Source organism: Phoenix dactylifera, chromosome 1 (assembly GCF_009389715.1).
Source record: "Phoenix dactylifera cultivar Barhee BC4 chromosome 1, palm_55x_up_171113_PBpolish2nd_filt_p, whole genome shotgun sequence".
NCBI lineage: Eukaryota > Viridiplantae > Streptophyta > Magnoliopsida > Arecales > Arecaceae > Phoenix > Phoenix dactylifera.
In genome coordinates this window covers 5,704,073-5,848,251 of record NC_052392.1, presented here as the reverse complement: position 1 = coordinate 5,848,251, position 144,179 = coordinate 5,704,073, and the positions used below count along the sequence as shown (strand labels likewise).

The following is a 144,179-nucleotide window of genomic DNA, read 5'->3' as shown; positions in this document are numbered from 1 at the left end:
TCCTCCATCACCTACTCTCTTTCCCTCTATCTCTCTCTAAAATGCCGATCTCCAGTGGTGGACCGCATCATCGCGGTCCACCTCTCAGTATGGTCGGCATTAAAGAGGTAGAGAGGGTAATAGAGGGACCGCGACATCATGGTCTGCCTCTCAGCGTGGACCGCGACATCACGGTCCTCCTTTTAGCATGGACCTCAGCATTGCGGTCAACGCATCAGAAGGATAGAGAGGGTGATAGAGGACGGCGAATCGCTGTCCACCTCTCAGCGTGGACCGCGACATCGGGTCCACCCACTCTCTCTTCTAGTTGATCTCGCGATCCATATTACACCACGAGATCAATCCTATTACAGAGAGAGGATCTCTCTCTGTAACAGCGTGGTCATTATGGAATATTAATTTGACATCTTAGTAAAGTTGGTGGTTCATGTATATAATATTAATTTACTTGACATATTTAGAATTATGTAGTAAATTGTTACTTTTAGTGGTCCGTATGGAATCTATGCAATAAATTTACCCATTAATTATATTTTGAATGCATAAGTAATTTATTTATGTACAAGAAATAGATATCTAAGTAAAGTTATATATGTGTGTAATCTATATAAATGTAAATTGTACAAATTTAGATATGCCTTACAAGGTACTTTATGATTATGGATGAAATCATGACTTCTGATTGACAAAATGTTTCATGTCTTTGTTGTTGCATTGTAAGAAGAACAAATGTCTAAGAAGAGCCAATATACCCTTGCTAGTCCATCAACCCAAGCTGAGAAGAAGAAAGCCATTTGGAATGACAAATTGATGGAGGAGTTTATCGATATATGTATTTACTGAAGTTGAAGCTGGTAATCGCCTAGGAACACATTAATTGTATTAGTGAAGTTTATCAATATATGTTTACCTTGGACTTCAGCTTTTAGAGATGGCTGGCAAAGTTTTTGGTGGGATATTAACTGTGTGCAAGCCTTGATTAATTATGTTCCAAGATATATTAAGTGTGTACCAAGCTAAATTAACTGTGTTCAAACCGTATATAATTGTATACTAAATTTACTCAACTATGTACTAGAAAGACTTAACTATATGCCGGGCTATATTAATGATGTCTCAAGAAAACTTAACTGTATGCCAGGCTATATAAGTGTGTTCCAAACCTTATTTAACTGTGTACACAGTACATGCTAAACAGATTTTGGACCGAAAATTACAATTAGCAGAATTTTTGGACCGAAAATGGTAAGTTCTGGTCAATAAGGACTTTTGTTATACCACAGTCATTGGAAGGATGAGAAATTGATTTACGTTAATAATTATAATATTTATACCTTTATTATTATATTATACTATAAATATTATATTATAGTACATTATATCATAATACATTGATATGTTATGTTAATAATTTAATATTATGTTATGTAATTATACTATAGTATACAATATGATATTACTATATTATAATAATGTTATATTATATTATAGTAATACTATACTATATCATATATTTATGTATTAATACATATTATATTTATTATGCTCTGTTGGATAATACTATGCAATATCCTTTTCGATCATTTTGTCATATAAAAAGTAGTTTCTCAGTTTGTTTACTAAACACATATTAAAGTTCCACAACACTTTAGAAATATAGTTACAAAACAACAAATAGCTTTTTATAAAAGTTCTACTTCAAAAAGCTCTACTTTCGAAAACTCTACTGCCAACAGCTCTGTCAAATAGAAACTTAGTAGTAGTCTGTCAGTTTCATGTCTCCTCTTTAAACTATACACTTCCGTCCAACTACTCCGAATGCCAAGTGTAAACCCCTCGTAAATTTCCACCACCCTCTCCTCTGCTTTTCTTTCACCTGGCTTTAGATATTGTGTACATGTCTATTTACATATTCGAGTTGGGTTGGGTTGGATCGGATCGGTTCGTAGGATTGAAAATCGAAAATTATCAAAATTTTAAATGGGGTCGGATCGGATCTGAATTCAATAAACCTAGACCTGACTCGAAAAATAAAAATGGGTCCAAGTTTGGAACCTGACTCAGCCTCACGGATCCTCCAAAATGGGTCGAGTCACAAGTCAATCCGACCTATTTATAGCCTTATCAGACGATACACACCGTCGATTTCCAAATATATACTGCAAAATTCTTTAATACACACTCAGCAGTGATCCAGTACATAATTCCAAGTAAATTGATGTACAATTTTGAAAACATAATTTTTACCAGTCCATGCTACATGGCCAGGTAATACATACCAAGTAAATTAATTATTTAAAAAATTAATGCATACCTCTACGTAAATTGATACACGGTGTTCAGAGTATGGGTTCATCAGTGCCAACACATAGTTCATAATTTTCTAGCTTTGTCTAACATAAGAATTGTATCTTATATTCTATGAACTCTTGAGTGCAAAGATCGTAAAAAATAGAGAGAGATTTGGAGAAGCAGAAACAAACTCGAAAAAGAGAAGAAAGATCTCATAGATAGAAGAGACGCTTTAATGAGGAAGAGGACGGATAGAAAGATTTAATGAAAAAAAAAAAAAAGAATGTTGTGCGCACAATTTTTTTTTCAGAAGGAGTTTTTAATTTTTAAATTCCTTTCTTAAGATGTATACTAAAAAAAATATATGGTAAATACAAAACTCGTTCCATATTTTCTTCTTCCGTTTCCGGCCCTGTATGATTTTTGTTTCTTTGTGGCGAGCCTACACAAAATTTTATGTGCATCCCCCCTCACCCCAACCTACTTAAAAAAAAAAAAGAAATAATATTTATTGTATATATATTCCTACGTTGCTATCTGTGCTACTAAGTACCCGCTAAACTAGCTGTTCATACGGTCAAAATTCAAAAAGGCTCAAGATGAAAGGTCAAACTTGCATACCAGTTACTCCCAACTTTCCGAATCCCTACAAACCTGGTTGATAAAAGCCAAGCTGGTTCTCAAAATTAAATTGTTGAACTTAGGTATAATCACTGCCATATTGGCGTGTGGCAATGGTAGTGGATATCCGGACGGCATTAAGACGACGGCGGAAATGATGGAGATAGATAACGGCAATAATAATGACGGTAGAAAAAATAATAGTGATAGTGATTGCGATAGCAGTAGCGTTGGAAAAAATCGTGAACATAATTTTTTTTTAATTTTTATAAATAATAAAATAATTTGTAATATAGAAATAAAATTAGTAGTTCAATGTAGCCGCAAAAGTCCATTTTAGAACAACTTAGTGCTAGATGGGAGCATAAATCCTAACTTAATGCTTTGCCTTTTGAGGAATGATACAGTGATAAATAATTTCATAAAACATGATGCCATCAGAAAATTAGCCTAAAAGCTTGAATGATGCATGTTTGATAAGAAATGTGACATGTCCAGCCTGGACGCCGCACTACGAGTTTTTTTTCCTTCTTTTGAGGCAGCATGGTGGAAGGTTACTCTTGGGGGAAAAATGAATTGCTCAAAACACGTGGATATATCGTCGGCACTTGATGGCGAGCGCGCCGGTGACAACTCTCAAGGCGCCCGACCTCAGCGCGCCTAGCCTCAGAGCTTGCAGCCTTAGTTCCGGTTAAGTTGAGCCTGATCGACCTCAAGCCTAAAAAAGACCCAGTTAAAGGACGAAGCAGACTCCTCCACTCCACCGAAAATCAAATCCATCTCAAGGCAACTATGGGTTCTACATGTGGACGGCGAAGGAGCTCAAGGTCGAGAGCCTGAAGGTCTTCAATGACTTCCAACTGGTCGTGAGCGAGATCTTACGAGATTTCGAAGCGAGGGAGCCGTCGATGCAAAAGTACCTCCAAAAGGTGCGGGATATTACTTCCACACTGAGCTCCTTCGATATCCAGCACATTCCTAGAGCGGAGAACGCGAGGGCGGACCAGCTATCAAAACTGGCAACATTCCGCATGAGCAAGCTTCTAAAGACCACAGCGCTCGAGTATCTCCTAGCACCCAGCACCGAAGAGCCTGAACTAGTTCTCTACGTCGAAACCGAACCAAGCTGGATAGACGCGTTTGTCAACTATCTGCAGAGCGAAATCCTTCCCGACGACGAGCTCGAAGCCCGCCGGATCAAACGTCAGGCTTTCCGATACCTCTTATATGAAGGCAAACTCTACCGTAGGTCCTTCACCTCTCCCCTCCTCAGATGCCTCCGTCCCTCAGAGGCGGATTATGCCATGCGAGAAGTCCATGAAGGAATTTGTGGGAACCACCTAGGAGGCCGGGCCCTGGCCCATAAGATTTTACGCCAAGGATATTATTGGCCCACACTTCAAAAAGACGCCATGGACTTCGTCCAAAGGCGCGATTGATGTCAGCGAAATGCCAATATCAACGTCGACCTTCAGTTCCACTGACCTCGATCAGCACCCCCTGGCCGTTTGCCCAATGGGGGATTGACATCTTGGGTCAATTTTTCTAGGCCACGGAACAGAAAAAGTTCCTCATTGTCTCCATCGACTACTTCACCAAGTGGGTTGAAGCCAAACTGGTAGTCCAAATCTCCGAGCCAAAAATGCGAGATTTTGTCTGAAAAATCAATAATCTGTAGGTTTGGGCTCCTCCATGTCCTCATATCCGACAACGGCCGCCAGTTCGGCAACGTCCGCTTCAGGGAGCTCTGCTCCAAGCTCGGCATCAACCATCGTTTCACCTCAGTCGCTCATGCCGCAGACGAACGGAGAAATCGAGGTGACAAATCGCACCATCCTTCAGGGACTCAAAGCTGGACTCGACCAATCCAAAGGGCAATGGGTTGAAGATCTGTAGAATGTCCTCTGTGCCTACAGAACTACATTCCGAGTCCCCATCGGTGAAACCCCCTTCAACTTGGCTTACGGAATAGAGGCGGTCATCCCTTTAGAAATCGGGCTCCCGTCATTAAGGGTGGAGAACTACGATGCAGCCTCCAAACTCGTCCCAGCTCAAGAGTAACTTGGATCTCCTCGAAGAAATAAGGGAGGCCGCCTCGAATCCACATGGCAAGATATCAACAGAAAGCGGCGCAATACTGCAATTTCAGGGTAAAGGTCAAGCTCTTCAAAGTAGGAGATCTCGAACTGAGGAAAGCAGAAGCTTCTCAACCTACCGAGCAACGGAAGCTCGCTCCGAATTGGGAAGGGCCATATCAAATTGCTCGAGTCCAGCAGCCCGGAGCGTACAAATTGGAGTCCCTTGAAGGAACTCCCATTCTCCGAAGCTGGCACTCTGTGAACCTTCGAATGTATTATCAGTAAAACCCCCCAGGGGTCTCCAGTGTTTAAGGACGCAACCAATAAAGCATTTATCAAGGTTTTTTCTTGATTATTCAGCGCTTCTTCTAATGATCTACTTATGAACTACAGGATGCCCCGACCAAGTTCGGGATGCCCCGACCAAGCTCGGGACGCTCCGCAGCGCCAACCTCGAGCTCAGTCTCCCACAACCTCAAGTCTTGCCAAACAGATGTCTGACCAAGTTCGGATGCCCGACCAAGTTCGGACGCCCCGACCTAGTTCGAGATGGCCTGCTGCGACAACCCCAAGCTCTGCCTAACGATGTCCCGACCAAGCTCAGGGGGCCCCAGCTGCATCAGCTGCGAACGTAGTGTCCCTCGACCTCGGGTCCCGCCTAACAGCGCCTCGACCAAGTTCGAGGTCAAGAGACATGCAAGCTCCGATGGTCGAATGGCAGCTCAACCTCGGTCTACACTGCCATTAAGTCCGAGCCCAAAGACTTAGCAGAATTTTTCCGGAGGCCGAGCTCAAAGACTTAGCGGGATTTTTTCGGAGTCCGAGCCCAAAAACTTAACAGGATTTTTCTGGAAGCTGAGCCCAGAGACTTAGTGAAATTCGCCAAAAAATACCGGAGTCACCTGTGAAAGCGAATGATCCGCAGAGTTCAATTCAAGCGGTCCAAGATAAAAGTTCGTCAATTGCGCAAGCAAAAGCGAACTCGAAGGATATGAAACTTAAAGCAAGAAGATAACTTACTCGGATGGTGGAATAGTAGGCCAGATTGACAAAGCTGCCGATATCGACGACTTCGAGCTCAGTTCGGTGGTTGGGAGCAGCGCACAACGAACTACCTCGCGTGCGACGTTGCTGTCGTGGTGGGCCGAGTCGTCCTCGCAGACCGACCATGCCGGGCAGAAGGGCCTCCTCTCAGAGCGGCCCCCGGCTCTTGACGAGCTCGGGATGTCGGCCCTTGAAGAGCTCGAGAGGCTAGGCCTGGCCGAGCTCAAAAGAGAATGGTGAGAAGAGCTCGGGATCCCAAGACCGCTGCCCGGCTCGGGACCCGAGCACCGCAAGTGAATGACCTGGCAGGGTCGCTGGAAAATGGGGGTCGGGCAAGCTGGAGCCGCAGGATCCCTCGCGGCCCAGGAAGAGGTCGCGCGCTCGACGAAGGTAGCTTCCTTCCGGATGAACTCGGAAGTCCCAGACTCAAGGTCCCCCACCTCGGTAGGAGCAGAAGTCGAGGCCGGCCTAGCCTTCTTCTTGTACCTGGCGAGAAGGGCCGCATTGCTGGTCACCATCTCTGCAATGTCTGAAGAGGAGAAAGAGCTCAAATGTTAGATCGGCACCAAAAAATGATAATAAAAAAAGAAAACGAGTAAGACAAAAGACGACAAAACAGGGGAGGAGCAGTGCAACCGCCCTTACCCTCGGGACGCGTCGAGCTTAGGCCAACGTTCACCCGAGCCTCCTCGCTCAGGAGATCGTTCAGAAAAATGTCCCCCTCAAGGCTGTGAAGAGCATCGAGAATCTTCTGCTTGCTCACCAAAAGCTTGGGGGGCGTGTTGATGGCCTTGAGCCGGGGTTGCCCCCACGACGGGTCGAACTCCCACATGCGCTTGGAGGAGAGGAAGAAAAATTTCTCCTTCCACCCACGAATGGAGGAAGGAGCACCTCGGAAGAACGGTCTACCGCCCCGAAGGGCAAGGTAAAGTCATTCTCCGTCCGCGGGATTGGATTTCAACATGAAACACCAAAGGAAGACATTTAACGAGGCCGGTATCCCGTGCGCAAGGCAAAGAGATAAAAAACCGATGATGGTCCTCCATGAGTCCGGAGCGAGCTGTGCTGCGATGAGCTGATATGCCGCCAGGAGCTTGTTCACAAACCCATGCAGAGAGAATCGCAGATCGACCCAGAGTGTCTCTACGTACACCCCGATCCGACCCGGAGGAGGTCTTGTCACCCGGTGTTCCGGCCTCGCAAGCTCAAGGCGGAACCCGCACTGGGGGAAAAATCGAGCTCGAATCAAATCCAACTCCTCCTCGGCCAAGTTCGACCCGACTCCATCTGGGCCATGGCCCATCTCCGATGCAACCTCCCTCCTACGAGAAAGGTCCCTACCGGAAGATGAAGCACCACCTGACATTGACGTGCTCACCAAATAGAAGAAAATAAGGAAAAAGGAAGGGGAAGAAGGAAAAGAAAAACAACAGTCCTCCAAGCAAACGTGGGTAAGAGACCTACTGTGGGTTTCACCGAAAAAGCGTCGGAGCGCCGCCGGAGGAAACTAAGCAACAATTGGAAAAAAAAAAAAGCAAGAAGAAGGTGGAAGAAGAAGAAGACAAGAGCTGCGGCGGCCAAATGAGAGCTTTTAGGGCCGGGCCAGAGTTTATATAGACCCCCCCCCCCCCCCCGACGGCTCAAATCGACAGAGCCAAACTACGCTTCCCGTCTAGATCGCGCCACGTGTCGGCCTCGAAAACCGAAGCAACGTATCAACTTAGATCGACGCTTTAAAAGCAGAATTGAAGCAGCGTCTCGTCGGATATTGGAGCCTCATCATGAACCTGTGGCCCGAAACTGCCTCGGAAAGCGAAAGGCCGCCGCTTCGTGTTCTCATTAAAGACGCCCCTGAAATGCGCGAAATGGCGGGGCGATTTAAAGCCATCTGATTCTACCAGCGTGATGAAAATAACTACTTCTTTCGCTCGAGCTCGCAAACAGCTTGAACTCGGAAGTCGGGGGTAGTGTTGGGAAAAAAATGGATTGATCAAAACACGTGGATATATCGCCGGCACTTGATAGCGAGCGTGACGGCGACAACCCTCAAGGCGCCCGACCTCAAGGCGCTTGACCTCAGCGCGCCTGGCCTCAGAGCTTGCAGCCTTGGTCTCAGTTAAGTTGAGCTCGATCGACCTCAAGCCTAAAGAAGACCCAATCAAAGGAAGAAGCAGACCCCTCCAATCCACCGAAAATCAAATCCCCCTCCTCCTCATCCGGAGTCCAATCCCGCGATCTCCGCCTCAACGAATGCCAACGATTAAATGCGCACGATCTCAACGGACCGCCAGCCAGTCCAAAATCTCGGGCCGTCTATGGTAACTCATTAATTCACACGATCACGTTCAATCACTACGGTAACTCATTAATTCGTACAGTTACGTCACAGGTAACCCATACACCCCTCTTATAAAAAGAAGGACTTCTTCCTTCTGAAGGGAGATCTTTCTTTTACGTAACCTCTCTGTTTGCTCCACCAAAAACCCCTTTAACTTAAGCATCGGAGGGCCGGTGCCGGAACACCCAGCCACCGGCTTCTTGCAGGTCCCCCGGAGGAAGCTGTCCACCGAAGCTCAATTGACTGACGAAGCCACTTTTCTTTTCCTCTGTAATCTTTGTACCCGAAAGGTTGTTTTGCTTTGGCTTTATGAGAGCCAAGTGCAGATTCAATTCCTGGGGCAACCGGGAAGCTGATTGGGAGAGGCCGTAAAGCTGGCCGCCTGTTCCACTTGGAGTTTTGTCATCATCCACCTACTACTTCTCTCGCAGCTGCAGATATAGGGCCACCACTCATTTAAGAAATTGGAAGCAGGAATGAAGAAGGGGGCACAGTCAGACGGCTGCTTCTCTTCTTGCTTCGCCAGTATTGATAGCTTATTCCAACTGCCGAAGCTCCTTCTCCTCGGTCCGCGGTCACCCCCGGGTCTAGTTTTCCACAACAGGTACCCTGCCCCCAACTTTTTTAAATTAAAAAGAAAATATTATAGAATAGAGGGAAGAGAAAACAACCAAGAGAGATTTTACTAAAACACTGGTTGAAGATTTGAAATAGGCAGCAAAAGGTTAAGAGAGTTCCAACGCTTAATGACCTTTTTCTCTTTCCAGTTAATAAGCTTTCCAACCGCTGGAAAATTTGAAGAACTTCAAACAATACGGAAGTGATGGATGGCTTCCATGAAGAAAGACTCTAAGGATACGTTTCGTTCTTAACAGAAATCAGAATTGAAACCAGAATTGGAATTAATTGGAATAGAAATCGGAACGGCTATATTATCTTATGTATTTGGTTCTTAATTGAAATTGAAATTAAAAAAAGAATGGAATTTGAATTCTAGAAAAAAATCAAGATTGAGTTTTGGAGAATTGAGGCATTTCCATTCTCCTCTAAAATCGAAATCGAAATAAAGTTTGGTTGGAATGGAAGTCGCTTATTTTAATTTCCATCACATAGCTCAAGTTTCTCCAACCAAGCGTGCTCTAAACGTTTTTTTTTTTTTTTCGTTCTAGATATGTCGACAATTAGCACTAGCCGTTCGCAGGCCTTTCTAATCTGCGAGCTGATTATTTTTGCTGAATCTTAAGCAGTTCTTACAAAACCAAATTCTTTTGTGAAAGAGCAGTAGATGGAAGAATGAGATGTTGTTTCTTGGTCCTTATCACGCAGCCGACAACCTAAACTCACCAGAGACCCTTAATTTGAGAGAACCATGGTTGTATGCATCACTGCTTTGGAGGGAACCCAAGGGGAAAGAAGACCATCGTTATAGATGGATTGACAGCAGGAGCCTGCTGAGAATCTATCTGAGTAACCTTCCAGATTGAAACATCCACAATTCTTAAAGGTCTTATGTTGGATAAAAATTCTGTTATTTGCTCAAAATCTATAAATTTCCCAGATGAGATAGGATTCGCAAGTTTAACAAGTCGTTCTGAGGATTGGTGAATAATGAAAAGAGAGAGAGAGAGAAAGAGACTATGAGGACTCGTGCAAGCATGTCTTTAGTCCTACATCGGTTATTCGGTGGATTTAATTTGGATACTTTTACATGATCAAAAAACACAAATAATATCTTACGACTAGTCATTTTGGATGAGATCCTATATTGTGAGTAAACGAAGTATAATTAAAAAGCATCAAGCTTCTTAAAGTAAAAAAGCAGCATTAACCAACTTCTTCCCCATTCTTGCATACATTAGACTATTTCACCAAGACAATGAAGCCACCTACTTTCTCTTTACCTTTCTAGAAAAAGGACCTTTTAGTTGATCGCTTTTTTTTTTTTAATTTATTTCACAATCTATCTTAGAAGTCTAAGAACGGACAAAGTTAAAGTGCAAGATAGTTAAGACTGAAGAACAACATACCATTCAAAGTAGATCGATTGTGCCAATATAAACAAAAAATATATATATTTGCAAAGAATTGGGATAAGAAAATAATAGTGCAAAAAAAAGAGAGAAAAATAAATTTATTCAAATGAGAAAAAAAATTGAAACAAATAGTTTCACTCCTCTAACAAAGATGCCTCACTGAAAAAGCTCCACATGTAAAAAAAATTTCTCCTAGTTTCTTCACATGCCTCTCTCCCTCATGTTTATAAAACCACTCTCTCTATCCCACTACAAGATAAAAATGCCAGTATCTCCTACTAAAAGTCCGAATCATCAATATCTCAAGCTAAGTAAAAACCAAGCTCAAATAAACTAAGCTTAAGATTCAATTTAAGTAAAATATGACCTGTATCATAAAGTTACTAAAACTAGCAACTTACTAAATATAAATCATAATAGGATTAGGACTTGGCAATGAATCTCCACAAAAGACCGTATTAAAGAAGGGTAGTTCTTTCTCCTATCAATGGTGATCTCCCATCCACCTTTTCTTTAAAGCATCCTATTTTTAGATTTGGTAATGTCAATTAACTTTAGCTAGTACTTAACAAATCACCATCACAACAAGTGTTATTGTTGGAGAACAAACTTCATTGCCTGAACTACAACATGTCATCTCAAACTATAACTTTGATACATTATCCAAAACTGCACTTAGCTATATTATCTCTAGTTTTCTAAAAGCTTCTCAGCATTACAATGTCTTTTTTTCAATTGATTAAAAATGCTCAAGCATATAAGTAAGAATGTCAATGAACTGCACCAACCCAAAGATCCAACCTGAAAAGGCCCAGGCTAAAATTTAGACTCAAGCTTGTGTTGGATCAAGATCTAATAAGCTGGACGTCCGAAATCGGTGACAACTTGGACCTAATTCAGCCCATCCCAACGGATAGAAATTCCTTGATTCAGGCTCTGCCATTCTTGGCATCCTCAAGCCAATCTGGGGTCAGGACGAACTTAGAATAAGGTTGTAACCTCAAGCACTGTTTCATCCTTTGCCTTGAGATCATAATAATAGTGGCTGTCCCTTCTGAGCCCATTAGAAATCAAAGGAGCTGTCCGAGATCTCATTCCATAATAGTCTTCTGCCCTGCTTCAGAAATAACCTCTCTCCCTCTCTCATCATCACTCAGAAACTCCTGTCTTCATGGAAATTTTTATGAACTGTTTCTGTTCTAAGTTCCAACAATGTTTTAATAACTTTCATCAAGGAAAAAATAAAAGTAAAAAAGATGTTTCAATAACATTTTGTCCCATTGTGAAGGCCCCTCAAGGTTAGCTGAAAGAACAACCTCGATTTTCCCATTCGATCTTGGGGACTACTACTTTAGAACAAGTTAAGAGAAACCCATATATAATAATAACAAATAACAATATTATTTGCTTGAATCATTATTCGTAAAATATAATTATGTGTATATTAACCTTTTTTCATAAATCATCAAAATAGACTTTGAATTACAAATACTGTTTTATTCTGTAAGCAATGGAAGATATCATACAATGATTGTTATGTCCATTGCTTGCATGAGGTTGTTATGATGCGGTAAACAACAGAATTATTATATTATTCCTTTTTGACCGACGGGACTGGTGAAATATTCCTTATCTGCACCTCTAGCACTAGGGAACAAACCAACTTATAACGGCAGAAAAATTATTACGGCATTGGTAGGGTGCATGGACAAATTGTCATAACAAGTAAAATTGAAGAAGTAACGACTTATTCTTAATTCAGGAGACTCTTCATAATATTAATTTGAACTACTTTAGCTATTACGAGCAGTACAGAATTCAGAAGCAAGATCCGCTGTATCAGAAAGCCGAGTAACAGGCCAAACTTCTAAAGATCATAACTTGGTCATACGATGTCCGATTGAGATGATTTTTTTTTAAATCAAATAATATTTTAAGATCTACGACGTGACGCCTCACACTTTGAGGGGGGCACTTGTAGCAATAGAGCCCAAATTCTATTATTTGGAATCCGAAATGAGTCGATCAAATTGAAAGTTTTCTTTTCAGAAATTTTTTTGATCGGGCATAACTCTCTATCTGAAAAAAATCAAACGAAGCGATAGAAGGCAAAGTTGATATAAAAGTCGAGATCTACTTCCTCAAGAATTTTAACTTTTTATTTTTACTAATAATGTCTATTTTAGAAAAAAGAATCCTACTAAAACTAGGAAGAGGAACCGATCGAAATTGTGTAAGGACGGACCTTACCATTATAAATAGACTATGTATCTCAATTTTTTTTAATCATCAATGAAAAAAAAAGCGACTTAAGCTCTACTTTCGAAATTCTTCTATCTTCTTCTAGTTATTTTTTGAGAGATTCTAGTTGAGCGGATTGAAAAAAAATTTCTTTCTTTCCTATCGGATCAATTCTCTGCCTTGATAGGTTAGTCTATGATTGGTGGAAGTTATTGCTTTTGAAATGGAGCAGAAGGTTCCGGAGTATGCAAAGGTACATAGCGCCATGGAGATCCTATGCTAAGAAAAGGCAGTGGCTGCGTTTTTTGATCCTATCAAATGCTCCCAACGTACTCAGTTCATACCTAATCTTCGAGGGACCGGGTTGTATCTTAAGAATGGTTGATTTTCTTTCACGATATTAACCGTTGGAATGCATCTTGTACAACTCTCAAAGCATTCTGAACTTTTTTTGTCATCCATATGTACGGATCTTGAAGCAGCCATTGCACTATCCAACAACTGACATCCCTAAGAAGACGAATCAATCTTTCACACAAAAGATACAACCTGAACTCAATCTTCATTAGTTGATCCTCATGAAAAGAGGCCCACTAGTTCATGTTCACTTGTATCCAATCGGGTTTTGATGCTTTTTTACTCTTTTTTTTTAATGATTTGATGCTTCTTTTCATTAGTTGGCACAACAAGGGCGGTAACTCTTATGGATGTTTATTGCCATCATAAAAAATTGCATAAGAGATGTCTGTCTCTTATGTATGCTTCTTTACATAATTGCATGAGGTTGTTGATGCTTCTTTTCTTGTTTTCCTTTTAGCACATTGACCCAAATTAAAATTTGGAATTTCCATATTCATAAGCTTGTTCTTCATCGTGGCGCACAAGCATATTACTGCATCCACGCCAATGAACCCTTCAAGTACTCTTTGCTTCCTTTCCAATTTTGATAAGAACGAGCGCTCCGAGTATGTCGATGCATGCATTGAGCTTCCGACCGGCCACTTTCCTATTGGTGCCTTGGGTAAGGGGGCATTGTTGGATCCCGTTTAATTAAACCCTGATCCCGTTTAATTAGAACCCACATCTTGACAAGTGTCCCTTGAATTTCGTAAATCTTGATAATCACAAGGGCATTACGGTATTTTCACAGCAGTGAAGAGTTACCTTGATGGGGGGTGACTCTTCACGGGTGTAACCACCTACAGCGTTTGGTCCCTGGAGAGGGCTATAAATAGCCTGTTAGACCCCTTCTCAAAACACGCATTAAGTGCTCTCTCTCCAGAAGATTACTCGCTAACCTTTGTTCAAATCACCGGTGATCGAGACTGCGCACGCATTTCAAAGCCCAAAGCGCAATTAAAGATGGATTTAGCGAATCAAGGTATGATTTATAATTCATTAAGTTAATCAATTCCATCAATGGTATCAGAGCGGGTGGATTGGATTCCAAAATAAATCATGCCCATTTGGTTCGCTGGACGGTGGTGCTTTGGACATTGATGTTATTTACCCATATGAAAGAATTTTTTCTGACCGATGTGGGACTAAATACTTCATCTCCTATTCCCCTCCTTTCACCTCGAATAAAGAAAAATGAGGAAGGGAGACAGTGGCCAACAGGGCCACCATCCCCGTCCTAACCGGTGGCCAACAGGGCCACCGTCCAGCCACCGCGTCCCCGGCCGCCGCTACGGCCCGCCCCTCGGCGAGCCGGCATCGGCTGCAACCTGCCGTGGCCGCCATGGCCACCGCGGGCAAAGAAGAAAAAAAAAAAAAAATCGGCCGCCATGGCCTGCGGCCCGCAGCCACCGCGTCCCCGGCCGCTGCCAGCGGCGCCAGCCGCGCCACCCACGGCGCCCGCAGCACGGCCTCCGGCCGACGCCCCTGCGGCCCGCGACCGCGGGCTGTGGCCGCACCCTGCGGCCGAACCCCGCGGCCGACCCCGGCCTCCGGCCCCGCCTTGTGGCCGCCCCGCGGCCTGCTGCCATGCCTACGGCCGGCGGTGAAGGTTGCGCCGCCGTCGTTTAGGAGAGTCTTCTCCTCTTTTCGTTTGGGGAAGATGAACAGTGAAGGGATTAACGGGTTTCGGGTTTTCTAAACCCGCAACCCGAATCCGGTTAATTTAAAAAAAAAAAAAAAGGTGAAGGGATTAACAGGTTTCGGGTTATTGGGCTTCGCCCCGCAACCCGAAACCCGAATCCTTTTGACTAAATTGTGAGTTTTGCACAGAAACCCCTGACAATATGTTATTCTGGGATTCCGAAATTCATCTATGGTCCCCAGACGAAAGATAAATTACAGAAAGGTCCTAAAATATATTTATTTGATCCCTGTACTTAGGATTTATTACAGAACAGTACACCGATTATTACATATTGGTCCTTGTAATGAATTTATTACATAAATGATCAATTTAAATGCTTTCTTATGATGATACATGATTGTTTAAATTATTCATATTTTTCATGATAAAAGGATGATATATGCATGAGACGAGCCAAAGCATCTTATATAAATGATTAAATTTTTGCATATTTGTGGTGACGAGCCAAAGCATCCCATAAATTTTAGAATGCTTTAGTTTAATCAATAAAGAGTCTTTTTATCATCATCTCATGAAATTGAATAGTTGCATCATATATAATGAACCGGCCCCAAAGGGAAATCATTATACAAAGTTAATGATGGGATGAAATAATGTTATTAGTATGATATTTATGATGAAATCTTGTTGCCCAAAGGCCTTGAATTCCTCATTAACATTGAACAATATCTAGTAAAATTTTATCCATTGAATAACGGTGTCTAAGAAAAGCTTGTCAAAAAGGCATACGTGCCTAAGAAAGGCTGGTACTTAAGTGAGCCTAGTGCTCCACCACCGATCTGGAGCTGATCTGGCTGTTATTCTTTGGATTTTTCAACTAGATATATAAAGTTCATTAAATATCATACTTAATACATTAGTTTTATCGTAAAGGGGTAAATCATGTAAAGTTAATTTTGATTTACTCACTAAATTGCTAATATGGGTTAGTGATTTAGATAAGGTTTTAGCGTAATTATAGCATGCATATTGATAGTAAGCGTATGTTTTGCAGCTTTGTTTCCGACAGTTTTTTCACAATCTACATCATGCATCCCAATACTTAATGGTTCAAATTTCTCGGAATGGAAAGAAAGGCTGACATTTACTTTAGGGTGCATGGATATTGATCTGGCACTTCGTGAGGACATGCCACCTGTCCCCACGGAGGAAACTACGCCAGAGGAGAAAAAGTTGTATGAGAGGTGGGAGCGGTCAAACCGCTTAAGTCTTTTACTCATACAAAATCATATCTCCAGAAAGATAAGGGGCTCAATTCCAGATTGCAAAACTGCAAGAGAATTCTTAACAGCAGTAGAAGAGCAATTTGTGAGTTCAAAGAAAGCCCTAGCCAGCACCTTAATATCAAGGTTTGCTTCCTTAAAGTATAATGATAATGGTGGCATACGCGAGCACATTATGGAATTACGTGACATCGCTGCCCAATTAAAATCATTGGAAGTAGACATGTCAGAAACTTTTCTTGTACACTTTGTCCTTAATTCTCTGCCTATGGAGTATGCACCATTTAAGATCTCATACAACACACATACAGAAAAATGGACTATGAATCAACTTCTAGCCATGTGTGTTGATGAGGAGCAGAGAATAAAACAAGAGAGGCAAGAGAGTGTTTATCTCACCTCTCATAAGGGAAAAGGACATAAAGAGGTCGGCAGTACCAGTCATCATATTCCTGTTAAGAAGAAGAAAATGAAAGTGTCAGCCAAAGTGACTGACAAAAGGCAAATAAAGTGCTTCTTCTGTAAGAAACAAGGACATTTGAAAAAGGACTGCATCAAGTACAAGAAATGGCTCGAAAAGAAAGGTACTTTTCTTTCCTTAGTGTGTTATGAATCAAATTTTATTGATGTACCTCATAACACATGGTGGATTGACTCTGGTGCTACTATCCATATATGTAAAACTTTGCAGGGATTGTTGAACAAAAGAATTCCAACGGAAAGTGAGCGAAGCATCATAATGGGAAATAAGATGCGTTCACATGTGGAAGCTGTTGGAACGTTCAAATTGACCTTAAAGACTGGCCATATTTTGTATCTAGAAAATACCTTCTATGTACCTGGATTTTCAAGAAACTTGATATCTGTTTCTAAACTTACTTCCTTTGGATATACCGTTTCATTTGGACGGTCTTTTGTAAACCTTTCTTTGAATAATATTGTTGTTGGTAATTGCTTGTTAGAGGATGGTTTATTCAAATTAGACCTTGATACATCCTTTGAGCTATCCCTTTTATCCCTGCAAAATAAAGATCATTATGGATTAAAACGTAGCCTAATAAATGAAAATTCCTCTATGTTATGGCACCGAAGATTAGGCCATATCTCCATAAAAGGAATCAAGAGATTAGTAAATGATGGAATTTTACCAACTCTTGACTATGGTGATTTTGAAACTTGTTTAGACTGCATCAAGGAAAAGCAGACTAACAAGTTTAAGAAAGGTGCCATTAGAAGTACAAATTTATTGGATCTCATACATACAGATATATGTGGGCCCTTTTCGACCCCATGTTTTACTGGTCATAAGTATTTTATCACCTTTATTGATGATTACTCACGCTATGGGTATCTCTACTTGTTGTATGACAAGGCTGAGGCATTAAATGCCTTTAAGCTTTTCAAAACAGAGGTAGAGTTACAACTTGATAAAAAGATTAAAGTTGTGAGATCAGATAGAGGTGGTGAATACTACGGTAGGTATACTGAAACTGGGCAACATTTAGGTCCATTTGCTCGATTTCTTCAAGAGCAAGGTATAGTTGCACAATATACTATGCCTGGTACTCCTGATCAAAATGGAGTTGCGGAAAGAAGAAACCGAACATTAATGGAGATGGTAAGAAGTATGATTAGTCACTCAACTCTCCCAATTTCTCTGTGGGGTGATGCCTTAAAAATCGCTGCGTATATTCTAAACAGGGTTCCTACTAAAGCTGTCTCAAAAACACCCTATGAAGTTTGGACAGGTAGGAAACCTAGTTTAAGACATCTACACATTTGGGGGTGTCAAGCTGAGGCAAGGGTGTACAACCCACAAGAGAAAAAGTTGGACTTTAGAACCATTAGTTGTTATTTTATTGGTTATCCAGAAAAGTCCAAGGGATACAGATTTTATTGTCCTAATCATACTTTGAGAATTGTGGAGACAAAAAATGCTAGATTCCTTGAAAATGACCAAATCAGTGGGAGTATAACACCTCAAGAAATTAATTTTGAGGAAAAGCAAACTCCGTATGGTGTGCAAGATTCAAATAAGCAGCCAATGATTCCTCTACCTATCATTGATAATGATTTGGAGGAGGATGAGTCTACTATTAATGTTCCACTTGAATCTGTGCCAGTTATCACTGAGAATGTTGCTCCTCCACCTATAGAACCAGTGGATCAAGAAGCAACTTTAAGAAGGTCATCAAGGGTAAGGAGATCTCCAATTCCACCAGATTATATAGTATACCTTCAAGAAAATGATTATGACATTGGCAATATAGATGATCCAATAAATTTCTCACAAGCCATAAATTCAGTAAATTCCTCCAAATGGCTAGATGCTATGAAAGATGAGATAGATTCTATGGCTAAAAACAATGTTTGGAATCTTGTTGAACTACCTCCTGGAGCTACTGCAGTACGCTGCAAATGGGTTTTTAAAACCAAAAGAGACTCCAAGGGTAAGGTAGAGCGACATAAGGCCAGACTTGTTGCCAAAGGATTTACTCAAAAGGAGGGTATTGATTATCATGAAACCTTCTCTCCAGTTTCAAAGAAGGATTCTTTAAGGATAATTATGGCTTTGGTGGCTCATTTTGACTTAGAGCTGCACCAAATGGATGTGAGAACTGCATTTCTTAATGGAGATTTAGAGGAAGAAGTTTACATGAAACAACCTGAAGGTTTTGTTTCAGAAGGTCAGAGTCAAAAAGTTTGCAAGCTAAATAAATCTATATATGGACTCAAGCAATCATCCCGACAGTGGTATCTTAAGTTCAATAACGTCATTTCTACATTTGGCTTTGTAGAAAATGTTGTTGATAGATGTATTTATCTTAAGATCAGTGGGAGTCGATTTATTTTTCTAGTCCTATATGTAGATGACATTTTGCTTGCTAGCAGTGATTTGGCATTGCTTAGAGAGACTAAGCAATTTCTCTCCAGCAATTTTGATATGAAGGATATGGGTGAAGCCTCATATGTCATCGGCATTGAGGTTCATAGAGATAGATCTAAGGAAAAAGTTTGTCTATCTCAAAAAGCCTACATTAAGAAAATGTTGGAGAGATTTGGTATGGAAAATTCCAAACCAAGCCCAGTGCCTATTACTAAAGGTGAAAAGTTGAGCCAATCACAATCTCCGAGGAATGAAATTGAAAGGGAGCATATGAAAGCTTTTCCATATGCTTCACTAATTGGGACTTTAATGTATGCTCAAGTCTGTACCAGACCTGATATAGCATATGTTGTGGGATTACTGGGGAGATTTCAAGCTAATCCAGGAATGGAACATTGGAGAGCTGCAAAGAAAGTATTGAGATATCTTCAAGGAACTCAAGATCATATGCTCACATACAACAAATCCGATCTTTTGGAGATAGTTGGATACTCAGACTCAGACTTTGCGGGATGTCCAGATAGTAGAAAATCAACATCAGGTTATATCTTTCTACTAGCTGGTGGTGCAGTCTCGTGGAAGAGTTCGAAGCAAAAGATGACAGCTGCTTCAACAATAGAGGCTGAGTTATTAGCATGCTATGATGCAGTTACACAGGCTATTTGGTTGAGGAACTTTATCGCAGGCCTACAGATCGTGGACACTATTTCACGGCCCATAAAGTTATATTGTGATAATTTAGCAGCAGTTTCCTCAATAAAGAATAACAAGATATCTAATGGAAATAAGCACATGGAGGTGAAATATCTTGTTATAAAGGAAAAATGTGAAGACCATAAAGTTTCAGTTCAATACATCAATACTGTGCTTATGTTAGCAGATCCTTTGACCAAAGCAATAGCTCCGGGATTGCACAAGGAGCATGTTGGTCAAATGGGCCTTTTCTGTATAAATTAATTGATGTATTATTGTGCACATTTTAGATGGTTGTAAATCACATATATTATATTTTCTGCTTTAATGAATTCATATGGTTTATGCATACTATGGTAGCAGAAATTGTGACCAAAGAATGAATTTTATGAGAAGTTCATTCATAAGGGTTTGGTTATGATGGTTTAGTAATATAGTGATCATGGAAGGTTATACGCCGATCAAATAGGTGTTATTTCCGCCATGGTTCGTATTATTATTCTCAAAGTAATCAAACATAAAGCTTGCCCAAATTGATATCAGGATAGAAAGAACACGCGTATACAGATTATAAAATTCAAGTGCTAAGGATATTTCACTTGTCAATATGGTCCGAATGGGAGAATGTTGGGACCCGTCAAGTTGTGGCCCACATTGACAAATGGCGTCAATATGGTCCAAGTAGGAGAATGTTGGATCCCGTTTAATTAAACCCTGATCCCGTTTAATTAGAACCCACATCTTGACAAGTGTCCCTTGAATTTCGTAAATCTTGATAATCACAAGGGCATTACGGTATTTTCACAGCAGTGAAGAGTTACCTTGATGGGGGGTGACTCTTCACGGGTGTAACCACCTGCAGCGTTTGGTCCCTGGAGAGGGCTATAAATAGCCTGTTAGACCCCTTCTCAAAACACGCATTAAGTGCTCTCTCTCCAGAAGATTACTCGCTAACCTTTGTTCAAATCACCGGTGATCGAGACTGCGCACGCATTTCAAAGCCCAGAGCGCAATTAAAGATGGATTTAGCGAATCAAGGTATGATTTATAATTCATTAAGTTAATCAATTCCATCAGGCATGGCTTTAGCTGTCGGTTGTGGCGTTGCCGAGAGTGAATTGGCATTTGGTGGTGGTGGTGGTGATGGTTTATTTCTTAAGAAGGAAGAGCGAGGTATCAGCAATACCGATTGCCTTAAAGAGGAGGGAGCGGTGTTAGGTTAATTAGGAGAAAGAAGAGAGATACCGCGAAAGTTGAAAGACATAGAGGAGAGGGGTGGATTGGTCGAGAGTGATTAAGGCAGCAAGTTTTAATTGAGATGTTATTGGAAGAGTTAGGGTTCAGCTTGGTGGTGGGCCGGTGGCTCATTCATAATTTAATCACCTAGAAGACGGGCCAAACTTAATATTTTTAATCATCAACCCGTCAAGCCTAATATCCTAAAGTGAAGGAAGTGAGAAACTTCCCCCAATTCATTATAGAAGTATTAAAAAGTTACAGTGATGTCTTACAAGAGAATATTGGAAAAAGAAACATAAACTGAGTAACTAGAGGAAGACAATCGGTTAGAAAGGTTCTTGTGACTTTAAGATAATTTTGCGAGCATAAGTTATGCCATATTGGGATTGAGTGAAGAGTTTTATAAAAAACAGGAGTTGAAGATTGCCAATTCAAGCTCATTTAAAATGATACATGAATGGAACTTGAACATACTTGGCCCAGCCCGGCTAGAATATGGTTAACCCCTTGGGCTTGAGCAGATTGCTATCCAAACTCTTTGTCGTTTGGGTGACCTTTTCCTCTTTTTTGTTCTTAGAAAGAGAAAGGAAGCCCTGGCTCAACAATGCAAGTAAAATAGTACAAATCGGTTACCTAGAAAGTGAAAGAAAGATACAGAGGGAATCTTGTTTGGGTGACTTGACCAGACGCTAATAAAGTCTTTGGGTCTTGTCTTAGCTGCTTTCCACTCAATCACTAAGATATTTCTTAAACCACGTCAAACTAGGCGTCGTATCGTACTTGTAGCTTGTTTTCCTTTCTTTTTGGTCGAAAGATTCCGTGAAAACGTAAAGTTGGAAACAAACCCCACGTACCTTGCGACGTCTTTGTTGCATTAATTAATATGGTCTGGTTTCAGCTTGTATATTTCAATATCAATAAGCCCTCGTTTTTATAATTAATTTGGTCTTTTGCTCTCGGCACCTCATATTTTTATGAGATTTTTTGAGATATTTAATCCTGGGATCAAAGAAAAGAAGGGCAAATTTTGTAACCAGGCCAGGCTATATACCGTTGCTCCCAGTTAAGCAATGCATAGACTTTAGTATTCTAACTACATGAGATTCCAGGTTGAGTGTTAATTCATATAATTTTTTATCTAAAAATTCAATTAATAGCCAATGAATAATGAATAATTGAAACCTATCGTCGAACGGTCAAAGATTTGTCGAAACAAGCGCAAGAGAGAAGCTTCTTTCTTTGAATGATGAATGGGGAACGGAAGAATGTAATCAACACAACTTATTAGTTTTTAAATTATTTATGAGTAATTTTATCGAGTAAACTTAAGCTTATCCTAATAATTTAGCAACTAAAAATTTTAGATCTGATTTTTTAATAGCACATCTGAAAATTATGGTCCTACATAATTATCTTAATAATTCATTCTTAAAAATAAATAGAAGCAGGCTTGGAGGACTTTTATTTAAAACTTTTAAATAAACGGACAGAGAGGCATTTAAACCTCTCATGATGCCGAGCTTCAGACCTGTAAGGATGCAAGCAAACACAAATCAAAGCATATCACAAATAATAATAATAATAATAATAATTCATTCTTAAAAATAAATAGAAGCAGGCATGGAGGACTTTTATTTAAAACTTTCAAATAAACGGACAGAGAGGCATTTAAACCTCTCACGATGACGAGCTTCAGAAGGTAAGGATGCAAGCAAACACAAATGAAAGCATATCACAAGACATGATACAAGCTTATATAACCTAAGAAGGACACTGATAGTCAGATGGTAAGTGCTTGCCGCAGTCCACCAGCACCTCAAGAGCAACGGGCAGAAGGATGTTTATGCCCAAGAGCTTGGCCTTTATGGTGGTGCACAAGCACAGAGCTGCGTCCAAGTCGGCGAGCCCTTCGAGGACCGGGCAGCACTTCTCTTTCGCATCCTCGCCGATTCCAATGTGCACAAGCCCTCCAAGGAGGTCGACGCATGCGTCGAGCTTTAGCGTGTCGATCGGGCAATTGGATGATGGCGCCTTGGGTGGTGGCGGGCATGGCTTTGGCTTTGGTGGTGGTGATGGTGGTGGCGGGCATGGCTTTGGCTTTGGTGGTGATGGTGGTGGTGGGGATGGTGGGGGTGGAGATGGTGGTGGCGGAGGAGGGGAACGATGGACCTTTGGTGGTGATGGTGGTCTTGGGGGTTTCTTCTTAGGGGGAGGAGGGGTTGGATAAGGGCAGTAGGGACAAGCAAGAGAAGGAAGGAGTGATGTGAGGTTAATTAGGAGTATGAGGCTAGCCACAACATACTTCCCCATGCTTCAAGAGAACTGAGAGCCTATGTGTTTGGGCTACTGAATATAGAGAGGGTAGGGCTGGATTTATAGACACTGCAGGGGACACTGCTTGTGGTTATCCTTTAGTTAGGTGGCTTCGCAATGCCTTTCTAATGCCGTCGTATCTTCTCCTTGCTTATCTGTACTTGATGATTTTAGGTGTGATTTATCCTTTTAGCTTTTCTTCTTTTTTTTTGTGAATAACCCCTTGTGAGAATTTGATCTTAGAAATAAACACCTCAAGCTTAGAATCTGAAGTCAGAAACAAATCAAACAAATCACTCAATTTTATTTCTTTGGGCAAACTTCTAGCATTCTAACAGTTCATATTAAAACCATCATTATGATATATCATAATCGCTAGCTTTGAAACAAGAAAACTCAATTCAATTTTATGTGTTGGACAAAATTCTAGTGCTTCAAGATTTCATATCAAAGCCATCATTAATTATGACATGTCACAGTTACTGATGGCTGTCAAATTTCTGTTTAACTTTTAGCTTTTAGCAATTTATATGGAAAGATAGACCTGACTAACATGTTTGAAAAATACTAGACAAAGAATCAAAGGGTTGTTTATAGAGACCCATGAACATTTTCTAATACGATTCTAGCTAGACAGTATCATTGCGAAAAACTACAAGTTAAAAAAGAATCGAATGGTTGTTGCATCAATTTCACTTTCGAATCGAGAGGTTGTTGCATTCAATTTGAATTGCATACGATTATGTAAAACTACAAGTTAATAAAAAATGGAGTTTTGTTGAGAAAAAGGAAAAAAGAAAAGAAAAAAAGAAGAATGGAGCTTTGTATGAATTTAAAGTCTTCTAGGGTTCATGCAGAAAATCCATTAATTCCTTTCTAGGGGCAGGAGAACATGGAGGGTGCGGTTTGTTGCTTGGATCGTAGTGACGGTGAGGCACTTGGAAGGTAACTCATCTCTTTCACAGAATTGGACAATGAAAAGAATGCATCATACCATTACTCTCCAACTTGAGCTATGTCCTTGGCTTCATTTGGGCATTCTTGGTTACCATAAAACCAAAACAATATCCATGGTGGAAACAAGCTAGAGAGTAAAAACAAAAGACTTAATTTAGGCCATAGCCAGTTGTCATTGGTGATTGCAATTGGAGCAAGTGACATCCGATGGCCTCCATGAATTGATCCTAATCGTCGCACAAGGGACAAAATTCTCACTTATGCAACACTATGGTTGTCGGCCATGCATCACAACTGGCTGTGCCACTTGAAGCTAGAGAACAATTTGATCCCGGGCACCACGGTTACATTAAGTATTATTTCTAACAACATGTTTTTAGTAGAAAAAGAAAGATGCATCTGAAAATTATGCTAAAAAGCAAGGGGAGCATGTGAGTTAGCTCGATCCAAGTTAGCTTTGGGCCGATGAATTTGACCAAAATTCTAACCAAATTAGGGTTTTTTTTTAGGATGAGATTTCGATCACATGTTAGCTTTGGGTCTAGTTTTTTCTCTTCTTCTTAACTTGCGCCTTCTAATTAGGCAGTGTAACTGGTGAAGCATCTTGGGGACACAAATTTCAATCAAACCAGCTACATGATACACTTCAAACAAATATTTTTTAACAGCAATCACATGGTGTTTGTTCTAATTAGTTTCCTTCACTATGTCTTTTTGCTAGTAGTCCAAAAATCCGGCTGCTATGCTATAAAATTCGGAGAGTAGTTGAGAAAATTGGTTTCATTGGGAGTTTCCAGCTCACTTATCAACATTCTTCAACTCACCTTCGTGAGTAGTCACCATACCTAAGGGAGATATCCAACAAATGTCAAATCTAAGAGAAATTCTTTTGTAATCTATCTTTATTTCCCCAACAAGATTACCTTCTTGTTTGTATGAGAGTGTGACTTGTTCTTGAAGCTTTTCCGATGAAAGAACAGGAAATTTTGGATGTTTCATAATGTAGATCATGCATGCATCCACTCTAATTGCAGAGGGATTGTCACATTTATATGTTGATGTAGATGTATTGGATCTATAGGAGCCATGATGTAGAACGGCTACGGGAAAGGAGAGAAGAGAAAGAAGGGGAAGAATAGAGAAAGGAGGAGGAAGAAAATAGAGGGACGCAATTTAATCATTCATCATCATTAACCCTAATCAAGTGCATGAACCCATATATAGGGTTACAAAATAACAAAAGATCCCTACAAATAAAATAATCTTATAAAAGCCCTAAAATAATAATATGCAAATAAATCCAATCAACATAAAATAAAATAACATAAAATCAAATTAATCCAACCATAACGAATCAAATCAATCCAGCCATAAAGAAAATGGCTGGACCCTCCTTCTGCGACGACCGTGGCCCTACGTGACAGGCGGTTCCGTACTGGTGTCCGCACCAACTCCCTCCGGGTTGGAAGAAGTCGACCTCGACGAACACGGCTCAGTGCAGCTCTGCTAATACTCCAAAAGGTCTGGATCAATACGCTGAAGCTCCTCCCGTGTAATCCAAATTGAATCGGACTCTAGGCATCCACACCAACGAACTAAGAAACGTTGAATGCTCCCAGCACTGGATAAAATAGTTTGCTCATCTAAAATGACATCAATAAGTTCTTTCTGTGCTGGTGGGAGAGGCAAAGGAAGTGTAGATGGTAGGAAATCAGGGATAAGGGAAGTAGCGGGCTCAAGAGAAGCCTCAACGAAAGGGTCATCAGGGATGGATGGTGGACCCTTGTAAGCAACCAGATCTTTAATATTAAAAGTAGAGCTGATACCAAAATCAGAGGGAATGTCAATAATATAGGCGTTCGTGTCCACCCGGTGCAATACCCGAAATGGCCCAGCACTACGAGCCTGCAGTTTCTTAACGGTCCCATGCGGGAACCGCTCCGGCTGAATACGTATCATAACATAGTCTTCAGGTTAGAAATAGTTTTTCCATCTATGAGAATCAGCTTGTAGTTTATATTGAGCATTACTGGTATGGATGCGCTTTTAAATATCCTGATGTAACTCATGAATATGTTGTGCAAATGTGCGTGCAGACTCAGAAATCCTAACATATGGTGACATGGATAAAAGATTTAAAAGTTTTCGAGCTTTGTAACCATGCACGACCTCAAATAGACTCATGCCTATGGACCTATTGACCGAATTGTGTATGCAAACTGTGCGACAGGAAGAACTAAATCCCAGTTACGATTATGCTCGCCCACAAGGCACCGTAAAAAATTACCCAGACTTCGGTTTACCACTTCTGTTTGGCCGTCAGTTTGTGGATAATAGGCAATAGAAAATTTAAGTTTCATACCAACCGAGGGCCACAAAGTTTTCCAAAAGTAACTCATGAAACGTACATCTCGGTCAGACACGATGGTGTGTGGAAGGCCATAGAGTTTAACTATCTCATCAAAGAAGAGTTTGGCCACTTTGGAAACATCCGAGGTTTTGGAACACGGAGAAGTAGGCCATTTTGGAGAAACGGTCCACGACGACATGAATGAAATCGTGTTTTCGGACGGTATGGGGAAGTCCAAGCACAAAGTCCAAACTAATGTCATGCCAAGGACGATCAGATACCGGTAAAGAGCTATAGAAACTAGTGTTCTGTTTTCGGTGTTTGGCTAATTGGCATGTGTAACATTGGATAGTAATTTTAGCAACATCCCGTTTTAGGCTAGGCTAGAAAAATTGACGTTCCACCTCTTCGATGGTCTTATCACGTCCGAAGTGCCCGGAAAGGCCACCAGTATGTACTTCCCCTACCAAAAAATATCGTACCGACGTCCGTGGGATACAGAGCTTCACTGCCTTAAACAAATAACCATCTTGAAGATAAAATCCATCGATTGAGGGTACTTGTCCATCACCGAGGGTTTTGTAGAGTTCTTCAAAATCAGGGCAAGATAAGTAGTCATTTCTGAGTCTGTCGAAACCCGTAACATGTACATACATGGTCGAGAGTAGGGTCACGCGACAGCTCAGTGCATCAGCAGCAGTATTGGAGGCACCCGATTTGTGTTTAAGAACAAAAGTGTAGTCTTGAAGGAACTCAACCCATTTGGCATATCTAGAATTCAATTTTTTTTGGGAGTTAAGGTAGTGAAGAGCTTCATGATCTGAGTAAAAAATGAATTCATTGGGTAGGAGATAATGGCGCCAATACCGGAGAGCCTAGACTACGGCGTAAAATTCCTTAACATAGGTAGAGTATTTTTGCTTAGCGTCGTTTAACTTCTCACTAAAGTATGCAATGGGATGATGTTCTTGACTAAGCACCCCACCGATACCAAGGCTAGATGCATCACACTCTACTTCAAACGCCTTACTGAAGTCGGACAAGCGCATAACCGGCGCCTCCATCATCATTTTCTTGATATCATGGAACGCGTTAGCAGCAGCGCTAGTCCAATGAAGGTCGTCCCTTTTTAGACAATCAATGATTGGGGACATAATTGTGCTAAACTCCTTAATGAAACGACGGTGAAAAGTAGCCAACCCATGAAAATTATGAACCTCAGTGAGGGTTTTAGGTTCGGGCCACTCGACTATCGCAGTGACCTTATCAGGGTCGGCAGACAAACCCTCTGAGGAGACAATGTAACCTAAAAAGTTGATATGAGAAGTGAAGAACGAACACTTCTTAAGGTTAGCATACAGTTTCGCATCCCACAGGGTTGTGCATTACTGGTCGTAAATGATCGAAGTGTTGCTCCGTTGATTAGCTGTAGATGAGGATGTCACCAAAGTACACGATTAAAAATTTGCCCATGAAAGGTCGTAGTACTTGTGTCATCATCCGCATAAAAGTACTAGGAGCATTCGAGAGGCCAAAAGGCATGACCAACCACTCATACATGCTATCTTTTATTTTAAAAGCTGTTTTCCATTCATCACCTGAACGGATCCGGATTTGATGATATCCACTTTTTAAATCAATTTTGGAGAAGATCGTGGTGCCAGCCATCATATCCAACATATCATCGAGCCGAGGGATGGGAAAACGGTACTTGACCGTGATTCAGTTGATGGCCCGACTGTCGACATGCATTCTCCACGTGCCATCTTTCTTTGGAGTTAGAAATGCAGGTACAGCACACGGACTCAAACTTTCACGAATGAACCCCTTTCGGATAAGCTCATTAATTTGCCGTTGCAGCTCAGCATGCTTAGAAGGATTCATTTGATAGTGGGGTAGGTTAGGCAAGGTAGCTCCCGGAACCAGATCAATGGCGTGCTGTATGTCACACAAGGGCGGTAGGTGATTCGGGAGGTCCTCACGGAAAATTTTGAAAAACTCCTTAAGAATAAGCTGACCCTCCGATGGTAGCTCACTTTGCGGAAGCAGTTGGTTTTCGAGGATAAGTAAAGCGTACATTATAGAATCACTAGAGACTTCCGGTTCAAATACGAAAGGGCTCAGGATATGGAGTTCCTTGCTCTTTGGCGCACTTGTCTTCTTACCCTCGTCAAGTGTCTTGGGCCGTAGGGGATTTAGTTTAATCCTCTTGCCCTCGAAAAGGAAGGAACAAGAATTAGATCAACCAAAGATGGTGACATCAAGATCAAACAGCCAAGGTCTTCCTAATATTAGGTGACCCACATCCATCGAAATTACATCACACCAAATGGTGTTGTTATACGAAAGAATTTGAATTAGGATGAGACACCATTCTTTGATTTGGATAGAAGACGTATCAATCTAGGAGACCTTGTAAGGTCGGGTCTGAGGGACTGGAGTCAAACCCAAACAAGAGACAATGTTTGAAGATATTGCATTAATACAACTCCCGCTATCAATGATAACCTTACAATCCTTGTCTCCGCACTTAAGAAAAGTGTGGAAGATCGAAGTATGTCTCCAGTCAACCTGTTTCATGGGTTGGGCGAGGGCACACCGTACTACATTCATAGCGGACTGAGTTGAAGCAGTCACAACCGATGGAGTTGTGGTTCGGATACATCCTAAATTATCGGTACGTTCTTCCTAATCATCATCGACGTCGTAGATGTCGTCTAAATTTGGTTCATAGATTTGTTCTTCCAATTCGCCGGTATTATCCTCTTGTTCTTGCACCTCAATGACAAGAGATGTATTCGCACATTGTGAAGCAACCTGTCCAAAACCCTGGCACTTAAAGCATTGGACTCAAGAACTTGCCTTTGGGGCTTCGCCAAGAATGCCCTTGCCCTTAGTGTCCCGGTTAGGGGTAGGGTTGGAGGAAATAGGTCTAGAAGACGTGGGCCCAAGTGAAGGTCGGAATCCTGAAAGGGCAGCACTGGTGGGTGGCCCTCGAAGGTCAGAACGTCGAGCAAATGTAGACCTAGTTACCTGCTCATAATTTTGGACGAATGTGTAGGCCTGGTCGAGGGTGGATATTTCTCGAAGGACGAGTTCCTTTCTGAGCTCATCATTAAGACCATGTCGAAATCGGCTCAGGACCATACGTTCACTTTCTGCCACATTACATCGCATCATAAATTTGTCAAACTGGATGATGTAATCACTAGCAGACTGATTACCTTGTCGCAAAGTATTCCATCGGTCGAGAAGTAGCTTGGTAGCTTAAGGGTAAATATTTCTCCTTCGGTTTCTCTTTCATCTCTACCCAATCAGTTATAGCAGGCTGATGTGTTCTAGCTAGCGATTGTTCGATGCTTTGCCAAAAAATGTTTTGCTCGACCAATGAACTTCATCCTGGCAAATCGGACCTTCTTGTCTTCAGATAAATTATACCACTCAAAAAAGTAGTCCATTTCGTGCAACCAATCTGAAAAGACCTTTGGGTCTAGGTGACCATCAAAGGTGGGGGCCTCAACCCGAATGCCTTTCACACATCGTCATCATGGTCGAGGGTGTCTAGGATCCACGATATAGCATTGACCTCGGTCAGCACTAGGGAAAGTGTCTGATCCTCTAGGGCAAGGGTAGGCATGGTGACGGCCGAATAAAGGTATATTGTCAAATTTGACCTGCCGAACAGAGTCGTGGGGTTCTAGGGTTTCATCAAAGTCAAGACCTGGGAAGTGGGTTTCGCTATCATCTTTGGCTTCAATGAGTCGCTGTAGGGAGGACTCAACCGTCTCGAGGCGGGCATCGGCTTGGGTAGAATTAGTGGTTAAGTCTTCGACTACCTTCAATAGGGCTTCGATGCGAGCATCCATGGTAGACTGGGTATCGAAATGTGAGAGGACACGACCACTACGAAGGTGCATATGATGATTGAACTCAATTATATGCTATCCTATCAAAGGAGGGCAATAATGATGTGAAGTAGACCAAATGCATGCAAAGACGATGAAAATGCTAAGTGTATGTTCAATATAACACAAGACGATGCTCAAGCTGAGAGATACTCCAAACTAAAAACTAGAAAGAGACGCTAGCCAACAAGTAGCTACAACCAAGTAGTGTAGGTGTCCAGTAGACTTTCGGGCAACGCGGAGCCTTGTAGGTCTCCCAGCAAAGGTTTAGCTCTACAATTAATAATAAGAGAGCTACAAAGAGGGTTCCGGTGTGTATTGTGTGGTGGGTGAAAACGTGTGTTTCAGATGTTCAGGGTATAGCACCAAGCACAAAACAACTAGTAGATGCCAAATTAAAGTAAGCAAACTAAATTTTCAGGAGAGAAGGCGAAGACCCAAGTGCAGCAAAGCGGCTCCTTACTTGGCGCAAATTTGGTTGGACCGCAAGAGAGAGGAGGAGGAAGGGGCTGCGTAGGCTGAAGTGGGCTATGCAGGAGATTTGTAGGCCAGCAAGCTTGGGCCCGTGAGGAGGAAATCGGGATGGGCCCAGTGCTTAGGGTCTAAAGGCGGGCGGGTAGGATGCGGGCTCGGCCTGGTGGGTGAGCGGCCCATGATAGAGAAGGAAAGGGATGGTGGTGTGAAGGGAATGGGATTTTGTGAGAGGAGACCGGGGTGTGAGAGGTGGTGGGTGCCGACGGTGGGCGACGGTGGGGAGGCAACGGTGGGGAAAAGAGGGGGGGGGGGGGGGGAAGGCGACAGTGAGGAGGGCGAAGGTGGGGAAGGATGTGGGGTGGGGAAGCGGCCTGTGAGAGAGAGTGAATGGGGTGGGTGGATGGAAGGGAAAGCAGTGGTGGTGGTAGGGAGATGTAGCAGAGGCGACAGAATAGGGTGGGGGACGGTGGTGGCGACGGCGGAGACGGAGGCGGCGACTGCTCGAGCAACGGAGCTCGGAGGGAAGGCAGAACGGAGGCGGCGCAACACGGACGGACGCGAAGGATATCAGGGAGTGGCGAGCAGCCGGGCGGCGCGGCGGTGGTGCGGCGGAAAATAGAGGAAGCGGTGCTGCAGAGGCATCGAAACGGCGGCGCGTCAGAAGCGGCGGATCGGCGGAACCCTAGCTCTAGGGTTTCTTCTTCGTCGAGAATAGAGGTAAGTTTTTTTTGGGGGGGGAGCACGTGCAGGTCACGTGCTTCCTCCTGTGATTGTCACATGCAGCTCAACACGTGCGGGAGTCACGTGCAAGTCACGTGACCCTGCGGATGTTTTTTTTTCTGTTCTTTGTGTGGGAACTGAGAGAAAGGAAGAGAACAGAGGGATCAGACTTTGGCAATAGGGGCAAAGCCTGCTAAAGCTCTAATACCAATGCTGATGTAGAACGGCTACGGGAAAGGAGAGGAGAGAAAGAAGGGGAAGAATAGAGAAGGAAGGAGGAGGAAGAAAATAGAGGGAGGCAATTTAATCATTTATCATCATTAACTCTAATCAAGTGCATGAACACATATATAGGGTTACAAAATAACAAAAGGTCCCTACAAATAAAATAATTTCATAAAAGTCCTAAAATAACAATATGCAAATAAACCCAATTAATATAAAATAAAATAACGTAAAATCAAATAAATCCAGTCATAACGAATTAAATCAATCCAGCCATAAGAAAAGTAGCTGGACCCTTCCCCTGCGACGACCGTGGCCCCGCGTGACAGGCAGTTTGGTACTGGTGTCCGCACCAAGCCAGCTCGGCTATTGCCGTATAGTTAGGGTATCGATATATAATATCTCCATGTTGTGGTCAGGTAAGCTCACATGGATGGATCATCAAGTTAAAAATGCTGGATTGGCTAAAACTATGATAGACGAAATTATATGGCTGTGGATCCAACAAAGCTCACCAAAGGAGGTCAATCTTGCACTTCAACTCATAAAGTTGGATCTCAGATGAATTTGGTTGAGCTACTTAAGCATCTACATGTCACGCAAACAAAAATATTTTCCATTTTCTTAGAATGTTAATGAGGTCTATGCGTAAATAACTAATCAGTATGATTACAGTTGGTTTAATTGGATAAATTACTACAAGTTAGTGCTAGTGATCTGGATTGAGTCCCATTTTCTCGAAAGCATATCCCATAAAAATATAATAAAAATGTGTGAGATCTACATGGTGCATGTGTGATGATGAAGACGTACGAGCAACGAAGCTTCTACGGATTTCGCAATCCTCCTTCCATGGTTTAGATTTTGTGCCGACATCGCGAGTGGGACCACGTAAAACTATTCCCAGACTTTGAGGCAAGTCTATGTGGGCTCATTCATGATAAAAATGTGTGAACTAAGTTTGGCCTTTGCTCCTTTCGTCAAAGAAAGGATGGCGTTAGATATAGACAGCAGCAACATGAGATTTGACTAAGAGAAATTGACATCTTAATTTGGTGGGCTAATATCGCCGTCAGGAAAGGTTCAGACAGTAATTTGAGATTACATTATTTTTTGGCCTACATCATAGCTATCAAAAGATTGAAAATGAACGTTCGGAATTGAAACTAAAATAAATTAGGATGGAGATTAGAATTACTATATTTTTTTGATGCATTTAGTTTGTGACTGAAAATGAAATCGAAATAGAATTTGAATGCTAACAGAGAATTCAGATTAGATTTTGGAGGATTGGAATTAGAATAGAACTCCTTCTAATTAAATAACTGGAATGCGAGTCACTCATTTTTATTTTTGTTCTAGAACCTAACTCTCTTCTATCAAATATGTTCTAAATAGGCAGAAAAATGTCCAAAGCTAAAAAAAATTAGAAGGGATGTTCCAAACTCATGCATCAAGGCTGCTCAAGTGGTCTTTTCCTGTCTAGAAAAGAAAGCATGACGAAACTGAAGGGCATTCAGAGCAGTCAAAAGTTATAAACTTAATTCTTGAATGTAATGATGGTCATCTCTTTATTTTGACTCTTTTGGACGCTCCTCGTTGGCCAGAATCTTCTGGTGATCTAGTTGTAAAGGCATACCATCTAGGTGGTCATCTAGTTCCAATATTCTATGAGTTTGAGTAGAAGAATGTGCCCTTTGAGACTTGTAATTCGTCCTCTAGGAATACCGACATGATCATGCAGCACAAAGTACAGTTCTTTGTGAAAAGAACATGCACGTAATATAAATATTGAACAAAGGATTTCCATCCTACCTGTTGAAAAAATACAATAAAAAATAATAATGCCGTAATTTTTTTCTCTTTGTATAATTAAATAAGATATCACTCACCAAGTAAAATAATCTCTACAATCTACTCAAGCAATTAACAAGCAAAATAATTAAGCAATTCACACACAAGAGGCAAAACAATTTTTTAACGTGAAAAACCCTTCTATGTGAAGGAAAAAAAACTACGAAACTTAGTCCAGCCAAAAGCTTCCACTATTTAGAATAATAGGATTATAATAGATACTCTCTAGATCAACTAGAAGTTGCACAAACATCAATAAGATTTAATCTTTGCTTCCACAACAAAAATATTCATCACCAACTAAGCGGATTTCAACAATAAACAGCAAAATAGAGGATAGATCTCGTCAAGTGTTGATGCTTAAAATAATCAATAGAGAAGGATTTTCAAAGATCCAAACCGTTCAATCTATAGCTCTCAATGCCAAAAACAACATACCGAAATTTTAGCCAAATCTGAATAAAATCAACCATCCGATCGTTCGACAATGTAGCACTTTTTCTTTCTCTTTTTATTCTCTACTTTCTTTTTTTTCCTTCTATATTCCATAGAGGCCCAAGGCTTTCGGTTTCTTTTTCGATAAACTCACCCAAGCCGTTGGTTCCTTCTTATCCTATTTCTTATTTTTAATTCAAATGAGGCGGGTCCCACATAAAAGGAGGGACCACAATAACAAAGCCTCTTTCGACTCATGTGGGTGGTTCCACCAAGACCACTTTCTCTCCATAAGCAATAATTTTTTCATGAGAAAGATTTTAGTCATCATATTTATCCTATTATCATCAATATGGATTTTTTCGAGACATAGTAACTTCATCTCAAAAGCACGCTAAACCTAATGATATCTCACATCAATGTGATTGGATGTCGAATGAAATGTTGGATTTTTTGAAAGATGGATGACACTTTGACCGTCACAATAAAGCTTTTCAAGACATAGTAACTTCATCTCAAAAGCACGCCAAACCCAATGATATCTCACATCAATATAATTGGATGTCGAATGAAATGTTGGAATTTTTAAGAGATGGATGACACTTTGACAGTCACAATAAAGCATATATTTCTCTTGTTCTAGGCCCAACTCTTATAGAAAATTTTTTATCCATAAAAATTTTTTACAAGTTTCTGTAACTGCAATATACTTGGCCTCCATAATGGACAAAGCAACAAATTTTTATAAATTAAATTGCCATGACACTGCTCTCCCTGAAAAAGTCATCAAGTACCCTGATGTAAACATTCTAGAATCTATATCACCAGCTATGTCTGCATCTGTGTACCCATCCAACATAGGTTTACCATTACTAAAACATAAACAAACTCTAAAAGTACCTCTAAGATACCTGAAAATCCATTTGAGAGCTACCCAATGTTTCTTACTAGGATTAGAAAGAAACTGACTTACAACACCAACTGCATGAGCAATATTCAGCCTGATGCAAACCATGGCATACATCAAACTGCCAACTGCGGATGTATAAAGAATTTTCTTCATTTTTTCTTTATCTTTCTGACTTATAGGACATTACTTGGAACTTAACTTAAAACTGCTTGGAACTTAACTTGAAGTGACCTACAAGTGGAGAGCAAACTAACTTGGACTTGCTCATGATGAACCTTTCTAACACTTCTTTGATATATCTCTCTTAAGATAACCAAAGCTTTCCATTCTTCTTGTCACGAGTAATTTTAATGGTAAGGATTTGTTTAGCCAGCCCCAAGTCCTTCATGGCAGAGAACTTGCTTAACTCTCTTTTCAAAGCTTTCAATCTTCTTAGCATCATGGCCAACAATTAACATATCATCCATATAAAGTAAGAGAATAATAAAATCTTCATCATAGGATCTCTTCATAAATATACAATGATCAGAAGTAGTTTTACTATACCCATGGCTCATCATAAATAAATCAAAATTTTTATACCACTGTCGAGGTGCCTGCTTTAGCCCATATAAGCTCTTCTTTAATCTGCATGCAAGATGTTCTTTGCCTTTAACTATGAATCCTTCTAGTTGATGCATGTAAATTTTCTTCTCTAAGTCACCACAAAGAAAGATAGTTTTTACATCAAGTTGTTCAATCTCCAAATTCATTCTTGCAGATAAACCAAGAATAACTCAGATTGAAGACATGTTGACCACATATGAGAAAATTTCTTCAAAGTTAATACCTTTTTCTGACCAAATTCTTTCACAACCAACCGTGCCTTGTACCTTGGCTATGAGCTTTTCTCTTTAGTCTTCAACTCGAACACCTACTTATTCTTGAGTGCTCTCTTATCCTTGGGTAATTCCATCAACTCAAATATACAATTCTCATGCAAACATTTTATCTCCTCTTATATAGCTTTTAACAACTTTCTCCTTTATTCATGATTTATAGCCTCTTGGTAGCATTCTGTTTCTCCCACATCAATGATCACCACTACTTATGAGGAGAATATCTCTAAGAAGGTCGGAGCTCTCTTGTAGATCTTCTCAACTAAGGCTCAACCGGTGGTTCTAGAGAGGTTTTCTCAACATTCTCATCCGGCACATCATTGTCAAGTATGGGCTCATCAACTGTGTTATCATAATCTTGCTATAAATCTTTCCTATTGTCATCATTCATCATGATTGGAGGTACTGGACCCAGATTAACATAATTTCTAGTGATAGATTTCGGCTTCTCAACCTATCCAAAATCTTCAACAATCTGGTCTTCTCGAAACAAAACATCTCTGCTTCTGATGACTTGCTTATCAAATGGATCTCAAAATCTGCAACCAAACTCTTCATGTGCATAACCCAGAAAGATATACTGCTTAGACTTGTCATCAAGTTTGAATCTCTAATCTTTAGGAATGTGAATAAATGCCCCACAACCAAACACTTTCAAGTGATTATATGACACATCTTTCCCAATCTACACTCTTTCTGGTACATCACCTTTAAAAAAAACTGAAGGAAAAAGGTTGATCAAATTTACTGTAGTTCTCATTGCTTCACCAAAAGGGTTTAGGTAATTTAGCATGAGAGAACATACTTTGAATTTTTTCATAAATAGTACAGTTCATTCTCTCAGCAACTTTATTATGTTGAAGTGTTTTAGGAACGGTTTTCTTAAGTCTGATACCATGATCTCAATAATATTTCTCAAATGGACCTCTATATTCACCACCATTATTTGCTCAAATACACTTTATTTATTTTTCCATTTCTCTTTCAACACTAGCATGAAAATACTTGAATACATCGAGCACTTGGTCTTTAAATTTTAAAGCAAAGGCCCATACTTTTCTACATTGATCATCAATAAAAGTAACAAAAATAAAGCACCACCAAGAGTTTTAGCATCCATAGTGCAAACATTAGTGTTAATTAAATCCAAAACATGTGATCTTCTATATGGAGGGGATTTATGAAATGCAACTATATGTTGTTTACCAGTAAACAATGACTATAAGTCTTTAGGGCGTATCTTTTATAGAAATGAGTTTCTTTTTAGCCAAAATATTAAGTTTTTTCTCACTCATGTGTCCAAGCCACTTATGTCATAATTCAATGGAGGAGTCTTCAACTGCATTCACCTCCCCCTTGCATAATTTTGCTTTCATCATATGAAGTGTGCTCGATTTGTTTCCTCTTGCTACCACTAGAGAACCTTTAGTAAGCTTTCATTTTTCTTCACCGAAGTGGTTGTCGTAACTTTCATCATTAAGTATGCCAGTAGAGATCAAGTAGAGACTGATATCTCAAACATGTCTTACATTTTTTAGCAATAGTTGATACCCAATGTCGGTTTCTAAGCAAATGTCTCGCAAGCCCACAATCTTAGTTTTTCCATCATTTCTCATTCTGACACTGCCAAATTCACCACTAATGTAGAATGTAAAGAAGTCCCATCGAGAAGTAATATGCAAAGAGGCACATGAGTCAACAACTCAAGCACAATCCTAGCATATAAAGTTTACACAAGCATCATTACAAATAATACCGATATCACCATCAGATGCAACTCCTGTTGTATCGTTTCATTCCTTCTTTTGTTCACCTCTTCCTCTCTCTTTTAAATTTTCTACACTCTCTAGCTTGCCACAATAAAAACATTTGATCTCTTTTTTGAATTTGAACATTCTTCCTGACTTATCATGCTTGTTAGAATTTTGCAAGATTTTAGTTTTACTCTTCTCCCACCTTTCGGTAATCAATGCCTCTTATTGTGTAGTTACACCATGTTGTCTTCTTCTGGTCTCCTCATTAAGCATACTATCTTTTACCATTCCCAATGTTACCACACCATTAAGAGCTGAATTACTAAGTGATGCAATCAGAATTTTTCAACTGTGAGGCAAGGAGCCAAGCAACAACAATGCTTGCAACTCATCATCTAGCATCATTTTTATGGTAGTTAGTTAATTTTCCATATCCTTAAATCTACTCAAATGCTCGGCCACTAAAGTTTCCTCCTTATACTTCATGTTCACAAGCATTCTGAACATTAATGCCTTGTTATGTGCAATCTTCCGCTCATAGAAACTCGCTAATTTCTTCCATGAACTATAGACATTAGTCTCCATAGCAACATAATGAAAAATACTATCATCTATCCACTGGCTGATTAATCCAACCGTCTTCCTATTCATTTTCTCCTACTTTTGTCGAGTTTTGTCACTTGATTTGACACTATCTCCTTCAATAAGATCATATAAATCTTTGCAAAATAGTAAATCTTCCATTTGGGGCTTCCAAATTAAATAATTGGAAAATGTGAGTTTGACCATACTACCATCTGAATGCTCTTCCATTTAATCAATATAAAAAAAATTCAACCACTAGCAACTTGGCTCTGATACCACTATATTGAAAAATGCAATCAAGAAATAATGATGCCGTAAACTTTTTTTTTCTCTTTGTGTAATTAAATAGGATATTACTCACCAAGCAACAATAATTTCTACAATCTACTCAAGCAATTAACAAGCAAAATAATTAAGCAATCCATACACAAGAGGCAACACAATTTTTTAACGTGAAAAACCCTTGTATGTGAAGAAAAAAAAAAACTATGGGACCTAGTCCACCCAAAAACTTTTACTATTTAGAATAGTGGGATTACAATAGATCCTCTCTAGATCAACTAGAGGTTGTACAAACATCCACAAGACTTAATTTTGGATTCTACAACAAGAACATTCATTGACAATAAAGTGGATTTCAACAATAAACAACAAAATAGAGAATAGATCTTACTAAGTGTTGATGTTTGAAATGACCAATAGAGAAAACTTTTTAAAGATCCAAATCGTTCAATCTGTGGTCCTTAATACCGAAAACAACATACTAAAATTTTAGCTAAATTTAAATACGATTAACTATCCGATCATCCAATAAAGTAGTATTTTTTTTCTTCTCTATTTTCTTTCTTTCCATGTTCCACAGGGCCCAAGACTCCCGATTCCTTTTTAGATAAACTCGCCCAAGCCGGCCGCTCTTTTTTTTTATTATTATTACCAAATGAGGTGGGTCCCATATGAGGAGGGACCACACCAACACTACCAGAATAAGAAAATGTACATGATTAATTTATGTTCTTTCCCCCATATTTTATCAAAAATAAGATTAATTTAAATTCTTTGATCCAAAGATGACATGAAAGATGCGATTTAAAGCCTTAGTGACTTGATTATATGGCCTAGCTGTGTAATTAATATAGTCCAACCGTCTCTTAACAGATGGACTACTCCTCTCTTGATAGTAGGGGTTTCCATGCTTCTAGGGTTGAAAATTGATAATCAAATAACCAAATTAACGGTCCACACTATTAACCATAATCTATACTATTAAATATTTCTAAATATAAAAAATATATGTATTTATAGTTTTTAACTTATGCATCAAGCGGATGCAAAAAATATGATTAAAATGATATGAAATTATATTTTATTATGATCTAATCATTAAAATCTACTGATTTTCAATCTTTATATGTCGTAGCATATGACATCGTAATCTAAGAGATGAATATTTAAATTAAATATTTTATCATATATTGTAGCATACGAGTATAATAGAAATCATTTATTTTTTGTCTATAGAAATTACCAAAATATATAATTTTTTATTTTTGTATATTTTTAGTAATGCAGATCATAATCGACTATGTAGATCTTAGATTGAGGTGCCCGGTTTTTAACTTTCAACCAAGAAGAGTAAATACACACTCTAAGGAGCATAATATATCTGTTAAGAGAAAAGATGGACTACTCTCCTGAAGCTTACGGGTGCATATGATGCTTGGGAGTTGGGAGTGAACTAAAAACTTCATATAATTAGAAGACCAGATAAGTTATATTAATTGACACGAAGGCTAGGTATTTATTAATTGTCTTAACAAAGGACTAGACTACTAAATTAGAGAGATAGATAGATAGAGAGGCTTCTGGAGTGGGACACAAGCAACACAAAGGGCGAGGCCGTTCTTTTATTTTCCCCTGCACCACGCAAGAACATATTCCAACACTCCACGGTGGCAAAAAAGAAAAGAAAAAAAAACAAGGAATCAAATCTAATGAACACTACCATCAAAGACCATCCATTTCCATGTCCATTAATTATTTCTTACAAACGAAGCAAGAAAGGATGACCAGCACTAGAAGTCTGACTGAAGTGCTTTCCTCCCACTTTACTTGTAGCCTCCCGGCTAACACAAAGCTCCTCACTCCAAGAGAAGCTCTTTGGCATCAACTACCAAGAGAAGGGACCTCAAGCACGCAGGAGAAGTCGTCTTCAAAGAACCAATACTCCAAGGGGAGCTCGCCCATCTCATGCATGGAGCTAACAAAGAGCAACATGGGACTACTCCTATTCTATATCTCCATTTTTACCACCTTCTTAACTCAATGTGGTGAGTTCTCTAAACAGACTAATCCTTCCAACGCTTAGATCGATGGAGACCAACTCTTTAAACTTTGTTTTTCTTTCATTGGAGTAGGAGCAAGAGGCTTGAGGCACTTCGAGTTGTACACATCTTCAGATCCCTACTCCTCCTCCCATACGATCCATCTTCCTTACTGCGTCAGCCCTCCTCTTGCTCCTCTGCCACCTTCGGCTGCTGTACCAACTCCAACAATCTCCATCCAATCTTCACCACCACCTCCCATATCCTACTCCCCACCAAGTCTCACTCCAAATCCACCAGAAACGGTGCCCGGCCCACCAACTTGCATACCAGGCCCACCTGAGTACGAGCTCGGGCCACCCAGTTACGTCCCAAGCCCACCACAATTCATCCCCGGCCCGCCGCTATTCGAACCACCGGTGGTGTACCCGCCTCCATTGGCGCCGCCGCAGCCCGGGGCTGCCCTACGCAGCCTCTGGTGCGTTGCGAAGCCCACGGTGCCGGACCCGATCATCCGAGAGGCTATGAACTATGCTTGCGGCTCGGGCACCAACTGCGACCCGATCCAGCCCAATGGTGCCTGCTACCAGCCCGATACAATATTAGCCCATGCTTCGTTTGCATTCAACAGCTACTGGCAGCAGACGAAGGCGGCCGGAGGGACGTGTGATTTTGGCGGCACAGCAATACTGATCACCACCGATCCAAGTGAGCACACGGTCATGGTTCTTTTCAGCCTACTATTTTGCTTGTCTTTGGGACAAATTAGTTTATTTTTCTTTGGATTAACGCATCTTAATCGAAGATATATATCTTCTGGTCTAATTGAAATATTCTTTCTTTCTTCTTCTTTTTTTTCCTCCGTTTTGCAGGCTATGAGTCGTGTCATTTCAACCTTTTGTGAACTTATACCCAAATATTGCACAGCAATCCAATGGTCATTTCGAGACCAAAATAAGTGTAGCACACAAACACAGTTTTTTCCGAAGTTTTGGGTAGGACTTTAAAGCTGTTGTCAACCTTACACTTGGTTCGTATTGTGTACCATGTTTTGGTTCTTACATCTTTGGTGGTGGGAGGCCATGAAGTCATTGGTTTCATCTTCTATATATCCTCAAGACTTGTAAGAATGTTGTAGCATTACGTTTCTTTTCTTTTGAATAGAACTGCTGAAATTTATTACGCTTTGTATTGCAACGATTTACATGAAAAAATTGAAGGATAAGTAAATTCCTAAATTGGATTGGCAAGTCAAGGAGGGAACGAGCAACAACCAGCAAAGGAATGACAATTTTTTGAAGGATTCGGGAGCTCGCAGGGTTGTTACATTGATTAGCATGGAAAATGAGAGGTAAAATAAATTAAAATATCAGGTGGTACACATGGTTTCAAGAATTAAGACTGATAGATGATTGTGATCATAACGATAAGATTATTTGATACATGGATCTAATAGTATTAGGGATGTGGAGATCAGAGACGACAAATCGGTCGAGGGTTTGGAGCAGGTGGATGATCTAGAAAGCATCCTTCTTCAGCCTCTCTTCACCCAATTTCGCCGCCGCCGCTGCCGCCGCCATCATGTGCTCGTTCATTTGTTTTGACAATGGGAGACATGTAGATGAGGTTTAGGCCCAGACTTTGAAAATCGTGCTGGAGGAATGCTTGTATGGTGTCACACGTACTATTCCATATGGTCTCAAAGGAGGCCCGGCCCGGTGGGCATCCCGGCCCATTAGCAGCCCTAGGCTCAGCTGATTTCCAGGTGTTTAGATTCTTTTCTTTGGTTATTGACAAAATGAAAAGAAAAATAAAATTTAACAAAGAATGAAAAATCGAGAATTTTCATTACATAATTGAAGAAAAGTTATGAAAAGAATTTCTGTAACTTGGTTGCATATGTTCTGCTGCATTGCATTTATTTTGGTCCCCAAACACTGTTGGCTGAAGCAAGATAACATAACAACAAAAGCAAATCAATACGAGCCACTTCTAGATAGGGGGGCTATCTTGCAGAGTATCAATCTTTTGAAACCCTAGTTGTGAAAATTTCTATAATTTAGCATATGTAAACTTTTGCTAGCACTTTAACTTTGGCCCGCATTTAGCCTGCTGAAAAGTTTAGCTTATCAAAATTTATCTTGTAAAACTATAGGAATTTTCGATAGCTTGGATGCAGATAATCAGTTACACTTATTCTTCCTCCACGAACACAATCTATTAGTTGCAATAATAACATAACAACAAAGCTACTTTTAGATAGAATCGCAGAGTGCCAATTCTCCTTTCTAGAATTGAGTATAAAGTGAATTTTTGTTGGCGATCCAACTTTGGCTTGCATTTAGCTCATCACCAAAGAGGTTGACCTAATAGAAGTTGTCACTTGAAGTTATAAAAGATCTCCTACAATTTTGGTGTCAGCATGGAATTTATTTTTGAATCAGACACAATCTATTGACTAAAACAAGTCGAGAATTGCTACTTTTAGATAAGCTCGAGAATTGCTACTTTTAGATAAGCTTGCACCAATCATCCGTAACCCTAGTTACATGAAATTCCTATAATCGAATCCTAGATGAGTTTTTATCGGTGATGCAACTTTGACCTATGCCTAGTTCATCAAAATGGTTGGTATATAAAAAATTCATCATGTGAAGATACAAAATTCATTGCATCGCATTTATTCTCCTCCTACTTACGTATCATCTCCCATAGTTTGTCTATTTGACTTCATTAATTATTTGTGGTTTTACTGTTGTATCAATAATATTTTAAACATAGTTTAGTTCCACTATACTCCAATACTATTTAAACACATTCTGAAATTTTGTGCCACACCTATGTGTTAGTACATGAACCCTAAGGTATGCTATAAACAACATCAAAATGAGCAAATCTATATCATACTTCTTTAGAATTTGACTCCTTTTCTTGTATATAAAAACTAAAATACTGGAATAGGGTTGATCACTAGGGGCGTGTGTTCACGGGCCTGGTTTCGAGCCCAAATAAACAGTGAGGCCTGGGCCTGGTCAGGGCCAAGCCTATCCCAACACCTCCTAGATCTCCATGAATCCAAGCTTTCACCTCCTAGATTAATAAAATCTTGGCTCAAAGCCTCAAACCCACCCCTAGGTAGAAGATTAAGATTAAATAAATCTTTCTTTCATCCAAACAGAGTTGGGCAGGGGGGGCCACCAGCTCGGTTCCCCGAACCGGTCTGGAACCGAGAAAGGCAAAGAGTCCAAAACCACGGACTGCTTCCGCCGGTATTCTCTCTCTCTCTCGCACCTCCAAAACCATCCACCGGAACCACATGAAGCGGGGAAACGACGGCACCAAAACCTTGAGCGCAGAGATCCAGACCCCCCGGACACCGGTACGTGTTGCCAGTTTCAAACAATTTCCACTTTTTCAATTTTTCTACCTCAGAATTTCGGCCGCAGAGAAGTGTTGGATTCGGTGGATTTCGCTTTCCTGGTATTTCTTGATTGTCGTTATATGCATTTTTGACTAATTACAGGCGGAAAATGGGAAAAGGAGGGATTTTCGTTGTCATTCATGTCTTTCTAGAAGTAATGGAGTGAGAAAGATCGCATCGTTTTGGTTTATTCTAAGAATTGTTTGGGGTTTCTTTATGCTGGTTTTAAGGTTTTAGGCCTCTTTTTCTTGTTTATTCTTCTGTTTTAGGGGTCGTGGAGAGTTAAAGATGGGATTTTGGATGTGATTTTTTCTGTTTCTCACAAAGATCTAACTGTGTTTGATTGCAGTGGCTGTCCGGTTTCATGGAGTGGTAGAGTTGGTATTAGGACGCGATATGAAAGTCTTTTTTGGATCTGATTCCCCTGGCTCTGAGGTACTGTGCTCCATGTGATGCTTTATTTTTCTGTTTTAGTATCGGTGGGATTATTTTTTTGGGGAAAAAAAAAGATATTTGCATGTCATATCTTCTGTTTTGGTTCAAAGTCTATTTGGGTTTGGTTGCACTAATTGAGAAGCATCAAGTTAAGTCTCTGATTTATAGTTTACTGGCTTAAAAGTTTTGGAGTTTTAGAAATGCCACTTAAATGTGATTCCCTTTGTTTATTCTGGAAATCGATGCTTTTCTTGGGTGTTATACTTCTGAGTTAGTAGTAGTTGATAATTGAAGACAGGTTTTTGGTTGTGATGTTTGCTATATCGACAAATTCTGGTGCCGATTTTACTGGCCTTGATGCATCAAAGAAGGCTTAGACGTTTATCCTGTTGACATGACTCCAAGAAGGGCTAAAAGAAGTTCGGAAAAGAGAGAAAAAAACCGCGGGAGTGTCATTTCATCGAACAATTGGTGGCCTCTTGGTCATGCTTTCGATCTCTTGAGCCGCTTCATGCTGCCCAGCACAAAGGGGTATAACTCCTTGACGTCCAATCTCCATGCGGGCCTAATCTGGGATCCCAAGACCCACGGCAGGGCCAGGGTGGCTGCGGAAGGGCCATGGCTTCTGTGGGCATCACCACAGCAAGAAAAGCAAGATGCCCCCAAACCCCACCTCTTTCCTTTCTTCTTTTCAGCTCCCAACCCCCTCTCCTTTCCCCTTCTACTGTCCTAAATCTTAGCACCCATCTCTTCTTCTTCTTCTTCCTTGAAAAATTCTCATTCAAACGGTGAGCTCTGTGTCCACCCGGCTGAACAAGAAGGCAACCTAGAAGAGCGAGGGGCAGCCAGAGGCGGAGGAGCTCCTCCAGGTGGCACTGAGGAAGGTTGGAGATGGGAAGGAACCGTTGCTTCATGCTCTTTGAGGAGCTCTGGATGTGGGGTAGCTGGCTTCACTGCTTGGAGGTGTGTCACTTCTATGCTATCTGTTTCCTTTGAAGTCGTTAAGTGGAGAAAAATGGTGAACCTCTTGTCAAAAGATTGGATCTTGATGCTTCTGCGAGACATATTTTAGTTCAATTTGTGACTTTGGTTGATGGATTTAATTCTCAGCAGAGAGATTTGAATGCTTTTCACTAAAAGGTTGAATTTTTGATGCTCCATTTGATTTGTTTGATTTGTTGCTGTGAGTTATCTGGTTGAAGTTTGGTTCCAGTATACTTTTTGATATCTCTCTTCTCCTTTGCCTTGCAATTCTTTATGATGGAATTGTTTTGTTTCTCTCTCTATACCCAATGCAACACTGGATCGTGAGGAGGGAGGATCCTTGCAAGACCCAAACCCTCGCTAGCTCATCTAGTATCACATTTTTCACTTCATTGCTAAACATGGAATTCATCCTTGCAAACAAAAGGGCAGTCTCTCCTTGATGTGTTTTGATATCACACCTTGCACTAGAAGCAATCAAGTGCTCACAAGATGCCCCATGGCCTCCCCTTGATGACAGCATCAATATTGTATATTCATCTCCATCAGGCGTATTGACATCACAGCCTCTAGTGGTCAAGATCTGCACCCAACTAAGTCTCTATGTGGAGCAGCACAATGCAGAGCATAGAACCCTCCTCCATTTCCCTTCTCAAGAGCAAACTTGAGTGTCATCTGCTTGAGAAGATATGGATTATTGTTCAATTGGGAAAGCATAGTTGTTGCCTCACCTGCTGTACTCCTTAGCTCCACATTGGCACCAACAGAGATTAGGAAGTGGAAGACATCGACATAGACTTCCTTGGCTGCCACCAATAACTGGTGAGGTCCCATTCTCATCTTTCTCATCAATGTTGACCTCTGGTTGCAGCATGGTCTGCCGAACCGGTTTGTACCGGCCGGTTCGGCCTGGTACAGACCGGTCCGGCCTAGAACCGATATCCAGACAGTGTGAATATCGATTCCAGCTGTCCGAATACCGGTTCCAGCTGTTTTTGGGCTGGTACTGACTAGTACGCATGCGTACCGGCTGTGTACCGGTCTCGTATCAGCCCGTACAGATGCGAACCGACCAATTCGCACCGGTACCAATTTTTTTTTAACTACAACGCGCGCACCGTGGATTTTAAACCACAACGCATGCGCACTGTGGCGTGAGAGCGCGTGGCCCCTGCTCCCTCAGGGCAGAGTGCCCTGCGCGGACGCGGGGCCGTGTGCTTGCGCGAGGCTCCCCCCGTGCGTTCTGCACGCAGGCGTGATTTCCCATGCGGGCGCGATTCCCCGCACGGTCATAAATGCCACAGCCCTAGCGTGTCCGCAAACACGGCAAAAAATTAATTTTTTTTTCTACAACATCCGCGTGTGGATGGGAACCAAAAGAAAAAATTTTCTTTCCGCACACATCCGTGAACCAGAAAAAAAAAAAAAAACAAAAGATTCATACCGGTTCCGGTCTCGAACCGGTCCAGTAGGCGACCGGTACGCCTACCGGTACCGGTTCAGCATACCTTACTTCCAAGTCTTCAACATCATCAAAGCATTTGCAAACATTATCAGAGAGAAAAAAGATTAATTACTTGATTAAGGAACCTTTGAAGGGTGGCCTTGCTGCCATGTCCTTCTCCTGCACCGTCGATGCCTCTGAGTCCTCACCTCCCTTGTCAGCATATTTGCCATGATTGTCACATGATTTTCATGTGATACAGTTTCTAATTTATCTATGCTAGATGTTACATTCTACAAAATGCATGCTTGTGGTTTTTCTTACTACAGCTTCAGTACCGCCAAGCTAATGCATCTATATCTGTGTAGACCTGTTTTTGCTGACTGTGTTCAGCAAATATGGGTTGGAAAATATACGCAGTCGCTGCCCACATGTATAACTTTTATGTGGGATGATGAAATAAAATAACCAATGACAAGTCCTTTCTCTTAGAACAATCAGCTGATTTTTCCCCTCCTCTCTCTCTGTGACATAGATGGTGTGGTTTTGTTTGTTTTCCTAAGAAGCCATGAGGTGGTCTTCTTTGTTCGTTAAAACAAAGAGTATAATCCATATTACATTTTATGCAATCCACTTGGGGATGATCCTCATACCATTCCATATATACCATTATCCTCTGTTATGTAAAACTTTCATGAAGTTCTAGATTATTTTTTTTGGGGGACTCATGAAGTTTTAGATTGAGTAGTCACATGGATCATATATCAAGGTCTAATTTTTTTTCTTTTCTGTGTTGATTTTCAGCAGCTTTTCATGTATTCGAGTCTAGGGAAAACTCTGTTTGATTGAAAAGATCACTTTCCCATTCTGTGTCCTGTTACAGGAAACAGGACAGAAGAAGTATATTTTAGGTACATGAGACACCTGGAGGGTTTCCATTCCAAACATGCAAATTGGTCTTGAGGGTTATGAACTTATGATGGGGTTTAGGAAAATAAAATTTATACAGGAATTGGGAAGATCCTTGTTTGCTATTAGTGAATCTTTGGTTTCAAGGTTTGGTTTTTGTGGGAACTATAACTTGTGAGTCTAATGAACTCTTCAACAGAATAATTTGATAGACTTGAATGAAAGGAGGGACACTAGTTCCTTGATTCAGTTAATTGTGATATCCAAATTTAAGATAATGTCTATAAACAAGTAGAAGCAAAGGTATGCTCATTGTAGAAATACAAGACTATGTGATAATTAAAGAAAAAAGAAGAGAGGTGCAAGAGAGAGGACAGCTGAACTTAGTTTTTTTTTCTTGTTATCTTTCTTTTCTTTTCTTGATCAATATACAATTCTAGGACTCGTCTTTCAGCCACCTAAATTCCCCTTCATATATTATCCTAATTTGACTCTCGCAAGGTCTCTAGCATCCAAGCAATTAGCCTCCCACATGGCATCAAGACCTTCCCCGAGCTACAAAATGTGAATCTGCATTGAACCTCATATAGAAAGATACAGAAACTTTTCAAAACTGTATTGCAATAACTTTAGGACTTCCCTAATCGAACACAGAAAAAATACATACAAGAAGATCAAAGCTATGGTAAGTCCATTTTTTTCCCTTCCAATTGTTCTCTTTTTATTTGATCTCCGAACTAATCTAATGCGTATACTGAACCTTGGAAAGAGAGGCTAATAGCATGTTAGCAACAAACTGTAGAGATAGCTTTAAATCATGATGTTGGCCTTGTCCAGCCCAATTTAATAGTTGAAATAAAGCTTTGATAATCATTATGATTGCGTAAATCTAGAGATATTATTGCTATTAAAATTGTTTTTTTCTTACATAAGTGCAGATTTATATTTTTGAGATAAGCACTTATCAATCATTTGTCGACATATTAAGTCATTTTAACCCAGATCCTTAATTTGCAAATGAATAATACGTCAGTTGTTTCTTTATTGGAACCACTTTTTCTTAACAAACACCTGTCAACTTGTGTAATCCTTCCATATTTGTCCATCCTGGCATGAGAACAAGAGTTGTGTAATAGGAAATTTAATTATAGTGGGACATTATGAATCTGGGGGCTCCATTAAAAATTTTAAGTGAAGTGATGGCTCATTGGCATCATTCTCTCTATTTTTAAATAAGTAAGGTGATAGCTTATGGCATCATTCTCTCTATCTTGGATCTGCTATCAGGAAAAGTGGATAAATGCTCAAAGATGTACCTAACCAAATAAGAGAGTGGATAAATTCAAGAGGCGATTCTGGTTGTTTTGTAATTGTTGTGTGCTGTTGAGACCTAGAGGCAAGGTTTGCCGTACCGGTCGATATTATACCGTACCGAGCATACTGGTACCAGTACCATACCGACACTCGGTATGCCTCACCATCTCATACCATACCATACACTATAGTAGATGATACCGGTATGGGGTATGGTACTGAGATAGCGAACTTTGCTTAGAGGTAATAATAAAATGAAGATAGAGGCAAAAAGGGATATAGTCTAGTGGTTGCATCTGTGTACCATTAGGAGGAGGTTCCATGTCCAAACCTTGTAAGGTGTTTTCCCACATAAATCTTTCATTATTTTCAATGGAATGGTTCAAAGCACCTCCCACCATTTTTCATAAAGATGAAAGAGAGCATCGGATATGGGGATAGAGAGCACGCATTAGAGTAGTTTAGATTATAGTGCTGTAAAATTGATGAAAATAATATGGTAATGTAGAACAACAATTTGAGAATGCTTCCACAAGCACAAGGATTAGGAGTTCTGTGAAAGGTTCATATCCAGAGGAGGGAAGACTAAGAGAACCTGAACAGAAGTTATGGTAAGAGGTTGAGAAAACTTGCTTTAAGAAAGGATGAATCCCTCAGTTGTAAACATAGGCAAAGATGGATCTACAGTCCTCTAGCTAGTCAGACTAAGGCTTGGTGGTTATGATTATGAGAACAATTACCATGGAGAATGCTATGTGTGATGATACTACTGCTGCCAACCATCTTGCATCCGTTCAAGCTCAATCACATAAATATATACATAATTTTATGTGATAGAACCAAAAACTAGCCACTTTGAGGTGTAACCCTTGTTCTCTTCATATGTTTATTGGCAAGAGGTACTAGTTGTCCAAATCAATTATGATATTAGGCAGAGCTCAAGCTCTGCCCTCTTTATGTTTTTTTATGATAACTCCTGTAGCTTATCCATGGTTACAAGCTCTAGAAAAATATGGATAAATGATTTCTTTGGCCTTATAATAAGCAGCTGTAATAGTAACTGTTGCTTTCATATCTGCATCTTAACATGTTTCTTGTTTACAAAATTTATTCTTGATTTGTAACTTGTAATAATGGTTGCAATATGTGTAACATGCAGAGTTGTTTGTGTGCATGCAAATGAATGGAGACTGGACCATCGAAGTAGCTGCTTAGCTTGTTGATCAGTTTAGTGTTGGATAGCTTAGCTTGTTGATCAGTTTAATGTGTTGAATATCTTGTCAGCGTTTCATATATAACAGAATTGAGGTGTCAGTTTAAACAAGCTGCAGTTTTACTCTACAGCCAAAAATGTCAATCTTGCCAAAGCTACGATGTATTACTGTAGATGTAACTGGTACTCTAATAGCTTACAAAGGCCAACTTGGGGACTACTACTGCATGGCAGCTAAAGCGGTAGGGCTGCCCTGTCCTGATTACAAACGCATGCATGAAGGCTTCAAGGCAGCATACACAGACATGGCAAAAAAGTACCCATGTTTTGGCTATGCCGCAAAAATACCAAATGTTGATTGGTGGAGATCATGTGTGAAGGACTCTTTTATCAGGGTAAGTAGAATCACATGGGTTCTGAGAATGAAGTCTTCATAAATCTTATGCCTATTTGTCGTGGTCCTTTTGTTTTGGATTATCAGCATGCCTTGACAAACATTCATGAATTAATACATTTAACAACTCATGCAATGATGCATGTAAAGAGGACACTAAAAATATTAAATGTGTATTGAATTAAACATGTAACTGTTCTGGGTTCTTTGAAGAATCCATAATTACATCAAACACCAGCAGAACTCTTAATGCTCATGTAACATCTGTTATATTGATATACCCTTTATATAGTAGGCTATACACACAGAGAGAGAGAGAGAGAGAGATGGGGATGGTTAGGCTGCAATTCTTCTGAGAGCATTTGATTCCAAATGTTTCCTAGTAGATATCAATGAAGGGCCTCTCAAAAAATAAAAATCAACACCGTTCATCATGATATAAGATGTATAAAATACTTGAAACTAAAAAATATCTATTTTGGAGCTCTCTTGCCTATCCATCTAAGCAGCAAAAAAATGAATGGTTGCAATATAGCTAGTGAGCAAAAATATAGTTCAAGCTATTTAATGTGCAATTCCAAACCATTGATTTTGATCCAAATATTTTGAAACATACACTGATTAAATTTCAGCTAATCTGAATGTTTCGAAGCTTAGATCCAACTAAAACATGATATAAATGTCAATTTTGTTTTCATCTGATGCATTAGCAAAAAACTAAAGAAAATCTTTAGTTTTTTGGTTGCTAGCTATTTTATATATCTCAGATCATGATCTAAGGTGCTGATTTTTTTATTTTGAGAGGCCCTTCATTGATTTCCACAAGGTAGCATTTGGAGTCAGATGCTCTCAGAGGCATTCCAGCCTAACACACACTCTCTCTCCTCTCTCTCTCTCTTCTATATTATATATATATATATATATATATATATATATATATATATATTTGCACGTAGTCATACTCACACTAATTAAAGAATATTGCATGTCTAAAAATTTAATAGTTAGCTGGGATGCTTCTGAGAGTGTCGAAACTAGTGTGTATATGTAGGGAGAAAGGAGTGGGAAAAGCCCCCCTTCCCCCCAAACACACTTTAAGCAAATGGAAAGAGACTAGATTTGATTAATGGTACTTGACTAATAGTTTGATCAAGTCTTGGTAAATCTAGCTAAGTAGTTAACCTTCGGTTTAATCATTTATTGAAATCTGACTGCCCAGAGGGTTGCAGTTGGTGATCATGAGTAACTGTCGGACTGCCCATGAATGACTCAAAATTCGATTGATCTCTAGCTTACTAGTCAAATTACAGAGGATTTTTTCTGCTTTTCAACAAAAAGATGTATCAAATCTAGCTACTTGTCTTTGTTGGTTGGTAATCTTATGCAGGCGGGCTATGAGTATGATGAGGAGACGTTTGAAAAGGTGTTCAGACGCATATATTCAGCCTTTGGTTCTTCTGCGCCCTACTCTGTATTTCCTGACTCACAGCCCTTCCTGAGATGGGCGCGTCAAAAGGGCCTCATTGTCGGACTTGTGAGCAATGCAGAATACCGGTATCAGGACGTCATCCTTCCTGCTTTAGGACTGAATCAGGTGACCATGATCAGTTCCATACACAGTCTCGCGGTAATCCTTTATCTGCTGGATTGTTAATGGTTCAACTTTTTGTAACCCAGGGATCAGAATGGGACTTTGGTGTGTTCTCAGGCCTCGTGGGTGTGGAAAAACCAGACCCGAGGATATATGAGATTGCGCTGGAGAAGGCTGGAAATATAGCACCAGAAGAAGTACTTCACATCGGGGACAGCATGCGCAAGGACTACATCCCTGCCCGGAGCGTGGGAATGCATGCGTTGCTTCTGGATAGATTTAAGACGCCAGATGCAAAGAGTTGGAGACAGTCTGGTGCTCTCGTGCTCCCTGATCTTATGGCTGTTCGGGATTGGCTTACCAAGGAGGAAGTGCTTGCAGCTGACCAACAAGCCTAGCAATCTATAAGTACTGGTAGAATTGGTCCACTTGGGGGGACATGGTGCAACCAAAATGTAATTCATCCGGGTGGTTACTGAGTCTTCATACAGGAGAAAAAAAACCACCTGATGACATCAGTAATGAGATACTAGTCTAAGAATTTCCGAAGAGGTGAATCATATTCGAAGACCATGTCAATCTTATTGTCTTTAGTTTAATTATATCACCTAGAAGAAGGTAGGGATACAGTGCATGGAGTTCATCTTTATAGTGCATTGGGTCAAGAATTTGCTGGGATGTCGCTTATTTGAAGCAGGAATATGGATAGTTCTATCTACCTTATCTGAATTGCAGCTGGTTTGATTGGCCAGGTATGTTGAATGGCTCTTAATTTCAATGCATGGTCTCTCTTGAAAATTTTAAATGCATGGTCCTTGACAATAGCACACCTGCAGCTAATGGTGTGGTATAGTTCTCTTGAATAGGAGAATCAAGTTAGTAATAGAAGGTAGGACTTCTGTAAGAAATAGTAGTGATTGTGGGAACATCAAGTTTCAAATATTCCATGGCTGGACCAGTAGCTGGTGAACCCATGGCTACTTTTAGAGCTCTCTTCAAATTGACTAATCTAAACATTGGCAGCAATAATGGAGGTTATCCATTCTTTAAATGAGAGACATTGTTGAAATATCTGAACAACATTCAGGTACTGATTGGTCGACATAACAAGAGGAGATTCCAGGTGCAGACAACTCTTGGATTAAAGCATTACCAGACATGATATCTAGCTTCAGGTTCACCCACAGTGGGTGAATGCTAGTAGAAATATTCGGAAAGGATTCAGTGTTGAGTCGAAAAAGAAGAAAGAAAGCATTCTAAAACTGTTAGTATATTTGCTTGTTTATATTTATAAAAGAAATGCAAGGAATGGATCTGAACACCACCACCACCTCAGCAACCATCATCTTCATTTCATGATATTTTTGGTCAAATGGTATCATCCCCTTGCCAAACTCGAGCAATGGGCGTGGGGGTTCAGCCCTTCTCAATAATTCATGAATAAATAAGAATTAGTGAATCATTTTATCAGTTGGCTCTCATTTACTTCGATGACCTACAAATACTAGAAAGCATTTGCCTAGAGTTTTAAAAAGCTCTAGTTTGGCTTGAGCTTAACCACGTTTCTCCATTAAAAATAAAAATTAAGAAAGCAAAATTCAATTCATCTTAGTCTTTGATCTAAAAATCAGAATCCTAGTGTCATAAAACACATCCATTCAACAAATTCTGGCTCAATGTACTTATGGCCTTGTTTGAGCATGCATGGTCTGTATGAAATTTGGTTGCCTTGGTGGTTGTGCCCATTTTCTCAGCAAATTAAAGGATCTGGGCTTGAGTTTGGATGGTTCATGTCTAAGTATTCATACATTGGATACTTGAAGTGGATATGGGTCTCCCTTCCTTTCTTTTTTTTTTAAAAAAAAAGAAGAGAATGTATAGTCTAGCTAAATTAGAATGTAAGTAATGATAAGGATTTATGTGTCTCTCAACATTTGGTCCATGGTTCATGGATAATGAAACTTTGGCAATTTGATTAATTACAAACATACATTCATACATACAATTTGGTTGCAAAATTTGGAGTTTAATCTTGAGATCAATTTTGACTTATTCATTATCTGGTCAAACTTAATATGAATGTAATTTGAATGAGTAGAACATAGGTATAATTTTTGGTTTGAGTATATCAACTAAAACCTAGTATAGTTTATACCAAACTCGAATATTGCTTGACCCAAACTTGGTTTTAAGATTTCAAATTTGAATTAAATATTAACGTATTTGAATAATTAAATTTGAAAATAAATAACATCTAATAACAAAATATAAGTTCAAAAATGATTAAATATAATACGAAGAAAAATGTTTCGCCGTATCTCTTCCTTCCCCCCTCAACACCAGTCCGGATAAGCCAGGAAATGAATGAGCAGTGTTGAGAAGCAGCACTCTAGTATGAAATATATTATCATATCAAAAAGCATAAATAAGTCATTAGACCATCGATTAAAGTTTTTATATTGAAATGTATACTGTATATTGTTTACTATACAATTTTTTTGAGCCTTGTCGAGTTCAATCTGATTAGGTGAGATTGAGTTCAATCATGGTATGGAACTAACTTAGACCGATGAACAGAGTAGAGTTGGATCAATTACATACTAGTCAAGCTTAATTATGAACTAAGTTCAGGCAAATCCATCAAAAGTTGAAAAATATTTGTAAGCAAAATAATAATAATAACAAAAAAAAATACTTACTGCATGGTAGGTTTTGTAAGTTTCAAGATGTGCCAGTATCTTGGCATTTGTTATGTTATTATTTATAGCAAGTATTAAGTTCTTTTTCCATAACGCTTTGCTGGATGTAACCAAGAAACCAAGACCTATACTCCAAAGACCCCTTAGTGTCAAATTTGACAAGCAATCTGCAAATCGATGTTGATAGATAGAAATCTACATAAATTTTTTCTTGAAATGAGCACTGAGCAGTGGTTTGTCTCCCTTGAAAGAAAATAGCAAGTCAATTTTTGTTGGGACCTTTCTTTGCTCGGAGACTTACTAAGTGATGTTTCACCAGATACCATCCTATAACACAACGAATCGAAACTGTAAGCTAGTGTGGCAGCTTCACAAGTCTGTGAAAGTGTCGTCTGAATTCACTAGTTGATACTCCCTCAATGAGAAAGATAGAAAAAGACTGATATTTTATGCATCCATAGCCATGTTGCTTTAAGTGCTGATAATATTATATACTTGCTGTCCGTGGCAATACATTAAACTTGGCCCAACTTGATTCTTGATTTTTTTTTTATTTTTTTTTAGCTAAACCGGGTGGTTCATACAATACGTGTACGGACGCATTCAATAAAATCGGAAAACAAAATATCACGGAGCTTCCGAGACAGCTCCCCATCTCCCATCTTCCATCCACAGGGTGCTATCGGAATGGTTAGCCACGTAGGTGGCTCCAACTTGATTCTTTCCCATCGACAATATATATATATATATATATATATATATATATATATATATATATATATATATATATATAACTGAATCTGTATCAGTTTTTTCGGCCACCAGGTCTTCTCAAGCTTTGAAGTTAGGTCAAATATTTTGCTATGTATATTTTAATTCTCATTTTACTGCTGCACTTTGAGCATAGATTGAGAGTCACCGGGCTCCAAGAAAACCTGAAACTATAACGATCAATGATGAGGTTTACAGGAATTAGAAAACCTAGGTGAAACGATGGAAGCAGGTTGCTGAAAGAAAAGGAAGGAAGAAAAGATGGAAAAGGAGTTCATGGACACGGCTTACCAAAATAAAGAAGCAAGCTGTAATGCGGTTTTGCAGAGAATGTGGAAGAGTTTAGAGGGCACAGACACTTTGGATGCAACACAAAGTACTCGTTATTTGCAGGTCCATATAACAGTGAGTTTACTTGTCCTCAGATCACTAGGATACTAATTTTTAATACGAAGGAGAGACTCTTGTTTTTGGTAGTCCATGACTCGGACTTGTCATTATATCTACCATGACTCTGCAGTATAAGTTTACGCATTTCCTATGACAAAGGTTTATAGTCACATTCCGCAATGGCAGCAGCAGTATCATGAGATTAAATATATTATGGAACCTTGCTCTGGAGATAGCCCAGATGATAGTCTACCTCCTGAGCACAGATGAAGTGGCCGGGCAGTGGCTCAACCTGAGCAATCAAAGAATATTACACAAAATGCAGGGCAAATTAGATAACAGGAGACAAGGCTTGGATGGTGGTAGACCCCTGAGATCATGTATATTAAGCTAAACAACCAGCAACATGATAATTAGCTCTCTGAGTTAGCTTATAAGAATCATATATAAGTTGTGTTCTTAGCCTATGTTTTCACCATCAATGTTCTTTCCCTTGGTCTTTCTATGTCGAGAGTTGACGTAAAACACCTGGCTGATTCTTGGAACCTCCAAGGCCAAGTTGAGAGGGGCTACTTGGTGGAATTTCATGGCAAAGTTCTTTGTTAGGATTGGATCTTTCAAAGAAGGTGTAAGATCTAGGAAGGATGCATGGAGAATTTGCTTATATGTCACTCGTGGTGGTGATTACAGTTTGGATGTGTTCTCCATAAAGGACCTAATCACTTCGATTTGCTCAGCCATCAACCAAAATAATGCAAAATAGATGTGAAGTTGAGAGTCAAGTTTGGCAATCATGGTCGTCCATGGTTTGCCTAATTCATGTATGGTATGAGTTTATTAAATCGAAATTTACCTAATTCATGTACAGTATCTAATTATCTATTATGTCTCTAGTACATGCTCACCAAAAAAGGGGAAAAAGGATAACATATAAATAGAAGACCTCAGTGAAGGTTAGATTTGGGCAACAAGAAAATAATAGTTAGTAAGGTTCCCAAATCTCTCGTCAGAAGCCCTCACCCATCTGTTCTCTCTCAAAAACAGCCAGGCCGGACCATGTCGGGCCAAACAGGTTCATAAACTAAATAGTTTTTCCAAGCTTAATACCTAAGATCTTTTTTATTTGCATATTAGCCCCTATTGTTTCATATTTATATCAAAAATTCTTATAAAGTTCTTCATTTGCACAGATGGGTCCTTCTGTTAGTTTTCATTGGTTGAAATCATCTTGGTAAAGGTTAACCATGGTTGCAGAACAAAAATATCATTTCTTAACATGAGGCTCGATATTCAGTATATTCATGCTTACTTTGTGCATAATAACAATGTTTAAGATGAGACTGGTTAAGCTCAAGCTTGTCATGTTGCTCAACGACCAAATAACTTAGATATACTTTGTTCAATAGAGATACAGCATAATAGGATCTTAAGAGCTCTCACCATGTATCTAGGAGACATATCAAGACTTTTCGTTTTTCTAATAAGCAGCTAGAAATTCTTAAGGACTCCAATAAATTTGACAAATATGATTTTCTAGAACATGTGCTTTATGGAATTTGGCATTCAATTAATGCACAGTCTAGCCACATGTGAGATGATTATAATCACAAACCAACAAATGCATCGAATCAAAGACCGGCCTAAGAGTGGAAAACCAGAATAAGCTTATCACATTCAGAGAATAGCTGCAGCAGTATTTTTTTGAGGTGAACAAACATTCAGATATAGTTCTTTTTTTTGTCGCATTTGTCTTAAACCTGGGCTGAAAAATGAAACATTCTCTTTGCATATACGCGCTATTTGCTGCAAGATAGGTATCCATTGACACAGTTACCTTGATTAAGTGTTTTGATATTCAAACTGCTGCATCAGCAGCAGAAGAGACCTTTTCAAGAACATAAACTGGATCTCCAACCTTAACAATCTTGCCTTTGCCTTGTGCAGAAAGGGATTCTGTGCAGATTAAATTTTGCCCGAAGTACACCTGCAAAATCAACACTTAAAATAAGTGCATCTAGAAACTACAAGAAATATCCAATCAGCGTTAGCTTAGATAACCATAAACAAAAATTTTCATCAAATAAATGGCTGTTAATCATTGGTGGTTGGATTTTATTGGTACAAGTTGCGAGATGTTCACCAATTGTTGGATGGGTTAAGATCAAATATCATGTCTGATTGATGGGAAGCATGAGCCAATTGAATTGAAGTAGACTTTTACCTTCCCCTGTGGTTTCCCTTTCAGGTGCAAAGCATGGTCTGACCGGAACTTCATGAGAATTTCAGTTGGCTCAACACCAGCAATTCCATTTTCTTGATTGATAGTTGGTACCTGAATCACATGAGAAGTTATTCGAATATCACCTAATTTATGCAAGGAACACAATAAATCTAAAGGATAACAAGGGAAGTTATTCGAATATGATCTACATTTACACCCCCCCCCCCCCCCCAAATCAAAATCTAACAGATAAGATTAAAATATTGAAATTATACAATTGTTTAACTTTATAATTGATCCATCACTCGGCCAATTCATCTCGCTTAGACAATGCAATTTTGAAAGGAGAAAAGAGCAGATGGGCAACAGTCTGCTTAGACTGTCATAATAATGTTTTCCAAATATTGGTGCTGGAATTTAGATATAATTGATTCTGGGGAAATGAAATCTGATTACAATGGACTGGGAAAGCAGATTTTCATCATTACCAAAAATAACTTATTTATTCTTTTAGGAAAATCCATTAGATTAAACAATATGTGCAATGCAAACATTCAAAACAAAAGGCAAGCATTGTAAAACTACTGCAGGTTCGGTAATTCCAGCATCTATTTGTGATGTCATGCATACAAATCAGAAAATTTACAAGATAAATTATGCCAGACACGATTCCATGCTTTCGGAAAAATATCTGATTCAGTAAGAATATTGATACATTAAAGTAGTAGATGTGTAGATGGTGAGATAAATGTTTCAGGTTAACAAGCAGAATCAGCTCTTAGCGAGACTTTAGCTCCATTCAGTTCTGCTCGTCTTCTATCATGATATCACAGTTTCTTCATCAACCTTACTTCCAAAGAAAATTGGCTTTTCTCCATCAACCAAGATGTGTGAGAAGCAACCACTAAATTCTCCTGGAGATTTCATTTGCCAATCTTTTCTTACCTGACTGGTAGTCGATTTTAGATCGATGGGAGTCAGGCCTCCACATATGTAGTATATTGTTGAACTGTTGGTTTCAAGAAATCATCATAGTTACCCAAAGATGCTAAACACAATCATCATCAGATCATGATAGTAAACTTTCCAGGATTCCAGGTGATATGTGTTTGTCATAGGAACACTAGGAATGCAAACTGTGTCTAGTTTGCTAAAGTTGAGGCATTCGACTCTACCAACTTGATCTACCAAAATAAGTGAATTGAGAAATTGTTAGGATCTTGAAACAATGTAACGGAAAATGCATGAAAGAAATAGAACTGCTATATATTTAATATTTAAACATCTCAACGAAATTGCAGGTAGCTTACATATTGGCATTATTATTTTTCATCTACTTGTCATCACTCTCCACCACGACTTAAAATTGTGGCTCAAACTATACTTCACTCTAACTTCTTGTCATCTCAATTTCATATTGTATTGATAATTGCTTTCATCACTTGCTTGTCATTTGCAGGGCCTCATTCAATATATTACTAGCCAAGTTAACCTAATTTCTAGAATGTCTTTTGGTGGTGTCTCTTCAGGTCTTAAATATTTACGACCTGTTGTGTCCTTCTTGTGGATAGAGTCCTGTCACAATAGGTGTCCAGAGCATTATTCATGCACCACCACAGTGAATGGTGTCACTATGTGGAATGCTTGGCTGCATCTGCTTTATCACATAGCAACCCTCAGATCCGGTGTTTAATTGCATTATAACAAATGAACTTCTTGGTCAAATTGCCAAAACTGTAACACATTCCTGTTAAGATAAATCAACAGACATTCCATAGAATATCATCCTCAAACTAAACAAAATGATAATCATACACATAGAGACCACGCTGACCAAGATTAAAACATTTGAATGCACTTGTGCAAATAAAGTACAAGAAGATAAGTGTTACCTTACAACGCGAGCATAGCTTAACACCTTGAAATGTTAACTTGTTTAACTTTATTACTTTCCACAAATCCTCTGAAAATGGATTACATCCATCAACAAGAATACTGAAAACAACATGAGCATCTCAGAAATTACCACAAAATAATTTTTGCATCATAAAGAATGCATAATGTATGCTATCAGTATAAATGATACTGAAGATTGCGATCATGAGTCCTTCAAAATGATGCTAACTTCAGAAATATTAACAATGAATATGCTGGCTTACTTTGGTCTGAATCGATTAATTGATAGTGGTTCTTTAAGAAGTTCATTTAGTGTATTCAGAGAACCCTGCACATAAAAAGTTAGAAGAAATCTTATAGATACAGTTATCAGGTATTAGTTCTTGTACTTCCAAAATGATTCAACTAACCTGGGATATCAACAAGAATGGATATAGATCAGAAAACATGATTTGGTGTCCCTGAGCATATTTAGGATCTACTGCTCTAATTTCTGAAGCTGCAATATTAACACAATATAAGAAGTTACGTGATTAGTGGACAGATAGATGATACATCAAACATGAGAAGAAAAGGTATAATGTCCTACTATCTTGGGGACCTGAAGAAACATGAATAAAATGAAGCTAACATGAAAATCATATGATTCCAGGCTGACATTTTGAAACTATTAAACCATGAAATATTTATTTTTATTGTCATGATCATATTGTGTGTATATCATTTTTTGTAACCAGTCTTAAGTTTAACGTGCAGGAATAAAATTGAAAGATGAATATGTGCCTACTAACATTACTTACACTTCTACATAAAAATGTTTTTTAATACCTTTCTGCATATACCGCTATGAGAATAGTTTAGTCTAAATTACAGTCATTTATTTTGTGCCTACTGACATTACTTACACTTCTACATAAAAATGTTTTTTAATAGCTTTCTGCATATACAGCTATGAGAATAGTTTAGTCTAAATTACAGTCATTTATTTTTATACACTGTATAAATTTGACATATCATAAAATTATCTCAGTTTTCCATGTTGATGAGGGCAAACATGTCCAAGTGCTGAACGACTGACTGACTAGATGACAAACTCCAAAGATGTTAAATATGTTGAATATGATAACATGGACCATGTTACACTGGTTCTATACCGATCCATGTTTTCTATATCATATTATGCACAGTGGTATTCAGAATCCCCACAGCCTCCTATGAGTAATTTGAATCCACCATGTCCCAAGAAAGTGTGTGTCCCCACTAACTCTCTTGTGCACTTCCACAAAATTGTTTGCTTTTGGCTAACGAAAGAGACTAAAGCATCACGATATGACTCATTTTGTTCTTCCAAACAAAAGAAACACAGTTGAAACTTAAGAAGCTGGGTTGGATGCACTTAGATAATGCAAAAATAATCCTCTCTAGTGCACTTCCACAAAATTGTTTGCTTTTGGCTAGCTAACAAAAGAAACTAAAGCATCACGATATGACTCATTGTGCTCTTCCGAACAAAAGAAACATAGTTGAAACTTAAGAAGCTGGGTTGGATGCACTTAGACATTGCAAAAATAATCCACTAACAGATCGAAACACTATAAACAATTACAATGGAGCATGTCCCTCTCATATGTACAATGGGAACAGAATACATATGTAAGACTCTAAAATGCATACAGACATAAAATGCACATGATGAGCCAGTGGGTTAAAACCTATCATGTTCGCTGCACATTTGTCCCATTCATTCTTAGATACCTGGAGGGGATATACACATACTACTCTTTCGTTTTGCCTCAGCAGTGGAGCTACAGACCTTGATAATGCTCATTGGGCTGGTGAATAAACCATTAGTAATCATAACACGCTACACATGAGAATGAAGAAATTCATCCTTCGTTGTTCAAGGTAATACAAAGAGCATTTGAGAAGGTAAATTTATTTCAAAACATATTTAAATAGGATATGTAAAGAAACCTACTAGCATTAAAGCGCACTAGACGGCTTGGCTTCCCAAGATAATTTGAAAACCATTCAGATGCTTCAGATCCTTCATCAAATGCAGAACCAGACCACTCCCATACAGAGATGCCATGAATTACAGCACATTTCCTGTTCAGAGGAACCTTCAATGTATCCATCCCTGGGGCCCTTATGACTGCAGCAAAATAAAATATAAGCTTTAAAGTGAAACAACAGTCTGTAATAGACTGTAATAGTTTCCACTTATAGTCCTGGACAGGAAAAAGAAGTGCATATCAATTTCCCCAATATCTCAAATAATGTCAGTCAAAATATTGAAGCACTTCATCAGAAGCTGATCAGGGCTGCAGCCAATATTTGACTTAAAAATATTGAAGAAATTGACTGATTTACATAACTGATCAAAGTCAATAACAAAATTTAACAATGTATTAATTATTCTGAAAATTTATATTTAAAAATATGAATATTAATTGCATTAAGGATCTGACTGAGGATACCACATTTCTTCCCAAAAAAATGGCTAAGAAACAGCAATCTAGAGTGCCATAAAGTAACACCAAGATATGTAAATCAATGTCAATAGACAGAAGCATATAAACCATTAAACTTGCACATCAAATTTTACAAACATAATCATAATCTATTAAAGGAGTCATCTTTTTGTCTTTAGATTCAACAGGATGCAGTCAGATATATGTGGACTTTCTTCGTGAGGCACAATGCAGCAGCATAATAAAGTTTAATAATGTAGACGTTGTTCAAGAAGTACACTTAAATGACAATATCTATCTATGGCAATAATCTTTTCTCCTTTTGCAGTTCCAGCTAATCAAGAATACAATTTAAGCAATTTATTTTATATATAGTGGCCTTGTTGGCAGAAATTATGTACTTCATGCTTCTCAAAGCACCTATAGCGTAAGAACATATTATGCCTATCCTAAGAAAAGCATGATATCTTGATTTTTACTCAATTTTCCCACATCAAGAAGAGAAGAAAATCAGAAAAAAGAGAGAACAAGGAAAGAAGAGGAAGTAAAATCTGCTGGTAAATCATATAAAACTCATGCAATACCTCATGGATTTATCAGAGGATGGTTTAGGCTAGTGGACTGTAAATGACTAAACGACTCATCTCTGCTTAAATTTAACAGAAGAACAACACAAATCACCAAAGACAAGGGACAACTCGTGCACTAATATCCATAAAAGAAATTAAAATTCAATAGAATAATAGCTGAGGTCTTTCACCTTCATTAAGACATGTAGAATAGCTAGTCTACTTAAAACTTAGAAAACTGTCTATGCCATTTTGAATTCTGAATTTCATATTTCTCTCTCTTCAGACAAAAGCAAAAAGATGCACATGATATTAAGGACCGGAATTTATAACTACCTGTGTCATTATTAAAATAAGGATGCACAAGATATCACATTGTAATCATCCATACAACCACTAGCACATAAGCATCTGCCTCAGACTCATCTTATACCCAATGCTAACAGTCATTAGTTAGATTAAGTGTGCATTCATTGCAATGCCCTGATAGTTTAAAATTTTTATATCCCCATTTAGTATCCTCTTGCTTTGACCAAAACAATATATTCATATATTTAGACAACCATGCATTTTTTAACTTACACGATCCCCTTAATAATTGATACTAATCTCTGTTGATAATAAAAAAAACTATTCCTAAAACGCATTAAGAAGTAAGAACTCAGAATCAAAAAAGAAACACATTTCTTTTGATATTTATGTACAAATTCCAGAGAAAAATGATGAAGAGAAGCCTACTAGAAACAAACGTTGGATTTGGACTCATAATACAGATCTCAAATTGATGGGATTTACTGGATGGTTGTTCTTACAAGTGTTATCCAAATATCAAGGTGGCCCTAAGTTACCGGTCACAAGTTTCACATTCAATAAGTTAATGGACCAAGGCAAATACAGCAGAAAGCCTCAAGCATGGATGACCAAACAATATTCAGCCTGATGGTAGATTCATAGACCTAGCAGTAGTAACTAATCATAGCAGGTTCTTATCAAGAGAGAGAGAGAGAGAGAGAGAGAGAGAGAGAGAGAGAGAATCATAACAGGTAAGCTTCAGGAAGTCTTATGCCTCATAATTTTAATTGTAAAAAGATAAATTGTTAGGTTAACTGCACAAGGCAACTGATGGTAGGTTGTTTGGCTCAATTCAGGATTGATATTAAACTAAAAGGAGAAGCCTTGCATATACCTAAACCTAACCTATGAATTTTATCCCATGAATTATAACATATGTATCCGCATATCCTTTGGTAATTAAAAAAAAAAGTACCACATGAATTACAATGCGTAATTAGCATTTCAAGTAAAAGACTTACTGACATATAGAACCCTAAAAAATAATTCATTGCAATGGAATATATCACCAGTAATTGACAAATAGTAGTTCAAAACGTGCAACTTTGATAGGATAAACAACAAAATAATAGATAGTATTCATACCCAAATATGAGTTCTCTGTTGGTTCCCAATCTTCATTAAAGGAATCAGCTGGCATCTCTACCTCAACCAATGCAAGCTTTGGTTCAACTCTTTGAGTATATGCCCTCCCGCTGGAATTTACAACCACCCACTGCCGGTCCCATCGAAATCCTATGAAATTGGAAGCAAATAAAATGAGTGGATGAATCCAAGTAAAATGATCATGTGGCCATTCTTAGGAGCAAGAATTTGGTTGCTTCATAAGAACTGAGAAATTATACTGAAATAAGTCACTTGGGAAGCTAAGAACTGCTTGAAGGTGTGATTTTTATCAGTAGGACTACCAGTGGAGGTGATGGGGGCTTGAGGGACAGAGATTCCCCGGCAAGACTTGATCGGGTAGATGAAGATGGAGGAAACGGTGGCGGTGGGCGGCTCCGGCGAGCCAACGCCCCCCAAAAAGGAGGCAAGCATGGAGGCGGCCTTCTCCATTCCTCTCCTAATCCGAGGTGCTGGAGAAGATCAAGAGGAGTCAAGTGCAGGGCTTTCCCACGAAACGGAGGCGGACAGACTCGTCTTCCCTTTCGTGTTTTGTTATGTCATACGCTGAAGTCATTTGGTGGTAGGCGGCTGGCTACGTTTCCTCTTTTGAATAGGGAAAGTTAGCGGCCGGTCCATATCGTGTCATGGGATCGCTACTTTAAATATAATGGGATGGCTATTACGGAATATATTATTATGATATAAAATAATTATTATTACAGACTCACAGCTTCTTTTCTTCATCAACGTCGGAAAGTTATTTTAAATTTAAAAAATTTTATTACTATAATAATAATACATAATTATACTATAATATATTTTTTATATTTTATTGTAAGCATAATATAACATATTATTACAATCATAATTTTAAATTATTATTATATTAGTAATAGTTATATTATGTAACTACAATATTATTATAACAATATTATTATAATATATAATTAATCATATAAAAGATAATATATTAGATTATAGGGTTTTTTACGTGGATATCCTTCTAAATATCGGATTTTGCATTAATACCCTTCCGAAATTGATATTTGCATGTATACCTTCGTAAAAATCTGTTATTGTATAAATGCCCGTAATCTAACGGTTGTTCTAACAGTGTTAAGAAAAAATATATTTATATTAATTAAAAATAAAATAAAATTTTAAAATTATGTTATTGTCCTTGTTTTCTTTTTCTGCTATCGGAATCACAATCTATTTGTATATCTACCTATTAAGAATATTTTAGTCATTTTAATTTGAAATCATTAATTTTTTTAATGTCGTTAGATAGCATGAATACATATGCAAAAACAAAAATAAAAAAAAGGATAGAATGGCAAAACAAGTGTTTTACGAGGGTATACATGCAAATATCAATTTTGAAAGGGTATCATGCAAAATCCAATATTTAGAAGGATATTCATGCAAAAAATCCTATATTATATTCCATTACATTATATTATTTTATTATAATAATATTATATTATTATTAAAGATATATAACAATATATAATAATAATATAATATAATGTATTATTATATTAGATTCTAATCTGCTATATTATATTATATTGCTACATTATACTAGATTATAATTATATTATATTATAATTATTATTAAATTATATTACATTGTAGTAATATTGTACTATTAATAATAGTAATACTAATAATAGTAATCGTACTAATAGCAATAATAATACTAATAATACTAATAATACTAACCATGGTAATAATACTAATAATAGTAATGATATTAATAATAGGGATAATACTCATAATAGTAATAATACTAATCATAATCAAAATATTAATACTAATAATATTAATAATTCTAAAAATAACAATAATACTAAAAATATTAATAATATAAATAATAGTAGTAGTACTAATACTATATAATACTACTAATAATAATAATAGTACAAAATAGTAATAGTGCTTAAAATAGTAATAATACTAAAAATAGTAATTCTACTAATAATAGTCATAAAACTAAAAATAGTAACAATACTAATTATGGTAATGATACTAATAATAGTAACAATACTAATAATAGTAATAATATTAAAAATAACAGTAATACTAAAATAGTTATCCTACTAATAAAAGAAATAATACTAAAATAATAATAATAATAGTAATAATACTAATCATAGTAATAGTATTAATAATGGTAATAATACTAATAATAGTAGTATATTAATAATGGTAATAATACTAATAATAGTAACACTACTAAAAATAGTAATAGCACTAAAAATAGCAATGATACTAATAATAGTATTAGTAGAAATACTAGTAATAATACTAATAATAGTATTAGTACAATTAATAGTAATAGTACAAAATTATAATTATACTAAAATAGTTCTAATACTAAAAATAGTAATTGCGATAAAAATAGCAATTATACTAATAATAGTAATAGAACTAAAAATAGTTACAATACTAATTATAGTAATAATACTAATTATAGTAATAGTACTAATAATAGTAATGCTACTAATAACATCATTAATATTAAACATAGCAACAATACTAAAATAGCAATACTACTAATAATAGTAATTGTACTAATATATATATGTACGTGTATATGTATATATATATATATATGACATATACAAGTGTGTATATATGTACATATATGGATATATAACAAATACATACACACACACATATATATCTCTGTGTGTGCGGATATATATATATATATATATATATATATATATATATATATATATATTATATGTGTGTGTGTGTCCATATTTCTGTGTGTGTCCATATATATATATATATATATATATAGAGAGAGAGAGAGAGAGAGAGAGAGACACACACACACACATATATATATATATATATCAATATATTTGTACATATATATATATCTATGTATAATACATATATACATATATATATATATATGCGTGTGTGTGTGTGTGTATATATATATGTATTTATACGTATGTCTCTCTCTTTATATATATACACACACATATATATCCATATATGTATATATAGACATATATATATTATTATAGTCATAATTTTATATTATTATTATACTATTATGATTAAGTATATATAATAATATTTAATCATAATATAATATAATCTATTATTAGATTAGATTCTAATTTGTTATATTATATTATATTGATGTATTATATTACAATATGATTATATTATATTATATTATATGTTATAATTTTAATAATATTATATTGCATTGTAGTAATATTGTACTATTAATAATACATTACTATATCATATGATATCATATTATGTTATATATATATATATACTGTAATATTCAATATTAGATTACATTATATTATAATAAAATTATACAAAATAATAATATTTTAATATATAATAATATATAATAATATATAATACTATATTGTATTATATTCCACTATGCAATATTTTTTATTATTATTTTATCATACCAAAATTATTTTATTATATTGGTTACTAAACATATGTTAAAGTTTTACATTACTTTAGAAATGTAGTTACCAAAAAGCAAATAGCTTTTAATAAAAACTCTACTTTCAAAAGTTGTACTTCTAAAAACTCTAAAAACCCTACTGCCAACAGAAATCCGAAAGAGGGCCATAGTATACTATAACTTTTATTTATTTCTCTAAATATTTTGATATCTTTCTATCTTTCTATAATAATTATAGTTATGCTCTCTACTATTTTTATGTAACAATCATAACTGTACATCATTTTTAATTTTGTATTTTTCCTCAATCCTATAAATATCGGAATCATGATCATCTATGATTATAAATATATGAATCGATGGAGGCTTTGTGTGAACCTCTTGCTAAACTTTTCATCAATCATTTTAAAATAAATTTAAAATTGTATTTGAAAAAAAAAAATTGGTGACATGTGTAGGAGGGCAAAAACGTATATCCACCCGCTAGTTTGCTTGGAAGATACGGCAATGGCTAGATTCTCAAGTATTGAAGATCAAAAGATGGGGGATAAAATATATCTCATGCAGTACTTCAAAAAAATTACATTATAATTGTAGAGATACTATTTGCAATGCAAGTGAGATATTGCCACATATCGGGGCCCATAAATATATATTACTTATGGAAAAAAAGGAGATGGATAGAAAAATAAGATTTTATGAAATATTTTATAGGAGCAAAAATAGAGATGCTCTTGAGGGATGGAGACACGGAGAGCAAGCAAATGAGTGGTTCGTGTTGAACAAGCTCAATATCAAATAATGTGAATTGATGGGTACTCACTTTAGAAGAGGGAAGGAGAGGAGAGAATGGCAGAGGAGAGGAGGTAGTTTTTTGTTTTTTTTTTTTTTTTTTTTGATACAATGGCTGCTCACACAGCTCGTGAGTATCGCCAAAAAAGTGTAGAGAGAAAACGTGGCATAGAGATGGAGGAGCAGCTATAAAATATGTTTAAAGAGTTTTTTTTTTTCGAGTGTTGAGTAGCAAAGGAGATGAAGCAGTTTTGTTCGTCTTTCAGTATATATGCATAGCTTGAGAAATTAGAGGCAGTTGAAAAGGATAGGATGATCTGGGATATGAATGGAAGGTACCTCTACTTTGCATTCTTTTGGCACCCTACAAAGAAAACCGCTTTAAATACCACGACAAGGGGGTGGGGCCTGTTAACCTCGAGATAAGTCTGAATTGGGTTTGGATTCTTTTGGATGCTCTTAGAATTTTCAAAAGTTGTGCCGATCTTATGAGCTTTGAACAATTGGTAACATGATCTGTCATGAGAGTCATATGAGATTTGATTTATTCTTATCATTTCTGCCCATGAATTAATTTGATTTTATTTTACTTGACCTCTTAAGGACTATCACGATTTTTATATGGTCAAGAAATATTCATAATCTCATTATGTCCTTTTTTTAGAAAATTATCCACCACATTTAAAATAAACTCGATTTAAGTCTGATTTGTTTTAATAGAAAATTACCTGTACGATTTCTTGAGTAGAATTTAGCTAAACCAACATTTAACTCTATCTAAACTTATTTTGGATGCGTATTTTGAATTATTTTTTTCTTAAAAGTTTTCTGGTACTGATACCAGTACCAGATCACCCGTCACTCAGGTGTACAGTCGCCGCAGAAGGATGGTCGAGCCATTTTTATTATGATTAGAGTTATTTTGCTTTATTTTGATAACCTTTGGGCTTATTTTGGTAATTTGTTATCTTTGAGGGTCTTTGTGAGAACAGTTTCTTTATTAAGGTCTTTTTGCATTTTGGGTCTTATTTATATGTTGGACCATATGTTTGTATGGGGTATGCTATGAATAAAAAAATTGGTTCTCTTTCTTTTAGCCCTGGTGTGAAGCTAAGAGTAAGAGCTAGGCTTGAAGCCTAGTTCCCTTCCTCCCCTTCCTCTCTTTTTCTTCTTCTCCCTTTTTCTCTTTCTTTGTTGTTCGGCATCAGCATTGGTATCAGAGATCTCCGCTTCATGAGTTACTTTTGGAAAATCTTGTGGCACATGGTCGATACCAAGCTTAAATTTTCTACTACTTATCATCCATAAACTAATGGCCAAACAAAAGTCGTGAACCGAAATCTTGGTAATCTCTTGAAGTGTCTTGTGGGTGAACACACCCGCAATTGGGATTCAATCCTTCCTGTAGCACAATTTGCATATAATAATTCAGTCAACAGGTCCATAGGTATGAGTCCATTTGAGGTAGTATATGGTTACAAAACCAGGAAACCTCTGGAACTTTTATCCATGTCACCCCATATTAGGATTCTGAGTCTGCACATGCATTTGCATACTACATTCATGAGTTGCATCAGAAAATCTATAAGCGCATTAATGTGAGTAATGCTCACTATAAACTGCAAGCTGATTTTCACATGATAAGAAATTTCAAATTGGGGATTATGTTATGATTCGTATTCAGCATGAGCGATTTCCATCTAGAACTGTTAAGAAATTGCAGGTTCGTAGTACTAGGCCATTCAGGGTGTTGCGCAGGGTTGGTATGAATGCCTATATCATTGATCTCTCATCTGATTGTCCAACTTTTAATGTTGAAGATTTGGTTGTTTACAAGGGCCCATCAACAATCCCCGATGATCTTTTTGCCGAGCCCTCTTCTGAGCCTGATGATCTCCCCATTCCTGATCCCATACCAACTTCGATCCCTTTGCCCCACCAACCAGCACAAAAAGAGCAAATTGATGCCATTTTAGACGATCAGACAGTTTTTATCAGTGATGGAGACATCCAACGCTTCTTGGTTTGTTGGAAAGGACGGCCAGAGTTCGATTCTACTTGGATCACGCAAGAGAAGCTCTAGCGGATTGACTCGGACTTGTTGAAGCTCCACAAAAAGATTTTTACCAGTGATGGAGACATCCAGTGCTTCTTGGTTCGTTGGAAAGGACGGCCAGAGTCCGATTCTACTTGGATCACGCAAGAGAAGCTCCAACGGATTGACTTGGATTTGTTGGAGTACTACCAGAGCCACACCGGGCCGCGCTCGTCGAGGTCGATTTCTTCTCACTCGAGGAAAGTTGGTGTGGACATCAGTACCAGATCACCCATTACTCGGGTCTACAGTCATCACGGGAGGATGGTCCAGCCAGTTTCATTGTGGTTAGAGTGATTTTGCTTTATTTTGATAGCCTTTGGGCTTATTTAAGTATTTTGTTATTTTTGAGGATCTTTGTGAGATCAGTTTCTTTGTAGGGGTCTTTTATATTTTGGATCTTATATATATGTTGGACCATACGTTTATATGGGGTATGCTATGAATAAAAAAATTGGTTCTATTTAGCGTGAAGCCAAAAGCAAGAGCTTGGCATGAAGCCCGGTTCTCTTCCTCCCCTTTCTCTCTTTTTCTTCTTTTCCCTTTTTCTCTTCCTTTGCTGTCCGGCATCATTTTCATTGAACTGTTTCTTAATATCTAAGTACTCCTGTAGATAAGACACAATCTGGGAACAAAATCGAGAAAGAAAAGAGTACTGATTGCTTAATAAGTTATTGATTTTTAGTCTGGAACTATTGGTGCCTGTACACCGCAGGTAGAATGTAGAATGAATAATGCAGCAATTTGCTAGCAGACACACATTAAGCAAGAAATATTGGGAAGGGCAGAGTCTCATACTTAAGATATAGGAGATTGTATAGAAGTGCTAAGGTTTAAACTAAGAATGAGATGAAAGTATCTTACCACTAGCCAAAATGTTTAAAAAAGGAAGATGGACATTTAGTGGCTTGCAAGATTGACACAATGATCTCAAGGGTATACCAATGTGGCTCATAGAACACCATTGTCAACTGTAGGAAGCTTATAGCAAAAGCTTAAGCTGTTAGGAGGAGAATGTATATGTCTAGACTAATAAACTCTTATAGCACCTTTTTTTTTTTTATTAGTCAATGTGGGAATATGACACTAGGCATTGTCCATAATTACAATGACATGGTCTTTGATTCAAAATCAATAAACCCAACTAGGATACAATAATTGAAAAAGTAACAAAACGCAAGATCACTTGCATTGACACTTCTTAGGTCGGATTAAGTTACGAAAATAAGGAGTCACGATCAAGTTATAATAGTTGAACTTTACGTCGAATCTGGTGTTCCACCAAATAGCAACAACCGGAAGATATATAAAAATCAAGAAAAATTAAAAAAAAACTAAAAAAAGATTAAAAATCACAAAAACCATCTAATATATAGCAGTCCGTATCTTGTAGTAAGGCAATAGCATTCATCCAAGGAGGAGAGCATGCATAACCAATTTGTAACCAACAAATCATGATATTGGATCATGGCAGCCGCAGCTACAATTCATTCTCTAGCACCTTGCAATTTGGCCTTGAACATGGAAGCATCAGAGAAATCACCAACTAGTCCACGTTGCATGTAGTCGCAGCAGCAGCCAAATCAAGCATTCTGGCATGCAAACACGTCCAAGTTGAGCTAGCCTGCACTTTTGAATTTGTGATCTCATCCATCTAAAATACGGGTCTTGTCAAGTCGGCCTCCTCCTCCTTTTTCTTCTGCTTCTTCTTTTTTGGTACAACGGCAGCTCACCTGTGACGGGCATGGGAGCAGCCAACTAAATCAAAAGAAAGAAGATAATCCAAAGCATGAGGCACTGCTACATGATCAACCCAGATAAAGCCTCCAGTGTGGTGGGCTGCAAATGAAGCCATCCAATCAGCCACGCTGTTCGTCTTCCTGTAGACATATATAACCTCATAAAGACTACACCCAACTAAGAGCCTATGGATGTTGCGTAGCAACGGTCTGAAGCCGGCATCACAACTCCGGCCCTGGATTCATTCTACCACCGTAGTCGAGTCATCCTCGAGGAGAATATAGTCCGCCTTCAGTACTCGCCTTACGTAGATGGCTCCCTCTCATCCTGTCCTGATCTCGACGCCAAGGACCAAGGTGTCAAATATCTTCCGGCCCCAGCCGCCATATAATGATGAAGCCCACGCCTCCCCCACACTGCCGTCGTGGTCAAGTCGGCCTTTAGGCCCTGCCAAGGGCTACATGACAAAATGCCGAGCGCCATGTTGTGCCACCAAAATGGCCGAGTCCTCCGAATGCAGCAATATCTTCGTCTATCCAGCTGCTTAGGGCGCAGGGAGGGAGATAACGCGCAAACAGAACTCGTCAAGAGGGCTGCCGTCAGTTCGGACAATACCATGCTCCGCATGCAGATTCCCACTCGTCTGATGAAATCTATCTCCTCTCTTCCCACTTCCTCGCCCGCCGCCACCGCCGCCACCTTAGAGGAAATCGCCGCCAGCCGCAAAGGTTCTCTCCCCACTGTAATTCTATCTTGGTTTCTGTTGCTTCTGAACATTAGAAGTGGAGGAGAAAAGGAAAAAAGTGAGACTTTGTGCATCCTTTTTCCTTTTGGTCTGATTTTTCTCCAACCAAACCATCTCCTGTTTAAGGTTTGTTGACTGGTTGATGACTGGTTGATGGGTTTTCATTTATCAATTGTACAGAGAGTTATATATTTCTTCCTTCAACCGAGTGTAAGCTAAAAGTTTTTTCCAGTCCATGTATTGTTTGATGAAATGTTTGAGAAGATTATGAGGCGGGTGCCTTGGTGCATGACTGTGGTATACGGGGAGAGAGACACTTGGGATGATATATTGGAGGGGTTATCCAAATGGTTACTGAGTTGGAGCTCAAGTCTCCAACCACTTCGCATACAGGATACCATAATTCAATTAAAATGGTGTTTTTGGTATCCTGAAAATCCTGGATTGCAGGATCAGCTACTTCTCCAAATACTCAGACTTCTCCCTTCCTCTTCCTTCTCTTAAAGCTTTATGGTACATTTCCCACCCATGTATTCTATATCATAGGGATAGGGTAGTTGGGCATCGAAACACCACATAACTAGTTATTAATTATTCAATGACGAGATTTGAAGCTCGTTGACTCCTTTTTTGGGAGCTCAAACCACCATCTGCATGAGATATCCAACGCTTGTGAGAGTTGCTGAGTAAAGAAGGCAAAGGAAGACATAGCGGGAGGAAATGTGGATGATGACATCTCCTTATATTCCTGGCTACCTTATTCCATCTAAAAAGGTACTATATTGGTAACATGGGTATCTTGGAATGGTAGCATGATGGCCTCTTCTTGACCTCTATATCCTCTTCCTCTCTCATCTCCTCTCTTTGTTCCCTCACCTATGTGGAGATATCACATAGCCTACTTTCCTATGAAGATAGGCTCTAGAGGTGTCTAAGGACTCCATTTGAGCATCTGTGTATGCTAGTTGCATGTGTCACCTATTGTGGGTTTTACTGGATGCTAAGGAACAAACGAATTACCACAATACTAAAAATTTGTAGCGGTGTAATGATGTATTAGGAGAATAGTAAAGGAAGAAAAACTACTTCATACTTATTTTTGACAAAAAAAATTCCTCAAAGGATCATTTGAACCTTCATATCTTCCATAGGAGTATTCCTCATACACATGAATCACTTATACTTCATCAAATTTTCAATGCCCTTGATTATTCTTCACATATTATAGCCCTTAATGGTTCTCATGTCCCACAAGAATTACTAAATTCATATTTCATCAGATTTTCAGAACCATCAATTATTCCTTATGCACATTACTAGTAGTGTATATAAGCAAATGAGATAGATAATTTCTTTTAATTAACATTTATATTGTCCTAATATTTTGATTTAAAAAAGAGGAGCTTATTTTGAGTATTTGAAGATTCAAGAGGGAAAGTAAACACTTTTTTTACCTTTATTGATTTTAATATTTGTTCATTTTTTATGTTAGATGCAAAAGATGAAACCTAGAGAATCATTTATAGTGTACAATTAGCATTTGTACTACCAAATGAGATTTATGATGGTGGTGGAGTTGGTGATGTTGGTTCTGGTGATTACAGAGGTGATGGAGGTGGTGTTGATGGTGTTTGGGGAAATAGTGGAGGTGATGTTGATAAAGTTGGTGATAATAATAGCGGTGTTGATGAAGGCATAATGATGGCAGTGGTGTTGGAGTTGAAAGAGGGTTGTTGATGGTGGTGGTAATGATGATGTTTATGGTGTTGGTAAGGTGCTATCTAGTTAGGAAGAAGGGATGAACTAAAGTTGGTCTAGGGGATGAAGGTCATGCTAGCTGGGGTCAGGGATGGGGATCTAGGTGGGCATGGTTCATTGTACTAGATCATACTGCTTCATATCAAGCATATCCTACCATATTAGTAGGGAACCGATATTCAATAGAAGGTGTACCAATGGTCAATACCATGAACCAACCCTTATTGATTTCATACCAGCATGGTACCGATTAGTACTAATATCAACATTGCAAACCTTGTAGATAGGTGTAGGGGATGGGGATAATATATTTTTAGTGTCGTGCTATGTTGTGCTATGTTATCCTGATCACATTCCTAGTCATGTTATAGGCACCTTTTACCATGCCTATTCCAGTCTTGCATGATATAAATAGTACGGCATGGACTTGGTACATACTGAAAGCTAGGTTCTTGCTTCTTGTGGTGGCAATATTTTTCATAATTTCCTAGTATCAGGAAGTGATTTACTATTTTTATATACCATATGCTCATTTAAATGGCTTATGACCCTAGATGATGACAGTTCCAACCAATATGACCTGCAGAAATGCTTCTTTGTTTCCCTTCTTATTTCATGATGTTTTTAGCCATTTAATCCAAGAAAGTTGACCAGATGAAGTGGTCATTAGAACCTACTGCCCTTGTACCAATGGATTATACATTGTCCAGTTTTGTGTACAATTTGCTCTGTGTGCAAGATAGTTGCTAAAAGTTCCAGTAGAAAATCAGCCTGAATTTAATTTTCATGAGTTTGGTTTGAACTGTTATAATCAAGTATAGAAGAGTTATTTATGTTTAGATTTTACATACCTGATTGGGTTGAGCTATATGTTTGGTAGAAGGAATACTGTTATATTCTCAATATAATGAAGACCACGTCGTGGTAAATTGCTGACAATATCATATATTTAGGTTTGGCAAAAGTGGTCTTGAAGAAAGGAAAGACACAAATCTTTCGAGATGGAAGTCCAATGGTCTATAGTGGTGCAGTTGATAGAATAATTGGTAGACCACCTCCCAGAACTGGTGATATTGTGCTGGTGGCGGATGGGTCAGAGAAGCCTATTGGATGGGGTTTATACAACTCAGTTTCAATGTTTTGTGTTAGACTTATGCAGCTAGAAGAAGATGCAACAAGGTTAATTCTATATTTCTTGAAAGATTTTTATATGCTCTACTGACGCAGGAATTTTCATGCTTCAGCCTATTACTTGCATCCTTTAAGTTCTGTTCTCGCATCTCAGGGATCCATTTTGTGCACTAAACATGGAGAAACTACTTGAAACAAGATTTGATGCTGCTGTAAATTTACGTCAAAGTATGGGACTTCCCTCAGCTGATACAAATGTATATCGTCTTGTTAATAGTGAAGGGGATAGGTATGGAACTTTAGACTACAGTTACACTCTTAGAAGGAAAATATGAATGCTTGTTTATATTTTGTTCAAGTATATAGACAGAAAGTTTTGTCTGATGTAGGTTGGCAATGTGGCATCATGATTGTTATGCATCCCTTCGACTATCAGAATACCTTTATCTAATTTAAGGAAAATATTTCTAAGAGTATGTATGTTGCTTGATATTATTATGTAACTACATTCATACTTATGGATCTATCTAGTTGATAACTAATTATATATAATAGGCTGTGTTTTTTGCTTATGTTGATATATGTGAAAGAGATGGGGGAAAACTAATTATATACTATATTAGGTGCATTGATAGTTTGTGCCATCTTAAAGGTCTATATTCCATCTGACTTATGTTACAGAAGAACTTCACTTGCATCCCTTCAATGTGAGCTTCAATTGAATTCCTCGTGCTATTGCTTGCCCTGCTAGTGATTCATTAAATCTGCTTGCTCTTAATCATCTTTGATATTTTTGTATAATTCTTAGCTCTAAAAACTGCTCCACTTTTCATACCTAGTTTTCTTTTATGGCTATTGTTTTATCATGGACTTCTGGTAACTTTAGGGGCTCTTGGTGCCAATAAATACTATTAAATCTTCTGCCTTTAAAGTAGAGGTTTGAATATATGTATCCCCTCTTTTTTCCTACCTGTTATGTCCCTTCAATATTTTTGGATCTCTATTTCCGTTGTTATGTTTTTTAGGGGTGTCGAACCTTCCTTTGCTTTCATTATGTTAGAAAGGTTTTAATCTCCACTTATGGAAATCCAATTCATTGCCATGGTCAATGGGTGATAGGGCTCACTCTAGCTTACATATCAAGGGTAATTACATGGGACATCACATTAATGGCTTAATTTTGGGCTCCTGTCCTTTCTTCAACATGCTATGTAGAATCTGATTCTTGGCTCCATAACCTTATCATTTGATATAACTTGCATAATACCAATCAAGGGATTTTCCCCCTTATGAAAATCCTGTTTCTGCTATCACTGATACCTGGTATTTCACATTGTATTGCCTGTCGGTGAGATGAAATCTTACAAAAAGTAGTGCACTCTTTCTACTATCACTCTATGTAATTCAGAAATCTTACAGAAAGTAAGACACTACTTACGAATGCAAGTCCTGTTTCTGCTATCGCTGATATCTGGTATTTCACATTGTATTGCCAGTCAGTGAGATGAAGAATAGCAGTTGCACATCTGCTGCATCATCTTCTTAGTGAAATTTCTATGTTACCATAACACCGTTCAGCAAAGTGAAGAAAAGTTCACTAACATGTTGGGAATTTTCTACAAGCTAGTTATTCTATTCATACAAAAGAAAAATCAGCTATAATTATAATAATAAATATTTATTGATTTTAAATATATAAATTGTGGACACTCTGTAGGCTCTTCCACCTCCTAACTTATTAATTTTTCTCTCTTTCTGCACCCTCACCCACTTATAGCTACTTAGTTCTAGATATATGTAGGATGGAATGAGAGGTTGTAGGGGTTTTGACACTATATATTGGTATAGCTATAAATAGATATTGATAAATTATATGATCAAAATGACAATACTTTTTAAGTTCACTTTAAGGCACGTATAATGGTTAATATTTATTCCAAGTTTGTTGTTAGTGACATGTTAGTTTAAGCTCTAGATTGAATATCACACATGCACGGACATGACAAATGTTAAGCTACTATCCTATTCATGCAAAGTGTCTTGCATCCTTCACATGCCTATCCACAGCCGTACCGCCCAAAGACTTCTGTGTTCACTGCCTGCTTGCATGCCATTGCACAATACCACTTGGCATCCAAGTTTGCCGATTTAAAAACATCCATCACCCAGCAACATCTCAATGCAACCACTATCCAACTCTTTGGCGTGACGTCAGGGGCGGCCCAATATATTTGGAGGCCTAAGGCGGATTCAGTGAATGAGGCCTTATTTTTTTAATAATAAAAAAATTAATAAGTATAAAATATTTAGAAAAAAGATATGAAAATAGATAGCCATCAAGTACATTATTTCAACAAAACTGCATGTATGCAACAAAGACAGATAAAAAAAAAATTCAGCTTAATATAATTTTTGAATGGAAGCACGGAAAAGTAATTATGCTTAAGGAAGGGCCCATAAAACTGATTAAATAACTGAGATAATGCTTGACAGTACTGTTTACCATGTCAAGCAAGAGCAGAGTAGGAAAAGGTTATCCCATGGCACTTCATGGTCAAGGTAAAGGAAAGAATTTGTCCAGAAAGGAACCTCTCTGTAAGAGAAAGTAGGGGCATTATGGGAAATTCACTCCATCTAATTAATAAAAGTCCCATCCCACCATCTCCCTTTCAAGTGAGTACCCAAGCAGCTACTACAACATCACGGCATAGCAGCCATTCAACCCCCCCTCCCTCCTTTTCTTTCTCTACCCTCCAAGAAGTCGATCTCCAATCCCCCTTTCTTGCTGATGGCCCAGCTGGATCAGGAGTAATGTGAGGGAAGGAAAACCAAGACCAAAACCAAAAAAGAGAAGGGATGAAAGATAAAAGTGGCTTCAGACGTGTATGAAGCCAACCAAATCCCTCCTCTCTCTTTCTCTCCACCCAAAACAAAACTACTGTCCCCAACTTCCCAAATTGCCCCTCTACAAGCCAGGAAACTCTCTACCTCCCTTCCATCAAGGGGGAAGACTCGTAGCCAGCTCCTGTTCCCATTTTATATGGGGCCTTTGCTTCCTTTTGGTCAGCTTTCCGGGGGCCTTCCATTGGCCCGGGGCCTTAGGCAACCACCTCGGTCGCCTAGGGCTCAGGCCGGCCCTGCGTGACGTGTTGGCTGTCCAAACCCTTGGTCGAGCTCCAAGGCACTATTCCGACATCGGTATCTCTTACACACATTTTTGCTCCATGGCCAAACGCCTACACTGGATCCCCACGCTTTACCACATAGCCTCACCATCATGGGCTCATCTAGAAACTTCTACATGCCTAAAACTGAAACTTTAATTCTTAGGAATTCTTTCCCCATATAATTTAGTGACCAGATAATGGCAGTTTCCAGTGGTAAGATCAATGGCTTTATTTGATTTAAGGTTTAAAAAATTTCCAAACTTGTTGGATATTTGTCCATATGTCTCCGCAGATGTGCTGATATGATTTACATGGTGAATTCTCAATTTTGTATGGCATGCCATGCAACTTGGTATCTGCTCCACCAGCATTCTGTACTTTTTGCATACATGGTTATATAAGAACAACTTTAAGGATTCACTATTTAGTTGTTTGGTATTTTAAATTTTTAAAATTATAAACCATTCTGGTTTCCAATTTGGATGGACCAATAGATTTTCTATTTAACTTAAACTATTCTGTGATGCAAATGATGGAATGCATCTTCAATGAAGATCGTGGGACTACTAAAGATACTACTGTCAAATGCCATACTTCTTTTCACCGCGGAAGCAAGGAAGTGTTATTTTGCAAAATATGGACTGTATGATGATATTAAATCCTCTCATTTTTGCAATAGACTTGTTTCATCATATTTGTGCAAATTGACTTTCTTGACATGTTTCTCCTATCCTTTGGCTAAGGCAAAGTAGTGAATATTTGTTAACTTTTCTTTTGTCATGCTTAGTATCTCCAGACACGCTTTTATCATATTCATTAGTTTTTTTTTGGAGTGCAGGTTGTCAGGTCTAATCGTGGATGTTTTTTGTGATGTTGCTGTAGTAGCTTCGTCTGCTGCTTGGGTAGAGAAATATAAACAAGAAATTGAGTTTCTTGTTGGTAAAATTTGTGGTATAAATCATATAAAGTGGAGACCGTCAATTGATCTTTTAAAAGAAGAAGGACTGGATATATCAGAGCAAAGAGATTCTGCTCCAGCTCCATGCTCTGGAAGAGTAAAGGTAAAATTCTAAAATTAGTTTAATCTTAATGTCTGAATATCTAGATTATTTCCAGTTGTAAATCAACACATCAACGTTGAATACCAATATACTAATTCCACTAGTTCCATATCCACCGTAGGGAAATTGCAATACGGTTACTCTTTTTGCATTTTCTTAATCTTGCTATGTCAAATACTTAGTTCTAGAGAATCAAAGGTCATTCTATTCTCTTGAATTAGCTATTATTAATTATAAAAGTGTTTTTTTCTTCTGATATTTATAAGCCATGATGTTTAAATTTCTTATCAGTTATTCAGGAAGCATGAACTATGTGGAAATTATGGGTTGCATACAAATACTTTCCAAAGGACATTGTTTTAAGAGGTGGTTTAGCTATTTTTAGCCATTCCCATGAAAGTTAAAAATTCGTGCGACTTATGTAATGCGTTTGATGCACGGTCTTGCTACAAAAGATGCTTATAGTTAAGTAATCTTTGGAACAACTTGGGATGACATGTTGCATAATTATTTACAACTGTTGTCTGTTTATTTATATCATATATAGTTTTGGCATGATCATTGTCAGTGTAAGTCAATCCTGTACAACCTTCAGCTATGATGATTTACATTCACATGGTTCTTGATCTATTTCCTTGACGTGGTTTATATTTGTTCAAGAAGAATACATTCATCGGGTCATTCATTGGTTTCTCTTCCTATATAGCTTGTAGAGCAGAACATTGATCAATCCGATCCATGTGTCATGAGACCTAAGTTTGGTTTCTTTTACTAGTTCAAATCACATATGGTATGTAAATGATGCTCAAGTGTTCTTTTCTTTTTTGGTCCTTCATTACAGGTAATGGAGAATGGAATTTGTTACTTGGTCTCATTGGAGGGTCAAAAAACTGGGTTTTATGCAGATCAACGAGACAACCGTCACCTTATTTCGTCAATCTCAAAATATCAGAGAGTTCTTGATGTTTGCTGTTATAGTGGAGGTTTTGCTCTGAATGCAGCAAGGGGTGGTGCTAATGATGTCATTGGTAAAATACTGTAAGCTCGTAAACTATATCATGTTGGCAGTCATTTCGAAAATTTTTATTAATAATGCGCTGAGGACGTTCAAGCTAGTTGTTTTGTTTTGTTTTGTGTGTGTGTATTATGTGGCTGATCATTATAAAATTACTGACTCAGACTGCATATGGATGTACTGGGACTAATTTGCTGCAGATTCTGTAAGAATGATGCTTAAGTTTTATTACTCCGAACATTTTCAGGCATCGATTCTTCATTGCCTGCTTTGGAGCTAGCAAAAGAAAATATCCTTCTTAACAAACTTGACCCAGGGAAACTTTCATTTCTAAGAGAAGATGCAACAGATTTTATGAAAGGGGCTGCATCCAGAAATGAAACATGGGATTTAGTAATTTTGGATCCACCAAAATTAGCTCCTCGAAGAAAGGTACTTGTTTTTCCAACACCTGCTTGCTGCAAAATTATGTAGATCGCTGGAGGTATTTTTTTTTCTTGTGGCATGGAAGTAATAATCTTTTCTGAAGTTAGTTTTCATGATTTCTTAGTTCGCATTTTAAAAGCAAAATTTAAAATAGTTGAATTGATGTCTCCTTTAAGAGGTTTAAAATTTTACTTTTCAGTGACTTGATTAAGATAAATATTCCTGAATATGGTTCAAGTCAACCTTTCTGACATTTTTAAATTTTATGATGTATCATTCATCTATGTCATTAAGAATGCAGTGGTTGTACCGTAGTTCATTTTCATATCTAATTCCTCTGGAGGAACGTTAATCCGTTACTAACTGTTTCACGGTTTTCTGCAAGATTGTGATCTCAACAACCATGAATACGTTTGTTTGTATCAACTATTTTTGTGCTAGCATGCCTGTTGGGATAATTAAATATGATCATGGGCTCATGCAAGTTGGCTGGTATGCTTGGTGTGTCTAAGTTTTTAAAACCAGTAATACTTCTCAAATGCTACTGAAAATCTTCTTTAGGCTCCAGTCTGAATATTTGATATATTAGAGTTTCTTTACAGAATTTATTCTTTTCCATTCCAACCAACGAGCCATTTAGCCTTGTCCTTAAAATGAATGTGTGGTTAAAGAAGTATTTGACACAATATATTCATGACTAACCATTTCTTTTAAATGTAACATGACTTCTAAGTTTAAGCTTGTTTTAGGTGCTACATAGTGCGTCTGGTATGTATAGAAGTTTAAATGCACTAGCAATGCAAATTACAAGGAGAGGCGGTCTACTCATGACATGTTCATGTTCAGGAGCTATGACTCAAAGTGGACTGTTTCTGCGACTGCTTCAGGCAAGTCACTCGTTTCCATTTGTCAGGAATTTTAATATGATATGAACTTCCATCATTTGATTGAGATATTTAATTTTGGAGAATTGTGTTATGACTTTAAAAGGTTACGTGTTAATTAGATGAGATACTTGCAGCCATGTTAATTCCTTAACATCCCAGATTTTGAATTTGGCTTTGCCATTGTTATTGGATTTGCTTACAGATAGAGTACTGTATGTATATACTTTTTATTTGTTGTTAGAAAAAAAATGAAATCCATTTGCAAATCCCGAAATATAAAAAACAGAATCATGCAGAATGCTGCATACCACTTTTACCTGTTCCAATTTGGTATCATCAATTGTAATAATTGATCTGTGTGTAGCTTGGTGGGTCTTGGCCATAGGACTTTGGCTGTGTTTTATGCTTATGGATAAATTCTATTGCTGCCTCCCATTATTTACCAGGATAAAAGGCTGTTGATGTGATGCCATGTTATAGTGGAAACTTTACAAAGAACTATCATGACTGCTATTGCATATGATAGACATATAAGTTAATGGATGAACGAGTTAGTACCAAAAGCTTCCAGTTTTGCATATGGGAAGCAATTATGGCAGTGTGATTTTTTTTTCTCTTTTTATTCATGCTATGACCAGGTTAACTTCATGGTTATTTTCATCAGCAATATATGATGATCAAAATGGAGATTTTTTAACTAAATTGTTAAGCTTTGGAATATGTCACTTAGATCACCAAGAAACAGGTTTGTACTTGCAGTTGACCATACAACTTGCACATTTGCTGGTGCATTTTTTTCATAGCACCATATTGACATGGATTGGCACTATATGAAGACAACATCAGTTCATTATAGCAGCAAATAGCACTTTGTAGACTGCTCCAATGCTGATGTGTTTTTGCCTTCTTCTCAATGCAATGCTAATATTTCATCCATGCTAATAACACATTGAAGGCATTTTTCCCCTCGATGCATTGAAGTTGGGAACTGTATCTTAATATAACTCAGGCTGTGATTTATCTCTCAGAGAACATTAATAGTTTCCTGTGTCAAACCTTGACATCTTCCTCCCTTGACCCTTGCTGAATACTAGAAAATTTTGAGGGGCCATTCCCTGGTTGCTTATCCTTAAATTGCGAGCAGTAAGCTTGGTCTTCATACCGGCCATCACTGGATCCTCTCTTGACTAACCCTTCCCTTCATTAGAAATTTGGCATTAGTTTTGAAGGGTTGATGCTGGGTCGATGCCTAACCATGACAATCTACTTGATCTTTCAAGGAGTCTTCTCCACTCAGATGTACTTCCAGATAACCCTGTTATGAGAAAATGCTTGAAGATCATGGTTGTGATCATTATATGTGGTGGTACTGATATAATCTGCAGGAATGAATATTTCAGTATACATTGTTTATGTGGAGACTTAACTCTTTGATATGTGGTTTCTTTATGCAAGTATGGTTCTGTTTAAGGGCATTGACAGATGGTAATTCAATGATGATGAACTTTCCTCAAATATTAGCCAACAGTCTTTCTTCTATGTTCTTCCCTGTATTGACTTCTCTGCATTAAGTGCGTGCCATAATTGGCCGCTAGTATTCCGCCGTGTATGCAATATATGATCCATTCCTTTTTCTGTCAAAACTATGTTCAGGGTGCTGCATCAATGGCTGGCAGGAAAATCACAATTTTACGTCAAGCTGGGGCGGCATGCGATCATCCCATCGACCCTGCATACCAAGAAGGTGCATACCTTACCAATTTCTTGCTCAGAGTACTATGAAGATGCATGGCGACCATGAATATGCAGAGGAATTAATCAATTTCTTTCCATTTTATGATGGAATGACTAACTGCGCTTTCGCCAATTAGCTCCGCCGAGTCTATAGAACAATTGCAATTTAGGTGGCAAGGAAATTTTGTATGAACTCTTGTTAAATTATATATGCACTTTTTATTCATTCGCGCTCTTCACAAAGAAGCAATTGCAACATCTGGTTGTCTAATCAGCCAGCTACAAGATATGATACATTATCTGGTTCTTCACCATCACTCTTTGTATATGAGCACATGTGGGAATTTTACTGTTTGCAACTTAAGTTTTTCTTGTTCCAATCTTCCTTCTTTTTTTTTGTGATGATGGCTTTCTTTTCTTACCACCAGAGAATAATGCCCTTGGCTCCCATCATGCTGGCTTGTTTGCCCTTGGCTCATTATTTTGAAGGATGCACTGAGGTTGCAACTTGCAAGTAAAACCAGCTCTTTCTATTTTTTTCAAAAGAATAAAAACATCTTTCAATGGTGAAAATTTAATCGACATGCTTCAAGATTCGAGTAATTACAAATGCTGCTTTTAGAAGTATTTGTGATGCTATATGGATTCTCGTGAAGCTGATCTGCGTTTTGTCTAGCAGGAAATCACATCCAGCCTTTAAGGCTCGGTTGTCGAGGGCAAAAGAAAGGAGGAGGATAATTTCATATTGCACAATTAAGAATGAATTTGGAAAACCATCAACTTTAACTCGAGCAGCTCGCGTTGCTCTGTTTGCATCTCTCTCATCTTGCAAGAGCCGGGGATTTTCATCTCTAAATATATGGTGTCTTAGACTTTAAGCTGTTTTAACGAGGCTAGGTTTATTGGTGCTGATAGGCGAAAAACCTGCAACCAGGATGTTTGAGATCTGCAAGCCTTCCTGGGAGGATTGGCGGACTTGTTTTCCACTCTGAAGAATGAGAACACTGTACGCATGATTCTTGAGCTATGGCTCTAGAAGAACTGATGGATGAAAAACCAAGCCAGTATTTGAGTTGGTATGATAGAGGAACTTGTTCTCCCTCTAATATCGAACAACCATATCCTCATTAAGATGGACATCTGGACTTCTAGAATGATAATTTTGGCACTGAAAGAATGAAGATGTATGAATTCTTTAAGCTAATTATACATGCATCTAGTGAAAACTAGGTTTCCACACAAATCCATTTCCCACTTGGAAGCACAAATGCCCATAAGTAACTCATATACATCGTTCGTGGATCAGAGTACATGGTTTCAAAATATGAGGTAGGGCGTCCGATAATATCACAAATCTGAGACATTAATGGCCTTGAGGATTTCTGTTCCATGACAAATAAGAAGGATCACCAAGTTTCCTGCAACATTTAGGGGAATGAAGTCAAGGACGGCAATGGAAAATATGGCATTGATTTTGGCGTGTTCGCACTAAAAAATGTTCATTTGACATCAGATGATGATTAAAAATAATTATCCACACACTTACCTAATAGGACTTTATACGTTCATTTTATGGGCTCAACTTACTATCGATTCTATAAGAGAACCGGAGAAGATGAGTAGTAATAGATATGGAGTCGTAGTAGTACAGAGAAGAATATAAAAATGTTTTGATTGCGATCATTGAGTATAAAAATAATAAAGGGGAAAACATTTAAAGATAATAAGATAAAATCTAAGAAGTTAAGAAAGAGAAAAATAACCTTCCTTAACCTATACAGCTACCAAACCAGCTTGATTATGGTCGGTGCAAAGAAAGCAAAAGTTTTTGTTTTTCCTCTCATCTTTAGCATATTTAGGTGTATTGACATGAAAGAGGTTCTAGCATGCAATGACATGAAAGAAAACAACATTACAGGGAAAAAAAATTACAGTTGTTAGATCACCTTAGAAAATGTGTAGGTTAGATCACCTTAGAAAATGTGTAGGATATATTATTTTAATCCTTCAAACTAATAGTCAAATATATTTTCTATATTCAAAATAAATTTTTTTTAAAAAAAAAGTGCCAGCCAATCATTTAAGTGCTTATGCAGATAAAAGCAAAGCAAACATCTAAACAACCCAGCAGATTAAAAAGCAGCTAAGTAATAAAGCAGGCACCACTTGAAGGGTTAAGCAAGATAGAGATCTGAGCAGCCACTAAAGCACTAAGATAGCTGTTTTGGGTGTCAGCACAACATGAACCAGGCAATATTTTAAACCTTGACTGACATGTTAAGAATATATGGATGCTAGGCATGCTATGTGGTGCAAGTACAAAAATAAGACATCAACAATTGGCTACAAAAGCACGAACGAAACATTAACAATGTGGTAAGAGAACAGAGAAAAGAGAACCTACATTGTATTTTAATTATGCACATTAAATAAGCCATCATACATCATTTGTAAAGAAATTAAAGTATGTTTAACTCTTTTGATAGTTAAAAATAATATAGCTTGAGACTAGATAGAACTTTATTGCCAACGTACATCATAAAGAAACAACCTCAGTACAATTCATGTTATCATCTCGAGTAACTCAAAACTTGTCTAGGAGGAAGCAAGTAAACCTTGAAAGAGATATGCTACAACTTCAAACAGGTTTCGATATGATACGAATATGCAGATTGTATGACAGTCCACCAATACCTCATTTTGACATTTATACATGTAAATGAACTTCACTCTAACACGAATGATCCACAGATTTCACCTCATTCCAAATACCATCATTGGTTAAAATCAAATTTTGAAAGGATTTCTGATTTTATCAAACAACCTTTCAACACCGAGCTTAAGTTTTGATTAAAAGACGCCACCTTAAAAAGTAGCACTTCTTAGATATGGCATCCCACAAGATAGAGAATTGCCTTATTTAGCTTAATCTCATACTCACCCACCTGAGGTTTGGTTCTCTCATCAAACAATGAGGCCAAAAATCAGCTACATAAGCAAATTTTAGGCAAACTTCTACAGGAATTAGATACCTCTCCAGGGTTTATTGCCTCCTCCCTAGAACAGGGATATCCCGACTTGAATGGTATTAGTTTAGTCATTCATGAATCAACAGTTGATATGCATTTCTTTTCTAGAACTAATATTGTATCAACTACGTTTACCAAGTGCTCTTTATAGAGTCATGAATGATTTAATGCAGTATCTCTGGATTATTAAAGATGTGTTTAAAAAAAGGGCCTGTCAATATTAAAGCTTCTGCATCTATAAAGATCTTTCAAAAATCTTGTCATCACATTGCACTTTATGGAAACAAAGGTTCATCTAATAGTACAGTTATTTGTTACCTTTTAACACTTGATCATAACGGATATGCTTTAATAAATAAACTTATTTATCCAAATATAAGTGTGTCAAAAGTGCATAGTGAGAAAGTGTGTTACCAAAAAGATGGTTTTCTTTTAAGTACTCTGGATGAGATCGACCAAACCATTTTTAATCATAATGGCAAAGATGGCATTCAAATGTCAGATAAAGTTTCTTCTTAATACTTGTTGTTGCTGATGCGCATCTATAAAAGTACTCACCTTGGTTTTACCAAGTATACAACAGTGAATGCAGTTGCCAGAAAGAAGCATAATCCTCCAACAGTGAGATATGCAATGCCAAGGAAGTCATTCTTTCCTCCAAGCCAGCTTGTGGTAGAAAGAACCAGTTTCTTTTTACCATTGAAACTGTAAGTGTTGTAATTGTTCTTTAACGTCACCGTTATGGTATCATTAGCTTTAAGGTCCACTTCTATCCTCCCATACAACTTTCTGAATGTTGGAAGGGCTGCAGTACGCATCCAAACAATGAGGTCCTCCTGCTCGCTTAACTGTTCATGTAGGAAACATAGAAGGATCAATAATAGCATATAATCAACAGATATATTTAGTAGTAAGAAGACCTAAGGAAGGGCAAGACAAAACCGATAGAAACATGGGAAATCAACAGAGAGGTTTTGCTTATCAGGGCAAAAAGATTTAAGGTAGCAAAAACAACAGGAAATTACAAAAAGCCTTAAGACGGGAGAGAGGACTTTTGCAATTAACTAGAATGACGAAGAAATAATGAAGCTACTGAAGATGTCCAGCATTTCCATTATTCATCCTTCAAGATTAACAAACATGGTAGCAATGGCCTCTCTATAGAGATGCTGGAGAACTTCAGTGGTCTTAAACACAACCTGTATATATGTTTCCTCACAATGACACTGTTTTAGCTAAATCGTATAAAATATAACAAGGAAAATAAATAAAAAAAGAGACTTACAGATTTTTTTGGATCAAGTTTTGCACCACCTATTAGAGCTCCATTCTGGAAGTTCTTAGGATAGACATCCTTTCCAAACTTGTGGTCTCTGTCGCTCTTCCAGGAAATGTTGTGCTTATTCACCGTTATATTTTTATTGCCATGGATGAAGCTGTAAGTATCATTAAACAAACTCCAGGCTATGAGGCCACAAGGAACAATAGTACCATTTCCTGTAGTCGCTTCAGGATCACAACCACTAGAATCATTTGCCTTCTTAGCAGACATCAACTGTTCATCATTTCGGCTCTTCACATACCTGAATTTAAAATTCATCAGCCAGTTAAGCAGAAATATAATCAGCATCATCGCACCTAATACATACATTTTCTTTGTTAAGTATCTAAAGCACCGCTCTAGATTACATCTTTGCGGAATATCTAAAGAACTGCTGTAGATATGGTGTGATACAAAAACTATTAAACCAATAATGTAAGTTACCCCTGAGGAACAATTCTCCTTGGATTTAAATAACACCGATATCAATATTTGAAGAATTGTAATTCGTTTTGAGACATGGAGTCTATGTCAAAAAGCAAACAATATAATGTATTGATCGTTTATTGTTTCATAAATAAAAAAGCATCCTAGTGCGCTCCTGCTATTGTAGGGTATGGAGAGGAACAGATGTACACAGCCTTATTCCCACATGTGGGGAGGCTGTTTTCATGTTTCGAATCCATTGACACCCAGGTCACAATAGAGCAGCCTTACTGTTGCGCCTACGCCCACCCTCTTTACCATTTCACGAATACACCTTTTAAAAGAGAAATTATTCATCTTAGCTTAACAATGGCTTTTATGCGTACCTCCTATGATTCTGGTAGAAGTTATCAAGCTGATAGTACACATAAATAGGTTGATCCATATCCTTGGGCACCTGCAAGAAACAGCTGTTTCCCTTTCATAGTGTTCAAATTTTGAAGAAATAATTTTCTACTAGATACTCTCTGTATACATGATCTTATAAATTAATAAACAAAAAAAAAATCCATGCAATAAGTGAAGCAATTCACAGCCTATGGCCCATTATACCTGCTATATTTTTTCAGAACTACAGATTTCGCATATTAAGAGATCTCATTACCTTAAGAATTCTGGTGCAAGTTTTATCTATTGCTGCATTCTGAGCGTAGGCAACCTTATCATCAGTCATGTTCGGTGGTACGCATGCACTGTCATACCGATCGACAATTTCCACAACCTATTTTAAGGAAAGAAGCATATTCATATAAGAAACAGACTCTATATAACAACAAAAACAATTTTTGTTGCCACTTGGATATCAAAGAGCTAAAACAAAATAAATTCAGCATACATCACGGGAAGCCATGAGCGAAACGAGGCCAATGGGGACAAAGATGATGCCAACAAGTGTAAATACCGAGATCACCTGCAAAAAGATGGTATGGCAGCTGTCAGATACGTCTGTCCCATCTATAAGCTACATTGAATACCCAATAACATGTTCCAAAGTCATAAAAAAGTAAGCTCAGCAGAACTTACCCATCGGGGAGTGAGGATCGGCTTGCAAGCTGGAAGTTCTTGCTGTGTAAACCTCGAATCTGAGCACAAAGGAAAAGCAAACAACAGGTCTTAGTTATTGTTGCAACTTGGGAACGGATAAAAAGCAGGTAACCAGAAGGAGAAAAAAAAGCAATTTTTTTTTCAAGTCGAAAGATTAAACCAACATATCTAGCACCAAAAGAATAGGAGCTCGGAAAATTATCTGATTTAATCAGAAAAACTCAAGCTAATCCACAAAAAGCGATGAGAGATCTAAAAATCTCGAAAACATAACCATTTGAAAACAAAAAAAGGAGGGGAGGATGGGGGCTTTTTTTTCCAGAAGTTCATATCCAAGATTAGCGATACCAAAAATCTCAACAAAAAAAAAGGAAAGTCATAAAAAAAACCCCAAAAAGAAGGTGATAATGATGGATCAAAAGCATCCAAAACAAGATCTCGAGAAAACCCCGCCTGCAAGAAAGGGGTCAAAACCCAAATAATCATAAAAATTTCTACAAAAAATAAGCCAAAAAAAGAGATTTTGACGAGAGATTACACTTGGGCCTCTTGGAATTCCTTCTGGGGGCCTGCCCTTCCCCCGATCCCGAGCTCGACCCGGCCGCCGAAGCGCCCGAATTATTCATCATCCCACCACACTAAAACAACCCTAAGAACAAGCAAGAGAGCAAACAGGCTCCAAGCGAGAGAATTGAGATCTGAGACGAGATCCCTTGCCTCCAATCCTTCTATAAACAACAACAAAAAGGAGGGATTTTTCCTGTCGAAAAGGCTTCGAATCTCCTCCTCCTCCTCTTCTCCTCTCGGTCTATTAAACTACTCTCTCTCTCTCTCTCTCGTTAGTGTGAAAAGAGAAGGAGATAGGAAGGAGACAGAGAGAAGGGGGCAAGAAGCACTCTTCCTTGGCCGGCGGCGAAATAGAGAGAGATTGAGGGAGGTCAACAGGTCGGGTCGGAATAAAAAAGACGCGGTTCCTTGGAGAATTCGTAGCCGGACCAACCCCGAGTTTTTCTCCTTCCAATTAAAAAAATAATAATAATAAAGGAGAGGTTTGATTAGTACACGGTTACCCGATCACCGGAGGTGATGTGATACAGATTGGGGCCCACGGTGATCTACTTCTTTGTTATTGTTAATTTTTTTTCCCTTTTTTATAAGCAATCTTTTTTCGCAAATAGTTGAACACAGTTTTTTTCTTGACTTTCCCAATTTCAAGGTCGACTTTGTCTTCCCACCAAAAATTTGTAAATAAAATATAAAATATAATCATAAAATGAAAATTGTTATAAATATTTCTTGCTATGTAATTTTTAAATATATATATATTTAAATAAAATATGAATCAAATCATTTAATTTAAGCTGCTTAGAGCACTTTAGGCTTTGTTATTTTATAATTTTATTAGATGTATTCATATTACATTAAAAAAAAAAATTCATGTCTGTGGAATAATTCATCATTAATACTTTGATAGAAGGTCAAATTAGTGAAGCGCTTGGGATGCACATGGTCAATAAATTATTCTAGAAGCTGGTTATGAAATGACAATAATGGAAGTGCCTTCTCTCATGTAGATATGCCTTCCGGTTTATATGGCAGAATAGATGGGATTGCACTTTCAATTTTCAATATTAAATTGTAATCATCTTGCAAAAAGAATCATGGCGATAGTATTCCTCCGGTGATGAAGTATTCAATCTCAGAATTGATGGTAATGGAGCTTATTCCTGCCCTTGATCCATGACATGGCCTCTTAGAACTTCTCAATTTCAGAGCAGTCCATGAAAGGGTCATTAAGGTCATTGGACTGTGAGGACTGAGGATGAGACCGCTTCTTCAAACTTTTTTTTTCTCGTTTGAAAAATTCTCGGCATGGTTGCAATACCATTCATTACTACAATCTAGATGGTCAAAGACTGCTCCTATGCAAAAATCAAGAGAAAGATAAATAATGAAAAGATTCTCTGCTCAGAGAGCAACCAAGCCGAGCCGAATTAACTAGTTAAAGATTTGAGTTCGACTTAATTCAAAATACTGAAGTTCAATACTTGACTCGAGAACGATCGAGCTATATTTGAGCTCAAATTCAAGCTTCTGTCGTAATTAAAAAAAAGAGAGTCAAAACAAAATATAACATAATAATATATTTTAAAATATTTAATTAATAATATATATATAATAAATAAAATATAATATTATTATAAAAATATATACTAGACTATGATTGTAAACCTTCGAGCCAAATATTTTGCTACTCGAAAGATTGTTTGATCTATTCGAGCTCGTAATAGTCGAGTCAAGTCAAGCTTGGACCCAAGTCGAGCTCAAGCAACTCGCCTGGCTTATTTGCACCACTACTACTAATCATGGTGTGGTACGGTAAAATATTCAACCATCCTCTCTGCACCAACTTTTTTTAGGCAAAGTCGGATTTATTATACCAAGCTATTGTAAACACGTCTACGGCAATCGAAAAATAAATTGCCTAAAAGAAATATTCGACATAGTAATCTATAAGATAGCCCCTATGTGACAAACCACATATGTCGTCATCGAGTCTGCAACACTAGTAACTTCTCTATAGATACATGTCACCTATAAATTAGCCCTCATTCTCCAAAAATCCTACCGTAGAGGATGGGAATTAGTCTTTAAAAATGATAAATCAGAGAGCCACCGAACAACCATCAAAAAGTTATCTTCAAATATAATGTGAGAAGCTTTCAGAATGTTTACTGCATATTCCAAACCTTCACACGCAACACGCAATTCTGCTATAAAAACTATAGTACCGAATGAACAAACACCACTTGCTGCAACTAGTGCACCACTAATGCTTCTAATAACAAAACTTGGTCCGCCCAACTCTCTCTTGTTTTGAACGCTACCATCAAAATTTATTTTGAGAAAACTAAAAGATGATGATTCTCAAGTGAAATAATCATATGTGAGTCTTTCCTGGCCGTCAAAAATCCTTTTGATGCAGCTACTTGGATATGCTATTGGGCTTGGATGGTGGCTCTTGTAAGTATCATTAAAGAATTCCAAGATTACTCTGGAAGATGCAGTCATTTCTGATCATCCAAATACATGTATGATCAAAACACCAAAGATCACCTACTACTCAGTTCAATAGTTGATATGGAAGTTGCTGATTGGCTATGCTAGGCCTAGTTCACATTGAGAACCTATCAAACCCCAACTACCTCGCCATCCGATAAACATAGCTGTGATCTAATGAGTCATTTTTAGCAATCTCATCATATAATCATGTGGTCACGATTTATGATACAGTGGATTTCAGGGTCAAAGGCGCACGGTGTAGTGCAAGCCCGACTGCACGTAGAGTTGCAGATGGATTCGCTCAGCTCCTAATATGGTATGAACACGAGCAAATTGCTTACAGCTCTAGGGTTGGAACTAAGCCTGGGCTGGATCAAGGCCTATTAGGCCGGGCTACCTTCAAGCTGGGTTTTGGATCAGCCTCAAAAGATTTCGACTCAAGCCTAACTTTGAGCTGGACCTGGCCCACCTTCTCCTTTACAAAAAAAAAAATACTATCCAAGTTGGGCCCAAGCTGTATAGAGATCCAAACCGGTCCGGCCCAGTTCCAACTCCATAGAGGTATGTACTCTAAGCACATCCAAAGCAGCGCTACTTGAGTGTGACTCAGATAGAACTACATCGAACCTGACCAAGATAGACCATATCATACCGAACCAGACGATACGGAGCATAGCATACCATACGGTAATAAAATGGTATCAGTATGGAGTCCAATATCGAGAATAGGGTATCTTGAGTTCGTATCGAGACCAAAACTTATAATTTTGGGTCCAGCCGGCTGGGAATTGAACTGCTGCCTAGTATTGGGACCAAGTCCAATTCATTTAAAATTTATAGTACAAATCAACTCCATAGTACAAATTGAAAAAGCTATTAAAATAACAAAAATAATGACTAAAATATTTAAAGCACACGCTTTTAACCGAACGCTGCCTCTGCACCACGTGTGCTAGACCCACCGTTTTTTTTTTTTTAACCAGTTCTTAGTCCGCGTTCTCTTTAATGCTGGCTGGGCTTCACGTGAATTGATGAGCTTCTGCGCTGGTTATCGCCTTTTTCTAGGCGGATACGTATCAGGCGGCCACTTTGCTTTCAAACACTGTACAGATTTTTCCCTTGCTCCACGCTTGTTGGAACATTGTGAAGGAGCAAAAATAACTCGTATCCTGTCACGGTTCTGTGCATCGGTAGACCGGGCACATAGCGTTTAGAGCAATACTAATAATAATTTTGGCTCTAGTTACACATACAATACATATAAAATGATAATAAACAACTATTATCTATTATTTACTTAAAAATTTATATCGTTTATCATGATACATATGCACTTTTTCTGAATTATTTTTTTCAGTTTTGCTGCCATTTATGTGATGGATAATTAAATAAAAAAATCGAGATAAATATATAGATAATATAAACTATAACTTGTATGTCACAAATTTAAAGTAAGAAATAGTCTTTCTGCATATGAGATAGAACTGCGATAAAACTAACCTTATGTAGGCTCTCTGAAAACCCCGTGCATTGGGACGTGCTCCACGTTGATGTTGTTTTAATTGTGGGCAATGCAGATGCAGAGACAACCTTCTTGGAAATTTTTAACAGGAGGAGATCCATAGGGCAATCCTTCGGATGATCGCCCACCGAAAGGCATCAACCAAGCAAGATCCTGGTGTTTCATGTGCTTTTCTCCAGGAAGGGATTATGGTAGTAGTGGCAGGCATGGCCAGCTGAAATTAAGGTTTGGTAGTCGAATCATCTCACAGCTCCAAGAGGCAAATTATACATGTCACTGTAGGATCTAGGGCAACACCATCTGAATTATGCTCATATTCTCTTGCATGCGATACCACAAAAGGCATCGCAATTTTTATCGCACACTGAAACAATATCAAATATGATCTCCAACTACCAACCAAATGTCTCATTTTTTTTTGATTGACGTCATGAAATTTCATGGACAATTTAAACAAGGAGAAGAAATTTGATTACTTTTACATAGCTCAAAAGACAGCTTGTTTACATGGGAAAGCTTCTTAAACCAAGAGGTTGCTCAGACATAAATTATGTCCCATACAGCAGCTTACATTGACTCAGGTTTCTCATTCTTTTTGTATCTGAGTATCTCTACACCCAAGTAATCAATAGTTCCATGGACAGCAACATGAGGTTTCCCGACCTTGACTCGGACAGCAGATATCTGTGGAAACTTCAGCAATGTGGTATTTGCAATTAGATGAGCTACTGACTCCAAAAGATTCTGAGATGGACCCTCCACAACATCTCTAACAATCCTGCACATCAACCATACGACAATCAAGGACCAAATGAATTTTTCGGATAACAAATTTAGAGCCAAGCTTCATGGAGCATGCTAATGCAAAAATTCGTCAACTACGGGCAACTCATACTATCAGCTTAGGTTCTCTTTCTTTGTTTTCAGTAGTGTTAACAACTTTGCAAAACCAGATCAAATGTTTCAGTGCATCACTCAGTTGACGAGGTTCTTTGGCACTTGTATATGAAATTGAAACACACTGACGGTTCAAGGGAAATGTTAAGCTACATTCTTTGTTCGCTTTAAAAAGGAACTATATAAGCAAGAATAACCTTAATATAGAAAAAAAAAAAGTAAAGAGTGTACTGGAATTGTACCTAGTACTAAAAAATTTAAGCAGACATCATGGACGTAGCACTTAAAGCACTTTTTCATTTAAATCTTGTTAACTTTTTGTATAATTATTTTCTAGAATAGTTCCAGCTTCATGCTCACCTACAACCTTATCTCATCAACCAACAATAAATCATTTGTAAACATACAAATAGCTTCCTCCTGGATCAACAATTAAACATGCTCTATTTTAATTACTTTTTTTTTTTTTTTTTGCTAAAACAAAAGGGGAAGGGGGGAGGAAGGGACAAGCCCACCCCCGCGTAGCAGCCCCGACCACTGGGCCCCCACCCCGCCAGGAGAATGTTCGATGCGGGTAGACCGAGTCGTGTGTTGGGCACCCCGACCTATTTTACTCATACCCTTCCCACCCGTGGGCCGGCTCAGTTATCCGACCCGACCCTCCGTGTGAGTACGTCACACCTGGCACCTACCAGCCGACCAGCCGACCAGTAGCGCTTTAAGACCCCGTGTCCAGGCGTGGGGCATCCGGTCCCCGAATTTAATCGACGCCCGTGCGTTTCGAACCTGGAACCACTTGGTTGGAAGCAAACGCCCCGTTCCAACTGGGCTACCACCTTGGCATTTTACTTTTTTGTTATTTCTATTTTTATACACATGAAACATGCTCTATTTTAATTTCATGCTATTGGCATTTTTCTATTTCTTTTGACTCATTTATATAGAGAGTAGTAGTCAAGGTCTATCGTACCGACCTACACCAACTGTATCGTACCGGTATGGTATAGAGATTTGATTTAGTATATGAGTCAAAACGGCACAATACTGGTCCAAACAGAGTGACACACCCAAAACTGGGATGTGTACCATATTGTACCGACCCAGACCACCCAATCTCGGGCAGTACAGTGATAAAAAGCGAAAAAAAAAGGCAAGAACTATCTTGATACGAGATACATATCGCAAACCATAGTTGTGCTCATGTAGTTCCAATTAGATATTCTTCATGTTTCATTAGAAAGAAGAGGAATTTATCTGTATGAAAATGTACAAGTGAGCAAAGCATAAGAGACTGTTAACGTTTTAGAAATTGATACGCCAGCAAAGGGGGTTGAAAAAATATCATTTGTAGAAAACATGAATCCAGACTAAACTGACTGAATTAATCAAGCACCCAAAGAAGCATGAATGAGAATTACCATAACAACCCACCCTTAACCCAACTACTAGACGTCAGCTTTCAAGGGAGTATAAATAAGAATGAATTTTGTATTAGTATCTCTAGCATGGACTTAAGGGAAAAAATGCATATCGGAGTATTTGGTGTTATCAAATGCAGAGTTCTTCTGCAGAAACCAATGAAAGAAGAGAGATACTGCGGACATGATCATATGCCAAGCTGAAGATGTTTGGTACATCTCAATAAAGTGAAGCCCTGATCAAACAGTAGCCTATAGTTAAAGAGATGTTTTCCTTCACAGGTTGGGTCAAGACTAATTCAGAACTTCAACCACAAAGGTGAATCAGGTATTAGTAGTTAAATCTTGCAATGATATATGCAGGATCCAATAGGCAATGGCTACAAGGGCACATAGTAGAGATGTCCACGAAGCACAAAATGTGGCTTAAGTACATCTAGATTGAATCAGACTGATATGTCATCAGTGACTACAAAGTAGATGGCAACAGCCGGCAGCTTTCAGGCTCGCTTGAAGGAACTTTTTCCTGTCTAATCATGATTTGTAAGTCCATATTACACACTTTCCGTGTGAAGCTAACTTGCTCCTGGTATCAATGAGCCATCAAAGGTCAGGTGGAACAAATTTGGGAAGGTTCTTCCTCTCAAGCCCTCTAATCTAGTCAAACATGTCCTAGCAAACTTCTTTGAGGGAAAATGCTCTATCATCAAAAGTCAGCTGTGAGGCTTGATATACCCAAAGAAAATCTTACAGAAATATCATAGAATAACTAAGGCAAATGCCAGAGCAAGAGTACTTCTATCCTATTTGAGACAATAAAGATTTATTAAAGATTAGATGATCCATGTCTTGTAGGTGAACTAACAAGATACAGTTGTCCCAACAATCTAGGGCCTGTTTGGTTGGAGGTACGTGAAAAACAGTTCAAAAGTCCAGTACAAAGAGTGGTTTATCAAGGAGCCATAGACCACCTCAACTGTTTGTTTGTGGATAAAGTCTACTCTTTTGGACTTTTGCAATTGTAGTATGAATTAGTAATGAGGTGCAAGTATTTGGAAGTGCCACTTCCACGCCATTTGGGTGGATATCAAAAACTTAACTTTTGGAGCGCCAGGGAAACTCATTTTTTTGGGTTCCTTCACACCAAAAGCTAGCAGTTCCCAAGTTCACTCAAACTCGACTTATCCACCATCCACCAATAACCAACTAGGCAGCTATCTGATGTCAACTGGAACCCATATTTGATGGTTAAGGTACAGATGTTGCATTCAGGTTCTCGACTATAAACCCATACTAGGTGTTATATTAGTACCCATCTCTAATTCTTTGGCACGCCCACCCAAGTTTTCAAGCTACAGAGACAACACAACAATGATTGTCAATACACCAAATCTTGAAAAAGTAGGATGCAGTATGACAAGGATATGATAGTAAATGCGTACTATCATGTAAAAAAGCAATCATAAAGCATAATAAATTATCCAAAATACCATAGCAAATAGTTAATATAATAACAAAAACCCACAAACTCCATCATTTAGTTGTCATCCAACTTCACAGACAATAAACCATACTACATACAGTAACATCAGCATCACAATCTCTAAAATAAACCATCCATAGTTCAAAAGGTAAAATTTCATTATTTAAACAGACAAAGCATCCTTCACTTCATCCTTGGAGGAATCCAAGAGGTATTCCAGAGGTCTAACCAAGAAGTATCTAGAGCTTAAAAAAATAATAGGATACTCAAAATAAGAATCCAACACCTATTCGAGCTGTGTCTGACAAGCATCACATCTGAATATGGAGAAAGCATGAAATTTGAAGTATCCATGCTTTCTTGAAGTACACTGATGACTGATTTATGAACAGATGGCAATCTAAAGCTGCAGGTATATCAGAACTCCTCCTTAATTAAAATTATTTCCCTCTTTTAGAAACTAAAATTAAAAATCACATTTAAATGGGATTTTTAACTGACTGAATATGAGCTGGGCACGACGATATACAGTCTTGGAAAACCAAGATTAAACCACATGATCAGAACTAGCATGGCTGTCCATTCCCAGATCGAGCAAGCAACAACTTTGCAATAGAGCTGCAGCTATGCCAACTTTAGCACTCACTATTTTGAATCTATTACAGTCTTAGCATAGAAGGTCCAACAGAGGACATCAGTGATCACATAAACTAATCAATATTATCATATCTTTCTGGTTATCACACCTTATCAACAATTGGGCATCAAAAAATAACCATAAAGGACCCAAAGGGTAAAACTTGAGAAAAGAAACAACCCAATCATTTATCAAGGTCGATTGCTATATCAACCTGGCCAGTAGCACTGGCTACACGGGCTGTTCTGCAATCTGTGACAAGCAAAGCCTGTCCTTGGCCACTTGATATGGTTGGGTGCTAATTTTGTTGTGATGTCTATTTAAGTTTTCAATTAAATAATAGATCAAAATTTTCATATTCTTAGCTCATGATTTTCAGTGAAGGGCATTCTTTCATACTTCTTATTTCACTCCATAAGAAGCAACATTTCCACTTATTCAGGAAGTACAGAGTTTTAAACTCCAAAAAAATGAAGCGAAAAATAACAATTACCTGTAAATTTCAGTATAGCTGACTGTATCAGACAAATTGTCACTTTTACCAGCTTCACTTAAATCCAACCAGGCATCAACATCCACCACAAACTTCTGACCTAGCTTCTTTTCCTCTGGTTTCACCCCATGAAATCCATGAAACTGCAAACCCCTTAATATCAGCTTATCTTGATCAACCAAATCTCGTTCACCCATAAAAGCACCTAAGGAGATAGTGTTAATTTTTTTCAATTAAATAAGCATCTAAGAACAAGAACATACCTAAGGCCAATGCCTGGTGAAAATATTAATATTAAAAATAGATCATGCATAAATAATTTGTTTTACAGTAAATCATATGAGACTATGAATAAAAATCTGTGTCAAGCATGAAAGAATTGTTAAATAATTATCAGTCCTACTAGGTTACAATAAGTATCGTTATTAACTCTCTATAACATATCATGTTATCTATGCTAGTAGAGTTGCTTATCCACGGTTCCTATTAACCCATTCTTATTATAACTATAACAAAGAAAAAGGAAAACAATAAAGGCATACATAAGCATAAGCAGAGAGGGAGAGAAACTATATTGAAAGATGCCCAATCCATTCTGATCGTTTAGATAGTTATACTAAGATGTGATAATATTGACATAAGCAAGTTCACTTTGATGACCATGGTATTGCCTAACATAAATGTGAGGGGATTCAAATCATGATGCCAAAAATAGTGAAAGAATGATTCTTATCATGATCATATGATAAACACAATATATTTCATGTTATATCAGTTATTAACTTCAATGCAACAGATAGAATATGTAGTTGTTAAGCTAACTTTAAGATCACTACTTTCTAGGTGTAGTTATTGGTGTCTATGCATTGCAAATATTTTTAGCTATTTACTAGGATAGAAGTCTATCAATAGCTGAAATTTTAAGTCATCTTATTACGCTGATTTCTTTTTCTATAAATAATTCTTGATTGGTTTCTTTGTAATAATAAAAATACCAGAAGTGTTGCCTTCCTAATTAGAGGTCAACGATATGCATCTCATTATACAATTGCCATTATAATTCATCAATGTACAACTGCTTCAACATCCTTCATCCTGCCTCCTTTTCCTTCATTTTTTTTCATAGCTTTTGTTGCACATCACAGGACCAAGAAAACTAGTATCCAACATTCTAGCTTCAACTAGTGAGACTGGTACTCTTCCTGAATACCAACAATCACTATCTCCAACTTTTGTAGTACTACCAATCTATTTCAACATCCTCGCGTTTGTTATACTGATTACACCTTCCTGCATCATTTTTATTGTGTTTGTTTTTCAATTTTCTTTCAAGCACCTTAGGAAAACTGGTCAATAATTTCAACATAAGACTTACAAAGGGAGACATATTGTTTTTAATGTTCATATGTTATCATATCATTTAAATGTTTTAGTACTAATATTTAAAATGAAGTTACATTCATATACATCTAACATATCAGTTAGATAGACCTATCATATTATTTTAAACCTTGGTTACCGGAAGCATGCCGGGTGTGGGTATGAGTAGAGCTGATCAAAACCCGGGATGATACATCTGAGATTGCCAATGCTCCCTCCCAACTTGAAGTTTTGATTTGCATTCTATTTTTTTTAAAAAAAACGTGACTTTGTTCCCGTCTCAAATAGAATCAGGCTTATTGGAGAAACTTCTCTCTTTTTTTCGATAAAACGAGCTCAGGAAACAAGCATCAAGTTCCTGAGCCCCGAACCATACATCCTAAGAATAAAACTTAGGATCCCGTGTCTCCGATCATTAAAAAGGGAACAGTGAAGACTGCCTCAAAACAGAGGTTAAAAAAAAAAAAAAAAAAAGGAGATATCCAAGAGAAAACAAAAACAACCTGAAACATGTCTCGAAGCGGGCCAAGAAATCAAACCCCTTCCGGGAAAAAAATGAAAGAGAAATAAGCCAAGGATTTAAACAGCAGATTGCTCTTTTCTCTCACCCCTCTCTTTGTAGATCCCGAGCCATCGACGCAAGCTCGGGAAAACGATTGAAATCACATACGATTAAGCCCAAAAAAAACAGATTTTCCTACAAATGTATCCAATCCCAAATAATCTTCAAAAAAAAAATCAAAACCAAGAAACAATAGTCCCTTACCAAACACAAGAACTTAAAGAACGAGCAGAGGCGCGTGAAATAAGCCACGGAAGAAAGAGAGATGGCTGCGGAGAGGCGCAGGCCGGTGCCTGAACGAGCGGAGAGAGTAGACCAAGGAGAGGAGGCGGCGGCTACCAAGAGGAGAGGTTAGAGTTGGGATTTCTGTGGCCTGATGTGGGAAACCGTGTAGTGTGTATGTACTTTATATATATACGGGCCGGGCCGGAACGGATCGGGTTATCTTTGAACTTTCCCAGTCCCGGCCGATCTTCTGGTTAGGCCTTTATTTTTGCCCAGGCCCGTCCTAGGGGCCTAATTTTAGGGGAAAAGCCCGGTAAATTTCGGGCTGGCCTGGACGGCACTTTAGCCGTGATCAGCTTTAGGTACGGAAAAGCATGTCGGAAAAAAAAAAATTAAAATAAATTACAAAAACTCCCCTTAAGATTTATATTTATTATACTTGTACCCACTAGTTTATAAAATCTAAATCTATATTTATACCTGTGTTAGTGAATTCGTTTACCTCATATAAAAAATCGAAATTGCCCCTAAGTGATAAGTAAATTATAAAAAGCACATAAGATTAGAGATAAATTATACTTACATTCAATAGTTTGACACATGTATGCTTATTCTCCTTAGGTTTGTTTTTATCCAACACTTTAACTTATAACTTTAGACAGTGTTAGCCAAACTATTAACTTAAATGGAACCTAAATGTCACGTCAGAAAAACAAAAATTATAAAATGACCAAACTAGCCTTAAATGATGTAACATCCACACAAGGAGCCATGGGTCTGAGATTAATCTTGATGAATTATTATAAAAGAGTCATGTGCTAAAGAAAAAGCAATCTAAATCTCTCAAGTAAGTAGATGCCTCTTAAATTTTTTGCTGCAGGAAACTAACATCTAGAGTTTTATCGCTTGAGTCAGCTTGTCCATGGTCCAAGCCAGGCTATGGAACCACAACTGATGCACTCTCCAAAAAGAAAGTTCTCACGTACATATTGATTTGGATTCTTTTGATGATAAGCTGCCAAAGTTATTGTAATTCCATATATGGATATAGGAATTCTTATTCACAGCGACAATGTTAAGAAATTATGTCTACGACATTTGACAAGTAGAACTCAAAATTGGCAAATAATACACTAGCATCCTTGATCTCTATGATATGATGGGTGGAAAAGCAAAAGCAAAACTTGATCAGGAGGACAAAACTGGTTGGGAGGGATGCTCATCGTCAGATGTCGGTTGGGAAGGAAGCTTGTCGTTGATCGCTCATCGTAAAGGGACACTTGTGATGGGTTGGTGTAATAGAAAAGAACCTCTAGATGCTTAATCTCAAAGAGAAGAAGACTCTTGAAAATATAATACTTCGAAGAGTTTCGAGAGTTGAAAAAGTGAAAGAAAAGCCTTATTTTCTTATAGTGAAAATTTTGACTTTTTACAACAAATAAATAGTTTCACTAACATTGTCAATTTAAATTGATGTAAGTATAGGTTTTTACAAAAATATTAGGTGTAAGTGTAATAAACATAAACCTCCGAGAGGGTTTTGTAAGATTATTTTGGTTATTTTTAATTTTTTTTCTGGCGTGGCATTTGGGCCCATTAGAAGTTAATAGTTTGACTAACATTTTGTTAAGTTATGGGTTGAAGTATTGGATAAAAATAAATCTTCGCGAGGTAAGCATAGATTTTTCATATTATTAGGTGTAAGTATAATTTACTCCTAATTTTAGAAATGTTTTTGTAATTTATTCAAAATTTTAATAAGAGAACACTTAAAAAGCGGGTTTAGAGACAGGTTTCAACAGTGATTTGGAAGCAGTTGCTCCATCCCAAATGAAAGAATACAAATACTTAGGTTCAAATATTAAAAACATAGAACGTTTCTATCATTTAAATATTTAGTTAAACATTGTGAAGGCTAATAATGAAACATTGAGAGTTATAACAGAAATTACGGAAAGTCTCTAGTGATCTTACAAAAATCAGCACATGCTAGTTATGGCAGTTATGGAACATTGTTTATAAAGAATAAAGGCTTATAAAGCTGTATAGCCAAATAAAATCAAGAGGTATAGCCAAATAAAATCCATTAAAGTGCCATCATGGCCTATAATTGTTTCAGACTATGGCTGCCCCCCTTTCCTCAGATCTCAAAACCCAATCCACACTCTCAAGAAGAAGAAAAGGGAGAGGGAGAAACGAGCAGCCTCCACATAAAGCATGGTATATTTCAGTGAATGAATCCTAAGGGAAAGTGGATAAGTTATAATAGCAACCAATTGCAAAGAAAGCAAGAAAACACGCCGAAGGTGCAATTTTTACATCTCTTCCGGAAGCAGTAAACCCTGCTAAGATGCAGTTTTTCCATCATCTTTACCATGGTTCTAGCTCGTAAGGAGGTTCCATGGGTCAATCTAAGAGGAGTTTCGTCACTTTGACATGAGATGGCTCCCACATTGGGTGGAAGAGACATTAAGAGAGAGAGAGAGAGAGAGAGAGAGAGAGAGAATAGAGGGGAGATTGGGGCCCTCTAGGACTTTGATAAGGAGGAAGAGAGAAGAACTGTTGTATCTAAGCTAGAAGAGAACTTTGAGGAGAGCTATTACTATGAGAACTCATACGAGCGTATATTTAGTTCCGCATCGGTTATTCGCTGGATAGATCTTGGGTACTTATGTAAGATTAAGAAATCCAAATAATATCTTTCAGCTAGTCATCTTGGGTGAGCTCTTAAGTTGTTACAAATGGTATCAGAGCAAACTCGGCCCATAATTTATGTGGACTAAGGATACTACAACACGACCTAATTTGGGTTGATAATGGGCTGATCATAGACTTGTGATTAGATTTGAATGAATTTGAACGCTTAGCCTGACGAGGACGTCAGATCTTAAACGGAAGGAGTATGTAAGAATTCGTGTACGGCAAAGTTTTGGGTGATCATACTAATTTGGTTTCGTAGTTGATTCTCTCATCCTAACCCGTGGAATGGATTCTCCCTCGAAAAGAGTTTTCCACGTAAATCTCATTGTTGCATGGTTGTGTCTTTATTGTGCTCGACACACTGTCTGCGTTGGCGCTTGTTTTGTTTCTTTTGTAGTTCTTGGTTATCTTTAGCCTATTTCATCTCTCGTTGTTTGTACATTCCCATCATTGGGAAATTTTGGTACCAGGTTTCTGCCTTATTCCGGCAGTTTCCATAGGTTTCGACATGCCATTGCTCAAGTTTAGATCCATGTCTAACCCCCTATTTCCACTGTGACCTGTTTTGCTACAACTTTGAACAAAGGTAAGCTTTGAGCTTAGAGCACTCAAAGAGGCCGACTCTTACCAAACTACGCACGTATATCGGAAGAAGAACGGTGCTGCAAACTGAGTTGCTTTCTTCACGGCTCATCACTCTAGAAGTTTCTCCTGGCTAAACCACGGGGCTGTGCCTATACTTTGCGCAGCATTTTGTTTTTTGATTTTGTTAACTATATCCACACCCGTCTGATGTGAGCCGCCGATGTTAAAAAAAAAAAAAAAAAAAGCAGGCTTTCAGGACCCAACATCCAGTCCAATCTCGAACTCCACAAGGATCCTAACTCAAAATGCTTGTTAGGTGTGCACCATGGAGCATTGGCCATGGGCATGCGGAGGCGACATATATGGTAATATATATATATATATATATATATATATATATATATATATATATATATATATATATATATATATATATATATATATATATATCATGATATATAATTAAGGAGGGAGTTATAATACATATAAGATGGAAAGAAAACTCTCTACACCCAACAACAAATACAATGTTAGTGGTTGAAAAAATAAAATTGTAGGCCATTTGACATGATTTAAAAGGCCTAAAATATCTAATCGAAATTGTGTGTTTTGAAGAGTCCGCACCTGTGTATCAAGTCACCATAAATATAAAACAGAAAATAGAATAAATTTGAATTGCTTACTGCTTTGTGAGAAAAACAAAAAATAACTAAAAGACAACTTTACAAAATCCATATCCATAGTGCAATGAACAATTAAATTAAAATAATAAAGATATAATTGTTTAAAGCATAAAAAGAAATGAAATTTATAAATTAAAGTGGTAAAAACATAAAAAAATAAAACAAAAACATAAATTAGAGCACAAGAATCAAAAACGAAGTTACAATGAAAATTTTAAATAAGAAAAATAAAATTTAATTTAATTAACATAAAGGAAAAATACAAGCTGAAGTATTTAAATGTATAAATAGTTATATAAAATTGAATGTGTGAAAAAAATCATACAAAATAAAAATTCCTAAACGTTAAAAATACATAATAAATAAAATATATGAGATTCGGAAAATGGGAAAAATAGGAAAACAGAATTATAAGAGGAAAAAAAAATCAGCTGTCTTGGTTTGATCAAGATTTTCTACTAATCATCAATACCTGCTTCCTTGATTAATGGTACCATGATGCTGTCTTCTAATTACCACACTAATGAACTTACCGAAGGGGAACGCGGGAGGGGGGGGGGTAAGTCCCGCGAAGCTGATGGCACTTCCTTTCTAAAACGTCATTACCATTGTCGGAAAGAATTGGAAGAGAGGGTATGGTGTCAGGTAAAATTAAATTAAGAGAGATGATAGAGGATAAAAATTAAAAAAAATCATTATATATATATATATAAGAATGGAAGGTAGAGAAATATTTGGGCAAACTGGGGTGTTAATATGCATCCAGAGAGATAGGACGGTCCATAGAGCTGTTGTCAACCTTCTATTATGAAGTTGTCTACGCCAACTAAATTTTATTCCATCTCAAAAGAAAATTTGAGTATTGAAACATAGATTACAATTCTAATAAGGTAGCTAGTGCTACGGAACCTCCTTGCATTCCGAGTATTTGAATGACAAACTATGAAATGGGGGTTCACGAGATTTCCTTGTCAGCTATTTTGCTATGGAAACAGTGCCCTCCGGCCCACCCCGATTCAGACGCATGACAATTTCTGAAGACATAAAGAGTACCAACTCGTTGCACAAGTGGCATTAGTCTCATCAGTTGAAAAGATCAAGTTATTGCACATAGAAATGCTACTAAATATACGTTGCATTGCCCAATCAAAGAGAATAAATTACAGGCTAATTATTTGGTTTTCATGCTTGAGCATGTTCAGATACAAAATGATGTGATGCCTATCCAAATCATCCATGGAGTGGCATATTGGATCTTACCAATAATGAACAAGTTTTCAGATTTACCTTTCCCGGGAGGACCTTGAAGTGTGGATGGGTGAGAACCTCGGTATATTCCAGCTTGATTCGTCTAGTTGCAGTTCATTTAACTTCATGTTTTTGTAGAGAAAGTGATTCCACCAACATGGAAAGGAACAAGGGAAGAAAAGGGCAATACTGGTTGGGGAGCGAAAATTGACTGATACTACATGACTCTGCTGTTGAAAGAAAAACCATGGAAACAAAAAATAAGCAAATGAAGAATTGTTTGTTCGAACTTGTGAGCTGAATACTGATCAAGATTTAGAAACACAAGAATACAACAGTGAGGATCATAAGCAAATGAAGCCACAATCCTATATCCAAACAACAACAACCTTGCATGGGCTCCAAGGTTAAATGGTGCTAGTCCCTTCCTGCAACCTTCGCGCAAATGTTGCAGCCACCAGCAAAGGAAAAGCAATTGTTGCATCACAATGAACCTGTTTGGTTTCAGCATGACATTGAGAATTGCCAGAATAAGATCAAACCAAAGGAATCAAATTTAGCAACTTTGCAGAATAGGAGAAACCGACTGACAGCATGAGCTTTTCAAATTTTCTATGTAAAAGAAACCACATATATCTTGCAAGTTAAGCAAGACCCTTAAGTCTCTTGTTTCGTATCTTTCTCCAACTCCATTATTACCTTAGCAAGACTCCATCAACTCAACTGGCAATGAAGGTGGTCCTGAGTTTACTTTGTAATGCAAACATACGCCTTGAGAATCAGTGTCTTCATTTCTTTTCTATTTGCTTTGCTGAAAAATTGTTCAGTTTCACAAGGTTCAATTTGCAATTGTTAACTTATTACAGGCACTGGATAAGAATTGTTTCAAACGTTCCTTGAGCCAGAATAATGGAAAAATGATTTCTCAAAAAATATATATGATGGTAAATCATAGTTAGAGAACTTGATGTGAAATTTAAATGCTTTCTGGTAAAATATTACTGCTTGCGCTTGAACTATCTAAGGATTCCTAGCTGTTTTCCATTTGATGCCTTCCTGTTATGACATATATTATTGAAACTCAAACTATCTGTGCATATCTTGCTGTCTGTTGTCTTTATATTATAACAGTTCGAAACCTTTACTCAGGATCTCATATTCCTCTCTGCTCCATCACTACTTATGACCTTTTTTTATTGCTCTTCATTTAAATCTTAATTCTCCTTCATCCTCTTCTAGATCCAATCTTCCTATTAGTTTATCTCAAATTCATCCACAATATGTAATCTTCCAGTCCCCTAATATGTCGAGAAAAAATGGTACTGGACTGGCTGTCAAGTATAAGCATGAGTCTTGATGTTGACTAGTCCTGCCCAGATAGTTCAAACACTATCGTTCCATCAAGCTATTAAGACTATATAATGACAAAAATGATGACATTTTCTTGCCATATGATTCTAAAATTCTAGGGTTAGGCTGCTCAAGAAAGGGCTAGGAGGGCTTTTGAATGGATATTTTTATAGCTCTCAGGAGATTTCTAGGTGCCGCCCATAAATCTCTACACGTAATGATGCTGAGTCTGACTATCACAATCTGAAGTATTAGAATACAACTCTTTCAGGTTCCCCAGCACTGCTGTAATAGAGAGAAGGCGTTCCGCATCACAAGACGGACAAAATCAAAAATATTAAGCATGGATCTTTTTTCTGAGGATAAAATATTAGGCATGAATCTTGAGATTAATGATCAAGTATACTGTATTTGCTGCTAGACAACAATAAACTTAAGCAAAGAGCTAGTGCATATGAAATAAGTGAGATTGAGATTTCTAGCAAAACAGTGCAAATAAAGCAAAAGTACAGCAAAATAAGATGACAAACAAGGAATACGGGGAAGGGAAAGGGAAGGGAAAGATGAGTGTTGAATGACTAAAGGAAAAGCCACTATTTCATTCCTAATCTCAGAAAACTGAGTTATAATTTATCTCAAAAGGAAAAAGGCATCATAAATTTATATCCCAAACTCCAGTAAGTGGCTGGCTCCTTGATGAGGAAAGAAGGAAGGAATATGATAGTTGAACCAAATTATAGAAGAGCCATGTGGCATGGCTGATGAGGCAAAACGAGTTGGTTGTCATTCCGGAACCTATCTCTAACCTAATCATCTACATAAACTTGCCCCATTCGCATGGCCTACACAAGAGGGACACACATGTGGTCACATAATGCTAAAAGGGCTAAATATGCAATTCACAATGATATTTATGTCCGCTTAGGCACGGGGGCAGGGATTATATTACAGCCTTCGATGGATGGATGCATAAAGGGTAGAAAGGTGAGGATTAGCCCCTGCTAATCTCTCCCTCTCAAAAAAAAAATGGTATGCCAAAGTTGCAGTTGTACAATTCTAAACTTGCTGCATGTACATCTGCAATTCTGTCCGGTGCCAAGTGAACCATTTTCCAGCCCGTTTGCAGCCTGACCGCATATAGGGCAAGCAGTGCCATCAAGGGCCAACAATGCATGCGGCCACATATGTGGCCCCATGCATTGCATTTTAAAATTTTTATTTTGTCCTTCATTATTACACCAAAGTGCACAAATTATGAAATGTCTTTTGCTGAGCTATAATCCACAAAATTTCATAGGAAGTTTATGAATGCATTTTGAGCGAAGCAGGCTTTCCTGGCCTGCCTCGGAGATAGGGGTTGATAGGGTAACCTCTACGTGGCTGAGTGGTCAAAGGTCGGAGCCTTTTTTCGGTGGTACAAGCTCTCTAATAAATCTTATGAGTCACAGGGTAAAGAGGTGCGTATATCCAATCAGAGATGCATAGTATTCTAAATGAGCAATTTCATTTCATTTTAATGGTCCATTACTCTTGGATATTCTCGCACTAAAGATCCAATCATCGAATCCCAGAAAAATTAGTTCCTTCAAGAGTAAGTTTCAAATTCTTCTTCTATCGGCCTACCTAATATTTCATCCTAGTACCCATTTAGAACATCTTTTTCCTCTGTCAAGACCAGGGTCTCTCGAGCCATCCCAAAATGGGCAATTCAAAGTTAAACTAGATTAGCCAGGAATTGGGATGGTTCAGCCATTCAATTTGGTCCTAGGTTAAAACTGGCTTAAACCGGGCTGACTATTCGGTTCTGCTAAGTTTTCAAGCTGTTCCAAGTCGAATTGAATAGTTCGAGACTTTATAATCTCCTCCCCTCGCTCGAGTCCTTGATTCTCTACCTACTCGCTCGATCCTCCTTGCCTCTCCCCTTTCTCCCACTCCCCCTAACCTCCTCTCCTCTCTTGCCTCTTGCGGCCCCCTCTCTCCCAATCCTCCTTGCGTCTCACACATTGTGACTCCTCTCCTCTCTAGCGATTTCCTTGCTAGGGCTAGGATTCCATCACCGCCGCCATCACCAATGACGACCATGGACCACCATCGCTCTCTCTCTCTTCCCTCTCACCATGCTGCCGACAATGACGATGATATTGGAGGTACACCCATCCCTTACTTCCTCTCTCTCCCCCCTTCCCTCTCCTCCCCCCTCTCCATTCTCCCTCTCTCTCCCCCCTTCTAGTATGCCTCGATCGGTAAAACACATACTGGTACCATACTGAAGCAGTAGACACCGGCACGACACCAAATACCAATCTAGCGAACATTGGTTGCTTCAGCTAGTTGCAGTGGTTGTAATATGATCTTCAACTACATTTTCCTTTACTCAGCAACTGTCTGTTAATTTTCAATCTGCTAAACTGATGTGTCAGTTTACTCTGTCATAACCTTTATTAGTCCCATTGTGAGAATGCCCTGTTCAAAGTAAACCCCCAATAAGATGTTCAATGTCTTTCCTACTGTTGATCAAAAGTAAAACAAATAGTTGCTAATATCATGACAATTAACCCATACAAATCTTGCAGATTGGTAAACTAGCAGATCATTAAACAAGTCAAGGTACAAATCTACGGAAGTAGGGGGGCAAATCATATTAAAACAAAGTTCTGTGATACTAAAAAAGAAACAGTAGGAGAGGAAAGAATGGAAAGGATGAAGCAGATAAAGAACATACTTTAATAGTTTTTGCAGAACCTTTTATTTTTCCCCATGAAACTGCCTCATCAGGCCGTGCTCCAGAATCACTCCCATCAAACTCCTGTGCTGTGTTGATGTAAACAACATAATCTGCACCATTGCGTAACATGTTGGCGTTACATATATGGTGCTTTGGGAGCCCCCCACCAAGAACAATGATCCCAGTCTTTCTAGGGCTTGCATGAACAGCTTCTCCATTCATTGCACATATATCTGCATGATGAAATGAGCATGGTTGAAAATGAAAATTGACCAGCTTGGAAACTGAAGAAATTCTTTTACCTTGCACGATATCAATAAGTAAACCTGGTTTCTGGACTGAATGGCAATACAACATGTCCCCCAATGATCCATCAGTTAATGCCGGGCAGAAGACAGGAATACCATTCTAGACAAGTGCTCATGAGTCAGTAATTGTTTAAACTCACTAGCCATTCAGCATGCAATTTGGCAACTATGATAAAGAAAAAGGAGGCAAAGATCATCCTGGTGCTTAAGTGAAACAGTGACAAAATCATATGTCCGTGCTTCTGCACTTTGATTGGCCGCATCTTTTGGAGTAGAAAATTAAAATACAAACTTTACAATCAAGTCAGACCATATGATACCACAACAGACTGCTAATTCCTGGGAAAGTATGGCATGAAATATTAATAGTTTGGCAAAAAAACTAGATTGAAAATAAGATGGTATTGAAGGAGGTGCTTTGGAGGGAATTGAAACAAAATCCTTTTAATAGGAAGGGTTAAATTAGACATCATTTTGAAATTTCAGTTATGAAGATGGGTGTATAAGACATCAGAACGTGATTGCTTATCTAACATCCTTTAGCAACCTTTTCTTCAATATAGACGCATATCCTTATTTTTCAGTCCCCTGTAAAGCGTGGTCTTTTTTTTTTGTTGTCTTTTGAAGACAGACCACTCCCTGGTACTTGGAAATACTTAGGGGTAAAGACAGGGTGCACGTGCCCCCTTGACTCCAGGAAAAAAATTTCTACCCCTCCTCTGCTATTTGTGACCCCCTAATTCCCAACTGCCTTCCTGTTCTATGTTCAAGATAAGTGAACCTTATATCCACTTTTATGAGTTTGAATCACTTTCATGCATTACCTCTTTACTTCCAAAACTATGGTGTCAAACTGCCCCACCAATTCCTATAATTCTAAAGCATCTCTCTCACTCCCTCCCTCCTCCCAACACCCCCACCCCCTTCTCCTCATGGTACCTCATATCTCTCTCATAACATCTCTCATGCCCGAATTTCCTCAATGCTACAGGAATCCAGTCATCTATGGCTTCATGGTTTATTTTCCTCAAGATCCATCACAAGTACCATGATTTTCTGTCCATCTCTCTCTGTGGGCTTCTTACTCCCACCCTTTGGATGGAACTGGCTCATTTTTCAACAAGCACATGGTTCAAGATCTCACTCTCCTCCCACTGCTTGGTTTCATGTTCTATTCACTTCCTGGTGGTGGTTTATAACATCATTAAAGATTAGTTGTTTTATCAACAATAATAGCAAAATTGCACACATATATGATCTCCCTGTTGTTTTAATTTTCAATAAATTTTCAATAAAAACAAGATTCCCTCTAGCTAATAAAATACACTGTTCTTTAATGAAATTTATTTTTCCCAAATAATGCTTATATTGTTGAGTTGAATATCTAATTTAACCTAGACATCCAAACGTCAAAGATTTATTATTACACAAACTAAAAGTATGTTGAGATTTTGCTGAAAAACCTGATATGAGGAAGGAGAGGCATGTTACCAGATTGGAAGGGATTAAGAATTAATAGTTTATTCTTTTGAATATAGGTAAACTATTCTTCATGTGAAAGTTTGAACATGATTTAAGATTTTTAATTATGTTTCCTATTGTGGATGTGCGCACTTTGCATGTGTCTTAATAGTATTTTTGGGCTGCCTCATCAAACGAAATTCAAAAGGCTAAGTTAACATCCCATGGTTACCATTTTAATATGCATAAAACATTGTGTGATATACTTGTGAGTTGTGAGTTGTGAAGCTACTGAACACACAAATAGTGATGCCCACTCTCTCACCAAATCTTTGTAATGTAGTCATATATTACATATCTTCCTACCCGCTTTCACAAAAGATAATTGTGAGATTAGTGGGGGAAAAACATAAGCTTTAACCTTAGACACTGAGATAACGGCAAGGAGTGAACAACCAGAAAGAAAATAATAGGTAAACCTAGATTCACATACAAAAGTTATGCATTAAGTAATAGGTGCCACAGTCCCCCAAAACCCCCAAGACAAAAAACCTGCTTCTACTCTTAGTGATGATATACTAGCTGACAAGATTTTTGTTGTATTTTTACTATTATTTATTGACTGCTGGTTCGCAAAAGAACTCTCTTCTTGCAGTTCTTCATGTGGCATCCTCATTTGAATAGAAAATAAAAATCTTTTTTGTTTTTCTTAAGCTCCGTGTTCCCACACTTGAATCATCTTAAATAGCATCAAAGTGATATCATCTCCACTTTCCTCATTCTCATTATAGCTAATTTCTTGATTTATTTCTCATCTTCAGCCTAACATACAGCACATATCAACATAGACTACATATAGTCTTACTAGTTTGCAACCTTCTAACCTTAAAATCAACCAAACAAGCTTTAAGCCATCTATGAGCGTTTCATTTTCACAAATCATGGTATATAGCTACAATAGTTTAACATTAGCTTTCTTCTATCAAAATCCTCAAGTTCACTTATTCTTTGCCCTTACTTGAAATATCAATCTCACAAATCCACCAACATCTTCTTAAATATCTTCTTTATGCTGCCTTAGATCTTAAACTCAATGTTAGAGTTTGCACACATACAATATATTTTCTTATTTTTCTCTGTTTTGTAATTATGGTACCACTTTGGTTGTATACATCATTTGCATAATGTATATGGTTTGGGCTGCTGCAGGATGAAATGGGTATCCAAGGCTTTGGCTTGCTTGTCAATCTATTTCCAAAGAATGAGAAACCAGAGTTCTTGCTGATCCAACTGTCACTGTTGCGTCATACTACGTTGCTTTGGTGTCTCCATAGGTCAACTATATAATTGCATTTAACCCGCGTCTCCTCAGTGTGAGGGCGAACTCCCTATATCTTCCTCATCAAAGCATCATACCTACGTGCACAAATACATACATACTTTGACGCATATGTATGTATGCACATACATACATATATACGTACGTAAATAGATATGTATGTAGCTCAACTTATAAAATGGGAAAGCCCCAAGTCCAGCATGTGCATTAGACTCGCAAGCTTTCCAATGCCTTTGGGTGTCCAGCACATGCTGGACTTTTGAAACAAATTTCCAATACAGCGTACTTGAAAAGGACTATAAGTCCAAGGAGAAAATCTCAACTTATACAAAGGGAAAGCCCCAAGTCCAGCACACTTGTTAGACTTGCGGGCTTTCTCAATGCCTTCGAGCGTCCAGCATATGTTGGACTTTTGAAATAAATTTCCAATACTGCACATCTAAAAAGGACTGCAAGTTTAAGGAGAAAAGAATGTATCGATATCTCTTCCCTCTTTTGACATCCTTCAGAGAGAGATACAAGCAAGCACTGGATTCTAGTATTATATAAGCAGACACAAAATATACATATCAATCCTCATATTTACAAATTCTTTTTATCAAGCTACACTCATCATCTAACAAATTCATGACAATCATATATTTTAGTTATAACCTCTTTCACATAGGTCAATATTCATAAATCACAAAGTCAATAACATGTATTGCTAATTTTATCAACTTCCATGAAAACTATAAAAACAAGAGTCAAAAAGTCAAGGACATCTGCTAATGACTTAAGCTGAGGAACTTTGATGCCAGAACATCTATGAATGACCTAGTGAGCATGGGTTGAACTGGACGCAAATCCAAGCCGCTCGTGCCGCAGGTCCCATACAGGTCAACTATTTTTTGATGATTAGTTATTTTCTATCTCAGTTAGGAAAGTTTGATGTTAGTTAATTATAGGGGCTGAATGGGCACGCGGGCTGGGCGCGTGGAGGCCCGCGCATGGCTGTGGCCATGCGGGTGCGTGGTTGGCCGCGCGTTGCTGCGGAGTGGATATTGGCCGCGCGTTGCTATGGAGTGGACACGCGGTTGGCCGCCTGTTGCTGTTAGTGCAAGGCCGAAGTCCGCACGGTTGAGGGCCTGGCGCGTGGCGCTTGCCAAGCAAGCGTCGCGCGCAAGCCGAGTGGCTACGGTCAAGAGGTGCTACGCACGGCCTTTGGCCGAGCGCGTCGTCCTCTTGGGCTAATGCTTGTGGTGACCTCGAACCTCGTGTGGGCGTTGTGGGGGGGCTGTGCGGGGTCGAGCCAGCTGCTGCAATGCTTGGCCAAGGCTCGGCCAAGCCTCCAAGCAATAGAGTTGGCCCGAGTATTGGCCTTGAGTGAGGTTGGCCTCGCTTGTGCCGGCTGAAATTTGGCACGGCGGAGCGGGGTTCGCAAAATTCTCCCTCTCTTGTAGAACATCCTTGCCCTCAAGAATATATCTTGAATACCTTGGAGCCAACTTGTCACAGTCCTCTCGTGCGGTTGATGCCTTCGGTACGTCGTTCTGCCACGTCTTCAATCTTCCCCAATAGGAAGAGTGCTTTGCCCGGATGCGAAACCCTTTAGGATGTCCACCCACTTGACTGCTGTGGAAGTGCCCAAACATGTCTCTGCTGAAGTTATAAATAATAGGCACATGAACATACCGAATGTAGAAGATCAGACCTCTTCGATCATAGTCACAAATCTGTAAGTTGTTGCCAGTAAGGGTCGCACCGACATGATCTTCTACCTCCAGATTCGGGCTTCCTGCATTAGCCATTCCGTGTTGCTTGGCTTCATCATGGCATGCTGCTGCCGGTTTGGTTGCAGCATCATCTGCTTTGCTGCAAATTGTTCCAGCCTCATGTCTTTTGTTGCTGCCCTCAAATAGGAACGTTTGAACATCCTCTAAAGGTGCTGATTTGCTGCTGTTGTCTTTTGGAGTTGCAGCCGCACCTTTGTCCTCTTCCTTGCTTGCTGGAATTTCTGCAAGTGTTTGTTCAGCAGCCATGATTTGGGGTGTTACCTTGAAGTGGTTGGCTGCAGTAGGACTTGCAGAATTTTGGGCAGCTGCTGGAATTTCTGCGGTTGCAGAAATTTCTGCTGTGGTGTCGGCTTCAACACTTGGATCTTCAGTAGAGCTCGAGTCGCTGCATTCATGGATCATAAAGGCACGTCCGGTATCCTCGTCGGATGGGTCATTTTCAGTTTGATTCCCATCTGAATTTTCAGTACCTTCATCGGTTTCTTCTTCACCTTCGAGCTCTATCACAAAGGCTTGGTCACGGTTGCATCGGTGGCCCTTCTCCCACTTGGCGCCGCACTTGTAACATAGACCCTTATCAAAGTATTTTTGGAGTTCTTCACGAGATAATTTTCTTACTTCTTGGGGCTGAGGTTTGGAAGTGCTTACGGCTGCATGTGGTGGCCTCAGTTGCAAGGTTTTGGTGTCCTTGCTGTTGGAGACTTCCTTGGCTGGTCGTCGGTTGAAATAGCCGCTTTCGTCAAGGATCTCTGCCATCCTCATCGCATCTTGAAGGCGTGTGGGCTGCTTGAGTTTAAGTTCCTTGGCAAGCCAAGTTTTGAGCCCGTTGATGAAGGTGCCTAGCAAAGCTTCTTCGGTCCATCCATCCACCATGGTTTGGAGTTGGCGGAAGTCGTCGATGTAGCTTTGCACCTTGCCTTCTTGCTTCAATTTGGCCAATTGGCCGTGGTGATTAACAACTGGTGACGGCTCCCATTAAGTCATAAATTCTTGTACAAAGGCCGTCCATCCCAATTGATTCCCCTCTTTCTCATACAAATTCCTTAGCCATCTCACCATTTACTTGCTCTCCCTTCTAAATGATAACTAGCTAAGGTAACTCTTTCCTCCCGTGGGATCTCATAGACATGGAAGTATTGCTCAACTTTGTCGAGCCATTCATATAGATCTCCACCTTCGAAAGTTGGGAAATCTATCTTGGGTCTTCAGATCCCTTTTTCTTGGAGACCCGAAACCCTCACTTCTTCTTCAAAATCAACCCGATCTCTCCTTCTCCTTTCCGCTTAATCTCTTCGGCTAGGAGGTCTCTAAGATAGAGGGTTCCTTCCGGGTTCACTCTCCTCTTCATAATAACCCCTAGGCCGATCCTCCTCTGAGATGCCATCGGCCCATCTCTCTACTACTACATCACCACTTTCTACTATTCCTCTTCTTCTTGTTTCTCTCGTGTTTTTTCTCGATCCATCACTCGCATCACTCTCCCTCTCCACAAATCTCCTTTCTAATCTCTCAATATTGGTGTTACTTTCTCTTCTCATGTCGGCCACAGTATTCATAACATTCTCCAACACTCGGCCAAGTTGGGCATTACTACTCTACAAGACTTCAACAGGCCTTTGTTTGTTGTTTAAGTCACCTCCTGACTCCAAATCTAATCAATAAAATCAGTCCCAACAATAATCCAATCCTCCTGTGGTCGTCACCCAAGGAATGAACCGACCCTCCTTTTCTTTTAAAGAGAAGATTACACCACTCAATCAACGTCAATATCCCACGTATGGGTTGTACAAGAAAGTACATACAAGATAAAAATATCTCTCAATCCAAAAAGATCTTGATGATCTATTTGTTCCCTGAAACGTTGTAGTTGGGGAAGGCACACAACGTACTACCAATAGACTCTTTTTATGCGGCCCCTAATATACCATACAGCAGATTAGTTGGGTCAAATAGCACTGGGTACTACTACCAATAGCCTCTTCGTTGTGTTATCTCTAATTTGAACAAAATAGAATCAAGAGAACTCTTTTCTCTTACAAAGAAAGACTCACAATACATCAAGACTATAAATATCCCCAATACAATCAGATCTCACCAATAAATACAAGAAAAAATTCAGATCTGATTTTAAACTTCAGATCTCATATGAATATGCAAAGAGAATATAGATCTGAAAGATAAGTGTGTTACCTCTCGAGATCGCCATTCCGTGGGCTTGAACTTAGTCGATTGTCCGACGATCTCTCCCAATAAAAGCACCAGTGTTGGACTCGCGGGGCGTGCGGTCCCAAACCCCGCGCCAAGGTTCAGTCGAGGGAGTTGTTGTTGATTGCGAAACCGTCTTTAGGGCGGGTAACGCGCTATCGCTTGCTACCTTTGGAACCTTGCCTATGCTACTCCAATGATGGTGCTCGGCTAAAGAAAAGAATCAAATTATGGGGCTAAAAGATGATGATTCTATTCCAATAGACAACGAAAAAGAAAAATCTAGCAAGATCGGAAAGGGATCATGCTAGCCTAATACAATCTAAGGGGAGTTGATTTACCCCACCCTAGCTCAAGCCTTGCGGCCGAAAAACCCATCTAAGGGACCTAAGGAATAACCCTTTACAATGCAGAAAAAATGATCTAATGGAATTCTCCTTGGAAAGGCCCTAATGGCTCCTTTATATGGGCCGAATGCCCATGTGTTGAATAAGCTTATTGGCGGAAAAAATTTGAAATTCAAATGCTATTCCTAATCAGCCGCAAGGGGATCCAAACTAAGTCAGATCCCTTACGACCATGTGCTGAAATCGTTGGGCTCTTGGACGCCCAAGATGCGTTGCCCGGTTGGCTGGGGCGCGTGTCCCATGCGGGTGCTGCCATGTGTCCGCGAAGTCTTGATTTGGTATCTTGTATGGCTAGCTGGATTGAGCTCTCGGGTTGGCTAGGACGTGGATCCTGGTTGGCCGGGACGCGGGTCTTGGTTGGTCAAGATGCGGATCCAGCTACCTCTCCTCCCGCGGATTGATGACATGTCTTCTTATGCTCCTTTGATCCTGCAGCCTGTTGCATCTTGACCGCCCATGCTTCTGCTCACCTAGTCTCTATGGAAGAGTTCGTGAACTCTATGGATTCTGCACGTGTTCCTTCTTTGACCCCTTCGTTGTGCTTGGATGCTTGCCATGTGGCTCGGCCTGCTGTCTTTGGCCGAGCGCTGCCTTTAGGGGCCTTTCCATTCTTGCTCTTGCGTGCGAATGCACGACACTTGTCTCGGCCTGCTGGCCGAGTGTTTCCTTCAGGGATCTTTCCATATTTGCTCCCTTGCCCATGCGCGGATGCTTGACACTTGGCCGTTGACCGAGTCTATTGTTTGGCTGGCCGCGGCTTGCTTTGTTTGGCATGCGGGCGCGCTTGTGCTTGTTGATGCGTGTCCCCTTGGATTGCGCTCAGTTGGCTATGACCTAATATGCGCGGGCTCGGCCTGATGCTGCTTGCTTTGGCTTGTCTCAGCCCATGGGCATGCTTCTGAACCGACTGGCTTGATTGTGCTTGGCCGAGCGCAATGTTGGCCGAGCTCTGTGTTTGTCGTGCCATGCCTTGTGCTCGGTCTCTCCTCTGTGCGCGGGCGCTCAGTGTGCGTGCATGGGCTGGTGCCCCTTGTCGTCGCCCACGACCATGCTCACTCTTGGCTCGCGCGCAACAGGTCGTTGTGAGTGTGCCGGGTGCTGGCGAGGCGTGGGATGGCAGCTTGGCAGTGCACCGGCCCCTTCTGGCCATGGCGAGGTTCGGGCACGGGTGCGAAGCGCCATGCGCGCGCTAGTGCGTGGTGCCTCGGGTCAGCCTGGCGCTTAGGCGTTGGCCGGCCCGGATGCTGGTGCGCGCGGAGGGCCGCGCGCTGCTGGGCGTGCGCGCGCGCGGAGGTCCGTGCGTGGCTGCAGCCATGAGGGCTCGCGATTGGCCGCGCGTTGCTACTGGTGCAAGGGCCGAAGTCCTCGCAATTGAGGGCTTGGCGCGCGGGCGCCTTAGCAAGCATCGCGAGCAGGCCGAGTGGCTGTGGTCAAGAGGTGTTGCGCGCGGCCTTTGGCCGAACGCGCCGCCCTCTTGGGCTGATGCTTGTGGTGACCCCGAACCTCGTGTGGGCGTTGTGGAGGGCCTATGTAGGGTCGAGTCGGCTGCTCCAATGCTTGGCCGAGCCTTGGCCAAGCATTGCAGCAACCCGCCAAGCAATGGAGGGTTGATTATGAAGATCATTTGAATTTCAAATTGTTTCTGCCAATAAGCCTATTCAGCACATGGGCATTAGGCCTATATAAAGAAGCCATTATGGCCCTTCCAAGAAGAATTCCATTAGATCATTTTTCTGCATTGTAAAGGGTTATCCCTTAGGTTCCTTAGGTGGATTTTTCGGCCGCAAGGCTTGGGCTAGGGTGGGATAAATCAACTCCCCTTAGATTGTATTAGGCTAGCATGATCCCTTCCCGATCTTGCTAGATTTCACTTTTTCATTGTCTATTGGAATAGAATCCTCATCTTTCAGCCCCATATTTTGATTCTTCTCCTTGGCCGAGCACCATCATTGGAGTAGCACAGGCAACGTTCCAAAGGTAGCAAGAGATAGCGTGTTATCTGCCCTAAAGACGATCCCGCAATCAACAACAACAACTCCTGCGAATAGATCGCATTTCTGGGAACAAATAGATCGGCAAGACCTCTTTGGATTGAGAGATATTTTTATCTTGTATTCACTTTCTTGTACAACCCATACATGGGATATTGACGTTGATTGAGTGGTGTATTGTTCTCTTTTAAAAGAAAGGTGGATCAAAGTCTTGGAGAGTAGTAATGCCCAACTCGGCCGAGTGTTGGAGAATGTTATGAACACTTTGGCCAACATGAAAAGAGAAAGTAACGCCAATATTGAGAGATTAGAAAGGAGATTTGTAGAGAGGGAGAGTGATGCAAGTGATGGATTGAGAAAAAACACGAGAAAAACAAGAAGAGGAGGAGGAAGAGTAGAAAGTGGTGATGTAGTAGTAGAGAGATGGGCCGATGGCATCGCAGAGGAGGATCGGCCTAGGGGTTATTATGAAGAGGAGAGTGAACCCGGAAGGAACCCTCTACCTCGGAGGCCTCCTGGCCGAAGAGATCAAGAGGAAAGGAGAAGGAGAGATCGGGTTGATTTTGAAGAAGTGAGGGCTTCGGATCTCCAAGAAAAAGGGATCTGAAGACCCAAGATAGATTTCTCAACTTTCGAAGGTGGAGATCCATATGAATGGCTCGACAAAGTTGAGCAATACTTCCATGTCTATGAGATCCCATAGGAGGAAAGAGTTACCTTAGCTAGTTATCATTTAGAAGGGAGAGCAAGCAAATGGTGAGATGGCTAAGGAATTTGTATGAGAAAGAGGGGAATCGATTGGGATGGACGGCTTTTGTACAAGAATTTATGACTCAATGGGGGCCGTCACCAGTTGTTAATCACCACGGCCAATTGGCCAAACTGAAGCAAGAAGGCAAGGTGCAGAGCTACATCAACGACTTCCGCCAACTCCAAACCATGGTGGATGGATGGTCCGAAGAAGCTTTGCTAGGCACCTTCATCGATGGGCTCAAACCTTAGCTTTCCAAGGAACTTAAACTCAAGCAGCCCACGCGCCTTCAAGATGCGATGAGGATGGCGGAGATCCTTGACCAAAGCGGCTATTTCAACCGACGACCAGCCAAGGAAGTCTCCAACAGCAAGGACACCAAAATCTTGCAACCGAGGCCACCACATGCAGCCGCAAGCACTTGCAAACCGCAGCCCCAAGAAGTTAAAAAGCTCAACCGAGAGGAACTGCAGGAGTACATAAAGAAAGGTCTATGTTTCAAGTGCGGCGCAAAGTGGGAGAAAGGCCACAAATGCAAGCCCGGCCAATCCTATGTTCTCCATATCACTAGTAGTGAGGATGAGGTTGAGGAAGATACTGATGCAACCTCCGATAGTAGCATCACATAAGCCGAGCCCATGGAAGCCAACACTATAAGTCCCATCCCAAACGACTTGGCGGGGCTCGTTTGCGCGTCGGCCGTTTAGGGTCCGCAACAGCACGGCCCTCCGCGCGCAGCCCTCCACGCGCGGCCAATTGCGCGGCCCTCCACGCGCCCGCCCAATCGCGCGCGGCCCTCCGCGTGCCCCAGCATCCGGGTCGACCAACGCCCAAGCGCCAGGCCGACCCGATGCACCAATGCACGCACGGCGCTCCGCACCCACGCCCGTATGGCGCGCCTAAACCTCGCCACGGACAAAAGGGGCCGGTGCACTGCCAGGCCGCCATCCCACGCCTCGCCAGCACCCGGCACATGTGCAACAACCTGTTGCGCGCGTGCCAAGAGTGAGCATGGTCGTGGGCGACGACTAGGGGCACCAGCCCATTCGTGCGCACCTGAGCGCGCACGCACAAAGGAGACACCGAGCACAAGGCATGGCACGGCCAGCACAGAGCTCGGCCAACATTGCGCCCGGCCAAGCACAATCAAGTCAATCGATTCAAAAGCATGCGCACGAGCTGAGCCAAGCTAAAACAAGCAACATCAGGCCGAGCCCAAGCACATTGGGTCATAGCCAACCGAGTGCAATCCAAAAGGACACGCATCAGCAAGCACAAGCGCGCCCACATGCCAAACAAAGCAAGCCACGGCCAGCCAAACAATGGACTCGGTCAACAGCCAAGTGTCAAGCATCCGCGCACAAGCAAGGGAGCAAACATGGAAAGATCCCCAAAGGAAGCATTTGGCCAGCAGGACGAGACAAGTGTTATACATCCACGTGCAATAGCAAGAATGAAAAGGCCCCCAAAGGTCGCGCTCGGCCAAAAACAGCAGGCCGAGCCACATGGCCAGCATCCAAGCACAAGGAAGGGGTCAAAGAATGAAGGAACGCGTGCAAAATCCATGGAGTCCATGGACTCTTCCATAGAGACTAGGTGAGCAGAAGCATGGGCGGTCAAGATGCAACAGACCGCAGGATCAAAGGAGCACAAGAAGATATGTCATCAATCCGCGGAAGGAGAGACAATTGGATCCATGTCCCGGCCAACCAAGACCCGCGTCCCGACCAATCAAGGCCTGCGTCCCAGCCAACCAGGATCCGCATCCCAGCCAGCTCGGGAGCTCAATCCAGCCATCCACAAAGAATACCAAATCAAGACTCCGCAGACACATGGCAGCCCCCGCACGGGACGCGCCCCGGCCAACCAAGCAACGCATCCCGGGCATCCAAGAGCCCAGCAAATTCAGCATATGGCCGCAAGGGATCTGACTTAGTTTGGATCCCCTTGCAACTTATTAGGAAGATCATTTGAATTTCAAATTGTTTCCGCCAATAAGCTTATTCAGCACATGGGCATTAGGCCTATATAAAGAAGCCATTAGGGCCTTTCCAAAGATAATTCCATTAGATCATTTTTCTACATTGTAAAGGGTTATCCATTAGGTCAGCTAGGTAGTTTTTTCGGCCGCAAGGCTTGGGCTAGGGTGGGGTAAATCAACTCCCCTTAGATTGTATTAAGCTAGCATGATTCCTTTCCGATCTTGCTAGATTCTCATTTTTGTTGTCATTTGGAATAGAATCGTCATCTTTTCTTCCCGACATCTTGATTCTTCTCCTTGGTCAAGCACCATCACTAGAGTAGCATAGGCAAGGTTCCAAAGGCAGCAAGAGATAGCGTGTTACCCACCCTAAAGACGGTCCCGCAATCAACAACAATTCCCTCAACTGAACCTTGGCGTGGGGTTTGGGACCGCACGCCCCGCGGGTCCAACACTGGTGCTTTTATTGAGATGGGACTTTGTTCCTAATCCAACAATGGTGCTTTCATTGATAACTTTTGACCCACCCAAGGCATGGGATTGGCTTGATGAAGGATATATCTTGAATACCTTTGATTTTTGTGAACTTTCTTTTTGATAACTTTTGATGTTATTAGGAAAGTTAATAGTTAGGGTTCTTTGAATTATAATAGGATTTGGAATCCCGTATTGGAAAGTTGAAGCACAGAGTGCCCTTGTGCCACTTATAAATACCTCCATTAGGGCTTCTCTTGTAATCATCATGGAGATATTTGAGTTATTGATTAGTGGAGATTCTACTAAGAAAACCATTCTTCCCTTGCCTTCTCTTTATTCTCTCTCTCTCCCCTTTTGGTGGATTCCTAGAGTTTGCGAGTTAACGTATGAGAGCTATCTTTGGAATGATCGGACAAGATGGTGTTTTTAGCCTTGGAAAAGAGTGATCCACCCTTGCTCCTCTTCCAACTACTGTCTTCCTTGTGTCATATGTGCCATAGTGAGATTTCTACCTCACCATAATCGGTTGTGCCAACATATTTTTTCATTTTTTTCTTTTCCATAACCTATTCTTTGTCTTCCTTATACAACTCTCTACCTTCCTCCTTCGAGTTTGTAGGCCCAAGTTCAACACCTCCCCAGCATCAAACTTACTTATGCTTTAACCTTTGCAAGATGTATAACGCTGAGTAGGATATTCTGATAGATCGTACACAATTTATACCCACTCTTTCTCTACTTAGAAACCTTGTCCTAAAGCATGTTGGATCTAGATAGATTTAAACTAAGTTGTATTACAAAAATTTCTCATAGACAAGAGGCAGTATATAAGAAATATCATTATCTCATCTCTATAGACATCAAATAGAATTGATACAAGTTAAAAGAACAAATGATTTGCAGATCTTGCAAAGTAAGACTACTTTCAACTAGACTCAAACAAATTCAGTGAAACAATGAAAGCTTTGCAGGCTAAGTCCTAGAAAACAACTATTGGTCTAGCACATTAGGTAATTCATAGCAAGCATCACTTAAAGGTCCTGAGAGAGAGTGAAAACAACAAAAAGTAAGATAATGACTACTAATTAATATTTACCTTATGTGCCCAGTAGAGGTATGAACAACCGTCGTTTATTTCTTTGCCAAGGCGGGCAATCACTTTTGATGGTGTCCAAATTACATTCTGTTAAAATAAGCCATGAAATTGGAACATGTCAATGCAAAGACTAGTAAGAATGTTACAGCAAAACATAATTGTTTGGAGTAGAAATTTTTTACTTTGGCAACATATAACTAATGGTCATCACTTAGATGCTGGATCATGATTGTTAATGACATAAGTATTGTAGTTTCTATCTGACATAATAATATTGCTATTTATAGTGAAATTAATAGTAAAATATATAAATTGATAGCTACTTACATTAGAAATGGAAGAAAGATCACCCTAGAATGGAATATGTACAGGATTCAGTACCAACCTGACAGGTGCATTGATCCAGACTGAAAATAAAAAAAATGAATCTAAAAATAGAGCAAATGATGCCTTGGTCTTTCACAAGGATAATTTCTCTTTACATGGAGGAAACTCAAGTAAATATGTGGAGCAACTTCGTAATAGTCCTCAACAAGCACTACATACTAAGGTTTTGCAAACAGGTTATTATTAAGCATAGCAACCTGTTAATGTGGATCAAACATGTAATAGTTGCAGCTGCTCAGATGTGGATCACACCCATCTAGCCAAAACCTGTTGTGAGGTCCTAGATTCCACTTAATTTGCAGCATGAGTAGATTACATCTTTTTCAGCTCTTATGTCATGCTAAATAACAATATCATGGCTTTGCAGCCATGCCCTAGGAATATTATGGTCTGCTCCATGAGAAAGATCAAAGAAATGATTTTGTGCTATTCCATCCCTGCCCTATAAGAACCATTATAAGAGTTAAAATGGCACAATACAGCTTAAAACTGCAATTCTTTCAAAAAATCCTAACACAAAAGTTTTCATTAAATTTTCAAAACAGTGAATATCTTAAAACTGGCAGTTATTATGTTTAGGCATTGTAATAGTCATAATGCACATGTATCAGCTAACATTTTCAGATTTGAATGTTTACAATGGAGGCATTCTAAAACAGTTATAACAGCCATCAACCATAACTAGCATATGAACAATATAATGGGAATGGCACATAGCATGCAATGTAGCAGATGGGCAAGTTAATGTGTCCAAGATGCAGCCTCGTCAGGACAGAAACTTAATGACAATCATGATTGGATGTGACTTTTACCAACATTTAAATGAAATTAGAATGAAGAAAATCATGCTTTGTCTTTCAGCTATTATATAACGCAAATCATACAAACTAGGGAAGTGATACCGTTAATATTTTGACTAGAGAACCACATAAGATTCTGTACCATGCAGTGTGAAAATACCTGAAAAAACATAACTCAGAACTCTGTTAAAAGTGATACCAAATTTTTACCTCTGTAGACTGTTCCAGCAACATCTGATCAAAAATTGGCATGATCCAGTCCTCAAATTTGCAGTAGTTGTCATTAGGCACCAACAAATTCCCAATTCGATTTAATCCCTTTGAGCGCAGATGAGCACCAGGCAAAGAAAAATCACCTTTATATGTTGGTGCAAGGCATTTGATAAGGTCCTCTTCTATACCACCAGCTGTCGTAACCAAAACATCTACCTACACATGCCCATAATGATATTAATAACATCCTTCATTCTACGACATAATCTGCAATACATGCACCAAGACAACTAAAAAGTGGACCGGTAGCAATTTTTAATCAAAAGAAATGCTGACCATACGATGGACTAAATAAGGATATTTTACTATTTATATTATGAAATAAGTCCTTTATGAGGGATTCCACACATCTCAGACTGTAATATCACCAAGAACATAGGCACGGGCATTTGATGCATTACCAATGTAAATCACTAGAGCCCCAATTTGCAGGCTGTGGAGTTACATAAGCAGAAAGCTGATACACATGACATGCAAAGCTGACTTGAAATTGAGCGACAAGTGAATTTTTATCCGACACTTTTCTTCATGTATCATCTTTCTGCCACCTATTATGTGGCATTTTTCCGCCAATACTTTTTCCTTTCTTTCAATATCTTGTTATATGGGCAACTAAAGACAAAAACTAATTTACCTTTTTTCCCTATGGGTGTTCACGTAATGGAGACTAGCTGCAAGTATTCTGTTTTGTTCTATTCCAGAACCTTTTCTGCCAACCATACCCACAAATAGGGAGACAACAGCAGTTTTAGGGTAGCAAAAACATACCTGGATATCAGGCCATGCTATTATTTTAGTTTATTCAACTGATTTGTTTCAAACTTGTAATGATAACTAGGCTCTAATTATTGTGCACCAAACCTTACAAAAAGTATACCTTGATAAAGTCATTTGACAAAGAGAATTATGTCATGGATCAATGGTTACACATATTATTTCTGTACCCATGGCAAAAGCCGCAGAGATTGTTAAAAGGTTGCATCAGTTCACATAATATCACCACAACAATAACACATGATGGTGCATGCAACACAATTTGGAAAGAATGAAAAAAAGATTTTCTATAGATGGAAAAGGATAATGTAGTCCTCCAAAAATTTAAACACTCACCATTCGATGCTCTACAAGGAACCGGATAGTCTCCCGGATGCCAGAAGATATGAGGTTTGAAGTAAATCCCAGAAAAATTTTACACTTGACGGTTTGTCTAAAGGCAGGATTGAGCTCCTCTGTATCACAATCTTCTCTTGGCTCCTCATGGGAAAGCCTCCAATCTAACTTCAATTAGGACACAAAATAAAAAATAACTGATAAATAAAAGAATTTTAAAAATGGTTGTTATGCTGAATATCAGCTTCACAGATTGCCTTGGAATTAAGCTAAAAACTTAAGAAAACTATAAATAGTTGGAAATCAAAAAAGGGGGAAAAAATAAAGAGCGAGCAAGATCACCATTTGATTGACAACATCAATGGCATCTCCAAGGTTGGATGCTTGGAATCCAGTGGTGGCCATGGAATGCAGTAGGCCCATGAGGTCCACCCCACGGTTGAAATCATAGCCGCTGATCCTCGGGAATCTCTTCTCGTCTAGGGTCTCGGACGGCTTGAACACCACTGACCGTACAGCTTCGAGAGTTTCACGATCTCCTTCTCCGGTGGCGTCTCCCATTGCCAGAATCTTCTTCTTTCGATGTTCCAAAAAAGAAAATCAATGTCTTAAACCCGACCGTTCATCGAACCGGGACAACATGGCGATGCAACAAACATTTAGTTATTAATTAATTATGTACAGAAACTACAGCAACATTACAAATATAAATAAAAAAAGACCTTTTAAGCTGTTTTCAGGCGTTTCTGCTGTTTGTTTTGCTCCTCTCTTCAGGAGAATGTTAAGTTAGTAAACAATTGATAGCGCAAAACAAGATATTAAAGAAACGATTGATGGATGAACAAAGAATCGTAAAGATGAGATTTTTCTTTTTCTTCTCCTTCGAAAGAAACAATGAAACACATCAGATAGCAGATTCTGTTTCTCACGGACAAAACTTTAAAAATGAAATAGATGAGAATGAAGCAGAGAGAGAAGAGAAGAGAAACCTGCAGATAGAAGGAGGGGAGGAGAGAGAGACGTACCTAGGGCGCCCTCCGTCAACCGTACGCCTCCCGCCGCCCGCTCGCCGGCCGCGGTCCGCGTAGAGTGAGAGGAGAAAGAGGAAGGGGTCGCGTAAGGAAAGGAGAGAGAATCGATCCACTAAGCCCTAATTCCCCACCTGAATTTATCGTCGTTCGAAAACTGGCCGGTTCGCATGAACCCAGGCCGGTTGGAAAGGGACGCTAAACCGGCGGTTCTCGCAGTTCCTGTTCCTTAAAAAGTTAAAATGGAGCGGCTTCTGAAGTGAACTTGGCTTGTGGAGTTGTGGGCCTGCCCGGACCGGTGAGGTCAACTTTTTAAAATAAATTTTTTCTCGCATGTACATTTTTATAAATTCTCACAGATTTATTAATTTTATATATTCTTAAAAAACAGTTATGCATATCCCTATACATATGTGAAATTGCGAGTATACCTCGTAAATTATCTGTTTACATATGTACTCTTATGAATTATTGATTATTACTTTTCTACCCTTCTTCAACTAATGATATATATGTAAATAATACCTCAGCCATTCACTATGAAACAAGTTATATTTTTCCAACATTTTATTCCATGCAATTATAAACTCCTTTTCCTCTTCAAAAAAACAATGCATGTAATGACTAGAATCATGGCCAAATGTTACATGGCATAATTAGGTACTTATTTTTGTATATTGTAATTTTTGTTACCTCAATTCCTTAAAAAAAAAATGTGATCTATATTTGACTATTTGGTAGGGAACTACTGTTAGATGATTTTTATATTCAAAATTTTTTCTAACTGTATCATATTTTTTGGTTGGAAAAATTATTAATTATGACTTATTATTTAAATGCCTAGTCCCTTGTTAATAAGAGACTAAATGCAAATGCAGTTGTATTTCTTAATTCTTCATCTCGTAGAATCTAGTTGAATCTTTGGATTTTTTACCACATATGTAAATATGTATATGTGCTAGGCTTGGTTGACCATGCGGTTGCAAGCAAGAGCTTCACCGAGCTGAGCAAATATGCATATGTGGTGGACTCACTTTGTTTCTAGGCCTTAACTTTTTTATCTTATTCATTTAATTAATTTTTGGTGTTATTTTAGGTCACTTGCAAGAGTTTTGTTGCAGCCTTACTGGGTTTGTATAGCGACTAGCTGCTAGAACCAATTGATTAGTGAGATAAAGTTACTAGACTAATCTCTATAAACAAAGCCAATGTCCATGTGTTCTCTTCCACAAATTACACAAATCTTAGAGTTCTATTTTCTTGTTATATAATAATTGCTACCACAATATGGTTAGGCATTATTGCTATTTAAATTTTCATATTACATATAAATTAAGGTTGAGAAAAAGCCTCAAAAGTAATATAACATCCACTGTTGTGAACTTGAGTTACGTATATGCCAAATAATTCATATAGAAAAAAGACAATTGACAGCCAAAAAGTTAAAAACATTTATTGGCCAATCAGTTCAAAGCCATCCATCAAATATCTGTTTCCATTTTAATTAACGATGGGACGAATATAATAGCAGTCATCCATGAAATGACCAATCTTGAGAGTGACATTTTTCATCCTGCATTATGGTCTATTTATGTATAAAAAATTATTGCAAACGAAAAAAAAAATATTACTTGGCATAACTAGAAGTATCCATTGTATGCTAGTGGTTTAGGTTAAAACATGCACGGACCAGCAGAATATGCATACCTTGTAACAAAAAAATATGGTAGACCAAAGCCCAAATATTACATCTCCTAGATATGTGAAGATTTGATCTGTGATAATGCGATATAAAATAACGGGCTGATAGAGCACAAAAAAAATATGGCGAGTGATAACGAAAGGGGTTGAAAAATCATAATCATCCATTCGTTGCATGATGGCGATAATTAAGATGTCAATTATTTATAATAACATGCTAAGATTTAGAATCACAATAATACCATATTTAAGTTTGAGAGATATACCTGCGGAAGGTATATTGAATATGCTTTTCAATCACATGGAATAATAGCAGCTGAATCTTCTTTTACTTGCTTATGGAGCAAGCTATCAACCATATGGAAAGGAGAGGGGACTTATGATAGTCCCTAGACTCTACCACAAGTGCATGGGTCATGACAAGTAGAATAGGGCAAAAAGAGTATCGTTTCCACAAGGAGGCGATTCAAGTACCAATTTATAAATTTTCTATATTATTTAGACAACCCCAAATTGATGTGACTGACTGCAATTTTTTGACCTGAAAAATCAAATGTGAAAGGTTCCTAGGGCTTGGATTTCATCAATTGAATTTCTTCAATGAATTTAAATCTGATTGTTAATATTCTGCTAATTACAATGACCGAATCCCTTTTTTTATGTGATATCCTCTTTCAAGGTATAACACCTATACCTATATTAATCCTATGTCTACTTTCGTGATCATAGAAATTAATATAAATTCATTATGATCTGTGAAATTCTTGATTGTAGGTCACAAGGGTGTGCATTTATTTCTAAACTACACCACCAATGTTTGATAAATTCATCAACTAATATCGAACTTCAACTTTCGTTACTTCATTCAACATCTTAAGCATGCAATTCATGGCCAGTAAATTGCAAGAATGAAAACCGAAATCATCAAATTGCAATTAACAAAAGATATTCAATACAACCATACTCAATTCATATAAAAAATTCAATGACTACGTCCTAGCCCTAGGATAAGAAAACTAGCAAATCATAACTAATAAATCAATCCAATTATTTCTCAAACATAAATTCGCATTCAACATTCTTAATAACAATTCAGCAAATAAAAAATAAAAATATATATATAAGAAAAAGGAAAAGAACTCTGTATTTGCAAAAATCCTCCGTTCCGTTCTTTCTCCCAGAATTCCAGCTTTTTCTTCCTCTCGGAATTTCTAGCTTTTCCTCCTCTCGGAATTTCAGATTCTCTGCTTCTTTTTTTTTTATCTGCTTCTCCTCCTCTTCGTATCTGCTAGCTCTCCTCCTCTTTTTCGGAATTTCTTTTTTTTGAATTTTTTTAAAACAGATTTCCTCCCTATCTGCTAGCTGAAATCCCGAAATTCTAGGCTGATTTTTAGACTCGACTCCCAGCTGGATTTAGAGCACCAAAACGATATACTTTGGAGTTGGACCCTTCATGAAAGTTTTAGATATAGTTCTCAGCTTTCCAACGCATCTGGGTTTGCATTATTCTGACTTATATAACTCCAGATACAAGCTGAAAACCGAAACAGGGTCTGGACCGCAGTAAAATTCTGGACAGATTCGGACTTCTCCGTTTCGGCTAAGTTTTGGACTTTAAAACGGCAGAACTTGGTTTTGTGATCTTCATAAAAGTTTTAGGTCTCCATCTTATCTTTCCAGCAAGCTAAATAACATCTAAAACGGAGGTCTGTAGCTCCGGTTAGAACTCAAAAACCGAACAGTGTTCTGGGTTGACTAGACCAGCCCAATTTCAACCAATTCAATAATTAAACACCTGCAAAATACCAAGAATTTTCAAGAATTAAATAAATATAAAAGACACCTAAATTCTAGACAAATGAGCTAAGAACATACAAAACACTCTAAAACAAAATAATTAAGACTAAGAAAATGTGTGAAATAAATTCCCACGTCAAATACCTCCAAACTTGAATGTTTGCTTATCCTCAAGCAAAAGAAAAACCATAAAAACAAAGGACAATAACCATAGTCAGGCTCAACTCATCACACCCAAAGGACCTATCATGCAAACATCAAATCTTCAACTTAGTACATAAACAATAGCAAATAAAGGAAAACTAAGCATACTCACATTCTCTAGATCAAATATCCATATATAATTCCAAACTCAATCATATTTATCATGCGACCAACACAATTGAATCATGTAACAACTCAACCTGCAATCACCCCTTCTCACTACTACAAACAAGGTAGCAAACTAGAGAGTTTTTTTTTTTTTTCATTTTTTTTTGTTGCAATTTATTCTTTGTCTTTAAGTTGTCACTTGCCTTTTGACGCGAATACAAGCATTTGTGATGGATGCACCCGGTTACTCAACAAGTCACAACTTAAAGTGCTTTTGCATACTCATATTTCAAGTTGCCGTTTGACGTAAAAGTAAACATTGGTGATGAATACCCCTAGTTACTAAGCAACTCAAAACATTGGAGTAGAAAGAACTTTGTACACATTTATTTATTCGACTGTTTAATCATTATCACTCTATTTACTTAAACCCTGTTTAGGACTAGATCAAAGGGGATAATCACAAGAAAAGCATCACACTCATCTTTTATGCATAATCACACAACTCATACAACTTTGCAAGGAAAGATGTACTTCAATAATCCCAAAGGAAAACAAATATGCTTACTCTTGCTTTATAAGATATTGCCTATCCTAAATCAAAATTCAATGCTTAAACACAATAAAGAACCCAAAAGTGTAATGTTGATCCTAGATAAGTCTCACACAAGTGCAAATGCATGTTCATTTCTCCTAATCTTTCACATAAAAATTTGGTTTGGAAGACATGGATATGATCACCAATTAACTTGCATGAAAGTGAACAAACCAGAATTTCGAAAAAAATTTCTTTCTCAAACAAACATAACCTGCACCAACATTCAGCATAATCAAATATCCACTCTCCCAAACATAATTTTCACATTGTCCTCAATGTGAAAGCAAAGAAAAATGGAAGACTAATACTCCCCTTTTAGCAAGGCTGAACACAATGAATGTCCGACTGAATTGAACACGAACTAGCTTTTTGCTTGATTTTTCTGCACCTACACAACACAACCAAAAAGAAAGGGGTAACAACAATAATTATTCAAAGACTTAAATAAAAACAACAATTAAAACATATAACAAAAGACAAAAGAAAGGATTTTTTTTTTTGTGGTTGGGTTGCCTCCCAAGAAGCGCTTGTTTACAGTCATTAGCTTGACTTCCACACCATCAACCATAGGTAGGATTCTTCAAAAAGTAAATCACTCCTTTAGGAACCACATTACTAGCAAGATAAGGCTTCAAACGCTGCCCATTAACCTTGAATGCACCAGTGACCTCACTACGCACCTCAACAGCACCATATGGATACACTTTCGTTACCGTGAATGGGCCAGACCACCTAGAACGAAGCTTGCCTGGAAATAACTTAAGTCTTGAGTTGAAGAGTAATACTTGCTGCCCAATTTCGAAGTTTCTAATCTGAAGATGTTTGTCATGCCAATGCTTTGTCTTTTCCTTGTAAATCCGAGTATTTTCATAAGCATCCAACCTAAACTCCTCCAACTCACTCAACTGTAACAATCTCTTTTCTCCCGCAGTTTTCAAATCCATGTTCAAATCCTTGATTGCCCAATAGGCCCTGTGTTCCAATTCCACTGGTAAGTGACAAGACTTTCCAAAGACAAGTCTGTAAGGAGACATACCCAAAGGTGTCTTGAAAGCTGTCCTATAGGCCCAAAGTGCATCATCTAACTTATTTGCCCAATCCTTTCTTGAACTGCTCACAGTTTTCTCCAAAATTTGCTTCAATTCCCTATTTGCAAGTTCCACTTGCCCATTTGTTTGGGGATGATAGGCAAGTGCCACCTTATGAGTAACCCCATATTTCTTCAACAAAGCCTCAAATGACCGATTACAGAAATGGGAGCCTTCATCACTAATAATAGCTCTCGGCACACCAAATCTTGAAAAAATATTTTTCTTCACAAATCTCATCACAACTCGAGAGTCATTAGTTTGAGTTGCAGTAGCTTCAACCCATTTAGACACATAATCCACTGCTACCAGAATGTACTGATTATTGAAGGAAGAAGGAAATGGGCCCATGAAATCAATACCCCATAAATCAAACAGTTCAACCTCCAAGATATTGGTCAAGGGCATCTCATTCTTTTTCGAAATGTTGCCAACCCTCTGACATCTATCACACATGCTCACATATTGTCTAGTCTCTTGATACATGGTCGGCCAATAAAAACCAGATTGCCATACCTTTGCAACTGTCTTAGAGGTACTGAAATATCCACCACACTCCAAGGAATGGCAATGGTCAAGTATATCCTGCATCTCATCTTGGGGCACACATCTTCTAATCATCCCATCTGCACAGTGTTTATAGAGTAGCGGTTCTTCCCAAAAATAATGCTTCACATCCCACAAAAACTTTTTCTTCTGATGATAGCTCAAATCAGGGGGAACAATGCCACTCACCAAATAGTTCACCAAATCAACATACCAGGGGATGACTGAAACTGCCAACAACTGCTCATCTGGAAAGCTTTCATTAATGGGCACCTCATCTGCTCTTGACTGCCCCTCTAATCTAGACAAGTGATCTGCCACCACATTCTCCATGCCTCTCTTGTCTCGAATCTCAAGATCAAATTCTTGAAGCAACAGCACCCACCGAATCAAGCGCGGTTTGGCATCTTTCTTTTTCAGCAAGTACTTGATTGCTGAATGGTCCGTATATACGATTACCTTGGAACCTACAAGATAAGATCGAAACTTGTCAAAAGCAAACACAACAGCAAGCAATTCTTTTTCAGTAGTTGCATAATTCAACTGTGCATTATTTAAAACTCTACTAGCATAATATATAACATGCAACTTCCTGTCTTTTCTCTGGCCGAGAACAGCACCCAGAGCGAAATCACTAGCATCACACATTAGCTCAAAAGGCAAACTCCAATCTGGGGCTGCCATAATTGGTGCTGACACCAACTCTTGCTTCAACCTGTTAAAAGCATTCAAACAGTCCTTATCAAAATCAAACACAACATCCTTATTCAACATATTACAAAGAGGTTTAGAAATTTTAGAGAAATCCTTAATAAAACGCCGGTAAAATCCTGTGTGACCAAGAAAACTTCTAACTCCCTTAACATTTGTAAGTGGTGGCAATTTTTCAATAATTTCTATTTTTGCTCGGTCCACTTCAAGGCCTCTTGCTGAAATTTTGTGGCCTAAAACAATACCTTCCTGCACCATAAAATGACATTTCTCCCAATTCAAGACCAAATTGGTCTCCTCACAGCGCTGCAAAACTCGAGATAAGTTATCTAAACAACTATCAAAAGAAGATCCAAAAACAGAAAAATCATCCATGAAAACCTCCATGATCTTTTCAACAAAATCAGAGAAAATAGCCATCATGCAACGTTGGAATGTAGCAGGTGCATTACACAAACCAAAAGGCATCCTACGGAATGCAAAAGTACCATAAGGACAAGTGAAGGTGGTCTTTTCTTGATCTTCGGGGGATATAGAAATCTGGTTATGCCCTGAATAACCATCTAAAAAACAGTAATACGCATACCCAGCAAGTCTCTCAAGCACCTGATCAAGAAAAGGTAAAGAAAAATGATCCTTGCTACGATTTTAATCTTGCTCTTTTAAAAAGGGAAATTAAACGTAGGATACCCCAAGTATAGGGTGTAGCAAAGTAATATTCTCGGTGAGTCCGAGATCGAATCCACAGGGATTTGACAGTGAATAAAAACTAAAGGCTAAATAATATTCGGATTGACAAAATATAACTAAGGCATCAGGATTCAACCTAGCACTTCATCATGTTTTTCCTAAAATCATCTATTATCTTAGTTAAATAGATTTAGTTTTATGGGCAGCATTACAGTAATTCTATTTTAAACTACAGGGATTTCTAAGCATCTGTTATACCCGGGGAAAATAACAAATCAAAGAAAATATATAAGTTTGAAATAATTTCTATAAATTTCCTGCACCATAAAATAAACATTAAAATCCCATTGATGATTAAATGGAATACATGAAGAAAATGCTAGGCTTTTCCCTAGCCTTAGCTAGAGAAGATTTAGCTACTCATATGAAATGGGAACATTTTATAAAAGGGATTAGCATAGAATAAATAAAATAACATAAACCCCTTTTTTTATCTTTCTTCTATTAGGAAAACAGAGTGCTCTGTTTCTCCCGTGGCCTCTCCTCCTTCGTCGCACGGCTAAGAGGAAAGATCGGAAGAGGGAGCTTCCTGGTTCCCTTGGCCTCTAGCTGTCCTCTTCTCCTCTCTCCCGTCGGCGGCCTAGATTGGAAGAGAAGATCCTCCGGATGGCTCTCCTGATGATGCCTTCTCCCTCCGTGGCCCGGCTGGATGGATCCGTCGCGGCTGCCTTCTCTCGGACCGCTCTGTGACCTCCCCTCTCCTCCACCGGATGATTCCCTTGCTCCTCTCTCTTGGGTTCCTTTTATAGACACCTTCACTGGATGGGGAAGCTGGAACGCTGCTAGGACGATTCGAATGGGTGGGGAGCGTTGAACATGGAAGCGACACAGGCAGATGGCTTGCGGACGGTTTGGTTTCGTTTCTTGGCGGATGGGATGCCATGATGCTTGGATGAGAAGCTTGGAACGCAACTGAAACGCATGGAATACGTGGGGGCAATGCGGATGAGCTGGGAAGAAACGCTCGGAGATGACGAACGTTTGGAAGCTGCTCACGGACGGTTCTCTGTTGCTTGTAATCCAAAAGAGCTTGGGGAGTTGTTTCACGGATGAAAGCCGGTTTGGCTTTTGGATTTCCCTCGCTGCCGTTGGGAGCCACGGACGGTTGAAAGATGCTGGGACGTTGCAGACGTTTGGGAAGCTCCAGATGTTGACGTTGGAAAGTTAAGAAGACTCGGCTTGGGACTCTTCTCCTCCGATGGCTGCTGGCCTCCTCCCTTTCCGTTGCACGCCCATGCTTGGATGAGCCTTTTAAGCTGCAGCATGCAGTAGCTCATCTTCATTTCTTGAGGAGATGCATAAAATCTATAATCTCTGGAACCAATGAAAACCACGAAACGTTGGAACCATTCCCAAACAATGGAGAACAGTCATCCAAGTAAGTTCAGCTTTGTCAATGTCAGAGATGAATACGGAAGGACCTTTTCTTCGGCCAACTGCGAGATATGATTCATGTTAGGTGCCTGCTTCCCTACGTGCATAAATTCTAGTGCACACCTTTAGTTCCTAAAAAGTAAAATCAGAGGGATAATAGCATCCAACGCTGATCGAAGTCTAGCTAACAGCTTGAAGAAAAAGATGGCTTCAGGCTGCCAGGCATTGGGCTCAAATCCAGAGTTCTTGGATTAATTTCACTCAAACACAAATAAAACATTAATTAATTAATTTTATTAATAAAAATTAACTATAATACTAATTAAGATAATATGAAAATTATACTTTTGTACTCTCATCACACCCCCCAACTAACTTATTGCTAGTCTCTAGCAATTTAGTGTGAAAATGATAAAATGAGGGTGCAAAAGTATTGTTTATTTTATTAATATATATATATCAATATGCATGAATTAAAATAAATACTCACTTTCGTAGAGCATTACGATTGCACTTAGCACGTGCAACAAGCCGTTAAACCCCTAGGTTACCCCTAGTGGATGAGTGTTGTCTCGTGAGGGTTTGCAGTGATGTTACCCACAAACATCGTTTTTAAGTTAGAAAATACTTTAAAACATAGCAACCCTTAAGGCAAATGTAAATGTGACATCTCAGAATACCTATACCTCCACCACAATTGAGTACCCTTTGAGTTCTAGGTGCACTACTCAAATTCACAAGTGTTAACTACCATTTGTTAGCTCCCGATCCACTAAATTTTCCGAATACCACATGTTATTTATCCAGAACGGTTCGCATATAAAAATGAAGCTATCAATCCCAACTAGACATTCCAGGTACACAGAGTTCTAAAACAATGAGTCAAACCAGTCATCCACATGTCACTTGGTTTAAGTTTAACTAACTTACTCATGTTTAATTTATTTTTATTTTTTATTTTTATATATTTTTTTTCACATAGTGACTACAACAGTCCAACTCCATTAGGCTCTAGTAAGGTCCATGTAACGAGCTTTGGGTCAATGACTCTTGATCCAGTTGGCTCAAGGCATTAGGTGAAACATCCCTCGGACTTAATTACCCGAACCAGACTACGCCACGAGGCCAGACTAGTCACTTATTTCAGTCATTTTCACCTTTTTATGCGAACACTCGCTGCTTTGTAGGCAAGAGGCCCGGTTACTCAGTGAAGACAAACTGTATTATTTCTCTCTCTTTTTTTTTTTTTTATAGATATATACATATGTAACGTGACTGTATTGTGACTATAGGTCAACCAAGGTCAGAACATAAGGCACCCAGGCGATCTAGCCGGGAATTTCAAACTCAATCTTTATGTGAGAACCAAATCATGAACTTTAGGATAAGGACACTCGTACTTTTCTTGCGAATAAGGTCAACAAACAAATAGGTAAAACAAGTGAACTCCTGAGGCCTTCCTATTGTCATTGAATACTTATGTGGGGATCTAGTAATAGGTCTCTGATAAGTCATAATGCGCTCCTTGCCTTAATAGCTGCACATGTTTATTTGCTTAGAAAATTAAAGTGGTAATTAAATGCAACAAAATATATTTTTGTTATTACTATTATTATATTTTTGTATTATTTTTTTATTTATTTATATATATATATTTTAAATAGAGATTTTTTTTTATTTTTATTTTATTTATTTTTTTATTATTTTGAAATATATATATATTTTTTTTGAAATATATGACAATTGGTATGATATATAGAAAAATATAGTAATCTCTCCCCCCAACTTAAATTGAACATCGTCCCCAATGTTTCAACATGAATGCATTAAATATGATTGTATGAAGGATAATAAGGCTGAAGGTTATAATTTACCTGATAGAATGACTGCACACTGTTGTTGCTCACCAATTGTCATATGAAAGAAAGAAAAATTATGTACAAACAGAGGATCTCTAGCAGATATAGAGATCAATCCTGATAAACAGGATCTCCCAGATTGGTTGATTCAACCTCTGGGGTAAAGTTGTCCAAAAATAACTTCAAACGTTGGCCATTTACTTTAAAAATATTACCGGTGTTTGGATTCTCTATCTCAACAGTTCCATACGGATAAACAGTTTTAACTATAAATGGGCCGGTCCACCTAGATCTCAATTTTCCTGGAAATAAATGAAGTCTTGAATTATACAATAGAACTTTCTGGGAAGGCTCAAATGTTTTTCTCATAATATTTCGATCATGAAAGACTTTCATTTTATTCTTATAAATTCGAGCATTCTCATATGCTTCATTCCTGATTTCCTCTAGTTCATTAAGTTGAAGTTTGCGTAGTGAACTAGCCTTATCCATATCAAAATTAAATCTCTTAATAGCCCAGTAGGCTCTATGCTCCAATTCCACAGGCAAATGACAAGGTTTGCCAAAAATAAGACGGTACGGAGACATACCAATCGGAGTTTTAAAAGCAGTACAATAAGCCCAAAGTGCATCAGTTAAACGCAAAGACCAGTCTTTGCGATTTGGGTTAACCGTTTTTTTCAAAATATTCTTAATTGATCGATTTGATACTTCAACTTGTCCACTTGTTTGTGGATGATAAGGGGTGGCGACTTTATGGGTGATCCCATATTTTCGCATTAAAGCCTCAAAAGGCTTATTACAGAAGTGTGAACCCCCATCACTGATGATGGCTCGAGGTGTTCCAAATCTGGAAAGAATGTTTTCCTTTAAAAATTTTAGAACAGTTTTGTGGTCATTATGTTTGCAAGGAATTGCCTCAATCCATTTGGAGACATAATCCACAGCTACTAGGATGTACAAATTTCCAAATGAAGGAGGAAATGGACCCATGAAATCTACTCCCCAACAATCAAATATTTCGATAATTAAAATTGGGTTGAGAGGCATCATATTCCTACGAGTTATCCCACCTAACTTTTGACAACGCACGCAAGCTTTGCAAAAGTTATGAGAATCTTTAAACAAGGTGGGCCAATAGAAACCGCACTGTAAAATTTTTGCAGCCGTTTTCTTAGCAGAGAAATGACCACCGCAAGCTTCAGAATGACAAAAGGAAATGACACTAATAAATTCGTCATTAGGTACACATCTCCTAATAATTTGGTCTGGGCAGTATTTGAAAAGATAAGGATCATCCCAGAAAAAATTTTTTATTTCAGTCAAAAATTTTCTTTTGTCTTGTTTATTCCAATGACTTGGTAGTTCACCTGTGACTAGAAAATTTGCAATGTCTGCAAACCAGGGTGAAGATGTGATCTCAAACAGTTGCTCGTCAGGGAAAGTGTCTTTTATTGGTGAATTGTCTAAGGAATCTGGAAGAGTGAGATGGGACAAGTGATCAGCTACTACATTTTCTACCCCCTTTTTATCTCTTATTTCTAGAAAAAATTCTTGGAGCAGAAGGATCCACCTAAGCAAACGCGCCTTAGCATCCTTTTTTGAAAGAAGGTACTTAAGGGCAGCATGGTCAGTGTAGATAATGATTTTGGATCCAATCAAGTAAGACCTAAATTTTTCTAATGCAAATACTACGGCGAGTAGTTCTTTTTCCGTAGTGGTGTAATTCATTTGTGCACTATTTAAAGTCTTACTTGCATAGTAGATAACATAAGGTTTCCTTTCTTTTCTTTGCCCTAGAACTACCCCAACTGCATATTCACTAGCATCACACATAATTTCAAAAGGAAGTGACCAGTCAGGTGGTTGCATGATGGGAGCAGAGGTCAGTAAGCTTTTAAGTTTATCAAAAGCTTTTTGACATTCTTCAGACCACACAAATTGGGTTTCCTTTTGAAGGAGATTACATAAGGGTTTAGATATTGAGCTAAAATCTTTAATGAATCTCCTATAAAATCCTGCATGACCCAAAAATGAGCGTATGTCTTTGATAGTTTTTGGGTTGGGTAAATTAGCAATTAAGTCAATTTTAGCCTTGTCTACTTCAATTCCTTCAGATGAAATGACATGCCCGAGAACAATTCCCCTAGTTACCATGAAATGGCACTTTTCCCAGTTTAAGATTAGATTCTTCTCCTCACACCGAATTAAGACTAGTCTTAAATGGTCTATACAGTTTTCAAAAGAGGAGCCGAAAACAGAAAAAACTTCCAAAAAGCGCTCAACCATGTCAGAAAAAATACTGAGCATGCATCTTTGGAAGGTTGCAGGAGCATTACATAATCCAAAAGGCATTCTCTTGTAAGCAAATGTGCCAAAAGGACATGTGAAAGTGGTCTTTTTCTGATCTTCAGGATCAATTGCAATTTGGTTGTAACCTGAATAGCCATCTAGGAAGCAATAATATTTATGACCTGCTAACCTTTCTAAAATTTGATCAATAAAAGGTAGAGGAAAATGATCTTTCCTAGTGACAGAATTAAGTTTCCTATAGTCAATGCATACACGCCAACTAGTGGGGACCCTAGTTGGAACTAATTCATTGTTGGCATTTTTGACTACAGTAACACCAGATTTTTTCGGGACCACTTGGGTTGGACTTACCCATTTACTATCTGAAATTGGGTAGATCATACCCGCATCCAGAAGTTTCAGAACTTCTGCTCTAACCACATCCTTCATGTTTGGGTTTAATCGACGTTGAGGTTGACGAGAAGGTTTGGCATCAGCTTCTAAGTGGATTCTATGAGTGCAAATTGAGGGACTAATTCCCTTGATATCAGCAATTGTCCACCCTATTGCTCCCTTATGTTCCTTGAGAATTTCTAATAATTTTAATTCCTGATTTTGTTCGAGTTGGGATGATATGATCACAGGAAAGGTCTCTTCTTGACCAAGGTATGCGTACTTGAGCTCAGATGGTAAAGGTTTTAGCTCAAGTTTGGGTGCTTGAACACTAGATGGTAGAGGAATATTGTTGCGTGTGGGCAATTCTTCAAAACGAGATTTCCACCTATCTGTATCCAACAAAGGAGCTGAATCTAATATAGCACTGATTTCTCTAAAGTTTTAGTTGATATCTGTATTTCCGAAATGAGTTAGGCATGTTTCTAAAGGATCAGAAGAAAGAGATGGGACAAGAACATCTTCTACAATGGAGTCGATCAGATTAACTCCATGAATTTCATCATTTTCATTGTCATTATCGGGTTGTTTACAAATGTTAAATATATTAAAATCTATAGTCATATTCCCGAATGACATTTTCATTATTCCATTTCGACAGTTGATTAAAGCATTGGAAGTAGCTAGAAATGGGCGGCCTAGAATGACAGGTATTGGAGTGGTACAATTCATGACAGGCTGGGTATCTAATACTATGAAGTCGACTGGAAAATAGAATTTATCAACTTGGACAAGTACATCCTCGACTATACCTCTTGGTATCTTTATAGATCGATCGGCAAGTTGGAGAGTAACCTTGGTGGGTTTTAGTTCACCAAGTCCTAATTGTTCATAAACTGAATAGGGCAGTAAGTTAATACTAGCACCTAAATCCAGAAGTGCTCGTTGTATCCTGAAGTTTCCTATGATGCAAGATATGGTAGGACAACCAGGATCTTTATATTTAGGTGGGGTGTTGTGTTTGAGAATAGCACTCACCTGTTCAGTTAGAAAAGCTTTCTTTTGTACGTAAAGCTTTCGTTTTATGGTACAAAGATCTTTTAAAAATTTGGCATAAGATGGGAACTGCTTAATGGCATCTAATAGAGGAATGTTAATCTTTACTTGTTTAAAGATTTCCAAAATTTCTTGATCAGGTATTCCCTTTTTAGCTGCAAGCAAGCGCTGAGGAAATGGAGCAACTATCTTATGATGCAGTATTGGATCATTTTGTTCATTATCATCTTCATCATTCTTTTCAATAGATTTTTTAAGTTTGTCATCTTTTGTTGGAATTTCTTTGTTAATTATTTTTCCACTCCGAAGGGTTGTGACAGACTTTACTTGCTCAAATTTAGGTTGGGATGAACTTGCTTCATGGACCTCATGTTGACCCTTTGGGTTAGATTGAGGTTGGGCTGGAAATGTCCCTCTTTCCCTAACATTAAGTTGAGCCTCAATTCTACCTACAGAATTTTTAAGTTCTTGGAGTGATTGCATTGTATTCTGATTTATTTGAGTCTGCCCTTGCATGAAGGTTTGCAAAGTATCTTCAAGGGATTTCCTATGTGGTGGCACATAAGGAGTAGGAACAGAATTTCCTTGAGATTCATTGGCAGTGGGTCCATGTCTCCAGCTAAAGTTAGGATGGTTTCGCCAACTAGGATTATATATTTCTGGAAATGGTCTTTTATAAGTATTGGTGAAATTTGCTTGATCATGCAACACTTCTTGAAAAGCAGGGATTGTAGGACAATCCTTGGTTACATGTGCATTACTCTCACAAATTCCACATATACTTTCAACAATAG

At 38.6% G+C, this 144,179-nt stretch overlaps 8 protein-coding genes across 23 annotated transcripts; 3 read left to right on the top strand and 5 right to left on the bottom strand.

Annotated features, from left to right (window-relative positions):
• Window positions 1–22,366: 22,366 nt before the first annotated feature.
• LOC120110274 (36.4 kDa proline-rich protein-like) lies at window positions 22,367–23,157 on the bottom strand. The gene has a single exon (XM_039124794.1). It carries the CDS (start codon window positions 23,101–23,103, stop codon window positions 22,555–22,557), a length of 549 nt encoding a protein of 182 aa, XP_038980722.1. The 5' UTR covers window positions 23,104–23,157; the 3' UTR covers window positions 22,367–22,554.
• A 17,066-nt stretch (window positions 23,158–40,223) lies between these two features.
• On the top strand, window positions 40,224–41,712 carry LOC103721444 (extensin). 2 transcript variants are annotated; one of them, XM_008811645.2, is made up of 3 exons: window positions 40,224–40,480; window positions 40,568–41,182; window positions 41,347–41,712. In XM_008811645.2, the coding sequence occupies exons 1-3, from the start codon at window positions 40,405–40,407 to the stop codon at window positions 41,376–41,378; spliced, it is 723 nt and encodes a 240-aa protein (XP_008809867.1). In that variant the 5' UTR covers window positions 40,224–40,404; the 3' UTR covers window positions 41,379–41,712. The 2 variants fall into 2 exon arrangements, with proteins under 2 accessions (XP_008809867.1, XP_038990193.1); XM_039134265.1 differs by having other exon boundaries at window positions 40,568–41,193.
• A 1,952-nt stretch (window positions 41,713–43,664) lies between these two features.
• On the top strand, window positions 43,665–52,957 carry LOC103721445 (haloacid dehalogenase-like hydrolase domain-containing protein 3). 6 transcript variants are annotated; one of them, XM_008811650.4, is made up of 5 exons: window positions 43,665–43,954; window positions 44,245–44,330; window positions 50,326–50,589; window positions 51,976–52,182; window positions 52,266–52,957. In XM_008811650.4, exons 2-5 carry the CDS (start codon window positions 44,292–44,294, stop codon window positions 52,575–52,577), a joined length of 822 nt encoding a protein of 273 aa, XP_008809872.2. In that variant the 5' UTR covers window positions 43,665–43,954; window positions 44,245–44,291; the 3' UTR covers window positions 52,578–52,957. The 6 variants fall into 6 exon arrangements, with proteins under 6 accessions (XP_008809872.2, XP_008809871.2, XP_008809873.2 ...); XM_008811649.4 differs by having other exon boundaries at window positions 43,666–43,853; XM_008811651.4 differs by having other exon boundaries at window positions 43,670–43,853; window positions 50,141–50,589.
• Window positions 52,958–57,680: 4,723 nt separating this feature from the next.
• Window positions 57,681–65,233, bottom strand: LOC120110266 (mitochondrial amidoxime reducing component 2-like). The gene is made up of 8 exons (XM_039124761.1): window positions 64,960–65,233; window positions 64,637–64,786; window positions 62,135–62,311; window positions 60,567–60,655; window positions 60,420–60,484; window positions 60,153–60,255; window positions 58,261–58,371; window positions 57,681–58,023 (listed from the first exon to the last, which is right to left on the bottom strand). The coding sequence occupies exons 1-8, from the start codon at window positions 65,105–65,107 to the stop codon at window positions 57,895–57,897; spliced, it is 972 nt and encodes a 323-aa protein (XP_038980689.1). The 5' UTR covers window positions 65,108–65,233; the 3' UTR covers window positions 57,681–57,894.
• A 7,911-nt stretch (window positions 65,234–73,144) lies between these two features.
• LOC103721448 (ribosomal RNA large subunit methyltransferase I) lies at window positions 73,145–85,048 on the top strand. Its single transcript, XM_008811660.3, has 8 exons — window positions 73,145–73,472; window positions 76,201–76,426; window positions 76,533–76,667; window positions 80,384–80,606; window positions 81,448–81,634; window positions 81,869–82,053; window positions 82,797–82,934; window positions 84,588–85,048. The coding sequence occupies exons 1-8, from the start codon at window positions 73,214–73,216 to the stop codon at window positions 84,714–84,716; spliced, it is 1,482 nt and encodes a 493-aa protein (XP_008809882.2). The 5' UTR covers window positions 73,145–73,213; the 3' UTR covers window positions 84,717–85,048.
• Window positions 85,049–85,814: 766 nt separating this feature from the next.
• LOC103721449 (ALA-interacting subunit 3-like) lies at window positions 85,815–91,526 on the bottom strand. Its single transcript, XM_008811665.3, has 8 exons — window positions 91,087–91,526; window positions 90,528–90,586; window positions 90,340–90,414; window positions 90,109–90,225; window positions 89,831–89,901; window positions 88,983–89,280; window positions 88,256–88,545; window positions 85,815–86,086 (listed from the first exon to the last, which is right to left on the bottom strand). Exons 1-8 carry the CDS (start codon window positions 91,175–91,177, stop codon window positions 86,032–86,034), a joined length of 1,056 nt encoding a protein of 351 aa, XP_008809887.2. The 5' UTR covers window positions 91,178–91,526; the 3' UTR covers window positions 85,815–86,031.
• Window positions 91,527–95,515: 3,989 nt separating this feature from the next.
• Window positions 95,516–102,389, bottom strand: LOC103721450 (dihydroneopterin aldolase 2-like). Its single transcript, XM_008811666.3, has 3 exons — window positions 102,208–102,389; window positions 100,062–100,266; window positions 95,516–95,911 (listed from the first exon to the last, which is right to left on the bottom strand). The coding sequence occupies exons 2-3, from the start codon at window positions 100,256–100,258 to the stop codon at window positions 95,701–95,703; spliced, it is 408 nt and encodes a 135-aa protein (XP_008809888.1). The 5' UTR covers window positions 100,259–100,266; window positions 102,208–102,389; the 3' UTR covers window positions 95,516–95,700.
• Window positions 102,390–107,233: 4,844 nt separating this feature from the next.
• Window positions 107,234–129,014, bottom strand: LOC103721451 (deoxyhypusine synthase). Of its 10 annotated transcripts, none has more exons than XM_039124727.1 (10): window positions 128,906–129,011; window positions 128,603–128,648; window positions 128,223–128,487; window positions 127,881–128,048; window positions 126,708–126,926; window positions 125,311–125,397; window positions 111,822–111,927; window positions 111,517–111,752; window positions 107,834–107,938; window positions 107,234–107,674 (listed from the first exon to the last, which is right to left on the bottom strand). In XM_039124727.1, the coding sequence occupies exons 3-9, from the start codon at window positions 128,439–128,441 to the stop codon at window positions 107,852–107,854; spliced, it is 1,122 nt and encodes a 373-aa protein (XP_038980655.1). In that variant the 5' UTR covers window positions 128,442–128,487; window positions 128,603–128,648; window positions 128,906–129,011; the 3' UTR covers window positions 107,234–107,674; window positions 107,834–107,851. The 10 variants fall into 10 exon arrangements, 8 of the variants coding, with proteins under 8 accessions (XP_038980655.1, XP_038980661.1, XP_017701762.2 ...); XM_039124733.1 differs by having other exon boundaries at window positions 128,223–128,456; XR_001880243.3 differs by lacking the exons at window positions 128,603–128,648; window positions 128,906–129,011 and adding an exon at window positions 108,144–108,255 and having other exon boundaries at window positions 128,223–128,550.
• Window positions 129,015–144,179: the final 15,165 nt, after the last annotated feature.

Coding starts and splice junctions, on each gene's coding strand:
- LOC120110266 (XM_039124761.1), bottom strand. CDS start 65,107: ATGGAGAAGGCCGCCTCCATGCTTGCCTCCTTTTTGGGGGGCGTTGGC. Junction 60,656..62,134: donor TCTAGTGCGCTTTAATGCTA/GTAGGTTTCTTT, acceptor TTAATATTGCAG/CTTCAGAAATTAGAGCAGTA. Junction 58,024..58,260: donor AAGGGAAACCACAGGGGAAG/GTAAAAGTCTAC, acceptor TTGATTTTGCAG/GTGTACTTCGGGCAAAATTT.
- LOC103721445 (XM_008811650.4), top strand. CDS start 44,292: ATGAAAGTCTTTTTTGGATCTGATTCCCCTGGCTCTGAG. Junction 44,331..50,325: donor CTGATTCCCCTGGCTCTGAG/GTACTGTGCTCC, acceptor TTTACTCTACAG/CCAAAAATGTCAATCTTGCC. Junction 52,183..52,265: donor CTGCTTTAGGACTGAATCAG/GTGACCATGATC, acceptor TTTGTAACCCAG/GGATCAGAATGGGACTTTGG.
- LOC120110274 (XM_039124794.1), bottom strand. CDS start 23,103: ATGGGGAAGTATGTTGTGGCTAGCCTCATACTCCTAATTAACCTCACA.
- LOC103721448 (XM_008811660.3), top strand. CDS start 73,214: ATGCCGAGCGCCATGTTGTGCCACCAAAATGGCCGAGTCCTCCGAATG. Junction 73,473..76,200: donor AATCGCCGCCAGCCGCAAAG/GTTCTCTCCCCA, acceptor TCATATATTTAG/GTTTGGCAAAAGTGGTCTTG. Junction 81,635..81,868: donor TGGTGCTAATGATGTCATTG/GTAAAATACTGT, acceptor GAACATTTTCAG/GCATCGATTCTTCATTGCCT.
- LOC103721450 (XM_008811666.3), bottom strand. CDS start 100,258: ATGGGTGAACGAGATTTGGTTGATCAAGATAAGCTGATATTAAGGGGT. Junction 95,912..100,061: donor AGCTATACTGAAATTTACAG/GTAATTGTTATT, acceptor GTTGATGTGCAG/GATTGTTAGAGATGTTGTGG.
- LOC103721451 (XM_017846273.3), bottom strand. CDS start 128,441: ATGGGAGACGCCACCGGAGAAGGAGATCGTGAAACTCTCGAAGCTGTA. Junction 126,927..127,880: donor TCCTTGTAGAGCATCGAATG/GTGAGTGTTTAA, acceptor GGGCATGTGTAG/GTAGATGTTTTGGTTACGAC. Junction 125,398..126,707: donor TGCTGGAACAGTCTACAGAG/GTAAAAATTTGG, acceptor TTATTTTAACAG/AATGTAATTTGGACACCATC.
- LOC103721444 (XM_039134265.1), top strand. CDS start 40,405: ATGGAGCTAACAAAGAGCAACATGGGACTACTCCTATTCTATATCTCC. Junction 40,481..40,567: donor CACCTTCTTAACTCAATGTG/GTGAGTTCTCTA, acceptor TCATTGGAGTAG/GAGCAAGAGGCTTGAGGCAC. Junction 41,194..41,346: donor CCGATCCAAGTGAGCACACG/GTCATGGTTCTT, acceptor TCCGTTTTGCAG/GCTATGAGTCGTGTCATTTC.
- LOC103721449 (XM_008811665.3), bottom strand. CDS start 91,177: ATGATGAATAATTCGGGCGCTTCGGCGGCCGGGTCGAGCTCGGGATCG. Junction 88,546..88,982: donor AACTTGATCCAAAAAAATCT/GTAAGTCTCTTT, acceptor CTACATGAACAG/TTAAGCGAGCAGGAGGACCT. Junction 86,087..88,255: donor GTATACTTGGTAAAACCAAG/GTGAGTACTTTT, acceptor TAAATGTTGCAG/GAAACTTGGTGATCCTTCTT.